General features: G+C 45.1%; 12 protein-coding genes and 1 long non-coding RNA gene across 21 annotated transcripts in view; 6 read left to right on the top strand and 7 right to left on the bottom strand.

Annotated features, from left to right (window-relative positions):
* The window catches only part of LOC130517084 (spindlin-1-like), an 11,800-nt gene extending 3,258 nt beyond the window's left edge, over window positions 1-8,542 (top strand). For both annotated transcript variants that reach the window (XM_057018696.1, XM_057018697.1), the window contains exons 2-8: window positions 2,348-2,449; window positions 2,554-2,657; window positions 2,888-2,936; window positions 3,019-3,154; window positions 4,018-4,135; window positions 4,404-4,637; window positions 6,391-8,542. In XM_057018696.1, coding sequence (XP_056874676.1) covers window positions 2,618-2,657; window positions 2,888-2,936; window positions 3,019-3,154; window positions 4,018-4,135; window positions 4,404-4,637; window positions 6,391-6,590 — 777 coding nt within the window. In that variant the 5' untranslated portion in view covers window positions 2,348-2,449; window positions 2,554-2,617 and the 3' untranslated portion in view covers window positions 6,591-8,542. The remainder of the gene's footprint in view (window positions 1-2,347; window positions 2,450-2,553; window positions 2,658-2,887; window positions 2,937-3,018; window positions 3,155-4,017; window positions 4,136-4,403; window positions 4,638-6,390) is intronic.
* A 536-nt stretch (window positions 8,543-9,078) lies between these two features.
* dnajc25 (DnaJ (Hsp40) homolog, subfamily C, member 25) lies at window positions 9,079-13,433 on the bottom strand. 2 transcript variants are annotated; one of them, XM_057018695.1, is made up of 6 exons: window positions 13,044-13,433; window positions 12,223-12,375; window positions 11,953-12,123; window positions 11,753-11,868; window positions 11,573-11,672; window positions 9,079-10,165 (listed from the first exon to the last, which is right to left on the bottom strand). In XM_057018695.1, exons 1-6 carry the CDS (start codon window positions 13,377-13,379, stop codon window positions 10,043-10,045), a joined length of 999 nt encoding a protein of 332 aa, XP_056874675.1. In that variant the 5' UTR covers window positions 13,380-13,433; the 3' UTR covers window positions 9,079-10,042. The 2 variants fall into 2 exon arrangements, with proteins under 2 accessions (XP_056874675.1, XP_056874673.1); XM_057018693.1 differs by having other exon boundaries at window positions 11,753-12,123; window positions 13,044-13,432.
* A 7,499-nt stretch (window positions 13,434-20,932) lies between these two features.
* Window positions 20,933-22,248, bottom strand: LOC130517570 (GTPase IMAP family member 7-like). Its single transcript, XM_057019529.1, has 2 exons — window positions 22,182-22,248; window positions 20,933-22,091 (listed from the first exon to the last, which is right to left on the bottom strand). Exons 1-2 carry the CDS (start codon window positions 22,207-22,209, stop codon window positions 21,271-21,273), a joined length of 849 nt encoding a protein of 282 aa, XP_056875509.1. The 5' UTR covers window positions 22,210-22,248; the 3' UTR covers window positions 20,933-21,270.
* A 37-nt stretch (window positions 22,249-22,285) lies between these two features.
* On the top strand, window positions 22,286-25,674 carry LOC130517571 (uncharacterized). Its single transcript, XM_057019530.1, has 3 exons — window positions 22,286-22,411; window positions 22,654-23,191; window positions 25,595-25,674. Exons 1-3 carry the CDS (start codon window positions 22,387-22,389, stop codon window positions 25,647-25,649), a joined length of 618 nt encoding a protein of 205 aa, XP_056875510.1. The 5' UTR covers window positions 22,286-22,386; the 3' UTR covers window positions 25,650-25,674.
* Window positions 25,675-32,949: 7,275 nt separating this feature from the next.
* mapkap1 (MAPK associated protein 1) lies at window positions 32,950-39,874 on the top strand. 4 transcript variants are annotated; one of them, XM_057017950.1, is made up of 13 exons: window positions 32,950-33,166; window positions 34,311-34,767; window positions 35,662-35,712; window positions 35,877-35,966; window positions 36,403-36,551; window positions 36,623-36,795; window positions 36,885-37,061; window positions 37,567-37,676; window positions 37,776-37,883; window positions 38,002-38,142; window positions 38,385-38,522; window positions 38,603-38,700; window positions 39,579-39,874. In XM_057017950.1, the coding sequence occupies exons 2-13, from the start codon at window positions 34,482-34,484 to the stop codon at window positions 39,699-39,701; spliced, it is 1,644 nt and encodes a 547-aa protein (XP_056873930.1). In that variant the 5' UTR covers window positions 32,950-33,166; window positions 34,311-34,481; the 3' UTR covers window positions 39,702-39,874. The 4 variants fall into 4 exon arrangements, with proteins under 4 accessions (XP_056873930.1, XP_056873929.1, XP_056873933.1 ...); XM_057017949.1 differs by having other exon boundaries at window positions 37,776-37,892; XM_057017953.1 differs by lacking the exon at window positions 35,662-35,712.
* Window positions 39,875-41,238: 1,364 nt separating this feature from the next.
* ajm1 (apical junction component 1 homolog) lies at window positions 41,239-50,386 on the bottom strand. Of its 2 annotated transcripts, none has more exons than XM_057017947.1 (2): window positions 50,202-50,386; window positions 41,239-47,283 (listed from the first exon to the last, which is right to left on the bottom strand). In XM_057017947.1, exon 2 carries the CDS (start codon window positions 47,227-47,229, stop codon window positions 43,975-43,977), a length of 3,255 nt encoding a protein of 1,084 aa, XP_056873927.1. In that variant the 5' UTR covers window positions 47,230-47,283; window positions 50,202-50,386; the 3' UTR covers window positions 41,239-43,974. The 2 variants fall into 2 exon arrangements, with proteins under 2 accessions (XP_056873927.1, XP_056873928.1); XM_057017948.1 differs by lacking the exon at window positions 50,202-50,386 and adding an exon at window positions 49,852-49,991.
* Window positions 50,387-50,389: 3 nt separating this feature from the next.
* On the top strand, window positions 50,390-53,851 carry LOC130516760 (major intrinsically disordered NOTCH2-binding receptor 1-like). The gene is made up of 3 exons (XM_057017954.1): window positions 50,390-51,947; window positions 52,444-52,689; window positions 52,899-53,851. Exons 1-3 carry the CDS (start codon window positions 51,720-51,722, stop codon window positions 53,097-53,099), a joined length of 675 nt encoding a protein of 224 aa, XP_056873934.1. The 5' UTR covers window positions 50,390-51,719; the 3' UTR covers window positions 53,100-53,851.
* Window positions 53,491-80,449, bottom strand: slc12a2 (solute carrier family 12 member 2). 2 transcript variants are annotated; one of them, XM_057017945.1, is made up of 27 exons: window positions 79,515-80,448; window positions 69,940-70,059; window positions 68,615-68,690; window positions 67,955-68,050; window positions 67,555-67,694; window positions 66,872-66,982; window positions 66,686-66,794; window positions 66,481-66,605; window positions 65,941-66,025; window positions 65,705-65,865; window positions 65,526-65,633; window positions 65,294-65,417; window positions 65,059-65,160; window positions 63,380-63,535; window positions 62,833-62,932; window positions 62,114-62,225; window positions 61,592-61,732; window positions 61,377-61,483; window positions 60,802-60,881; window positions 60,395-60,538; window positions 59,823-59,870; window positions 58,861-58,983; window positions 58,647-58,758; window positions 57,497-57,583; window positions 56,879-57,014; window positions 56,716-56,783; window positions 53,491-56,550 (listed from the first exon to the last, which is right to left on the bottom strand). In XM_057017945.1, the coding sequence occupies exons 1-27, from the start codon at window positions 80,061-80,063 to the stop codon at window positions 56,415-56,417; spliced, it is 3,456 nt and encodes a 1,151-aa protein (XP_056873925.1). In that variant the 5' UTR covers window positions 80,064-80,448; the 3' UTR covers window positions 53,491-56,414. The 2 variants fall into 2 exon arrangements, with proteins under 2 accessions (XP_056873925.1, XP_056873926.1); XM_057017946.1 differs by lacking the exon at window positions 59,823-59,870 and having other exon boundaries at window positions 79,515-80,449.
* A 6,731-nt stretch (window positions 80,450-87,180) lies between these two features.
* Window positions 87,181-99,731, bottom strand: slc27a6 (solute carrier family 27 member 6). Its single transcript, XM_057018464.1, has 10 exons — window positions 99,254-99,731; window positions 97,883-98,092; window positions 97,357-97,515; window positions 93,444-93,568; window positions 92,204-92,398; window positions 89,562-89,652; window positions 89,293-89,491; window positions 89,111-89,208; window positions 88,913-89,043; window positions 87,181-88,824 (listed from the first exon to the last, which is right to left on the bottom strand). The coding sequence occupies exons 1-10, from the start codon at window positions 99,729-99,731 to the stop codon at window positions 88,648-88,650; spliced, it is 1,863 nt and encodes a 620-aa protein (XP_056874444.1). The 3' UTR covers window positions 87,181-88,647.
* Window positions 91,673-92,204, top strand: LOC130516983 (uncharacterized). Its single transcript, XR_008947618.1, has 3 exons — window positions 91,673-91,794; window positions 91,834-91,984; window positions 92,017-92,204. It is a non-coding gene; the product is annotated as an uncharacterized LOC130516983 (long non-coding RNA).
* Window positions 99,732-105,735: 6,004 nt separating the features above from the next.
* On the bottom strand, window positions 105,736-115,592 carry lmnb1 (lamin B1). Its single transcript, XM_057018465.1, has 11 exons — window positions 115,041-115,592; window positions 112,813-112,969; window positions 112,603-112,728; window positions 111,362-111,532; window positions 110,803-110,928; window positions 110,128-110,348; window positions 109,825-110,053; window positions 109,559-109,663; window positions 109,303-109,422; window positions 109,124-109,219; window positions 105,736-106,421 (listed from the first exon to the last, which is right to left on the bottom strand). Exons 1-11 carry the CDS (start codon window positions 115,397-115,399, stop codon window positions 106,380-106,382), a joined length of 1,752 nt encoding a protein of 583 aa, XP_056874445.1. The 5' UTR covers window positions 115,400-115,592; the 3' UTR covers window positions 105,736-106,379.
* Window positions 115,593-126,329: 10,737 nt separating this feature from the next.
* LOC130517527 (uncharacterized) lies at window positions 126,330-131,612 on the bottom strand. The gene is made up of 7 exons (XM_057019461.1): window positions 131,433-131,612; window positions 129,359-129,482; window positions 129,088-129,229; window positions 127,984-128,404; window positions 127,290-127,532; window positions 127,015-127,220; window positions 126,330-126,723 (listed from the first exon to the last, which is right to left on the bottom strand). Exons 3-7 carry the CDS (start codon window positions 129,219-129,221, stop codon window positions 126,405-126,407), a joined length of 1,323 nt encoding a protein of 440 aa, XP_056875441.1. The 5' UTR covers window positions 129,222-129,229; window positions 129,359-129,482; window positions 131,433-131,612; the 3' UTR covers window positions 126,330-126,404.
* Window positions 131,613-134,448: 2,836 nt separating this feature from the next.
* On the top strand, window positions 134,449-137,897 carry tdgf1 (teratocarcinoma-derived growth factor 1). Of its 2 annotated transcripts, none has more exons than XM_057019580.1 (6): window positions 134,449-134,810; window positions 134,882-134,940; window positions 135,300-135,506; window positions 136,128-136,242; window positions 136,324-136,433; window positions 136,892-137,897. In XM_057019580.1, the coding sequence occupies exons 1-6, from the start codon at window positions 134,794-134,796 to the stop codon at window positions 136,999-137,001; spliced, it is 618 nt and encodes a 205-aa protein (XP_056875560.1). In that variant the 5' UTR covers window positions 134,449-134,793; the 3' UTR covers window positions 137,002-137,897. The 2 variants fall into 2 exon arrangements, with proteins under 2 accessions (XP_056875560.1, XP_056875561.1); XM_057019581.1 differs by having other exon boundaries at window positions 134,455-134,810; window positions 134,885-134,940; window positions 136,892-137,843.
* The last annotated feature ends 489 nt before the right edge of the window (window positions 137,898-138,386 follow it).

Here is a 138,386-nt window from a genome sequence, read left to right as displayed (position 1 = left end):
ACGTGAGCGTTGAAGTCTCCCAGCAGCACGATGGAGTCCCCAGTTGGGACACTGTCCAGCGTCCGTCTTAGATCCTCCAAAAAGGGAGGGTACTCTGAACTATTGTTTGGTGCATACGCACAAACAACCGTCAGAACCCGTTTCCCGACCCGAAGGCGCAGGGAAGCAACCCTTTTGCTCGACCGCGAGAACCCCAACGTCGAACTAGAGAGTCTGGGGTCAAGCAAAAAGCCCACCCCCATTCTCCGTCTCTCACCCTGAGCAACTCCAGCGTAGACAAGTGTCCAACCCCCCTCAAGGACTTGGGTTCCTGAGCCGACGCTATGTGTGGAGGTGAGGCCGACCATATCTAGTCGGTAACGCTCAACCTCCCCCACAAGCTCCAGCTCTTTCCCCGCCAGTGAGGTTGACGTTCCATGTTCCAAAAGCCAATTTCCATAACCGAGGATCGGACCACCAAGTCCGCCGCCTTGGTCCGCCGCCCAATCCACACTGCACCGGACCCTTCATGCTCCTCCTGCGGGTGGTGGGTCAACTGGAGACGGGAGTGTCCACTGTCGCGGAATTTTTATCCGTTTGGAGAAGAAAACGATTAATCTAAGTTACTGCGTAGGAGATGGTTTTAATCCAGTCAGTCCATGATGGGTCTTGAACCATTCTTTGTCTGACCCTTCACCTAGGACCAATCTGCCTTGGGAGACCCTACCAGGGGCCCCGGACAGCATAGCTCCCAGGCTCATTAGGGTACGCAAACTCCTCCACCACTATAAGGTGATGGTTCACGGAGGAGGCATTGAGTCATGTCTCAGCAATTTCATTTTGTTAGATGATGAAGATGCAGGTGTGTGACACACTTGGGGAACATCTGTAACACAGACAGCAGTTGAACATCTGAAATGGACAAGAGTAGAACACCTGTAACACAGAAAATGGCTGAACATCTATAGCACAGACAGCAGTTGAACATCTGAAATAAACAATGGTAGAACATCTGGAACACAGTCAATTGTAGAACATCTGACATAGAGACAATGGCAGTACATGTGAAACAGACAACTGTAGAACATTTGAGAAAGAGACAACAATAGAACATCTGTAACACAGACAAGGTTGGAACATGTGAAAGAGAGACAAGAGAAGAACATCTGAAACAGACAATGGTAGAACATCTGAGACAGACAACGGTAGAATATCTGACGAAGAGAAAAGAGTAGAACATCTGAAACAGACAAGAGTAGAATATTTGAAACAGCGGTAGAATATCTGGAATAGCGGTAGAATATCTGAAACAGACAAGCATGGAACATCTGGAACAGTGGTAGAACATCTGGAACAGCAGTACAACATCTGGAACTGCGGTGGAATATCTGAAACAGACAAGAGTGGAACATCTGAAACAGCAGTAGAATATCTGAAACAGCAGTAGAATATCTGAAACAGCAGTAGAACATCTGAACCACAGACAAGAGTAGAACATCTGAAACACCAGTAGAACATCTGAAACACAGGCAAGCGTGGAAGATCTGAAACAGCAGTCCAACATCTGGAACAGCGGTAGAACATCTGAAAGAGCAGTAGAACATCTGAACCACAGACAAGAGTAGAACATCTGAAAGAGCAGTAGAACATCTGAACCACAGACAAGAGTAGAACATCTGAAAGAGCAGTAGAACATCTGAACCACAGACAAGAGTAGAACATCTGAAACAGCAGTAGAACATCTGAAACAGAGAAGAGTGGAACATCTCACAGAAGAGGCTGTTGTTGTCACATGTTCGGAAACACTGAAGAATGAACACGCATGTTGGGTTAATGTTATAATTCTATTAGCTGTTGTCATAGCAACTATGACAGTATTTCCTCTTGAGTCAGGAACAGAAAGTTACAGTTTCAGTTTCCATTAAAGTTCTTTAAACTGTCCTGGTGTCCCGTGTAATGCAGGTTCCTCCTTTTCTGATAACAGTAACATAATGTGAGCCTAGATAATCAGTTTCCGACTGTTTTCCGACTGTTCCCTGGCTTTGTTGCGGTTTGTTGTCATCCTGTGAAGTGTAGAACTTTCTGAGTTTTGTGGGAACAGTTTGTTCTCCAACCCTGACGAATGCACATCACAGGCCGCGGTACCGGCTCATGCGTTTGTGTGGGGCTGAGGAACGTTCCTTGGCTCTTCTATAATCAGTTTACATCAGGGCCTGGACTGATGCAGTGCTTTTATATCAATGATCTTAATGTTAAATTAACAAAACAATAAAAGAAGTCACCCAAAAACAAGATAGTTGTTGTGGTTGTTGTTGTTGTTGTTGTTGTTGTTGTGGTTGCTGAAACCTAAACACTCCTTATATCACAGGTGAGAACCAACTGGAGCTCCTGAACTCACCATTCTGCTCGACCCTTGGATGGGTGCTGGGAATCTGAGCCTGTGAGCAGCACGTCTGAAGACCACAGCCTGGTAACGTTCCTGTAATGTTCTTGATATCAGTGAAGTGAAATGTGGGATGTGTGCAGGACTGATGCAGAACCTTGTGCTGTGTGTTCTACTGGTCTTCCCTTCAGATCTGGACTGGTTTGACTCGTGACTGTGGCTGGATAGCCTGGCTGTCCCTCTGCCTCCAGATGAATGAAGAACACTCCGGGACACAGAGACGCAGCTGATGCAGGTCTGCACTTCATGTTCGTACGTGGAGCTGAGACAGCTGCATCTGCTCAATCCTCTTAGTTAATACCTGCGTAATTGACAGTAGTTTTAAACATCCGGTATTATAAAATATTGTTATGTGAAGGGAAGAGAAAAGGAGAACATTCAAAGAGCTGCAGCCATGAGGGAGCACGTTCTGCAGACATGTTCCTGTAGTGAAGATAAAGGAACTAATGGTGTTTTCCTCCTCAGAACATGCAGGGGTCTCTGCAAACATGATGAAAAAAAAGAATCCCCATAAGTGAGTAACAGGCGATGAATCTGGCCTCTGTTTCCCTAAAAAAGTGGGTTTTTAACCAAAATGTCCCTTCATGTCCTGGAAGGAAACATAAGAGCAGTTTGGGTCCAACCACCAAGGTTCTGTCTCAGCCGCGACGCAACATCGTCGGCTGCAGAATCCAACATGTTTGGAAAGAAGGAGGAGGACACGTGATCTGGAAAGGAACGGTGCTGGACCAGGTAACGGAGGAGGGAACTCCCACCGTTTCATGACCTTCACTTTGAGTCAGTTTTCCACCTGTGTAACGGGAGGAAAGGGAGCGAGGGGTGCTTGGTTGGATTGGAGGGACGATGAGGTTCCTGCTCCCAACAACAATGCTTGTCCGGTGGAGCTGCAGGGGTGGAGCTCCTGGTAGTGGGGATGCCATGTTCTAAGCGGGACTCTCCAGCAATGAGGCACATCTGAACACACATATGTAATATTTAAAGAAAACCCGGCTATGGAGGAATTTAAGCCTTGTTAGATCCCTTTTGGGGCACAATTCGCAAGCCAGTGATAAAAACAGTAATAGATGCCTGGTATAGAGTCATTTAGAACTAATCGGTCTGCAAAGGGTTCCAGGTGGGAGGGGAACTCTGGAGAACCTCAGGAGAGAGAGGGACTCTAGAGAACCTCAGGAGGGAGGGGAACTCTGGAGAACCTCAGGAGAAAAATCACATCTCTTTACCACAGACCCACTGCCTCTCAGTTACCATGGGAACGCAGTTTCCACATTAACACCTTCCACTGTTTCCCAGTCTAGCCTCCGTGAGGATCCCGTCAGATCCCCCACTCTCATCCTCAGTTTGGGTGTGTTCGGGCTGGTAGTGAAAGGTCTCATAGCCACGGCCGTACACGTGCACACCGCTATTAGCAATGAGCAATTGTAGCTCATTCAGTTGAATTATTGTATTTGGCCTAATGTAGACTCAACCAGTTCTTACACTGTTATTAAAGAGATCTAACGAGGCTTAAATGCCTTCAGAGTCTGGGTTCCCTTTAAAAAGACCAGGCCAGGATAATCCTGTAATAATTGATTTATTAATGACTGTTTCTCCACCAGGTGCCCGTGAACCCGTCTCTCTATCTGATAAAGTACGATGGTTTCGACTGTGTTTATGGTCTGGAGCTTCATAAAGATGAGCGGGTTCAGGGGCTGGAGGTGCTTCCGGACAGACTGGGTAAGGAACCTGGATTACAAACTCTCAACAAGGTGGAGAATAAAACTCATAAAAATCTCATTTCTGCATTACACATTACAGTTTGGCTGTTTCTAGATGTGCGTTGTAATGTGGGACCTTCTTGTTAATGTGTGTTAACATTTGTGGTAAACTACTACTACGCTCCTGTGTTGACCTGTTAATTGTTGTCCTTAAGATGTAGCAGTGTTTATTCCAGCAGGACAAAGATCAAAGCATAAACGACCTTAATTGACTTTCATTTCCGTAGCGAAATCGCGCCTAACAGACGTCAACCTCGCAGACACCATGATAGGGAAAGCAGTGGAGCACATGTTTGAGACGGAGGAGGGCCCGAAAGAGGAATGGAGGGGCATGGTGCTGGCTCGGGCCCCCATCATGACCACCTGGTTTTATATAACCTATGAGAAAGACCCCGTCCTCTACATGTACCAGCTGCTGGATGACTACAAAGAGGGAGACCTGCGCATCATGCCGGACTCAAGTGAGTACTGGCAGCAGAATTAGGAACGAGGTGATTTTAACGAGGAATCTAACCAAATTCACCTCCAACTATATCGGTCCTGAAGGTTTGGATCCTATTGGACCAGCTGCTATGACTTAGATTCCCTAAATGTTAGAACGAGAGTAAGTTCTCTGAGTTATTAGCCTGCATTCACTCGTTCATACTGACGTTCATCCTTTATTGGTGGGTCACAGCCATTCATTGGGGAAAGTAACCAAAGCTACACATTCAGACCTTATGTGACTGTAGTGGCCTCCTTGTGCAGCTGAGCCACAGGTGGGGGCCTGATTAATCCCCTGTGAGCAGTTGTAGTTAGATGTAGTTAATATCTCCATAGAGATGCATTTTAGAATCACATTGGATGTCATTTTTAAGGTTTAACGAAGGTGCTTTATTAGCCTCACTATTACCTGTAACCAGACCTGCATGTCTCTGCAGCTTGGGTAGGAGAGGTGGTTGCCATGGTGACACAGAGCTCTTTGGTTTATTAATAATAATACATTTGATCTACAGACGCCATTCAAGGATCTCAAGGACACCTTGCAAACACAGGAGATAACACAGATTAAAGAAAGATTATTTTAAATGTTTAATTCCTAAACGCGGCAGTAACACAGCGGTAAAATGACGTTACAGTAACACGGCGGTTAAAACAATAAGGGGCCGGCCAGCTGTTGATCGTTGGCCTTTAACTTAAAAGCTGCATTGTCAGCATTTCTTTGTGTATTATCCATGACACGGGTGTGGACATGAAGGGCAAAAAAGACTCTTCAACACGAATAAACTAGCGTTGAAGCTAGCTCTTCAACCTGTCTTGCTCGTGCGCTGCTCAAGCGCCCTCTGGTGGCCGTAATTATCTGTTCAGATTCAGAAAAATGTATTCATCCCAGTGGAGTAATTGAGGAAATTGTAAAAATCCATAAATAAGCCGCATCACTCTATAAGCTGCAGGGGTCAAAGTGTGGGAAAAGTAGCAGTATATAGAGTGGATTTTTTTTTTGTGCTACCATGAAGAAGAGCATTTTATTTAAAGTCGGGATGTGGGGAGTGTGTTAAGGGTGAGTGATGGACTGATAGTGGTTGATAGTGTCGAGGTGGAAGTATGAGGGCTGGGTGAAGTGAGCGGTGAAGGAGTGGTGATGTCCAGGAGGACAGACACTTTACCCGAGAGAAGGGTGGATCATGGAACCATCAGTGTGTCAATTAGGACTATCGGCGTTGGAGGGTGTTGGTGCCAATCAAGATGAAGCTAATAAGTTTGAGAAAGTTGTGGAAAAACTATATTTTAATGTCACGGAGGCAATCGGCAAGGACAGAGGGGGGAAGTGGGCGTTGAGGAGAGGTAGAGCTGGGTGTCATCTGCATAGCAATGAAAGTTCAGGTCTTTGTTTTCTGAAAAGATTACGGAAGGTACGGATGAAGCTGGGGGCCCCAGGACAGAGCTCTGTGGGACACCAATGCTGACTGGAGAGGGTAGGAATTGATGATTCTTTATTTGGAGAATCTGTAATTGGCTGGAGAGGTTCTGTGTTGTTAACCCAACTGATCAGGGACCAAAGCAGGCTTTTGAGAGCAGCAGATATTATTGTTGTTTTCAGGGGTGCTGGGATGTGTGTGTGAGGAAAGGATGTCCAGCTTCAGAAGGACCTCCTGAGAGCAGGAATCAGCCTCGTCGAAGACACAGGTGAAAGTGGAACAAAAGACTGACTGTGTGCTCCCTGTCCCCCTGTAGACGACACTGTCCCAGCGGAGAGGGAACCTGGCGAGGTGGTGGACAGCCTGGTGGGCAAACAGGTGGAGTACGCCAAAGAGGACGGCGGGAAACGAACAGGCATGGTCATCCACCAGGTGGAGGCAAAGCCCTCGGTCTACTTTATAAAGTTTGACGATGACTTCCTCATCTACGTCTATGACCTGGTCAAAACGTCATAAACTTGTGTGGATGTCCAGAGTCCTCGGGACATTACAGACAACCAGTGCAGCACATGTCACAACATCTGAAGCATTTGATTTCAGCTCTCATTCCTCAGACTGGAAAGAAGAACGGGCACGACTGAAAGAGACAGGTTAGAAAGTTTTTGAGCTTTGTGTTTAAGATCTGAGGTCACGCTCGTGTTGAAGACTCATCTGTTGCCTTTGTAGTCTTAATGGCTGTGGATCTCCATCACCATAGAACACATCCAAACCCCTTTATTTTGGAAAAAAATTACAAATCTTCAGCTTTCTTCTAAAAGAAACCAAACTTGAGTTTATTTCCAGTGTCTGGTGTTGAGGAGAACATGGCTCGGTGTCATTTTCCCTTTACTCTGGCGTGTCAGAAATCTGGAGGTCAGAGGTCATTCCCCATGCAGACGTGTGCCTGGTTGAACTCCACCGTGCTTAGATCAAACCGTGAACGTCTCCTCCTGAGTCCTGGCTGTTCAGAAGAGCAGCACTGATGTGGGAGGAGAGCTACAGCTCAAACATCCAAACTGTAGAATCTTACTATAACTATGGCTTCAACTTTACTTTTAACAGTAGTTGAAAATAGGATTCACTTTTTTATTTCACAAAATTTGATATTTTTAACCTCCTCTTTCTTTAGTATTCCAACATTAATGTATTATTATTGAATATTTCAACAGTATCACCTCCAGAGCTGCTTTTAAACGCCTCACAAAATTTGGTCCAAACCTTTTGGAGTCTCATGTTTCTCTTGGAAATTTGTCCATAAAATGTCAGAAATGGGAAAATTTCCGAAGATGAACACTTCAGCTGTCTGGAAAAAAGATGAAAAGGGTGGAAAATAGAATGTTGTCCATTTCAGAAGATCAAGCAACCCACCTCCACAATAGCTGCACTTCAAACTACAATTTAAAGTTTGTCCAGTTGCCAAACCATTTACTGTTGAAGTTGTTTTCTGTTTGACGATTGTACAGCGTCGTGTTGCGGGTCAGCTAAAGTCTTGGGATTAGTTTCTGACCACCGGAGATCAAAGATGGAAGACAAAGAGACACACTTTTTATTTTTATTTTTTCCTGTTGGCTCCAGCTTTGATAACAGACGTCAGTGAAGCCTTGAAAACCATGATTATCTTAAAACAGTGGGATCTGCTCGGGCGGTTCAAGGTGATTGAAAATCTAAAATATGTGTATTTGTTCTGTTTATGTTGCGGCGTTAAAGACTGTAAACTGGTGGGAATGGAATGCTGTAAAGAAAACCCACTTTTTTACTGGCTCTCCAGCCTGAACGCAAACAGTTGCGTTTACTGTATGAAGAGATTAACAACCAGAAAAATGCTTCTTTTGCTCTTTTTCTTCTTCTGTTTCTGAAATTGTTCTTGTTTCCTGGAGACTGAAGGTTTTCCCTGATCACATGACCTGTGCTGGCTGATCTCTGCCCAAACGACGACCAGTCCCACCGGCGGCACTTTAACAGCGCGTCTGTTCAGTCGTATTCCTGGTTTCCGTTGATGTTTATGCCTCCGAGGAGGTCGGAGTTTCCAGCACAGCGTCAGTAAATTCCTGAACTTTCAGTAAAAAAATCAGAATCCAGTAAAGTTGATGTTGAGCTTGTGGACCATCCACAGAAGAGTTTATGTGTATAAAACCTTCAGTCTGTGTTCTTCCTGTGACGTAGTTCAGATGTACGATAGCCACACTTTAAAAAGGTTCCTGCACTTTCAGTTGTGATTGAATCATCTCAGCAGAAGCTCTTCATCATCCAGAGAAAGAATCAGTTCTTACTTCACTGTTCTCAAAAAAAAAGAAAAAAAAAAGAGTCCAACTGCACACGTGCACACAAGGTTCTGTTACTGTTAGAGCCGCTTGGGTCTCCATTCTTCTGCCTTGCATTTGTTTTTGTATGTTTTCAAATGTATGTTAATAATTTCTATTCATGGCAAACCTGGCGTGTGGTTTTTCTTCCAACGGTTCACGAGGTTTGAAACAGCAGCTGCATGTCGTATTGAAGAGAATCAGCTTTTAAATTCTAGCAGGAAACAAACATTTAGATTTCTGATTTGGGGACATTCTGAGGAATTACAACAATCATTTTAGTGACGTAACAAAGGCCCTACATGCTACATGAACTCATTTTAGATTTAATTAAAGACATTTCTGTCACTGCAGCAAAATTAAGATCAGATCATAAAATGCAGAATGGATGAGTTTAAAGCTTTTGTAGACGAAACTTTTAACAGGAATCAATATTTGTAACAGCTTACAACTAAAAATGTGACATTTAAAGCTTTAAAATATTTAAAGTAAATGAATAAATTAATAGCCCATTAGAACCCAGATTAGCGAAACAAACCAGTTCCATATCTAGAAAGGAAAAAACCGTTTCTAATTTGGTGAAAGTCCAGAGGGTCGACGCTGGGCAGCTCACAGGTCTGAGCAGCTGAAGTGATGCTGATGTTGAAGATCAGACCTCAGAAACATTCGGTAATAAAAGGTATTTATTCCAAAAGTAGTTGGCTCTGCTCGTATCAAATGCATTTACTGTATATTTAATGATGCCGCATCAGGAAACTGACAAAAGGCAAAAAATAAATTATGCACGTCTTCCGCCGGTGTAAACGACTGATGCTGGCATGAGAGTTTGGCGTCTGCTGCTTCTCTCCAGCTGTACAGGAAACAGTTTCTACAGAAACAATGTCATGACAGCAAATGAAATGAAGATGTTGCCACTGTGAAGTAAATGCAGTGGAGAAAATCAATGGTTCCTTTATGTCAGATGACATTAAGACTTTATTCACATTCTGTTCTGACAGTCAGGCTGAGCTGAAATGTGAAGAAGCCGTAGCTTTCCATAGATAAAGAGAGTTGTGCACGTCTCCTGTCTCCCTCCTGGTGTCGGGCCCGACGAGCTCTGAGCTGGAGCCACGGCCAGCAACTAAAACCTCATGTTTATGATTGTCATCATCCCTGCTCTCATAGACAGTCTGGTCCTGTTAAACCCAGGACTGGTAACCTGTTCCACCCTAACCCAGTTTGCTTCCAGGCTCACAGGCCAAACACGTATGCACAGTTCAAATTAGCCTTTTTTTCCCCCAACTGACCAGGACAAATGCAGACATTTCTGCACTTAACTGACCCGGTTCACAGTGTGAGAACGGTTCAGAACGCTGGGGCCACACTAGTTATGTTGACCCAATAAAAGAATCTCATTCATTACAGCAGTACAGAAAAATAAACATCAGAGGAAAAGGACGTTTTTACAGCATGTAAAAAAAAAAAAGAAAAAAAAAAGATGGAATATTTTCATTCCTTTTGACTGCTATGAAAATATCTCCACCATATAAACTCCAACCATATTTACTCTGGTCCAGGTTTGTCTCCACACAGCAGAGCCTGCATCGTTTGTGCATGCTAGCAGGTGCTAGCGTGCGAGAGGGAGAGCTGTCAGTCGTCAGCAAAGGTCAGCCGGCCCGGGCCCTCGTTCCTCATCCAACGGCGGTATCTCTTCATCCTCGAGTCAGTTGCCATCTTCGCCTTCATCTCCTCTTCCTGCTCCTTTCTGTACACCTGACAAGAAAAGCCCAGGAAGAGTCAGCAGGGAGGTGTTTCCGTAGTAACACGGCTCAGCTCACTGGCTGATTCACTCAAAACTGATGCAGGATTCATTTATCAGTATAAGTTCAAAGTAAAGGATAAAAGAGACAACAGTCAACAGACATTTGTGTCTTTTTATCTATCCAAGCTCATAAAGGGGTAGAGTTTTTTTTATTTTCTGGCGATGCCCTTAAAGAACAAAGAAAGTCTTTCCAAGCTGCTGCTGATCATCGTTCGTTCAGAGATGGAGCAGCTCCGGTTTAATAGCTTCATCGTGTTGCCATGGTAACATTGAAATAATTCAGTGTTCAGGCAGGACTGTATATTCTGTGATGTGTAGCTTAGAATGTTTCACATTTTTCCATTCTTCATTTCCATCAGGTCGCCATAGAGACTCTGTCTCCCACTGTCCTCACCCTCTTCTCCCACACCAGCTCCCTTCGTGTCCTCTCTAACTCATCCATATCCACTCCAGGCCTCCTGCCTGCCAGTTCCATCCTTGGCCTCCTCGTACCTTCTAATATGTTCTGTCCCTCCTCGGGACACGTCCAACCCGTCTCAGTCTGACCTCACTGGCTTTACCTCCAGAACATCTAACAAGCTCCGTCCCTCTGATGTTCTCATTCCTGATCTATCCCTTCCTTTCACTCCCAAGTCCAACTGTTTTCATCTATGTGACCTCCAACTCGGCCTCCCGTGGTGTCTTCAGGCTCTGACCCAGACAGCATCACTGGTCCAACCAATGTCACACCTTTTCTTTCATCCTGCTCTTTTATCACTCGCAGAATCTCAAAAAACGACTCAAAGCTGATTTTGTCTGACACCATCTGGTTTACGGTGATGCAGCCAGGTGAATGTAGACATCTTCATCGGGCTCTTTACCCCCCCTTCCCATCTGAAGAGTATTTCACTGTCAGGGTCCAAACCGAGTCGTTCGTTCTGGGGTCTGGCTGTGGGTTTCTGTAAAGTGCTTGGAGACGAGTGAACGTGAGAGACTGGATGGAAATGTTAAAAGGAAAATTGCTGAAACTGGAGCTGAGGAGGAAGGAAGGAAGGAAGGAAGGAAGGAAGGAAGGAAGGAAGGAAGGAAGGAAGGAAGGAAGGAGAGAAACAGGAGAAGAGACACCTCTCTTACATGCAAATAGAAGGGATTGATCCAGATGTCTGTTCTGTTTTAGTGCTACAATTCATACATATTTACACTCATTTATCCAGTAATTGAGCAGAACTGAAGATTTGTGCCAGGAGGTACTTTCAGTCTGGACTGGAGAGTTACAGGGTCCAAGAATTCGGTTGATTTTCTTCACTTTTCATTTAGTCTCACAAGAACCTAAATAGTAACAATTGAAACAGAGGAAGGAACAGAATAAGGTAACTAACCTCATAGTTTTCTTTGATCCACAGCTGTTTCTCCAGGAATGAGTGTCTGAGGGGTTCATCCAGACTGTCGAACTGAGACTGGGACATCTTCATGTATCTCCTGACGATCAAAACAATCGGCTGTGAGGTCACCTGACACTGACCTGGCTGATGGAAAGCTCTGACGTTTAGGGGTCTCACCTGATGATGTAGAGCTTCTCCTCATCTCCATACTCTTCCCTGCAGATGGTGAAGCGGTAGAACCAGGAGACGTACCAGGCCACGTAGTTTGTCAGGTAGTAAGGGAAGAGCACGATCTGACACAGAAGGATGTCCGATAGGTTGGGCTTCTGGTAGCCTCCTTTGATATCAATCTTGTGTTTGATGATGTCGCGGATCACCTCCTCTTCCTGCTCACGGATTTCCTCTTTGGAGCGCCGGTTTTTGCCTTTCTCTTTGGGCCGGTTGAGAAGACCTTGCTGCCTGGCGATTTCTGTGGCCTGGATTCGGTACTTTGGGACCGTCACCAGGTAGTTGATGGCCTCGTTATAGCTGCTGTGCCAGCTGTAATACTGGAGAAAATGTGGAGAACCAGCAGTTGTGAGACAGGTGCTTCACAACTGACCATAAAATGATGGACTGAGTAAATCTACACAGACGGACAGACAGACCTGGAAGACTGAGATGGCACAGATGGTGACCAGGATGACAACCCTGACATCAACTTTGGGGGTTAGACGCCGGCGGTAGTAGGCATAATAGTGTTGATAGTATTCCTCGGGATGATCCAGCATGTAGTCGTAGTCCCGTCTACTGTCCTCATCCTGCGCTCCAACACATGCAAATAAAACCCCATCATCAAACAGCTGAAGGAAGCGCCATCAGCGGCACCTGACAAGTAACAAAGTCACCAAGCAGCAAGCTCGTCACACCACATCTGTTCAGTTTAAACACTAGCATTTCAGATGGGAGGCGCGTGAGTGGACATGCACCCAAGATTAATAATGAATTTGGCAGAGGCAGACACCTTTCAGAATGTAACATGGCATTAAATATATATTACAGCTGCATGGTTGCTACCATATTCCAGTCAAACGTATGACAATATAACTTCAGGTTGTGTCAAATAGGTGAAAGTGCTGTCCACAGAACAGCTGGTGCAGCAGTATGGTGTCATGATCCTACTGAGGGAAACTCACATGGCATTTTTAATCTTTCTTTGTTCTCTTAGTTTACTTGTACACGATGCTTTCTGTGGTGGACATCGGGCCAGTGATGGACCAGGACATTGTATGGAAATAACAACAGCTCAGCTCAACAATCTGATTTATTGCCTAATACAGTAATAAAAAAAACAAAAAACAAGTGTGCGTGACTTCTACAATAATGAAATGAGGACTTTTGGACCCAAGGAACATGGAATGAACTGGGTTTAAGGCTAACTGGGGGAATCTGCTTTTGACATCGGTCACTGAAAGAGACTTTGACCAACCTTTAACGTCTCGTACGCAGTCGCGATGACCAGGAACCTTTTCTGGGCAGATTCCTTGGTCTCTCCCTCTAAACTAGGCTCCTCCAGCCTGAAACGGTCAGGGTGGTACCGGCGTGCCAGCTGCCGGTAAGCCCTGGCGATCTCCCCTTTGGTGGCCTCTCTGGTGACGCCGAGCACATCGTAGCAGACTTCAGTGCCGCAGTACAGACCTTCCACCAGCGCTGTGGCCCTCGGGAGATAGGACACGGACAGAACAAGAAGGGCGACGAACCACCAAGGCTTCACGATCTGCGGACAACGATCAGAACCACCGCGTAGGTTCGTGCTAGAAGACATCTCAACCGAAGCCGCCACTCCGGAGCGCCGTCTGTTCTGACGCGCTCTGATGTCGTCATCAGGACACGCTGACAGCTGAGATCCTCTGCATGGTGCAGATGCTTGTGTTTCCTTTTTGGTACTTTCTTCTGTATAATTTTACTGTGTGTTCAATAACGACAGACGTGCAGAAATTCAAAGATGACAACTTTTAATGAAATTTAAATGTGCAAAAGACGACATTCATAATTCAATTACTGGAAGAGTGTTCTTATGGGGAGCTGTGTCGCATTCACGTCGATCAGACAATGTGGAAATCTTGAGCCACAAAATAAATGTTTATCGACCAAAATAATATATACGGTTTCACGTGAATTTACAGTGCACTTATTTGTAAAATAAATAGAGAAAGAACCCTTAGAGGTACATAAAAATATGGAATTGAGTTTTGGAAATGGAGTAAATCCTCCTAATTAAATTATCTTTGATTTCCGAACTTATTGATGACGTGCCATTATTATTATTATGATTTTTATCAGTAGCAGTAGTAGTAGCAGCAGTAGTAGAAAGGCTGTCTATTAGTTGACAAAAAGGCCCTCCGTAAGGCTAGAACAGCTTATTTTTCTTCTTTAATTGAGGAAAATAAGAACAATCCAAGGTTTCTTTTCAGCACTGTGACCAAATTAACCACAGTGTTTTAGATCTACGTATCCCTTCTTCCCTTAGTGGTGAAGACTTCAGCTTTTGACCAAAACCTCTCCTTCAACTGACACATTAAAACAGTCTCTAGAAGTGCCTTTTTTCACTTGAGAAACATCACATAGATCAGGAAGCTACTGACGCGGCATGATGCTGAAAAGTTAGTCCATGCATTTGTTACTTCCAGGCTTCCAGACTATTGTAATTCTTTATTATCAGGGTGTCCAAACAACTCTCTAAGAAGCCTCCAGTTGATCCAAAATGCTGCAGCCAGAGTTCTGACAGGTATTGACAAAAGAGATCACATAACTCCTGTAATGGCGTCTCTTCATTGGCTGCCCATTAAATTTAGAATAATTTTAATGTGAGGAGACGGGGGCTGACGGGGAGGGAGCGTGACAGGACGTTCAAGGGCTTTACCACTTTGGAGAAGTTTGGGACAAAAGCCCTGCAATATGAGCACAAGCCAATGAATGATAGCAGTTCTTTCACAGTTGTTGGTTGGGGAGCACGCTGAATGGCTGAAATATGTTTATTTGACAGCGCTTTCCCATCTCTGCTGATTTTGTGAACAAGGAATGTTACGATTTGCTGTGCATATTGCATCTTTGTTCTGGAGTCCGTCCTTTGCGAGGTGAGTGAGCAGAGTCACGGTGTCTTGGACACATCGAGTCCTGGTCGGGGCGCACAACAATAAGTCATCAACGTACTGCAGCAGCGCGGAGCCGTCCTGTAAAGTCAGAGAGGACAGGGAGTCACTTAGACACTGATTGTAAATGGTTGGTGACTCACAGTAGCCTTGTGGCATTCGAGTGAATGTGTAGCCCCTTCCCCGGAACTGAAAGGCAAACCAGTATTGGGAGTCGGGGTGAACTGGAACGCTGAAGAAGGCATTGGAGAGCTCTATGACAGAGAACCATGTAGCATTGGAAGGAATGGTGGATAGAATGGTGTAAAGATTAGGAACCAGAGGAGCCCTGGATTGTACCGCTGCGTTAACAGCAGTTAAGTCCTGAACAAACCTCCATTCCTCGGGCGCCGGCGGTGGGCGGTACTTCTTCACAGGAAGAATGGGAGAGTTAACAGGAGAGTTTGGACAAGGCACAATCACTCCTGCTGCCAGCAGGGAGTCAAAAACTGGCTGTATGCCCTCAATGGCCTCCTTTTGGAGGGGGTATTGGGCACGTCTTAGTCGGTGAGTAGACTTAGGGGTCACCACCAGAGGTTCACATTTACGTATGAGACCTACATCGTATTAGTGTGCAGCCCATACACAATCTGGAACGGTGGATAACTCCGGTTCGTGTGGGGTGGGTTGACTGACCAGAGTCTGAATTGTGTTCTCCTGGATCACGAGAACTGTTGGCATGGCTGGAACAGCAGTGGACCAGTCTGTGCAGTACATGTGAAGAGACGGAGAGAAGAGCACCTTTGGGTCAAGAGTCTGTTCCCAATCGGTGGCTTCCTCACACAATCATGTCCATGGGCCGATGTCTTTCCATTCATCTTTGTGGCTTCTAGCTAGTGACACACTAGACAGAACATCAAACAGGTCACATTCAGGTTTTCATAGAGAGACAGACACAGCGCAGCGCGTGGAATTCCAATACATTTTAGCTGTCATGAGATCCACTGAGGCTTGTGCATAAAACTGCTCCTCATAGGCGTGTTCTCGGTGTTCTGCTACACGTGCTACACGTGCTTGGTCATGCCACTGTGATTGTCATATAGAGTCATGAGGCGGTGGAAATACTCTCGCGTCCGGTAAGACTAACTGAAAGTGCCAACACACATTGGGGGATTAGGGTTAGGGCTCTCTCTCTTGGGGCACAACTCTCCCTCAGTCTTTGGCTGTTTCCGAAACCACCCCCTATACCCTACATAGTGCACTCAATAGTGTGGATGGCATTTTAAAATAGTGTCCAAAATGTTAGTGAGCATCGCTGTACCCTATGTAGTGCACTAAATGTATCCCACAATGCACTGCGAAAAGTAAGCAAGCACCCTAACTCGGAAAATGTATCCCATCAGCCTTTACGATACCGTAAAGGCTGATGGGATACATTATTTATTGTAATTTCTACTGTGCGGTTTGATATATGAAATTTTTGGAATTTTTTTCAGTAGGGGTCAAATATGATCATCTTAAAATATTACAACATAAATGTGTAAAAAAAAAAGAATCCATCAATCTTCACTGATCCCCCCCGCCCCTCATTTAAAATTGTTCTTCGGAATCGTCTGCTCCTCACCAGGCAACAGAATCTCAGTAAAAGAATATTTACAAAGATGAAAAGTAGCTCTGATCCATTTTTTGATGAAAAATTGCTTTATTAAATGTTTTCACTACAGCGGAATATGACTTGAGAATGTGCCACCACGTCTTGGCTTGAAAATCAAATCAAAATCAAATCAAATCAATCTTTATTTATATAGCGTCTTTTACCATCAAAATTGTTTCAAGGTGCTTTCCAAAATCCCAGGGCCTAACCCCAGACAAGCAACAGTGGCAAGGAAAACCTCCCCTTTAACAGGAAGAAACCTTGAGCAGGACCAGGCTCATGTAGGGGGACCCTCCTGCTGATGGCCGGCTGGGTAAAGAGAGAGAGGAGAGGAGAGGAGAGGAGAGGAGAGGAGAGGAGAGGAGAGGAGAGGAGAGGAGAGGAGAGGAGAGGAGAGGAGAGGGAGAGGGAGAGGGAGAGGAATTAATTAGTCTGAGGAGGAGGAAAGGAGAGGAAAGGAGAGGAAACCTTGAACCAGTGGGGTGACAGAGGCCTGTCAGGTGCTCATGTTTCTGGACCCCGGCAGCCTCGGCCTATAACAGCATAGCTAAGATGTGACTTAATGATTAGACGACCCCCTAAGTATGATAATTTGTCTGTCTATGATAGTAACTGGAACTACAGAATTAGTAACAATAAGCTTTTTCAAAGAGGTAGGTTTTAAGTCTGATCTTAAAAGTAGCGATGGAGTCAGCCTCCCGTACCTGGACAGGGGGAGCTGGTTCCATAGCAGGGGGGCCTGGTAGCTAAATGCCCGGCCCCCCATTCTACTCCTAGAAACTCTGGGAACCACAAGTAGACCAGCATTCTGAGAGCGGAGCGGTCTATTGGGCTGATAAGGTGTCACAAGCTCCTCTAGGTAGGATGGAGCTAGGCCTCTGAGGACCTTGTAGGTCAAAAGAAGGGTTTTAAAAATTATTCTAAATTTAACAGGCAGCCAATGAAGAGACGCCAGTACAGGAGTTATGTGATCTCTTTTGTCAATACCTGTCAGAACTCTAGCTGCAGCATTTTGGATCAACTGGAGGCTTCTTAGAGAGTTGTTTGGACACCCTGATAATAAAGAATTACTATATTCCAGCCTGGAAGTAACAAATGCATGGACTAACTTTTCAGCATCATGTCAAGGGACACTAATTATTTTAGGTAATAAGTAACTATTATTGTATTATTATTGACATTAATATTTCATTTTATTATATAAAGTTAATTATAGGGTAAAATATTGCATTTTCATAAAATGACCGTTGAATGTATTTCTGATGGGTTAAAATAATTAAATTGACCTGGCCACTTTTCCCGGCGACCGGTAATTGTTATGCGACACCATGACGTCACTTTACGTGCGCCGTAAATGACACCGTCGTCCGAATACTAACTTTAAATTGAGTGCACTACATAGTTCACTCAATCCTTGTCCCCCATGTAGTGAGTAGTGAATAGGGAATGAGTGTGTGGTTTCGGAAACAGCCTTTAACTGTGATCAGATGATTAGTAGAGTAGAAACAGCTGAAAGTCAGAGGAGGGGGAAATCACCTGGAGGAGTAGGATGGAGTGAGAGGCACAACACCACAAACACAGCACGAGGGCTCCTGTTACATTCACATCCTCTTTTTGTAGCATTCAAAGTTTCAAGGGGTCCATCTGTATGTAGTCCTGAATTAATCTGCCTTGCAGCTCATCATATAAAAAGGCACAAGGGCCAGGACACCTGGATGCATAGTATGTCCTTCCTTATGCTCTCTGCACATGCTGGTGAAAAATGGTGTACAAACCTCAGTTTTCCCAACATGTACAACATAATTATTATCATCCATCTATCTTCCACTCATCCCTTCTCAGAAGGGACACCCAGACTCCCCTCTTCCCAGGCACTTCTCTGAATCTCTGGGGAAGATTCTGAGGCATTCAGGGGCCAGACAAGTGATATATTCAGTCTAACACATCTTTTCTGGGTGTTCTGGAAAAGATCCCATGGCAGACTTCATGGGGGTATCTCAGCCACAGCTGGTATAAGACATCATCATGACAAAAAGTTAGCAGTACAAAAAATTAAAGCTTCTAACAACTGAAATCCTTTATGCTACTCAGCTGTTGTCTACTCACATTTGGAGCGTATTTTCTACATCACACATAAAAAATACTTATGGTTGTTCAAAATGAGGACTACAAAAAAGCAAAAACTGAAATTAACTAGCAGATATTTTTATATTTAAAATGTTCCCCAATTAATTTTGTCAGGGTTTCTGGGTTGTGTCGGTCGTTGTCCTGCAGGGGGTGGTGTGGGGCACAATTGGTGGCAGCTGGCACTGCTGGCAGGCGCACCTGTAGGCAATTTAAATCGTGCTGCCTATTTAAGCAGGTTGCACCTGCCTGTCAGTGCCAGGGTGTCTGTTTGTCCCGAGGCTGTCTGTTCGTCTTCCTTGTCGTGTGCTGGTGTTCTGTGTCTCTTTGGGGGCTGCTCCAGCTTCGTGTCTCCTGGAGGGCCGCTCCATGTCTTCCATGCCCGTTGATGATTTTACTGGTCTCTGTGGTTTAATGGCGTGCTTTACTAGTTACAGAGCATCTCCTGCCTGGGTGCTGACACTTGGAAAACACACAAAAAAGAATCAGTGGATGCAGAAATACACCCTCGAAACACTCACACCTGTGGGCAGATAGGATGCCCCGAAACGCCCGCAGTGGAATGAAAGCAGGGGTCTCTGTGTTCCTCTCACAAGCTGATTACTATCGTGGTCCGGTCACCCACTGACAAGCCCAGAAATCTATACTTATGTCACCCTGAGTCCAGTTAAAGTTACATTGTATTTTACAATCACCTTCAAACAAATTCACACCAATGTTAGCAGCGTGAAACATGTGTGTCTGCAAAGTTTGCCACATGCTTCACAACTGCTGCAATTCAAATTTAACAAAGATGAGTTGGTTTTAGACCTGTGGAGTTCTTTATGAACACAGTAGAAATGACTTTGGTTTAATGAATGGAATAAAACTGAGGAGAGTGAGATCACTTTTAGAGAACAAAGTAGATGGAGGATTGACTGTTAGAACAAAAGCATGCGCACAAAGCCAGATGGCGGGGATCTGCTTGGAGAGGACGAGTCACAGAGCACATCATAGGTCAAAAGATCTCAACAGGAAAGACAGGTTTTTTTTTAATTGAAGTAAACATGAAAGACCTCACATTATTGTCATTAATTCTGTAGTTCCAGTTACTATCCTAGACAGACAAATTATCATACTTAGGGGGTCGTCTAATCATTAGGTCACATCTTAGTTATGCTGCTATAGGCCAAGGCTGCCGGGGTCTAGAAACATGATCACCTGACAGGCCTCTGTCACCCCACTGGGTCATGGTTTCCTCTCCTCTCCTCTCCTCTCCTCTCCTCTCCTCCTCTCCTCTCCTCCTCTCCTCTCCTCTCTCCTCTCCTCTCCTCTCCTCTCCATCTCCTCCTCATCAGCTTGTTATAATTAATGTACTTGCTTTATCTCTACCTATTCTATCCTCTACCTGTCCTCCCCCTCCTCCTCTACCCAGCCGGCCATCAGCAGGAGGGTCCCCCTACATGAGCCTGGTCCTGTTCAAGGTTTCTTCCTGTTAAAGGGGAGTTTTTCCTTGCCACTGTTGCTTGTTGGGGGTCAGGCCATGGGATTCTGTAAAGTGCCTAGAAAGAATTTTGACTGTAACAGATTTAATGTAAAATAAAGATGAACTCAATTCAATAAACATGGTGTAAATGCTTGTGTGTGGCAAATATCCATCTCAGGGACGGTAAGAGGCAGTTTAACAGGTTCTTAAACTTCCTGGTCCTGCTCAAGGTTTGGTAGCTTATTGAGTCAGAGTACAAGAGAAGAGCTGACAGCAAAGGAAAACCCAGAGACAACCGGTCATAACCAGCCAAAGCATTCTATTCTGTACTTGCTAACAACTACGGTAAGTTAGTCGGTGTTTTTGGCCTGTCTGTTTCCTGATTCCTGAAGCCATGTCTGTTTCTTGATTCCTGAAGACAATAATCTGGTCTATAAATACCTGACAGGCTTAACTACCTAATTGTGTGACTGCACGGAATAAAAAACTTCTTCCTGTTTGGTCGTTGGTCCTTGTTTCCTTCTAACATCCGTGTCCGTAGAAGAAGCAGTGTGATGAGTGTTTCTGACAAAGCTGATACAGGGTACACAAGCTTTTATTATGAAAGTTCACTCTGGGCTCATTTAGAATCATGTGGAAAATGTCCATCTCACGAGCCAAACAGACAACTTAACAGGTTCTTCTCTAACTTAAAGCTAAACTATTTTAAAGTGAAAGTCAGGTCGGGTCGCGGGGGCAGCAGCCTAAGAAGAGAAGCCCAGACTTCCCTCTCCCCAGCCACCTCTTCCAGTTCATCCGGAGGGATCCCCAGGCGTTCCCAGGCCAGTCGAGAGACATAGTCTCTCCAACGTGTCCTGGGTCTTCCTGGGGGTCTCCTACTGGATGATTTAGGTAAAGCAGCATTAATTTTAAACTGTCCTGACAGCAAATGTTGCATTGATTTATCCACCCTGGGCTCCTCTGCTGAGCATCACCAGGAAAAATAACCAGTTAGACAGTAGAAGTATGCCTTTATTTTTTGTGAAAGCAGCTTTAAACAGTTTCTTTATCACATGGATTTTCATTTTCCCTCATATTAAAATGTTTGTTTATTAAGATGGCCATTAGTATATACGTTCTGACAATACCGGTAATTTTTCATATTAACAACATACACTTTAAATTTAAATATATAAACTTTGCTCAGTGACGTTCAATTGATGCAACAGTGGTGGTTTTTGTATCAAGTAATTTGATTTAGTTTAGTTTTGCTCATCTCTGTCTGTGTATCTAAGCATGCTCAACCTCCTATGTAGGGCTAGGGGTTGATGATGATCTCCAATCACTGATGATGATGTTTCCATCAGTCAGGGGTAAAGCTTGTGTTTGTAGCGCCAGACTGGGCCGGTCTGTTTGGGCCAGTGGTGCGCTGGGATGCAGCATTTAGTATGGCCTGAAACAGAATGACCCTGCGTAGCAGCTCTGACATAAAGGAGATGTCAAAGATCGGCTCCTCTGAGATACTCTTGCTGTGTGTCTGTGGATCTGGGTTCTGCTGCTGCTGCTGCTTCTGCTTCCGAGTCTTTTCTGCCTCTTTATACATGGATTCACTGAAGTGCTTCCCTCCATTTGTGGCCACCATGTCATCGATTTTTTGGATCAGATGGACCACTTGACGTCTGTCACACCTCTTCTTGTTGTTGAACACATGGTAGCGATTACCACACCTGTTGATCACCTCTCGAAGTTTCGGGTGGCCATTCTGTATGTAGTCCTGAATTGTTCTGCCCTTCAGCTCATCACCGCGTGTGAACAGAACAATCATGTACTTAGAGGCCTCCGGTCCAAAGAGCTTCTCCAGGGCTTCTACTGAGTTCTCTTCTTCTTTGGTGAACCTGCCAATCTGAATCACCAGTAAAAAGGCGTGAGGGCCAGGAGAAGACATGCTGATGCACTTTGCAATCTCCTTGTTAATGCTCTCTGCACATCTCGAAGTATCCAGAATGCCTGGGGTATCAACTACATGGATCTCTCTGCTTGTTGTGGCCCGTTCTTTCCCACAGGTTTCTGTCACTGACCGAGTACTTGCTGAAGATTGGAAAAGCTTTCTGCCAATGATGGTGTTCCCGACTGCACTCTTCCCAACTCCAGTTTTCCCAATCATGACAATTCGGAGTGCTTGACCTACAACATCATTAAACTGTGTTAAAAAAATAGGGAAATACATATACAAATTTAAAGGGTAATCACTATGAACACTCATTAGAAACTCACCTTGAGGGACGGACTGATTGATTCCCATCTTTCACTGTCCTTGTTCTTTTAGTAGAATGACCTCCAGAATTGCAGCAAACATTTTTGTGCTGTGCAGATTTGAGGCCTCCACCCACAGGGTGGATACAGCTTCAGTATATATGTGTCATTCAGGGTGACAGACTTTAGTCAGTGTCAGACCCAGCAATCTAAGCCAGCAGCTAACATGCAGTCGAGTAGATCTCTGCCACGTAAGTGAAACTCATTGTTGCTCTTTTTACACTGGAATAAGCGAACTGGGAGATCATTCAAAACAGTGTTTTTATTACACTGATGCTAAAGCACCACAGGTCAAGTGTAATCTCTGCTGTCAACAACAAGAACAAATGCTGTTTGATTGACAGATGTACTGTTTGATTTGCATTTACATTGTTATTTGTGGATGCCCAAATCTAGCAGCTATGTAATCAACCTGATTTTTCTTGTTTTTCAGCATATATGGACCTGTTGACTGTTGCTATATTTGGAAAGAGTATTCAAATAAAGAACATTATAGGCAACATGATCCTCTGTCAAAATGCTTTTGACGCCATCACCCTGAACTTTGAGGTGTCTCAGAATGACTCCTTCAAAATTATCAACACTCCCAACTTCTTTGATGAGGATGTTGTGAATTTTGACCAGAAGATTATTGACTTCATGGCATTATCGGATCCTGGCCCTGATCTCTTCATCCTGGCAATAGATTCACAGAACACTAAAGAAGAAAAAGTCAAGGCACAAGTGACAAAACTGCAGGAAATGTTTGGACACAAGATCACAGCTCATTTGGCCGTCACGTTGCCAGACTCGGCGAGCTACAAAGCTCTGCAACATCTGAACAACCTGTTTCACATCTGGCAACAGAGCAGTCAGCACCTGGCCAGCGATTGTAAAAGAGTGTGTCGTGGCAGACGGCCTTTCCAGTTTGACTACAAAAACTACAGTCAAGATGTTGTGAAGAGAAGAATTGCAGCCCTGGAGAAGAGAAGGTAATAAATGCATCACTCAGTCATTTCTACACAGAGAAGAGTGGACTGATGAATGTTGTAGTTGAGACAAACACTGATGAAAATGAACGTAGCTACTATATGTGCAGTGACAGGAATGAAGTCTGGTTAAAAAGTTATGAGTTATTTTGTGTTTTTATTTTGAACTGGTGGCTGTGTAAACCTGCTGTTTAGGCAGGGTTAGGTTTAGACATCCTTTATATACAATTGACTATACAATTAGTGATGATAACCAATAGTTTCCATTATTCGGCAGCATGGGATAAATTTTCATTGTTATGCTGATGACACTCAGCTTTATTTATCCATGAAGTTGGTGAAGCTTCAGACCTGTCTTAAAGACATAAAGTCCTGGATGTCTTCAAATTTCCTCCTTGACTCAGGAAAAACTGAGGTCATGGTGTTTGGTCCTGAACCTCTCAGGGATAGATTAGATCACATGACCACTCTAGATGATATCTCATTAACATCTAGTCCAGGGGTCACCAACCTTTTTGAAACAAAGAGCTACGTCATGGGTACCGAGTCGTGTGAAGGGCTACCACTTGACACACTCCTCTAAAATAACAAATTGTGTGTGTATCTGTGTGTGTGTGTGTGTGTGTGTATCAATAACTTAGAGTGGGTAACAGAAAAGATCAATATTCAACACTTTATTATTATTAATCTCAGCAATTGTTCAGATGATCACTTCTACATTTGATCAGAAAAGAAATGTCGAGTTTTCACCAGACCCTTTCAACCATAAGAAACTAAACCATTTTAACCATTCATAAACTATGTTGAACCATGTTTTAAAAGGTTATGCAACATTTAAAAAAAAATAACTTTCATATTTAATAAATCTTAACTGAATAAATCTACTGCAATTCTGCTCAGAATCTGTTACATTTTATAAACACACTTTTTAGCTCCTGGGCCTTCTCTGATTGTAGAATCCCGGTGGGTAGTTAGCATTAGCATTGTAGCTTTCATGACACGTAGTGAAGCGTCGCTCCACATTGTGCTGCTTCACCGTCATCACAGTCGCCCCACAAATGCAACATACACACCTTCCTTTCACAGTAGTAAAAAATTACTCTTCCTCCCATTCACTTTGAAAATGATAAATTTACTGTCTTCTTTTTGCCATGTTTTTGGGGTAGAAAATTGCACTCCACCCACCATCTTCACTGCCCGCTAGTTTATTCTCCACAAGCACAAAGGTTCTTTCATGCGCACAATACTGACCTTTGAACTAGATCAGAGTTCACCTTCACTTTATTTGTACTTTTATTTATTTTTAAGACATTGTCATTTTAAAATCTATGTAAATGCAGGTGTGATTTAAAAAAAATAGTGGTAGAAAATAGCGGCACCTCACTTGCAAGTTTTGCTATTTTTAGAACAGGCGCAAGCCTGTTCTCATGTGGTCATTGCGGGCGACTTGGTGCCCACGGGCACTGTGTTGGTGACCCCTGATCTAGTCTCTGTGTGAGGAATCTTAGAGTAACTTTTGATCAAAATCTCTCCTTCAACTCTCACATTAAATTAGTCTCTAGAAGTGCCTTTTTTTACCTGAGGAACATCACAAGGATCAGGAAACTACTGACAAGGCATGATGCTGAAAAGTTAGTCCATGCATTTGTTACTTCCAGGCTGGACTTCGTAATTCTTTATTATCAGGGTGTCCAAACAACTCTTTAAGAAGCCTCCAGCTGATCCAAAATGCTGCAGCCAGAGTTCTGACAGGTATTGACAAAAAAGATCACATTACTCCTGTACTGGCGTCTCATCATTGGCTGCCTGTTAAATTTAGAATAATTTTTAAAACCCTTCTTTTGACCTACAAGGTCCTCAGAGGCCTAGCTCCATCCTACCTGGAGGAGCTAGTGCCACCTTACCAGCCCAATAGACCGCTCCGCTCTCAGAATGCTGGTCTACTTGTGGTCCCCAGAATTTCTAGGGGTAGAATGGGGAGCCAAGCATTTAGCTACCAGGCCCCCCTGCTATGGAACCAGCTCCCTGTCCAGGTATGGGAGGCTGACTCCATCGCTACTTTTAAGATTAAGCTTAAAACCTACCTCTTATTGTTACTAATTCTGTAGTTCCAGTTATTATCATAGACAGACAAATTATCATACTTAGGGGGTCGTCTAATCATTAGGTCACATCTTAGCTGTGCTGTTATATTAAAGGCTGCCTGCTCAAGGTTTCTTCCTGTTAAAGGGGAGTTTTTCCTGCCACTGTTGCTTAATTGATTGATTGATTGATTGATTGATTGATTGATTGATTGATTGATTGATTGATTGATATACACAGTGCATCAAATCATCTGGTAAAATAAATTATTTTCCTCTAAGTTAATAATTATAATCAATCATCTTGCTATGTTTTGTTTTTCAGACTGCATGACCAGCCTCTGCAGAACCATGAGGGAACAGGTAAGAGTGGGCTTTAACTACTGGTACCTACATTTTTAAAGGGCGGTAATTGTTACAGTGATGATGAGGAGGAACAGTCTTATGAGATTGTCCTGACTTTTTGAGAAGTCAGGACAATCTCATAAGACTAAGATCTGGTTTTGGAATTAAAAAAAGGAGGGGAAGAGGACATCCAAGGTTTTTCTGTGTTGGATTATTGATCATTCAGTCCGCTGCAGAGGATCTAGTGTACCACACCTTCGTGGGGGACACTAGGATGCTCTCTATGGTGGATTCAAAAGAGCATCAGCAGCTTCTACTACAGGCCCTTCCTCTTGAAAACTTAGTAGTTGCTTCTGTGCAGCACTGGTGTTGTCTGTCCACAGGGGCCTGTCCAAAATGAGGGTTCCAAAAAACCTGAGACTCTCATTTGACAGACTGGTCTTTTGGCTGTGGTGAGGAGCACTTCCTATCTCATACTGGGTGCAATGAAGCTTTTTGTGGTGTAGATCCAACTAAAGCTTCTAGTGTACATTATTTGCAATAATTGTGAATAATTACATACAGCAAAAAATGAGCACTCATTTATCTATAAAATTCTTTATGTTTTTAACAGATGACTGATTCAAATGAATCATTCAATGATATTAACTTAATGGATACCTTGTCCTGGAGGTTCCTGTGCATAACAATAACAACAATAATAATAATAAAAAGAAGAAGAGAATTTAGATTTTTACAAAAACACTTAATTTATAATTTCACAATTTATTTACAAAAGGACAAAAACTCCTTTTAAAAATAATAAATAAATAATAGCAGTAATGCAATTACTCCTGGAGGAAATAAGCAAAGTGTCTCCAGTAACAGTAAGTATATTGTTGTGACACCACAAGTTTCAGAATTGGCTGAGGTCGTTCATCAGTCTATAAAAAGCAAACTCTAACCTCAGCCTGCACCAGAAATCGCAGCCCCACACTAAAGCAGCTTTGCAATTTTGGCTTCTATTTTATTCCCTCTTGAAATGTAAATCACCATCATTGCTTCACAGGAGCTAAATTCAGGAGTTGCCACATATTTTGACGACTTTTGTTATATCCTATATATCCTATATCCTTATATCCTTTCACTAAAACATTAAAAACATCGTGAGTCTCTCACACTCACTATACATATAAAAAACTGTCTCATATAAAAAAACTGGCAGCAGAATGGGTGCTGGTTTGACACAGCAGGATTCATCTTAAAGATAAAAGCAGTCGAGAAAACAGCTCCGTGTAGGATTCTCCACTGGAAGGGTGGCTTGTATAACACCCTCCAGCAGTGACGGGCTCCATCTCCTCCCATCCTGTCAGTCCGCACACAGGCACTTTTGCTGGACAGTCCCCTCCTGTTTTGCTTCTTTACACAGTTCCTGTACCACGTCTTCTTGTCCACTCTGTGCAGAATAAATGTCTTTAGTGCCCTGAGGAGAGGACTGTCCAGATCCCCAAAGTCATCAGCGCTAGCTGCTGGACAATGGCTCCACCACGCCCCCTGGAGACAAAATAGAGAACAACCAACAAAACACCAAACGACATCCAGGACCCTAACAGTAACCCCCAACACACCCCTCAATGGGCACCTCCTGGCACCCTACTGGGCTTGTCGGGCTGGTCCCGGTAAAAATCACGCAAGAGACTGTTATCCAAAATATTCCGGCGGGGGATCCACGCTCCTCCAGACTATACCCCTCCCAGTCCACCTGGGACTGAAGACCCTGTCCCCGTCGGCGGGCATCCAGGATATGCTGAACAGTGTAGGCTGGGCCACCATCAATAACACAGGGGGGGAGGCGTGGGCTCGGACGGAGGGACCAGATCAGAGTCTGAGACCAGCTTGACTTGTGAAACATGGAAAGTAAATGGGGAATGTCTAGCGGTTTGAGGAGGCAAACAGGGGTTCGATGGGAGGATATTCCACGCGCACAAATTGGGCAGGCCGCGATGAAAGCCTTGGCATCTCAAGACGTGGAGGGCCACCAGAGGCGTTGCCTGAGTAAGTGCAGAGTCCTTCAGAGCCTGGGGTGACAGGTAAGTTTGGAGGAATGGCCCCATTGCAGGACGTCTGAGCGCAGGATGAAGAGTCAGTTAGGTGGGCCACCCCCAGGATCCAGGGTCGATTGCTGCGCTTCTCGGACCCTCTCCTCCACCTGCCAGGAGGCAGCTCCCACAATGCAGGATGGGCAATGCCCGGCTCTGAACTGGAGGGGTCTGGGGAAAACTGACGAGACAAGGCATCTGGATTGACATTATGGTAAGTGAGGGAGAATTTGAAACGGCAAAGAAAGACGCCCATCGCGCCTGCCGGGAGTTCAACCTCTTTGTGCTCCAGAGGTATGAGAGGTTTTTGTGGTTGGTCCACAACACAAAAGGCTGGGCCGACCCCTCCAGCCAGTGCCTCCACTCCTGCAGGGCAAGAACCACTGCCAGCAGCTCCCTATTCCCGACATCATAATTCACCTCGGACGGAGTTAATCGGAAACTGAAGAAGGCACAAGGGTGGAACTTCTGATCCACTGGATCCCGTTGGGAAAGAACCGTGCCGACTCCAACGTCTGAGGCATCGACCTCCACCACAAACTGCCAACTGGGATCTGGATGGGACAGGATAGGCACAGAGGAAAACAGGGCTTTCAGCCGACTGAACACCGTTTCAGCCTCGTGGGACCATTGGAAAGCCTTTAGTGTGGAGGTGAGCCTGGTGAGGGGGGAAACCACTTTACTATAGCCTCAAATGAAACGACGATAGAAATTAGTAAACCCCAGGAAGCGCTGGAGCTGTTTATGGGAATTCAGAGTGGGCCACTCCGCCACTGCACTCACCTTGGCAGGATCAGGTGAGAGCTGTCCCTGCCTGACAATGAATCCCAGGAAGGTTGCTGATGATGTGTGGAAGTCACACTTCTCCACCTTGACATACAGCTTGGTCTCCAAGAGGTGCTGGAGGACCAGGCGGACGTGCTGGACATGTTCCTCCACGGCAGGGGCAATGGTGAGTCCAAAAGGCATAACCAGATACTCGAAGTGGCCCAAGGGGGTGTTAAACGCTGTCTTCCACTTGTCCCCCTCCCGGATTCGAACCAGATGGTATTCGTTGCAAAGGTCCAGCTTAGAAAAAATCTGCGCCTTGTAGAAAGGACCAAAAGCCGCATTGAGGAGGGGTAATGGGTAATTTTTGGAGGTTATGTCGTTCAGGGCTCAATAATCTATCTAGCGAAGGGAGACATCCTTCTTTTGGACAAAAAAAGAACCCTGCTCCCACGGGGGAGGAAGAAGGACGGATCAGACTGGTTGCCAGGGGCTCCCCGATGTATTTCTCCATCGCTTCCTGCTCTGGCCGGGAAAGGTTGTACAGCCAACTTGATGGGAGTGAAGCTTCTGGGAGAAGGTTAATGCCACAGTCATAAGGGCGATGACGGGGCAGAGAGAATGCACACTGCTTGATAAAGACTGCGCCTAGGTCATGATATGCCGCAGGAACCAGGGAGAGGTCGGGAACCTGGTCCTGCTCAAAGTTTCTTCCTGTCAAAGGGGAGTTTTTCCTTGCCACTGTGGATGGATCAGGAGTTACGGAAAAGGGCAGAGCAGAGACAGTTAGTGTGGTATGTGACACTCCAACTAGCCAGCCTACCGGCCGACCAGTCGTGCTGAGGGTTAAGGAGGGCTAACCAGGACGCCCCAAGGACGCCAAGGGAAGAGAGAGGACGAGGGAATAAGGAAGAGTTGGATCCGTACACTGTGGTTACCGGAGACAATGAGGGTTAAGGGGTTGGTTCGATGAGTAACCTTGGCCAGGATCTCCCCAATTTAAACCCTGAATGGTTTTGGGCTCGGACAGAACCTCCGTGTGAATGCTGGCCTGCTTAACTAGATCTTGGTCAATGAAACTGTCATAAGCACCAGAATTTACGAGGAAAGACAAGGAGATGGAGTCATGGGACCAAATAAATTTGATTTGATTTTGATTTGGGGAGGGCAAAAGGGGTCTTCATGTTGAAATGCTGAGACTTTCATGTTGTGAAAGGCCAGAAAGGATTTAAGGCAAACACTCTTGCCATGCTGAGTGCCAAGGAGGCCTAGAGGCTTCACTAGGATCATCACCCTCTTGCAATGGCTTAATGGCCCACAACACTTTCAGGCTCATTGGTTACACGTGGCATCTCTGTGTCTCCTGTATATGCAGCTGCTACTGCTGTTGCTATGGGACCCAGAAAATGTCTCAGACATTTTAATATTGGTGTTTTGTTATTAAATAAACAGAACATCATGTCTTTACCTGGGGACTTACATTTTGTTTTTACATTGGTGCCTTGATGCCAGGAACTCTTTCATGACCAAGAAGAGAAGATTCAGAGTTCAGTCAGAATGTCTTCATGCCTCTTTGTCTCCTCTGAGCACCTGCATATACACAATGGAAAAAGGTCGCATTTTGCACAAAAGGCATGCAGTATCACAAGAACAATTAAAAAAATATACAATGGGGCCTCTACTTACGAAATTAATTGGTTCCGGAAGTTGTTTCGTAACCTGAAAATTACGTAAGTAGAGACACGTTTTCCTTGTAAATGCCCTAATCCGTTCCAAGCCCCCAAAAATTCGGACATATTTTTTTTTATAAATCACAAAAATGCATCAAAACATGTAACAAATACATGTTACAATTAGATTACCGCACAATAAATGTAGGAATTCAGTGCAAGGCTTCTCCAGGAACAAAATGAACTTTATTACAGGTTAATCTTACATTAGCCGTCATTACTGGCAACGAACGTTAACACTTGTGGTAACACCGCCATCTAATGGACAAACATATCAACACCCACAATAAATAAAAGTTAACGCTGGCGACGCTGGGATACACACAAACTTGTACAGATTGACGTCCCTCCTAGCCAATGGGATTACAGGAAGATGCTAAGCGATAGCCAATGGCAGAGCAGCAAGAAGCATGTTTACGTTCGCTAATCTCCACAAACTGCGAGTAGCAGCGGAAGTATTTTTGCCTTTTGTATCCTGAAATTTCTTTTGTAACAAGAGGAAATATTTTCCCGTTGAGACGTTTCGTAACCTGAAAATTCTGCATGTAGAGACGTTCGTAAGTAGAGGTCCTACTGTACAATGGATGTTGTTATAATAGAGCCATACTTGTTTGACATTGGAGGAAGAGAAGAGCAGACAGGATGAAGACTGTACCAATTCTTCTCAAATTTACTACAGCCTGAAACTTACAGTTAATGTCTGGAAAAAGAAAATGCCTCAATCAAAATGTGCAAGTTCATTAATAAAAATTAAAGCTATCCCTTGACTGTATTCCACAGGGAGTGCAGCTGTTGAACCAAACAAGAGATTTGACATCATTCTGCTGGGTCTGACAGGAACTGGAAAGAGTTCAAGTGGAAACACCATCCTGACTGCTGGAAACCCTCGTCTGCAGCCAGGACAACTTTTCAGATCTCAGTCCAGCTCGGTCCCTGTCACAAGTCGCTGTGAAGTCAAAACAATGCAGAAGCCTTTTGGGAAACCAGTGAGAGTGATCGACACTCCAGACTTTTTTCACAGCCAGATGAAAGACTCGGAGCTGCAGATAGAAGAATGCAAGAAGTTCTGTCGGCCGGGGCAGTGTGTGGTGTTACTGGTGTTTCAGCTGGGACGCTTCACCCGTGAGGACCAAGAACTCCTGGAGAAGCTGGAGGACAAGTTTGGCTGGAGAATCAGGGAGAGCACAATCATTCTCTTGACCCACGGAGAGGACCTGAAAGGAGACTGTGGGCCATCTATTAAGGCCGACACTGAACTCTGGAATACTATTGAAGCATGCGGCTCTCGTTATCATGTCATCAGCAACAATTCCAAGAAAGTGAAGCAAGTCATAGACCTCCTCAAGAAGATACCAGACTTTAAAAACATTTTCCCAGACTTCAGGAGCTCACCGATTAATTGTTTTCAAAGTTAGTTTGACCATTTTTATGGACTGGAAATCTACGGTTAGGCACTGGGGACAGAGTGAAAAGAACACTTCTCATTCACATGTACACAAAATATGACATGAGTATACCAATCAATAAAATGAAAGATGAATCATTCATCCTGCATATATGAGGATAAAGCAACTGATATATAACAATTCCTGTCAACTGGTACAAAGAAGAAAATCTAATGAGCTATAATTTTACCAAATCTTACCAAATCTTTTTTTAAATTATCTTATTCACTCCCTTGGCTAAAAGATTCAATATGGAAACTTATAATGTGAAAAATGTCTTCTCTATATTGTCTTTTCTCTGGTGTTGGGGGAGGGCAGAGATTTGTCAAGAAGAGACTAGAATTTAAAAACCAACACAACTTTTGCTGAGTTTAATTTTCCAAAAGGAGCAGGGTGGCCCATGTGGAGCTGACAAGTCAGGAAAATCCCAAGGAATTGACTCTTGGGTCTTTTAAGAACTACCTAAATTGAGAGACTTGAGACAGATTCCAAATCATAACCACTTTATAATGAATAATGTTTAAAGTTTTTGACTGGGATCCAGGGCGAAATAGAGGAAATTACTAAATGTCACGTTCAGAGGTCTATGAACAGAAAAACTGAAATGAGACTGACCCCTAGGGGCAGCAAATAAGGCAAAATGCAACCACCATCAATAAATTCCTCATTTTATAGAGCCCGATTGTGTAGGTGTGTGAGGCAGGCTTGGTTAAGGAGGGCTTAGGTCAGAAGAAGTACTTTTGAACATAATGCAATTTGGAACAGATTGGAGGTTATGGTGGACGGGTTCACTGAAGGGGAAGTGAGTGAATAGGGAGTTCTGAATACATTTAAGTTTATTTTTTAAAACCCTATTGTACTTTTCTACATTTATTTAATAAAGTCATACTTTACTTTCTCCCGTAGAACTAACGTGGTGGATTTTTGAATTGATAATTGAGTTAGAAGATGGCTCCAGGAGACTTTTTTGCCCGTCTTTTGATGTTCCATAACCCCACCAAATTTAATTCCATGTAGCTCTAACCATATCTGTCAAAAAAAACAAAACTGTAAAACTGTGGCACCGTGGAGCCCTTTTTTGTACCCCCCAAAATTGCGTACTCTCCCGCAAATTTTCAACGGTTGTCGAGCGATTTCAAATGCAAATTTATGTGGGAGAAGAATAACGAAAACACAAATATTTGAAACAAATAGGGCCTTATGAAGATTATCTCAGGTTTTATGCATAAACAGACCACAACACGACGCACGGACCATGGGCTAGACTTCCAAACTAAATGGGTGAAATAAATTTTACCACAAGGTGGCAGATTGGCCCTTTGCGCCGGTGGACACGCGAAGAAATCCACCACAGAAGAAGAGAACTCTGCATCGAAGCTACGCTAGATGAGCTATTTGCATCGTTTTACAGTTTTATCATGCCTTTAGTATATCGCTTTCCTAAGCTCCGAAATATTTATTCTGCTCACAGACTGGATGGATAAAATGGGCCGATGTGGAAAGGTTTTTTTCTCACTGGATGTGACTAAAGGTAGGTCTCCGTCATGAAGTAGCAGCATAGCAGCTAGTTTAGCTGGTCCCTTAAGGAAGCATTACTGAGGTTAACCTGCGTTAACCTACTGCAACAACCTGGTTTTTATCACCTGAAAGACACCTTCACACTTTCATGTCATCAAACAAGGTTATATTTAATGAAAATGTAGTCTGTCAACAAGGGAATATAGCTAGGTCAAGCTACAGCAACGAATGCCACAGTCACACGGAAATAACACATCCAGTTTGATTCTAAAGTTAATCAAGATCAAATATTTCAGAAAAGACCACATCCATTTTTAAACAAAACAACTTTTTAATGCATTTGATCATCATCGTCAGTTGAAGGATATTATGGAGCAGCCAAACCAATAAGATGAAATAAAATTGCTAGACCGCATCTATGAAATTGGACCGTCTTTGTGTTCCGTGTGATGCTTTTGGAATGCTGAGGAGGCTCTCAGGTTCCCCTGGCCTCTGCTGTGGCCCTGCTCCTAGATCCCCTCTTAATGTTGAAGTTAACAACACTGCTGTGTGTCAGCAAACAGTCACCGTGGTGGCCAGGGACCGGTGCCCTGCTGCTCCTGCTGGCACCATCAGAGAAAACCTTTAAAATGTCAGAATTGTTGCAACAAAACCAAGGCTAGGCCTGCTGTCTGGCTCCAAATGGATGACGAGTGAGTCCCGAGGAACCAGCATGCTGGCATCTACACAGTTTCCATGACCAGTCAGAGGTCCAGGTGGAGAAAATATAGTTCGGCTGAATATAGTTCAGTGATAATGAACTGTTGGTTGCTGGCGGTCAGGTTCTGGATTTCACCTCCAGACAATTCTGGTTGTTAAAGGAGCTTTACAAATAATGTTGAATTCAATAGCTCTGTTAACTGGAGGTATTTAACAGCATAGAGTAACTTCTCTTACAAGAACCAGGAAAAAAGATTTTCATGTAGCAGCATCAGCAGTTTAGATATTTTCTAGCACAAAATGTTGCTATTATAATTTTTCACTTAGATTTTTCACTTTGAAAGCCATATGAATTGATTATTGTATAATAATCTGAGGCATCTTGTATAATTAAAAAGGTTTACTTATTTTTAGGAATTCTCTTTCTATTGTTATCAACCACAGTTTTGTTCTTACAGGTCCCAGTGTCCTTTCCTGCACTGATGCAGCGAGAATAAGTAAGGAAAGAAGATGGAAAAGATGTCACCAGTGACTCCTTCATTTCTTGCATCCAGAGACTGAGATTATCTGACATACATGCAAGAGGAAGCATCCAAAGTCCTACTCAGCACATAATAAAGGCGAGGGGAATGGCTTTCCTCGACAACCCTGGCATCATTCTCGCCCACATTAGACAGTCTCACGTGACGAGTGACGACACAGGAATGTGCGAGATGGTGCTCATAGATCAAGATGTGGATCTGGAGAAGTGTCAGGTGGCTCTGGTGCCCGGCAGCAGCAACTACATGTCAACAGGCTCCGGCTCCTTTAACGAGGGGGGCAACAATGTGACTGATCCCCACGCCTGTGACCTCTCTCAGTCCATGGACATCACCTCCAGCTGGGACTTTGGCATTCGCCGACGCTCCAACACAGGTTAGTCAGCAGGAGAAGGTCTTCTGCTTGTGTTGGTGGGGTCTGGTTGCCTAATCAGGGCTGGCAGGTTAACAAGGCTCTAAAAATCAGCTGCTATTTAAGGTTGTTGGTGCACAAATGGAACGCAGAATAATGTCATCAGATTGGCTGCACATCCCATAGAAAACATCATATCAAAAGTAGAAATGCGTGCATGTATTTACTGTGTACACTGATACGGGCTGCCCGTCCTGTCACCTCTGACAAGCACAGAAAGAGCTGTACACAGTTTTAAACACACATCCAGGCTGAAATCAGCATCGAAGCAAATGAAGAATGGAACATTATGAATGTAACATGGCAGCTATCATAAACGCCACGTAGTAAAAAGATCTGACAATAATGCCGCTACAGTGCCACTGTAGGACTCGTAAGTTTGGGCTTTAATGTGCTTATAATTATTAATTCTCATACAAACCTGCATGCAAGAGATTTAAAATGACACCTGAGTGTTGCAAACGCCTTCGCGCTTTCAGTAGAAGAGTCCTAGGAGGTGTGATGTAGCTTTGAGAGGGTCTGCATTGGAAGCCAGCAGCTCAAACAAAATCATTGTTTCCTGATGAAGCTTGTTTTTCTCGCTAATGATCAGGGCGGCGGCGGCAAGAAGCAAGGTCACCTGTAGCGTCAGCTTTCATTTAGCTGCTTTAAATCAGCAGGTTTTGTGCCATAATTAAATCATGATTGTGTTGGTGTGGGTGTAAAGAAGAACGGCATATCTGAGCTGTTGTGGCTACTTGGAAGGAAGATCCTTTTGGTGATGAGAGTCCAGAGGTAGACGTCCACACGTCTCCTTTTGGCTCTCTGAGATCTGAGTTTGGGTTGGAGTTGCAGACTTTGTGTGCTGTCCTCTGTTAGTTTTCTCATCAGGATGTCAACAAGACAGCCGCGGAAAACCTGGGGCTGCTGGTAAGATGAGTAAACCAAAAGAAATGATTTTGATGAGTCGAGGTCTGAAAGTGGCGCACCCCTGAGAAAAGACACGTTTTGAATGTAGTATTTTGAATGACAGTTCAGCATTTAAATTTTGATGTTTTTCACCAGCCGACACTTAAAACGCTTCCTTTCTGCAGCTCAAAGACTTGAACGGTTGAGGAAGGAACGGCAGAACCAAATCAGGTGCAAGAACATTCAGTGGAAAGACAGGTCCAGCTCTCAGTCAGGTAAGCTGTGTCTTCGTGGAACACACAAAACTCGGCTGGATGGGACTCGAATTAGTTTGGAGAGTAGATACTAAAGCAGTGACATTCTGGAATAAACAGTTGGACCTTTTCTTTAACATCCTGTCTTTGGGCCTCCTGTGTTCTATTAACAGAATCATGTGCATCCTGATCAGATAAAGCTGAAACAATCAGGAATGTTAGGATAGTTTTAGAAACAGTGTTCATTGCACGTACAAAGGTTAACGCTGCTTCATAGTAATAATAATAATCATAATAATAGAGAAGAATCCTCAGTTTCCTTTATGAAATCTTGGGATATCAATGATGTTTGCGTATGTGGTAATACAGATACTAAGCAGTGTTAATGTCATCCTCTGGATGGTTGAAGCTGCTGCGGCTTCATTTATGTTTTTCTCATGTTTTTCTTTCTCTCCAGTGGAGGATTTTGGATCCTTGTTTGAGAAACGGGACTTTAAAGACCGACAACGGACGACAGGTACCAAATCCACGCTGTCACTGCGCCTGGAGCAGTGTCCTCAGCAGCTCAACAACCCCTTCAACGAGTACTCAAAGTTCGATGGGAAGGTAAATATTCTGCGTTCTGTCTGTCTGTCTGTCTGTCTGTGCTTTACATCTCCGTTCTGTCTCCTTTTCAGGGTCATATTGGCACGACGGCCACAAAAAAGATAGACGTTTACCTCTCGATGCAGATGACTCAGGAGAAGCTGCATCCAATGACGGTGGTGACCATCGCCAACGCCCGGGTCCACGACCTGATCGGGCTCATCTGTTGGCAGTACACAAGTGAGGGGAGGGAACCTAAACTCAAGTGAGTAGAGACGTATTTTGATCTTCTTCCTGGGATCGTTTTGTTAGAACCGGCTTGTTGACTGGTGTGCGTGTGGTTCCTCCTGGCAGTGAGAACGTCAACGCCTACTGTCTCCACATTGCTGAGGATGATGGTGAAGTGGACACCGACTTCCCTCCACTGGACTCCAACGAGCCCATCCATAAATTTGGCTTCAGCACTCTGGCTCTGGTGGAGAAGTTCTCCTCCCCTGGTCTGGCCTCCAGGCAGTCTCTGTTTGTCAGAATGTTAGTCTGCTTCTGTCTCCTCCTGAAGCTGAAGCCGGGAATATTTACCAGGCTTCAGTGTTGAAGTCAAAGTACAACTTTTTTTTGCAAGCGATCTCCAACTGCTCACTTATTAGCTCAGTGATTTGGGGGTCCACACTCTCTCTGTGGCACCAACACGATTAAAGGTCTTTACGGTATCGACTGGACCTCAGTTTCGGGCCCGGAGCCCGTTTTTGTGACACATTGGGAGAAGTTCTAGTTGAGTTTAGGAAATAAAGAAAGGTGACCACTGGTTGGACAGAACCATGATTCTCTAGTGACCTAAATCCAACTGTGTGAATGCAGCTTTGTACTTGAAAGCACTTTGGTTGCTGCACCAGGGTTGTGTAAATACTGTACACACTATTGTACGAAAGGAGTTTACAAGCAGAAATAAAAGTGTCCATTTTGGCGGTGCAGTGTCCATTGTTTCTGAAGATGAATGGCCAGTCTGTACGTAACTTTCTGCTTCTTTCCCTTGTAGAAATGCTGCTCATGGTTTCTCTCTAATCCCTGTGGACAGTCTGAAGATTACGATGAAGGAAATTCTCCAGAAAGCACTGAAAAAGCGGAAAGGCTCCCAGAAAGGCTCAGGTAATGTTGCAGTTGAGCGAAATATGCTTCATGGGATGACTTTGAGAGTAATCCAGATAATTTGTTGAATCAATAGGGTAAACGTGTGCTTCTCTGCAGGTCCTTTGTACCGTCTGGAAAAACAGACGGAGCCGAACGTTTCAGTCGACTTGGACTCAACGCTGGAAACTCAAAGCACTCTAGAGTTTTGCCTCGTCAGAGAAAACAGTGTGTCGAGTTAAATGACCCAATCCAGATGAATAATCTGCTGCTCCGACACGACTGACCTCACACTGATGACTGTTACTGTCGCTGTTTGTTTGTTTGTTGGGTTGTTTGTTTGTAGGCTCTAGGGGAGAAGAGAGTTCAGAGGAAGACCCTCCTATTGATATCACCTCGGTCCAGGACATGTTGAGCAGCCACCACTACAAGTCCTTCAAGATCAGTATGATCCACAAGCTGCGCTTCACCACAGAGGTGCAGCTAGGTAACCCCTGACCCTTGACCCCTCACCCTAAACTGCAAATATATATTCTTCCTTGGTTATAATTCTCCTTGCCGTGTCTCTCTTATCGTTGGAAGTTGACACAGTTACAGGAACGAGATATTTTATCCTCTCGGTCACATGAAGGAAAATCCCGATCATAATTGTTGTAAAAAGATGGAATGAGGCTGAATGAATTTCCTGAGCAGAACAGATCAACCTTATGATGCGTCTTTATTCTTCAGGCATTTCAGGAGAAAAGTTAGAGATCGATCCTGTCACTAGTCAGAAAGCCAGTACCAAATTCTGGATCCGACAGAAACCCATCTCCATCGACTCGGACCACCTCTGTGCCTGTGACCTGGTGGAGGAGAGAAGCCCCAGTGAGTGGAGCTTTGGTGGGGGGGCGCTGGTCTTTATTCCTGTCCTGTCCTGTTAGGGACGGTTGTCCTTTGTCTCCTAGGTCACGCCATATTTAAGCTGACTTATCTGAGCAACCACGACTACAAACCTCTCTACTTTGAGTCCGACGCTGCCACAGTCAATGAAATAGTGCTGAAGGTGAGGTTGATCGGCTTCATATTTAGACAAAACATTTACACAACTTTAATCAGCTGGTGCATCCTATGGGGGGACGTTTGGGGAAAAAAGAGGCAAAACTTGGTGTAAATGTGCAGAAAACACACACACACACACAGGTGTGGATTAAATAAATCAAATAAGATGCAAATATAATCAGATGACAAGCGTCACTAACACTTGTCAGCATTAATGTTTATTCTAGTTAAAGAGAAGCAGCACCCACAGTAAAGGCAGCGTCACCACTGTTTCACCTTTGACCCTGAGAACTGTAAATGAGTGACATTAATGCTTTTAGGAACGTTCAACATCAAACACTTCATCACAACAGGAGCATGAAAGACCTGTTTCTGTAGGTCCGAACCCAGGAAATATGCTTGTCTGCAGATGCTTTTCTATCCTCCCCACATAAACTCACCTGTGACCTAAATTACAAATGATGCAAAGCTGATCCAGACTGAACTGACAGGAAATGAGGCCTGACTGGGTTTTTGCCTCTGCAGACTCACCTTTACACAGAACCAAAGTGAACCTTTGAGAGCAGCTAATGAAGAAATTAGAGATGTGTGTCGGACTAAAGTTGTGGAGCTGATTTCACCGCTCGAATTGATGTTTGCATGTTGGGGAAGAATGTCGACACTTTGAACATCTAAACAGAGTCAAAATAATATAGATATGTGATTTAAGTCCGACTGAACATCCGCTTGACTGTCAGGACTCAGAACCTCTTTAGTTCAGTACAATTAGCCGGCTGAGACACAAGCCCAAGGAGGTCCAGGAGAAATGTGTGAAAGGAGAAATGGGAGGACGTGACGACAGAGTTTTAAATCTGCTCAACACAGCTGTTGTTGCACTTCTAGGTGAACTATATTCTAGAGTCGCGGGCCAGCACCTCTCGAGCCGACTACTTTGCCCAGAAGCAGCGGAAACTGAGCCGCCGGACCAGCTTCAGTTTCCAAAAGGACAAGAAAGGTGGCCAGTAGACGGACGGACGGACAGATGGACACACGTGGACCTTGAGGAAGCTCCTTCACTGATAACATTTAGACCAAACAAAGTGGAGCACGAACACATTTTTCCTCCACCAGGAGGGAAGAACTCATGAGCAACAGCAAACACATTATTTTTTTCTATAATAAAAGAGTTCAAAGTGAAACAGCTGTCAGATCTGATTCATTATCCATCATCGCTTAAGTTAAGGCAACATTTGATTCTCCACGTTAGGATATTTTACAGACAGACTTTATGGTTCCAACAGTGATGAAGTTTGATCAGGAAATTATGACTGAGCTCCGTCAGCCTGCTGAAGGTGTTGGACGTGTGCAAGGTGAGTAAAAGGAGCTGCTGGAGGTCGAAACCCTTCCTGGTAATTTAATGGCATCGAAATAATTGCAGAACGTAGCTTTGAGCGCCACCTTTGTTCAGCATTAGTAGCACTTTTGCTGGAAAATAAGATTTATTGGACTTGAGTCTCATGGATGTTCTTCCTGCCCTCGGAAACAGGATCGAATCCCCCTGCAGCAGCCTCTGGTAGTTTTGTTGACTTTAAACAGATGTTAAATTTCTCCCAGATTAGTCAAATTATAACAAGTTTAAGATGGCCTGATGAATGAAGGACTCTGTCTGGGTTGCTTCATAGCTGGAGGAGCATCTGAGCAGGTGACACCTTGGCGAACGTGCACATTTCAGTCAAAGCAGTGAGAGTGAGTCCCAGTGTTCCACTTCACCAGCAGGGAACCATTTGGGTTGGTACAAGGACACTTCCTGAATGTCAGCTGGTGCGTGTGACTGATCCTGATTGGCTGATCCAGTGTGTGACTGTTTCTGTTTTACTGTCCTTGTATGGCTGGAACTTGGTTTTGCAGGTCCCTCCTGAAAAAGGGATTCTAATTTCAATCAGTCTCTTACCTGATTAAATAACCATTCTGATCTGATCACTGTTCCTAAAAGACAAAGCAGAGAACAACAAGCAGAGCTGCCTCCTCCTTTCACTCACATGACCTCCATCAGTCAGCACACACACACACATGAATGAACCACTGTGCATTAAGGTGGTCCAGCCTCCTGAGCGACCCAATATTCTGCCAGGTTGACTTTCCCATAGATATAAAATTTAAAAGAGGGAAATATTTTTAATGTCATTAATGTGGCTGCTTTTATAAACTATAGCACCTCTTTATTCTCCTCCTGTGGTCCTCTTATCTAACAAAGACCTCTTACGTCATTTAAATTCTACCCTTTTTAAAAGAGCTTGAAATGAATCAGATGATCTTAAACCACCAAATCTTCTGACATATTTCATTCATAATAACATCACATTAAAAACTTTACATCTGATCAAACATACTCAGAATTGTGCTCTGATGACCAACTTTGTTAAATGTTTCTTGTCCACTTTGAGAGTACATCCTGCTATACTATCGTCTGTCTTAAACTCGTCAACTCCACACTCACTTCTCAGTAATCTGACTCTCTTTTAATCTGACTTCTCTTCTGACCTAAGAACAAGCAGACAGAAGCCCCAGATTCCATTCCATTTATTAGATATGCTTTATAAATAGACACACTCAGACATTTATGTTGAGAGTATAAAAAATACAAGCATACAACATATTCTAGTGAGGTCTCTTCTTCATCACCTTTGACACTTTATGACTGATGAAAAGAAAAGGCTCATTTTTTTCAGAATTTCCACAAGTTCATTCCATCATTGAGCAATTGTCTATAATTAATGACGGTTGAAACTGATTAGAACATTGAAAAGGAGTCACATGCACTAACCTCTGGATCTGTACAGCATCACTCAGCAGCCAAACAAGTAAAAGTCAGATCAAAACAGACCTTGAAATAGAAATGTGCCTCACTTTGTTCCACAGGGAAGAAAGAGTGATATGCAGAATGATGGTTGCTAATAGAAAAAAGCATGAGGATGACGCTAGCTGGAGTTATTGTGCTGGCAGTAAATTTAAGATTTATAAAAACAAAATCTACTCAATACAGAAAGATTAGGCAACATGGCAAAGTTGCATTGATAAATGTTGCTCAAACTTTAAACTGCAACTGGGGGAAAAGGACAAGATGAATCACACGCGTGATAAATGCAACGTGTACAAATACACAACATCTTCTCAAGCACTTATGCACCAAATAGCTACTGGGCCAACCATGGCTCACTTTGTTCAAATCACATACGGATCAGCCATAACAATATAACAGAAGCCCAAACGTCAGCACGGGAAACCTCACAGCGTTGCTAAAAACCAAGTTTTTTTCAAATGTGGAAGAAGTGGTTACCCAATAACGGGCTACGGGCCGCGTGGCTCAATGATTGTGAAGGAGCTAGTTGACCGTAAATGCTGGCCTCTGAGACAACCTGTACCTGGTCACGAGATGGCATCATCAAGCACTATAGGAAGAAGGCAAGCTGGTAGAGGCAGTGTAATGCTTTGGCCCATGTTCTGCTCAGATTCTTGAAATGCATTACATATTTTTCCAGTATGCTAATGAACATGTTTACCATAATGGTACTGGTGGGGTTTAAAGAAGGGGTGGAATTCCAGTTTCCTTGGCAAAAGCACTTGTTTCTGCCCAGTAGAGCAACAGAAAAACAAATTCAAGGCCTAGAGTTGGAGTTCTAGACTCGCTAGCAAATCCACATGTGCACATTTGATGCCTTACATTGGGTTTATTTGATTAGTTTTGTACTGTTCTCAACAGATTTTATGTATGCCTATTCAGCGTTAGCATGGGTGGAAGAGGTCTGTGTTCTCTGGTACAGTCAGACACAAGCAAAGCTGCAAACACTCACAACTCACGACACTCAAATGACCACCTCCTTTCACCGCCTTTCACCAGTGACAGGAAAGGGTTAAAGTAGTGGGTTGGGTTGTGCCCGGAGCGATGTGAATGCAGGCCAGTGGGTGACTGAGGAGCAGGGTCAGGACATTGTACCGAGTTGGCCTAAGCACTTGCCTCAGCCTTTAAAGCATCCAGACCTCAATCCATCGGAGCGTACGTAATGTGCTGGTCCAAGGAAGAAGTACGTCAACGCCGCTGCTCCTGCTGCCAGATACTAAAGCTCGCTCTCAGATGTGGTCTAACAGCCTGATCAGTGTGGCTCAGTGGGCCCTTTCAAACACGCAGCTATAAAGATATGGCTGATCACTGCATTGTGGATACTCTATCAAGTTTTGTTGTGTAACACATAAGTCTTCACAGTGTTTAAAACTTAACAGTACAGGCCTACACCTACTGTGTGGCTGGTAACTGGCACCGTTTTAGAGGTTGCTGTTTGAGTCCAGTTGTGCTCCAGTAATTCTCGAGGGCAGAGGTAAAGAACAACTGAATTCATACCTTCACTGCTGTACCTACATCATTGTAGTCTTAAGTAACGTATTCCTACTCAAACAACAAGGTTTTGTGCCTTTCTTTAAATAGATTTTTCAAGTAACACAACTAACTCTTAATCTGATTTCATTGTTTTTGATGAGGATTTACACTGGAATAGAAGATTGTACCTAACAAATGAACTCTGTACAGATGTATTTGATAAAATACAGGATAAAATAACAGGAATATCTCTTTCTACAGAAATGATTTGACTCATTAAGCAACTTTGCATAGCAGGTAATTGTGTAGCTAAGAAAATAATGTTGAACATTTTCAGCCTGATATGCCATTAATGTCTTATATGAAAAATAGTCACTTGAAACAGATCTAAGTATCCTAGAACAACATACAGTTCTAGCTAAAATATTTTTAAAAAAAATCAATATAAGGACCTGCTAAAGCAATCCATGACAAAAGAATGCACTCTAACAATACAAATGGAAAAAGAAAAGTATAAATGTCAGTCCATGGGTCAAAACTGGATTATTCAGTCCCTCCTGGATTCTTGATCAACAGTTCACTTGCAGGTCATTTGAAGCAACTCTGGAATTTGATTGAGTCACTGACACTTCATTTAGCACATATGTTCTATAATAATAATAATAATAATATAATAATAATAATAATAATAATAATAATAATATAATAATAATAATGATAATAATAATAGTAATAATAATAATAATAATGATTTGTAATAAAGAACCTGTGAAACCCCGGAGAGACTGATTGGTTGTTGGGGTGACTAAAATAACTATATTATCTTTGCACCTCTAACAAACAAACTGTTCAAGCTACCAAGCAGACATGGAAATATAACTTTGCATTTAAAAAAAGAAATTTCTATGCATATTTATAAAGGTGCAGTTACATAATGTCATCTAGTAGATGTGGTGTGCCTACCCAGTCCAAAGTCCTGGGTTCAGAGGCAGCCATAATCATGCACATAAACTGTTTCCCAGTCCTCTTGTCAATAGGATAAATAGTTGTAGGTGTGAATCTTCTATTATTTTCCACAAACTCACAGAGTTGCTGATAAACCTGCGGGAATTCGTGTCGCAGGAACACTCCTCGAATTCTTAGCTCTCGTTGTATGTTGATAAAACACACTTCCCTGGCCTTCCTCCCTACCTCCCCCTCTTTGTCAATATCTGCAGTTCCTGGCGGTGGAGTGAGGATCAATGTTTCCATGTCACTCTCTTTCTTGTGAACATTTCTCTCAGGGCTGAAGGAGGCCAGTGCTACCTTGGCATATTTTCTAACAGTGGGAGCTTGGTTTCTTGGTGACGGCCCATCAGGCAATTGCTCACCAACAGCAATAGATACATTCAAGATGAAACATTCATTTGGGTCGTACTCTTTACCTGCTTCCTGTAGTTCTTTAAAATACTCTCCCAGGTTGTCCTTGAAGCTTTCAAGCTCTCGGAGAGACAGGTATGTAGGGGACATCGGCAGACTATCCAGGCCATATTGCAGGAAATTGCTGGATGATGTAGGGTTTGGAAAACCAAGAAAAAGCACACCTCTACCCCGAGAAAGGTAGCCAACTTTGGCAATACGGGAGAAACATTTGTGCACATCAACAGTCTCCCTGCAGTGTTTGATAATGTGACGACACGTGCTGCCAATTCTTCCATATAAGCAGCTTTCTTTGTGAATGTCCCAGTCCTCCCTGCGACAGTTACGGGAACAGTAGTAGGTGTAGCAACTGTGGCAGGACTTAAAATATAAGCAAGCATTAAAAAGAGTCTCTGTCCTGCGGCATTTGTTGTTAGAGCACATCATTGTATCATCCTCATCTGGACTCTGATCTGGTGAGCATTCATCTACACTTTTCATCGCATCACTGGCTCCGTCTATATCTCGAAATGCATCAGGATTCATTCTTATTGAAGTTGGTTGTCTGTCAAGGGGAGCAGGTTCTTCTGTAGCTACCTTGGAGCCCTTCCTAGACAGAGACACTGCTTCTTCTTCATCAATTAACTTTTTTAGCTGATCCAGAATGTCTTCACTTGCCCTTCTACTAGGTGGCTTGTAATCAGTAACAAGATCTGCCAAAAGCTCATCGAGTTGCTCAAGGCTTTGCTGGAGTGAGGCATTATCATGAGTGATCTCTTTGGTTGAGGCTTGAAAATCGGGCTGTTCTGGAACATCAGAGTCAAAAACATCCCAACTGGCAGATCGGCCTTCAATTTTGTTGATTTTCCCAGGTTGAATGTCATTATCAGTGATCGTTATCTCAGGGGTCACAAACCAGTGTTTACCAGTTGTACTCTTCGATGTCTCTGTTGGGCTTTTGTCAATTAGTGAGTTATCAGAAATTGATAAGGCTGCATAACGTCTTGGTGAACTGGAGAGATTAACTACCACTGGTTGCGGCTTGTCACCCATGGCTGCTTCAGGCTTCCTGGACTCATGAAGGTCATCAAAGCTTTGACCACGTTGCACAGAGTAAGGCTGTTCCCTCTCTACGCGAGAGTTAAGAATATTGTCCCAAGATCTTGAGTATGATTTGGAATCGGTGCCCATTCTTTGTGGTTCTACACATGGGTTGGCATACCAGGATGTTAAAACGGGCTCCTGTTGAACTCTGGTTGGGGTGACTTGTGATACATAGGAGGCTGGATTTGTCGAATAGCAAGAAACATCTGAGCCATACCAGTCATCTGCTTGTGGCTGAATGACTCTAGCATGTCTTCGACCCTCGGTGTAATATGCCCTTGCTGGGATATGATGCGCTGGTGGCATTGGATACACGTCTCTGGAAAAATAAAATCTTGGTGGGGCAGTCTGGATTTGATGAGATTTTGGGTCATCACCATAAAATATCCTTGATGGAGGTGTTTGTATAATGAACTGTCCAGGGTCATTTGCTGAGTAGGCTTTAGGATACCCTGGCTGCACAGGATATGGATATGGCTCCATCTCAGGATAATAAGGTCTAGGAGCTACTGCATGCACTCTTTGAGTCCTTGGATCTTGCACATACTGCACTTTTTGGGTATACGGTGTGCGTTCATCTGGATAGTATGAGCCTTTATACTGTGGATGCGGAGTAGAACTAGACAATAGTGAGGAGTCGTCTGCATAAAAGAATTTGGTTGGCACATTGGGAATGGAATGAGCTCTTCGTTCTCTTCCATAGTAATCACTCGATGAAGGCATTCTTTGCACGGGGATCTCAATAGGTGGTAAGTAACTGTTTGGCATACTTTGGTAATATTGAAAAGCCTGCCTGTTCTCTGTGCCCAAAGAATCAGTGGGCGTTGGTGTTCTTGAATAGGAGAAATGGCGAGGCACACTCAGACTCCTAGTCCCTCCACTGTGGTGTCTCTGCCAGGATACGTCTCTATCGGGTGTGGCCTCTTTGTGCCGTGAATAATGCAACAGCGATTCATCGGGTTTGATGTCCACCCGGCACCGAACATGAGGACTAGTTGCAGGTTTATCCAGCCCTCCATCATCGGTGTTGTCAGCAACATACTGGGAGGAGTGTTTAGAACCGTTGCTTCTCTGAGGCTGCAACTTAATAGGGTGGACTTCATGCATATGTGCCCGAGTTGACACATAAGAGGACTCTCTGCGTGGTGACATTTCTGGTCTCCAAGAAGATTCTCGTGAAGCCCTTTGGGAACCCCTACCCTTTCTGCCTGAAGACGAAGATTCTTCACAAGGCAAAGGAGTGACTCTGGTAGGCACCCGAGGAGCACTTTTTGACCTCGTCCTTCTTTTCTGGTCAGAGAGGGGTACCTCACTGGCCATGTCTGCAGACATTGGTTGTGGAGTTAATTTATAGCTAAAAATGTCTGGAGCAGAAAAACGATACCTCTGCTGATGACCCAGAGTGTTCCATGCAACATCTGGATTAACTGCATACCTGTCCACTTTCCTGTATGGGGACTCCATGGAGCATTTGTTCAGTTTTGGGTACTCCAGTGACTTATAGTCAAAAATGTGGCAGTACCTTTTTCTGGCTTTGATATTAATGTTCTCTAACGTGTTGTAATGTAAAGAATTACATTTCTTAGATTGCACAGACTTGTAGCACTGAAAAATTGAGATCACTTTTATGTTTTGATATACAGTTGATAACAATTTGTCAGCCAGGTCCGTCCGTGTCATCTTAGAGGGCCTCCACTAGTATTCTCGATGAAGTTCCTTTAATGTTGATCCTTCCTGGACAGGCAAACAAGGAGAATAATTATTGGCATTTATCTCAGCAATACGTTTTTCAACCAACATGCAAATATTTCCAAAACATATTAACATATTTATATTTCCTCCAAATGTAACACAGATTTGCTCTGGTGGCTGTCTGGATGTGCTCAGATTGGGCAAAATGTTACAGAAGACCCTTATTTTCTAATGGCAACAATAACATTTTATTGGTCTGTCCAATATATTTTAAAAAGTCATTGGATGGTATTCTTTAAAGAAGTGGACTAATAAGATGCTAATTAAATGGACTTCATGTGAACTGTTATTCATTATTGTTGTTATAGAGTAAATTAGGAGATGAAAGGTGGAGAGAAAATCACATAAGAGAGACCCCAGTCATGTTTGTATGTTGATCAGTCCATTTGATAATGAAATGTAATTAAAATAGTGCATAGTTAGTAGCATGAATTGGGAGATAGCCAGAGGGGATTCAGCTAGAACAATTGACTCTTCTTTTCTAAAATGGTGGCTGCTGCCTTTACTGGTCTCTCTTCTGTCCTCTCATTGAAGAGAAGGGCTAATGGATAGATGGATGTCACCTCTTTAGTGGCAGTAGTAGTGTTACTTCTGGTCACTGAGCATGTTTTTATAATGCACTGTAGGTATTTACAGGGAGCTCAGCTTTCTCTGCACTGCAACACTACTGCAGGGATCCCAATGAAAGTATGTTATTAACCCAAGACAGTTCATTCAGATCATCCTTTCAATGAACCACTATCGTCTGGTAGGCTCGGTGACCATAACTTCAAGGTTGTGATGGATAAAATGCAAGAAAAAAGGAAATCAAGCAACCATTAAATGAAAAATGTAGAGTTTTAGGAACCTGACTTATCTTGATTCTCAGTTTCTCTTGTGTCTCTATAGATCTCAGAATGCATTTTTCCTTGCAGCAGGTCATCTACCCCTGACTTACACAGACCATGGTGTCCCTCAATCCACACACTTGAATGAAATAAAGGTCTGCTGTATATCGGACCTCCCTGTTATCTCTGAAGTTCTTGAAAAGGTGGTGGTGACTCAGTTACTGGAGAAGGAACAGCAGAGGAACGGTCTAATTGAAATGTTTCAGCCTAGTTGTGCTCTTCTCAGAGCTTCAGACAGTAAATTGGTTTATATACTGGTTCTGGTGGAGCAGGTCCAGATGATATTTATCTGAATGATAACAGTTTGCTCACATTAACAATGTTTCTTCTTTATATATTTGGGTTAGCCATGGAGTTCCAAAAGGTTCTGTACTTGGACCAACCCTTTTTACTTTTTACCAGCTGCCTTTACCACATATCTTTTAGCAGCAGAAATACAAAGACCCAACAGTTAGTGAAGCTCCAGGCCTGTCTTAAAGACATAAACCTTGGATGTCCACGAATTTCATTCTTCTTAATTTGGACAAAACAGAGGTCATTGTGTTGGTCCTAGACTTCTCAGGTATGGATTAGGTCACAGCATTACTCTATAATCTAGAGTAGGGAGTATCTAGAGTAAGGAGATGGTATCTCCTCAGGCTCTAGTCTCCCTTGGAGTAACTTTTGATTATGATCATCCATCCAAGTCACCAATTAAAATGGACTCTAAAAGGGCCTTTAATTACTCTCGGCAGCAACAGGACCAGAAACTGGTGCATTTCTCCAAACAGATGACATCATCTGAGACACTGATGTGGATGAAGGAACCAACATCCAAAGACATTTAAATCACCTTCATGACTTCAGAGTGACAAACTAATAGAGTCTTTATACAAATGAAACAAGTTTCAGTTCATAAATAGATTAAACCCTGAGCTGAGTAGCTGCGTGAATATGTGTGAACTCACTGTCTGGAAATGTGAGCAGATGCTCTAAATATGCTCTGAGATGTGAAGATGGAATCAGATGAATAGCAATAATTTTGACTCAAACGCATCCATATCAGAGGTGTCCTGAAGACACTCATATTTCTATGTGAACACCTTTGCAGGAATCTCATCAGGGCATCGAGCCCTGCAATGCTGCACTGGCTGTTGTAGCGCCTCCTGGTGGCGGAGATGCTGATCAACTCTGTTCATTTTACGGAGCTCACGCTAGTAGTCAAACACTCCCAAAAAAGCCTGACTGAGTTGGATCAGTCGAGTTACCTGCAGCAACACAAGTATTACTTTATTCCATGCTCACAGTGACGTAATATATGTTTAATAACACCTAAACTGTAAAGACGTTTTACGGTTTACTAAAATGAATGTCCATCAACTGTTACTTGGGTCTAAATGTCGCGTTAACTTTTGTTGTGAACTGTTGCTTTAAAGAGAGATCCGCCTGAATTTGCACATTTGCATATCTGATTGTCCAACACATGGAAATATGAATAAAACGACTGTTTTATACACATTTGTTGAGTGTAAATTCTTCACGTATTGACAACATCTGTCTGTCTGTCTGTCTGCCTGCCTGTCTGTCTATCTGTCCGTCCGTCTGTCTGTCTGTCTGTCTGCAGGGCAACAGCCAGTGCAGAGGGTTTTAATCCTCAGAAATGAAATGAACTTTGCTCACACACCAATCCGTCAGGTCGGATGGCGCCCGTGCGCGCTGCCTACAGAGATCGCGCACGGGCCTGCCCGCAGCCACAATCCCGGCGAGGATGATGTCATTCTTCCAGGAAGGGAACGTTAGTGTAACAACAGCCAGCAGGGAAATGAACGATCACGCCGAACAAGCCGCGCAAATCGCCATGATACGCGCACAGGCCCGAACATCACGCACGCTCGGAGTCCTGCGGCCGCCGCAGTGATGAAACCTCGTCGCCGCCTCCGAACGCAGCCTTGCAAATGCGGTTTGATCTGTGCGTTTCTCCTCACGACGCTGTCGGCGTGTGCATGGCAGCAGCCCTGGAGCTGCGGGTCTTACCGCATCGGTCCGGACGCTGCACCTCCGCTCGTCCATCTCCGCCGCGGATGCTGCGCGGTGCCGGAGCGCGATCCCAAATGGCGACATCGGACATGTGCAGTCTCCTCTGCTTCCAAATCGTTGGCGGATTGCTGCACACCCCCACTGCACCATCCACAGCCACTATATGTGGCCGCAACCACAACCACAACCACCACCCCACCCCCACCGCCCGCCTTCAGAGAAGCACGTTTTAACCTCCGCCTGATCGCCTCCGTCCTCCATCTGCACGTCAGTGACGAACAGATTGTCATCATGGAGCAAATCTGTTGTGCACATTAACACTTTGGAGTTGCCATCAGGGCAGAATCGATCCTCGCTGCTCTCCCACACACATGACCTTGCTCTCCATCCACATCTGATCCTGTCATCCACGTGTCCCTCAGCAAAAAGCAACCAGCACGATATCCCAGCAAAATATTAATATCTTGTCTGTATCAGGACCAAAAGATGTAAAGTGCACTGAAATAATGTGTAAATGTTGTAGAAGCTGTATCAAGTACAGCAAAGATCAACATTTATTTATGTTCATGTTGCCTCTGTTTCAGTGTCTCCAGTTGAGCCATCCCCTCTCTCCCACAATAACCAGTGATTTTATCCCCTCTGTCCCACAATAACCAGTGATTTTATCCCCTCTGTCCCACTAAAACCAGTGATTTTATCCCCTCTGTCCCACTAAAACCAGTGATTTTATCCTCTCTCTCCCACAATAACCAGTGATTTTATCCTCTCTCTCCCACAATAACCAGTGATTGTATCCTCTCTGTCCCACAATAACCAGTGATTTTATCCTCTCTGTCCCACTAAAACCAGTGATTTTATCCTCTCTGTCCCACTAAAACCAGTGATTTTATCCTCTCTGTCCCACTAAAACCAGTGATTTTATCCTCTCTGTCCCACTGTAACCACTGATTTCAGCCCCTCTGTCCCAGTATAACCAGAGCATTTGTCCTCCCTGTCAAAGGTAACCAGATGAAGCTCTTGTCCTTCACCCATGCTGGAACCAGTACATGTCCTCCACTCTATCAAACTGTCATATTTCCACACTCGTGTCCACCCAGATATGTTTGAATCAGCTGCCTGATGGACCTGAAGCCGTTTGTGTCCACAGATGAGAGCGATACCGGAGACACTCACAGAGCTTCCAGCCGTCTCTCTTCTGTCTTCCGTCTCTTTTCTTCCTCTCTCATTCACATTCCCGTCACATCAGCAGCCTGAGAAACCCAGTTCAGCCCGTCGGAGCTGCAGCCTGGCGCCACTCCTGTTCTGCTGGCTGGCTTTCTGTTTGGGACGGAGGGACAGTCTTCCTCTGTCCTCTGGCTGCTTCTCTGAGCCAGCAACCATGTTTATGCTTCTAGTTTAAATAAAATAAGAAGTACTGGTAATGTGAAGAAAAGCTGGGTGGTGTGGTTCGTGATGAAGGTCAGGGTCTGCTGCCTCAGGTCTGGTTACACACTTGTGCGCTGATCCCTCCTCCTCATGAATTATTTGAACTGGACGGCGCCAGTGTCTCAGGTCCGGCTGCTAGCAGGTGACACAGCCAGTTTGCTGTGGGTGAGAATGGACATCAGCGTTCTCCCCAACAACAACCACCCTGAGAAGTTCCTCCAGCTGGACGTCAGGATGCTGCCGGCCTCCTGTGGGGCGCCCCAGGTTGGAGCTCTGCTCTTCACCCAGAGACACTGGCAGAACAGGGTCTACGACCAGGTAGGACTGGTCTTTCTCTGGCTTTGGTTCCTCTCCTCACAGATAGGCCACGGAACTGAGAGCTCCTCTGGAGGACATCATGTCCCAGATTCACGGTGGGACTTCTGTCAGGGCCTGCAGAAGCTCATGCTCATTTGCGTTTTTAACAGCCAGTTCACTCGGGTCCGTTTGGGTCTGACAGCTGCTTTTCAGATCCCCTGTGGCAGTAAAAGCACCTGCAACTGATCTGATCATAGCGTGAGTGAAGCAGGTCAGAGTTTAGAGGAGGAAGGGCTCAACGTTGGTCCAAATAACATTGGTATTGGAAACATTTTCATCAGCAGCAACTCAGATAAATCAGATCCATGACTGCTGCGGATCTGAGGGTCAAGACGGAGCTTGAAATTCAACTTAGCAGTAGTCTGAGGGAGCTGCGGAGGTTTCATGGTCCATGAAGGTGCTTTAAAGATGTGCTGCAGAGCCTCTGTGGCTCATGATGGTTCGCCTTTTTTCTCAGAGAGACAGAAGACCAAAGACGGACAGGAGACCTCCCGCAGCAGCCGAGACCCCTGCTGTCACCTTTGTGGACCGGTACCTGGAGAAGCACATCAGCTCTCACGCTCTCACCTCCAACATTAAAAGGAATCCGCTGTTTCCAGCCCCAACGTCCGTGGAGGAGGAGGACAGCGTGAAGGTCCAACCCTCCTGGACGGTTGAAGAGTACAACACACGAACATGTGCTCGCCTGGCAGAACATCTGAAGGTGAGAGGTCATGGCAGCAGGTTAATTGTCCTCTGGTGCAAACTCAAAGGTGATAAGAAGGTCCATGTGGAGTCCAACAGGTTCAGAGGTCACTCCAGCAACGGAAGGTTGTTTGACTTTGACCAACCTTGAATCTGTCTCGAAGCGTGTGAATGTTTGATCTGGTGAACAGCTGACGTTAGTGATGGAAAGATCTGCCTTTTCCACAGGAGGGACAGAAAACGCCAAAAGATCTGGACTTCTGGCTGGAGGACGTTTACACGCCAGGATTCGACTCTCTGCTGAAGAAGACGGAAGCTCAGCTCAAGAGAAGAAGCCGCTGGAGATTCTTCTGTCTGGCGGTGGTGTCCATTGGTGCTGTGGTGACGGTGATTGTGATCCCTGTGGTGCTTCTACAGAGGACCAGCTGACGGAGTCATGCGGTTCCACGCAGGTTCACGAAGACCTCCCAGAACAGAGAAGGTTTCCCACCAGCTCCACTAAATTTTCTCTCTAAAACTCGGTTTTTACCTCCTCCGTCCATCCTTCCTGACTGCAACACGTGACACCAGCGCCTCCTGTCGCTGAGTGCAGCGGAATGCAAATCTAAACTGGCAGAACTCAGTTGGAGGTTTTCAGCTCACTTCAATAACAAATCTGATGCATTTGTTCGTTTTCTGGTGCAGAGCAAATGTGAAAGAACTCGCGAGGTAGACACGAACGGCGCCACCAGGGGGCTGCTAACCTGATTTACAATGAATTAATGAGTCGAGTTTATCCATCATCAGTGAATTCAGCGACAGCAGCACAGCACACACAGAGTTCCACTAACTGATTTTATTTCATTTATTCATTGCATTAAAGTTGTACAAAGTATTGGTAATCATAAATGTTAAAACGTTAGAAAAAAAGCATATTTGTGACAGTCAACAACACAGCGTATGAAAACTTTCTGCTTCGATCTGGCCGGTTGGACTCCAGCTACCTTCCTCTGCTGCCACGTCTTTTCCGAAGGCTTCCAAAAGAAGAGCGAACGACACACTCGGAGGGGAAAAGGCTCGGAAGCGCGGGAGGAGCAAAGGAAGCAACACAAACAGCATGCAAACACAAGAGGAAGTGAGAGATTAAGACAGGAGCAGTGGAGAAAAGGCTAAAATAAATAGGTTCCTCTCTTTGTAGTTGATGTTGGTTACAGTAAGTTTATTTACAGACGTGTGATTGCAGGTGGATCAGCACAGAACCAGTGAGGGATCTGATTACAGCGTGAACGGGGCTCCACAGATGGAACTGAATCAGTCAGAATCTACAGGGACAGAAATGAGGAGAACACACAGTCACACACACACACACAGTCACACACACCCCTTTTTGGTTGTAAAGTTGAAGCTTTAGTTTTGCTTAATATGACACAACCTCCTCTTTCTCCAGCTCAGATTTATGTGGTTTTATACAGTAAATCAGTGTTAATCTGCAACACTGTTGCTGTTTGATGTGTGTAACACGTTAAAACACACACATGCACGCGCACACACACACTCTCCTCCCTAAGTGTGAAGGGTGGATCGGTCACTCCAGCTCCGTAACTGTGCTGAGCAGGCACAACTACTCGACCTTCCTCCCTGAAACCCGTGAGCGAGTCAATGTTATCCAGCCGCCAGGTTTTTCCCAGTTTGCACAGATTCCCTCTGAAATTTCTGGTCCTATCTTCCTGGAAATCCAACCCTGAGCTGGGAGAATTGGAGAGGTTCTGCTGTGCACTAAAGCCGGGCTGCTCCGCTAACAGTTCTCATGGTGAGCGAGCACGTTTGACGCCACTCGTGCTTAAGATCCACCAGGACAGCGCTGCACCGCTGCAGTGCATGCTGGGAAGACAGAAGAGGGACCACACACGCTAACGGTTTCTACTGCTGCACCTGTGAGCAGACAATAGTTTCTTCCATTCATCAAGTCGCAGTTTGTCTGTTCTGCTTCTATAAAAGCTGCTGTCAGAAAACTTCCTCTCATTCCTGATTTATCCGCCTACAACAGAAGGAACCAGCTCTGGCTGAACATTCATTTATCTCATTACAGTCCTGGTTCAACACTCAGGAAAACGTGATTAGGAACAACATTTTAGAGATGAGCTGGATTGTGGGGAAAGAAGCAAACAATGGAATCGGCTGTTTTCACAGATAATAAAGTTGGGATTTGTTGTTGAAGGCAGGACTGTTGTGGCTGCAGCCTGACGTGAATCAAGTGACGCCGTTGCTGCTGCAAAGCTCCACTCGATCCCAAATCCATCTAGTGAGTAGTAGTTAGTGTGTTATTACCGCGTGATCACATTATTCAGGAAGCAGCAGCTTCGACAGCTGCTGCTCACTCATTCCTTCCTAAGGAACCACCAAGTTCTCCCCCCTCACATGTGCTGCAAGACTCCATCAACCGGGCCGGATGCTTCGGCATTCAGCCGGCAGCAGGAGCCACCGATGGAACGTGCCTGAAGGAGGAGAACGTGGACCTTTTTTAGCACTCTGGTGACAGAAGGTCGTGTGCATAGAGGTAAACCGTGTGTTCATTCAACTTCCAACACAATCTAAGGTGACATTCGTCCTGCCAGCAGGTGGTCCCGCGGGAGGAGGGGGGGACCAGGACAGCAGCAGTCCACCAAACGGACAGTAGTGCAAAACTCTAGACCACTGTAGGACAAAAGCGGACCTACAGGGGGCGCTGTAACAGACTGATGCAGGTGGGGTATGGAAGGAAACTTGAATGCATGTGTGAACTCCCAGAGTGGAGAACTCTGTTCCAGTGCTTCTCCCAGCAGCCATCTGCAGCCAGTACGGCTTAGAGGGAAAACTCACGACAATCCTTCGGTGCAACATTAAGGCAAAGTTTAACGAGCATGTTGGGTCAACGCGTCACTTTATGTACAGAAGGAAATGATCCGGACCATCAGCGCACGATGGAAACGCCGCGTTCGCACCTCTGCCGGACGACCAGCTGACGCAGTTGAGACTCTTTTTTAGGCAGCGCGCCTGAATGATTGTGACTTCTGTGGAGCAGCTGGAGGAGTTGCAGGTCGCTGCGAAAGGAAGACTTAAAAGTCAATTTAAAAAAGGACAGATGAAAATAAACACCATTAGGGTGGGAGGAAGAGAAAGGAAAGAAAGGTTTCATGCACTGATGTGGACACCAATAATATTCATCCACTCTGATAAAACTAGGACCCAAGAGACAAAAGAAAAGTCAAACTGAGCTACGATCAGAAGCTGCATCCCGCTAATAGAGAGTCAAACAGGGATTAGGATTATTGGAATCTGATTGAGCTGAAGGCACATCCATAAGGCTTCAGATGGTGATGCAAAGCTTCCCCTCACGACTGAAACGATGGTGCTTATTGCTGCATCACACACGCCTGCTCCAGGGTTCAAGGACATCATCTTCTTCCAACCACAACAATTATCAGCATCTAAGACTAAAATTCACTTTGTCATGAAGAAATGAGTAAAGTGGAGTTAAAAGAGAAGAGTCAACTATAAAAACAGAGACGAGGGGGGGCCTCCGGACCACCCGACTCTGACAGGATGCGTCTCCTTCAGGGGTCGGTGACAGGCGGCGTCTCAATCTGGGGCTCTTTTCTACCCTCAAATGTTTCTTATGGTGCAGCTCTACATGGTGGACTGGAACTAGGGGGTGTGTGGACCTGCTTCAGGAAGCAGTGGTGTTCGGGGAGATGGTAAAAGCTTTGTTCTTTCCTTCCTGTGCGTTTAGGAGTAGAAGGTGAGGACGCTCTGGTGGTTGCCGCGCACCAGCAGGATGGGGGGCAGCTCCCTGGACAAGACCTCCAGCCAGGCCATGTACAGAGCGCTGGACACGGCACCCTTCCGGGCCAGAGGCAAACTCCTGCGAGAGGGAAGAGAAGGTGAGAGGGATGTTCAGATTAGCCCCTCAGAGGACGAGGACATTCCTTTAACACCAGACGTTCTAAGCAGAGCAGGTCTCAGCCCAGCCGTCAGGGCCGCGTCCTCTGAGGAGGACCGTGTCCTAAACGTGCAGAAAGCTGCTTACATGACGATGAGGTTGGCCGTGCTGGAGTGCTCCTTCAGCAGCTCGTTGAGGCGGATCTGCCGGTTGGTCTGCACAAGAACACAGAGGGGAACATGAAGACGACGCTAGGAGCGACCAGCAGGAGCCGCGGCAGCTTCCTGGAGTGTGCTCAGCGCCCTCTGACCTTGGCTCGATACAGCTCCAGCTCGTTGTCAGTGATCCTCCAGGGTTCACTGTTCTTCAGCCTCTCAGCAGCTTCCGGCTCCAGGTCGTCCTCCTTCAGGCGGTAAGGCTCGATCAACTCCTCAAAGGCAGAAACACTAAGAGCCACAACACCATAAATGAGGTCAAATTCTTTTTTAAGTGTTTTAGGACCTTAAAAATACATGAACATTTGATGTTGGACCCCAGGGTCGGCGATTAAAACCAGAAAAAGAACTTTTAGAATTCCCGATCTGTACACCCTGGCTCATTGTGTCGTGCCATTACTCCAACTGTCCACAAGAGGGAGCCACCGATTCACATTTCCTGTGTTTCTGGGCAGCAAATCTGTTGAAAATAACTTTTGTGTCTCCAATGATTGAACCAGCTGGATGCAGCAGCTCTGAACTCCGGGACTGTTTTGAAATCAACTGATTCTACATGATAACATAAAGGCCAACAAAGAAATAAAGCTATTTCTGTTGTTGTGTATCATTCTTACATATTCATTTTTAAAGTTGTGGCTGAAGATGGCTTCAAAGGCAGTCAAAGGTTATTTTAAAGATCAATCTGATGGTAAATCAGAGGACTATTTACTTACTGCTCCATCTTTGGCTTGGTGTTAACGTCTCCCAGCACGGTGATGTCTGAGAAGTCTATCCTGAATTTGCTGAGCAGGGTGGCCATCCTGCACAGATAATAAAATAATAATAAAATAATAAGATAATAAAATCCAAATAGGGCTTCAAACTACAAACCGCTTCCTGCTCTCACATCCAGGATGTGAGGAGAGCTGAGAGCAGCAGAGGAACATCTAGAAGCATCTCTTCAGGAGGGGCCGTCAAAGAAAGGATGTGCGTGTTCATATTATTACAGCAGAAATGATCAAGAGGCCTAACAGCTGGTAAAGTCAGTGGGCAACACTGAGGTGGAGAAAGGTTTGTGCTGACGTCGAGAGATAAAAGGCTTCTGCTCCAAGCTAAATTTATCCAACAAAAGGGTGTAGGAGTCAGATGTGGGGGACAGAGAGAGCGATGGGGGGGAACACCAAGAAGGAAGAGACAAAGACCACGTCAGTGCTTCACTAGATACAGGTCACACATGCACCAGGATTAAGGCAGAACCATGTCAATATTCTCTCCATTACAGCTTCAACACATGAATAATTTGTGTTTTACTTTTACTTTACTTACTTAAACATATCACTTAAAGACTTTGATATTTTAAATTAACCAATTTCAAATCTTCACTTGAATAAATGTCACCGATGTGGCTGAACTCCACACGTCTGACTTCAGAAACAGCCGTGTTACGCTGTCAGCAGATGGGAGGGATGCTAACAAGGCTGCTGCTAAAAGGCTGCTGCTATCAAGCTGCATTGCTGCAGCAAACAGGCTGCATGGCCGCTAACAGACTGCACAGCTTTGGGAAACAAAGAGACGATTGTGTTTAGTTCAGAGACAAACTGGAAGAACTGTGGAGGTTTGTGAGCCCGACTGGAGACTGACGGCAATAAAATGCTTCAGTTTCATAGCTGAAGAACAAAAAGAATCCATTGCGGTTCAGAAAAGCTTGAAAAATGGAGTGTGAGTGTCCTCTGTGTTCAGTGAGATCATCTCCATACAACTATAAAAAAGTTCTGCTGCTCACATTAGCTCAGGAAACAGCTTAGTGAGTCTACAGATCAGCCGACTGGTTACACCTTTAGATTTTAATGTGAGCTTTAAACATTAAGGTTAAAGAGTTCTTACGCGCGGCGGTCATGATCAATCCTGTTGATCTTTCCTCCGATGAAGACGCGGATCTTACAGTCCTTCCACCTCTTCTTATTGGTCAGCAGATACGGGATCAGTAAGGTCAGACCTGTTAGCAGACAGCAGAGGAGACAATTACAGCCCAGCGCTTGTCCCTCACCCGTCCATCATCCGTCCACCTGGCAGGACAGAGCTGTTGCGTCTCCCTCACCTCCATCATCAAACAGCCACCACACGTCCACCGTCCCCTTCCCCTGCTTATTCTGGAACTGCTGACTGGCCTCCAGCAGCCTCTGGTCGGACACGTTCAGAGGAACAGTCGGGCTCTTCTTGTCTGTTACAGAGACACAGAAGCTGCTTCAGGAGGAGATTTCAGCATCCTGGACAAGTTTTATATCCTCCTCTCCAAAACTGACTAGAAGTGACCAATTTTTGATCCCATTAAAACAGACCATCGCTAAATACGGTTGTAAAGAATTACTGTTAAAAGATTAGAATATTGGAGTCGTGTGTCTGTCTGCTGTAAAATAAATCACTTCTTAACTCATGAATTGAGAAAAAACATCAACTATTGAGCAGATTTCATGGCTCCCTTGATTATATTGGGAGTGTGGAAATCTTTCATTTCTACGGTTCTCATCCTCAGCGGAACAGGTCTGAACGTGGAAGTGGATCACACAAGTTATGGGGTTATATCAGAGTGGAGTCACGGCGGATGAGAGCAAACAGGCAGGGAGAGAAGCTGCAAACAGCACAGAAACAGGGAGCAGTCTGACCCTGGGAGGGAGGAAGCTGCACACAAACTGGCACCTCCAGGAAAGACAAGAACAGGAAAGAAGGACCTTTGCAAGAAAAAAAGCTCTATTTTGGCCAAGAGCAGTGATAAAAACTGGAGATTTAGTTAGAGGCACCATCACACAGAGCAGGCGGACACGTTCTGTTAGAGGTGAAGACGCTAAACAGGCGACAAGGAGGAGAAACGGCAACACGTTCTTCCCCAAAGCTGAAAAGACGGGACGAGTGGGGGGGCACACGGGGACAGGTAGCAAAAACCAAATCAAAAAGAGATAACATGAAGGGAGGAATTGAGAGTAAATGATGCATATTAAAGAAACCCAGAAGACAGAAAGCAAGAAAAAGATCACAAAGCAACCAAAAAAGTGGATCTCCTGCCTTTCTTCAACAGGGGCTGAGTTGGAGCTTTGCCATCATCATCGTCATCTGGGAGTGTGAGACAAAAGGAGACAAAATAATCAAAACTGGGCTCAGTGCTGGTGCAGGAGCCATCCACGTGCACGGCGGCCTCATCACACACGACACCACAGGACAACAAGACGCGCGGTCACAAAATGGTCATGTCACAAGCTCCTCTTCACTCCTCTGGACCTAAAGACAGGAGGTGACGCTCCTCCTCCAGGAAGGAAACATGTCCACCTTGAGCCCCTGAGGTCACCATTAAGGTCACCGTTCTGCCCGTCTGGAGAACCCGGAGAGACCACGCACCCACCGGGGGAACGAGCCAACGCCACACAGAAGAGGAGGAACCAGTGTTCACCAGGGCTGCCATCAGCTCTCTCCTGTGACTACACGTTTCCATGGCGACGCTTCCCACCGGGTCACAATTAGTAGATGACGGTAGTGGTGAACAGATGTGTATGTGTGTGTGTGTGTGTGTGTGGGTGTTGGATTAAGGTCTCGAACAGATTTGGGGAATTCATCGTAACACTGGGGATGTTGGCGCTGACCTTTCTGTATAGCTGGACTATTCTGGAGGCTGGTGGCCTTGGAGGACAGCTTCGAAGAGTCCGCATCCGAGTCTTTGCTGGTGTCTATGGATACAATCACGTCCTTCATGCCGGAGGACTTCTCCTGGGAGGACAGCAGATCGTCTGAGGAAGAGAACATGAGGAGACTGTGAGAAACAAAGTCTGGAGCCTGTGGTCCAGAAATACAGAAGCTAGTAGCTAATAGCTCCCTTCAACTCAAATAAAGACCCTTGAATAAACCCTGTGGTGTCCCACTGATTCCAATCAGAACCTTTGGGGTTCTGTAGGAACGACCAGGTTTCCGGGGCAACATGCGCCACTGAATCACATCGCTTCCATCCCATTTATTCCAGCTTCATTCCAAAATGAGACTGATTCCTCTTTACCTTGTCCTTGGATGTGGGACACGTCCAGGCCCTCCTTCAGACGCAGAATAACGGCACCAAACTGGAAGTCAAAGGCGTCGCTGAGAGGAGAAATGAATAAAACTGTGTTTCAACAGCAGTGGACAAATGGACAAGTGTCCAATAACGAGAACATTTTAAAGAAGATGAAATCCAGATTTTTCCCGCACACGTTATCCTGTGCCAACAGCACTGAAGGCAAAGGACACAAGCTAAGCCTATTAAGTCATTTAATAAAGGTGGACGGAACCATCTCTGACCTTCAGCTCATAATCCCCCTGATTTACCGGAATAATCAGGGAGCCTTAAATCCTTCAGCCGCTCTCACATGACCGGCTGAGGGTTGATCACAAACACAGGAATCACATGAATTCCGACCTGCTTTCAATAGTGCCAGGAGTTTTTAAATGGAAAATATCAGCTACTTTAGTCATTTCAGGGCCTGTTTATGAACAGGAACATAAAAACATAAAGGGGTGGAATGTGGGGATTTATAGGAATCTGACTTGGAATTAGACGGCGCTGCAGCCGCAGTTCGGTAGGTTGGAGTTACTTACTGGATCATACTAATGTAGGTCTCCACATTCATCATGTCACCATCCCTCCAGTCATTCTTGAAGCCCAGCACCAGGGTGTTGGGCTTCAGACGGCCAAGCCCCGTAGCCTGAACACAAAATGACACTCCTAAGAAGTTCAACCTTTCCTTGATAGGGAGCCACCTTGAGGTCACTTCCTAATGTTGTGGACTAGTTTGCTTCAGGAGGGAACCTACCTGGAGAAGGTACTGGGTGCCTTGCTTCAGGTCCTCTGCAAACACTGGAGTATAGAAGGCCTTGCACTCATGCTTGAGCAGCCAGCGCTGGTACCGGGCCTGGTCTGTGGCCAGCTCTTTATAGTTGGGCCTTCGGTAACCCTGTGGTGAGGTCACAGACACACACAGACACACACACACAAAGTTGAATATGCATTAACCTTGAGCACATCCAGTAAAACTGTGTCCCGCTGGCCAGGATACACTTGTTTTTGAAGCCTGGATCAGGCTGAATCCCAGCGGCTGGGAGGTGCTTTGGCTGCAGCCATCAGCTGGACAACAAGCTGCATTTGTCAACCACTTAATGAAGATGTTGCAGAGCCACTCGCTAAGGGACTCAGACACAGTTAATGCACCTGATCCATGAGCCCACAGAGTTTAGGTGAGTCCCACAGCTGCTGGGTAATGTAATTAGATATGGTTTATTCTGCTCTTCAGAGTGATAATGTGATAATTACAGAGGAAACAGGAGTATCTGCTCACCATGCGAACGTGCCCACAGATCATCAGGCCAACATTTTTTGTAAAGCTGTGAACCAGGTCCAGGAGAGCCGGCCGAGAGTTGGGGTAACCAGTCATCACCAGACACTGAGGTCTACAGAGACACACACCCAGAAGAAAACAGCAGTGTTTAAAGCAGCCATCCATTCCACATCTGAACACACACTCTAGTGGATAACGACTGGCTTTGCTGCACCGGGTCCAAACTTCTCTGGTGCTGCAGCCACCTCACCTCTTCCCGCATGTCACTAATGACCCCCCCACATGCTAAATAATAGCTGAACCTTTTCTCCTGAGAACAGGTGCAACAGCTGCATGTGGAAAGTAGTGGACTATGTCAAATACACTACAAGACTTATTGGAGGCAGTGAGAGGAAAGACATCCTGGAGACACCATCTGATGGCCTTTAATGTTCTGCCTCGGTTGCTGCCAAAGCATCACTGTCGCTAACACCAGCTGAAGAACACCCCTGCTGGCTACACGTGGATGAAGAGGACAAACGTGTCGAAATGATTTTTCTCTGGTTGTACCCGTCAGATATTCCTAAAATGCACGACCCTCCAAAGTGAGAGATGAGACTGATATCTGGTCTGATCCCCCTGATGACATCATTTTTAATATTCCAAATAAACTCTCGGCATATTTAGCATTTAAGGCCTATTTGTAAGAGTTCATATCTCTTGTTTTATATCAGACATACCTGAAGTTCTTGATGTGGTCCTCCACTCCGCTGAGGCGCAGAGTATGGGTCAAAGCCTGGTGGTAGGTCAGGGCCTGGGTGGATGAGCCCCAGTTCACATCTGGACCAGAGAGGACACATGCAGTCAGAGAGCGCGCAGACAGCGAGCGTGTCGCACGCTTTGTCCTGCTGGGACAAAAATCCTTTGACCCATGCGGTGTCACGGTTATTGAGACCTTGTGTGGGGGAGTGTGCACGTGTGTGTGTGTGTGTGTGTGGGTGAGGGGGGGGGGGGGGGGCTATGTGTCAAAGAGAGTGTGCATACAGGTGTTTGTGCAGAGCTGCAAGGACAGCAGGACTGTTTGAAAAGGTGCAATGAACTGGGTCCAACAGCACGACAGCTCAACATCAGACACCAACGCTGAGCACATAAACCCACGACGGCTTCATGGTTCTGGGACACTGCAAACATTTCTAGTTGTTCTCTTAGTGCCCTGTAATTCTTCACAATGAAGCACAATAGGAGTCTGGTAGAAAGGCGAGACAGCATCCTGCTGGATTCACTCACCTGGTTTCTTGTAGCTGACATAGATATAAAGTCCCAGGACGATGACATTGGTCAGGAGAGCCGCCCACCAGTTAATGACAAACATCACCACGCAGCACAGGATAGCTCCCGCCAGAGAGACCCACATGTTGTAGTATTTGAAGCTGGGGCGCCATCCTAACGTCACCAATGACAACAGACAGCAACACATGAGAGCTGGACAAACAGGTGGTTCACGTGATACGGAGGTGATGACAACGTTTGCCATATTAATGAGCTGTACAGTTGTGGAATTAATGTTGGAATCTGAACTGGAATTTTAGAGAATCCACGGTTATCTTCACGCTTGTCACATGTCCCATGACATGGTTTTAAAAATGGTGGAAAAAGCATGAATCAAGTTATCGTTGGATAAGTGTGGGGTTAAAAATAAAAATGGGAGTTAGCACTTAGACAAGAGAGCGGATCATTACAGCCAGTACTAGTTACTGTATTTATTTATCACAGAAACTAGACTAATGGGATTTTAGTGAGAGTTTACACAGTGTATGAACACAAACAGGACATAAAGGGTACATTGATGGTCTGCCCCCTGAAGGGAGAGATTGAGTTCAGAATGCAAAAGGTTTCAAATGTTTGGAACGTTTGCTAACGTCTGTGTTAGCTTTACGTCATGTACCATTTAAGTCCATGTAATTACACGGCCTGCTGGGAGCAATTAGAGACAGATAAGAGTCTGACGGAATCTGTACCTGGTGTTCTGCTAGAGCTTTGGTATCGAGGGGGGAAAAAAGCACAGAACTCAACATAATGAAGTGACATACACTCATTACATCTCAATCTCCATCTGAAATATCAGAGAAAGCCCACATGATGTTTCTCGTCTTTGGACTCATTCGGCCTCGGGAAATGATATTTCAACAAATTTCAGCTTGAGAGATGGATCCACGAGTAACCTTCCAGTGTCCTTTAGCTTGGTATGATCTCTGCTCCCACCACCCTTCCCCTCATATCACACTACGTAGTTTAGTCAGAAACGGACCAAATACATGAGTAATGTCACATTCTAATGTAGGAATTCATGCCGATGTGTCTGAAGCTCATATCGATTCCAAAGATGAGAATGATGAGGAGATAATCATACAGCTTTGTGTATTAGAGACGCATCATTCACTTTTAGATCAATCATCAACAATAGCCCTCAGGTCAGGAAGCTGTCAGTATGGGTTCCACTAAATCAGGACATATTTGCAGCGTTACCATCAACTTAAGCGTTTTTAAAGTTGGACAGTGAAAATGAGAGACATCACATTACGTAGCCCGATTCCGTCATTGATCCCATGTTAAAAAAATATCAAATACACAGGTAACAACACCATAGATCAATTTCAACTTTCCCCTCCATTATGTAACCAATGAATCCCAAAGCTTAAATCAAGATTTCTCATGGAGGCCTAGATCTGCGCATGCATCACCAGGAATTCTTATTGGCAGCATGAACCAACATTACCCAATTACAAACACTTGGATCCACAATGTTATGCCAGTAATCAACAGGCTCACTGTGGATCTATAGTAAAGTTGGTTTAGCTAACCAAGAAGCAAAGCAGCTGTATGGAAACCAGTGAGGGCCACTGCTCCATGTGGGCGGGGGCTCTCAACAAGCCTGCTGCTTCATCACGTCAGGGCAGAGATCTTACCTGGCGACTTGGCCAGTGACGCATGAAACACAGAGAAGTTGATCAAGGCGTAGGAGGCCAAGAAGAAGTTGGAGATGATGGGGGCGATGATGTTCAACTGCGCTGCAAGAATAAGGCAGCAGACCATCAAATCTGGGCGTTCTCCACAACCTGCTGTGTGATCTACGGTTCTAAACGACACAAAAGCTCAAAAATGCCTCAACAGCAGAAATAACAGGCGTGCCTGCTGTCCTACCAATGAGGATGAAGGCAAGAGCGATCCCAAAGGTCAGGATGTAGCCTCTGAGGGGTTCATTGTTCTTTCCATAACCCTTTGCAAAGATGCCCAGACCAGGGTAGATGTTGTCCTTGCATAGAGCCTGTGGGGACATGACAACACAACGGCCGTCTTCATAGATGCAACAACAAGGCTCACGTCACACAATACTGATGTGAGGTGGCGCTGATCATGGCCTTGGTGGTCTCACCTGAAAAACCTTGGGTGCGCTGACTAATGAGGCCAGAGCGGAGGACAGAGTGGCAGAAAAGATTCCAGCAGTGATGACTGGACCAAATCCTGAAACCATGCTCATCACCTAACAAACACACGAGCGTCAGCTCAGGTCGGACCAACCAAACCTTTCTTCCTCACGCAGCTGCTTCATACCTGGAAATCATGAAGGAGTCCGTACTTGCAGTCAGCCGCAGGATTCTTGCAGCTGGAGAAGTCGAAGCCAAATTTGCAGGCAGCATCGGTGCAGTTGGCTACGAACTGGGAGCTGACTGTGCTGTTTATATTTCCAGTGGCCTCCCTCACGATGCAGGATCCTGGTGTGGACATTATGTTATGACGCAGATCAAAATAGAATAAAAGGAATTATTAGACACGAGCCATTCCGGCACCTGTTGAAACGGCAACACCCAGGTACACGATGCCTGTGATCAGTATGGCCAGCAGGGTTCCTCTGGGAATGGCCAACTGGGGGTCCTGCAACAAACATCAGCACAGATGAGGAACCTCATCTTAAACTGGACTTTTCAATAACATCCTGTATGGTTATACACATAAGACCTGTAGGAGTGACCAGTTCAGACTTGACATCGAAGCGACCTCAAATTGTCCCTCGTGGTGAAGAACTTCAGATTTAACAGCGATTCAAGTGGTTTTTACTGACAATCTGTACTAAGAGCTATATTATGTAAAACTAAGACTTAAGCACACATATCCAGGTCAACCAGGAACAATTTAAAATCGCTTCAACCACAAGAGATGCCGGCCAGCGAGCAAACAAGTGGGTACGTTCGCTAGCTGATCCGGACCTTGCCTGGAAGACGGACTAACGCACATCAATTAAATTAAGATCACTGCAATTCAAGTTGCAGTGAAACAAACCCTTGTAAAGCGATCACATTTGTTTAAGGCCCTCGCTACTAAAAACTTACAGCCAGATCTCCTGAGATGTTGGCTCCAGCCAGGATACCAGTGGCTGCAGGAAAGAAGATGGCAAAGACCGAGAAGAACGTTTGTCCTCGGAAATCCGGACCCATGTTTTCCCACAGGAGTGAACCTGAGAGAAGTGAAGAAGGCTGGGTGTGAAAAGACCAGACTGGGATTCAGGATCAGGATGTAGTACGGATGTGGCCGTACCATCATAACCAAAGAAGCCAAATGCCTTCTTGGATTCGACGGAAATGAAGGTTCCAATGAAGTAGTTGATGATGGCTGTGATCAGGACAATCAGCAGGAAAATTTGGGCCTGCACAGAAGGAAAAGAGTAGAGTGAGAACAGCAACCCCTCCGCGGTCCGAAACCGCTGATGCTTCTGCTTCATACTTTGGCCTCCCACTCCATTCCTGCCACAGAGATGCCCAGGAGAAGGATGACCGTGATGGTGCCGATGATTCGGATGTCGTTGATATTGTCCGTCATGATGGCATCTGCACCCTGCCAGAAACGAAAGGAACCGCACAACAATTCACATCGGCTCAGCCAGCAGAACCGGTTAACTGTGCTAAACAAAAGCCCGGACCGCCTGGTGAGTTTTTCTACCGAGTTCTACAGAGGTGGGAAGTAAGTGTGGACCTTGACCAAATAAGAGTCTTTCTAGTCCATCACTCAAGGGTGAAGCCTCAGAATATGGCTGAAGGACCTCAGCTGATGGTACGAGCAGCCAGCACCTCTGAGCACGGAGCTGGAAGTGGGTGGATGTTCCCATCTAACGGAGACTCGTTTAGTGATGCTTCTGAACAGGTCAGCTGAGGGTCAAGGTCCTTCTTTATCACAATCATTGTGTAGAATGACAGAGGAGGCTGACGGAAACCTTAACGCAATATTGACTTCTCCACATTACAGGTGACTCTCGGAATCACACCAAGTGTCGGGACATTATCCAGTCAACTAGCAAACAGTTAAAGCCCAGCACTGGTGACTAGACTAGACTAACAAATAATGGAACTGTAAGGCCCATGAAAGTGGCATCAGGCCCCCCACAGAGTCATCAGCTGCCGAAGACTTACAGCAAGAAGTTCCACGACTGTCTCAGCAAATCCCACCACATACATGGCGACAGCTACAGCGTTGGCGAAGGCAAATATCAGACCGATAGAGCCTCCAAACTCTGGACCCAAACTCCTGGAGATCAAGTAATAAGCTCCACCTGGAAGCAAAGAGGGAACGTTACACAAACGCTGGGGATACGGTCAAAATACAGGCCTTTCTTTCAACGTTTACAGCAGGCATGTCAACTTCAGTCCTCGAGGTCCACGATCCTGCCGGGTTTTCTATCCCACTGAATGCATTTTCAGCCTGGTGGGACAGAAAACCCGGCAGGATCGTGGCCCTCGAGGACTGGGTTTGACACATGTGGTTTACAGCGTGGACCATTAACTAATTCATCTGTAGAAAACGGTCGTCTACCTCCTCGTACAAATCCATTGGTTGCAATGGCAGACGTTGAGAGGCCGGTGATGGTCGTCACGACGGTCGCCATGAGAACAATCAGACAAGAAAGAGCTGTAAAAGGAAACACACCTCACATTTAGGTTCCGTGTACACAGATAAATGATGGCAGCCCAAACAATGACTCTGGAAATTTGGTTTAATAAAATGAGGTGAAATGTCGCACGATAAAGCCTCGCAGGAGGTTTGAGCGCCAGACCTCCAGGATGGTGATGTTCTCTCAGACGTTTGTACTTTAGGATACACAGACTTTGATTCATGCCACTGCAGCTCAGCACCAGGACAGGAATGGTAAAAGATCTGGGTGTCAATGGCAGAGCAATGGCATCTGTGCCAGCAGCTTTCTCTCTAAAATGAACACCTTTACTATTGGAGGATGCTTCAATATAGCATAGCCGTGCTTGGCTGGATTCACACATGCCCAGATGAAAAGAGCTGCTTTGGTCAGTGTTGTGCTGCCACGCAGAAAGCAGGAAGAGGCACTTTTACAGTTTACGCTTTTAAAGACTGCATCGGGGATTGTGACACTTTTCACTGAAGCCTTTTAAAGAGCTTCCTCTGATCACTGAAGTCTCAGTTCCTTTCTGAATCGGTGCCACAGTTGAGGGCTTCACTCACCAATTCCAGCCTGTCCAACGATCCAGGACATGCGGATGAAGAGCATCACACCCCAAATGTTCAACATACATCGGACCTGCAGGGAGGAAGCTCCTCTTAATCAATAAAGCATTTGCATCTCCTTTATCTCAACACTACTGGACACTTCTTATCAGCAGGCATCGCTACCAACATTCAGTCAACATCTGTCACGTTATAAATCAAGCAAACAGGCAGTAAACTGATGTAAATTTGAGACTTGTTCGTCCATTGTCATTAGGTTTTACTGCAGGACTACTGTGAACAAAGACTTGCTTGATTTATAAGCCTGTTAAAGTGGAACTAAAACACTTTTACTCTGCAGGAGGTGGACGTCATTTCCTGCCCTTTACTCAACAACCAATCAATTTTCTTTAATGTCCAGTGTTACTTCTGTGGTAAACAAACGGCTTTCGTCACCTGATAAAACTAAAACACAGATTTGTGCAAGGTTTATGTAAAAGAGGAAGTTAGGTCACCTCATGTCAAAACAAAGGCGGTTTGATGACTTGCAGACAAGTTGGAACAAGAAAAACATCTCTAAACCTCTGAGTGAGTTTCACCTCAGCGTCTGTTGAGGCTCAGATGAATGAGGAGAAACTGATTCTTTTAAGCACAGAACCAATGCTGCAAACTGTTGCGTTTACTGTTGCTGTGTAACTGTGACAGAGATAAACTCGGTAATACTTTGCTAGAATGCTGCAGCCTATTGTGATGATATGACTCGAGTTACGGCCAAAAGTTGTCATTTTTTTAGCTCTGGGCTGTCTGGGGTCCTGCTGCAGGGCCCGGGGATTTCTGAATCGGCCAATTAAAGCACGGAATCTAACTTTAACATGGAATATCGCAGAGTTTGACATAATTTGACTAAAATGCTGATTTCGTGTGAAGGCAGAGGACCTACGTCTCGACCTTTACCCGGCAGCTGCTTTGTAAATCGTGCCAGTGTTGTATTGACTGAGGCATTAAAGCGCAGCAGCGACCACGAGCAGCTTATATTTTAAACTACTTTAAAGCTCATAAGCAGTAATGTGAAGATTTACGTTGCAGCATTTCCTTATGAAGGTATTGAGAAGAAGGGTTGTGAACATTTTAGTCATTTAAAATTGAAAAACACTCTTTTTGGCAGGAAAATAAAGAGTAAAAGGTGGAAAAAAAGAATTCTCAAAAATTTCAAAGGTAAAAAATGGAATTTGGTAAAAAAAAAAAAAAAAAAAAAAAGAGAGAATTAGGGTAAAGGTGAATGGGATTTCATAGGGACCTAATGGAAGAGCAAAGGTGAGAGAACTTGTTGTGAAATGACGCACCAGAACCCCCTTTATCCATCCGAACTTGACCACTCCTTTGGACTCGGCCGATTCTTTGGCAGCAGCCTCCTCAGCCGGGGTCAGCTCCTCCCCGTTGGCAAAACCATCTTCAAATGGTTCCTAGAAACAAAAACCATTCCATTAGACCAGAATCAGAGTGCTGCAAGTATCATTCAAGGACCCTCACGAATGGAAAATTAGGAAAACCATAAAGCTGGAAGCCAAGGACTGTGATTTCAGACTAACGAGACACTGAGAGCATAATTAGGGGAGCTGAGAGGCTGCTGAGCATGAAGCAACAACCCGGACGACGTGTATTATTAGTACAGGAGTGGAAACACAGGAAGCGTCCCTGCTGTCCACAATGATGTGACGTAGGTGGACTTATTGTCAGCCTTCAGGGTCTTTGTCCAATTTGCATTCATGGTACCCATAAAAAGCTCTTGGTTGTAAACAGCACAGTCACGTTGATTTTCAGCATTCCAGGGGAAGCTGGGAATAAAAGGGTGTCCAACCCAACAACACTTAACGGCGAGGCGATGGAGGTCTCCGGCCTCAAAGCCATTAGTCTCCGTGACATTTGAAAGCTGAGTGACAACTGCTAATTAAGGCAAAGGTTTGCTTGTTCATGACGCGTACTCCATCATAGAGAGAGCATGCTTTTAATGCCAGGCCCTCTCATCTTTGTTCTTATATTCCTCTGAAAGGTTTCTGGTTTACGCTTTATTGCTGTGCACCACTGGCACCGTCTTTCACTTCCTGCCAACAACATTTCACCATGTTTCACCAGCATCAGCCATATTCTGCTTCTTTAAATTGTGACCGTTGTAGCAGCATATCAACAAATCAGCACTAAAGTCTTGGTAATTGAGGAAGCAGGGAGACATATATCATAAAAATGAACATGTCTCAGCACACGGGCGCTGCGCTGGGCGTCTCCATGATTGCCTGGGAGAGTGGCAGCAGAGTGCGGCTTTGGGGGGGAGGAAGAACAGGAGCATTGCTCAGCACGGAACCACCATCTGTCAACGTCTGTGTCCTCCGTGACTCATCCAGGCTGCTGTGAGTCAGCGGAGGACTCACCTGATTCTGGACGGCTTCTGTCAGACTGCGTCCACAGATCTACAGGAGGAGAGTCCCAATCCTGACCGTCAGCACGGATGTAAAAATGCAATCCCTTTATATTCCACACATTACCCTTCAGCACGGAGGTTATTTATGTCAGCATCGGTGTGTTTGTTGGTTTAACAAAAGAACTGCACATGAAACCTGAAAACAAAACCCAGTTTCTGCAATTGTGTATCATAATTCCAAAATAATTTTGACAGAAAACAGCTGGGCCGTGGGATGTAACTCTCTCAGTGTGACGTCAGGTCACGCAGCTCATGATGTTATATAACACCAAAGTTAATATCCGCTGAGCTTCTGTAGCATTTAGGACCTCAGGGTTGATTTGGCGGCTTCATTCATGGAACCAGATCGCCACCAAGCTTGATGTTCCTTTAATATGATCATTTCAGAGGCCAAGACAAATAAGCATAGACGACCCAACTGCTACTCAATGATGTATCATGAGGGTGATTTTGTAAGTAGTGCAAGAATAATAAGGCTATACTGCTAGCCAAAAACTAATAACAAGAGCAAGGGGCGACCCCAAAGGAGCTCAGGGTATTCTAGCAAACAACCGCAAAGAGGAGGACTCTCAAAACAACACAGGGTCAAATCTGAAGAGTAAAGCAGGGTATTCTTTATCTGTAGCCAGGGTACAGCTAACAGAGGTGGCCTCCACATTGTAGCGTGTATCCCACAAAGCAGCAATTGCAGCTTTAACTCAAGGCTTCGGCTGTTAAATGGACAGCAGCACTGCAGGGAACAGGGCACAGAACGAGTTAGGGAACATTATTTACGTGGCTGAAGCGGCACAAAGACCGGCTTTGTGCAACAATGGCAAAGCACGGCAGCGCACGCTGCAGCGAGTCCCTGCTCACAGAACAGTTAAACCACTGTGGCTGTTAGACGTCCCTATAATGAGAGGTTACCTGAAGGCAGTTTAGTGAAGTGACTGTAGGAAGTGTGCACGGCTATGCTGAAAACAGCATATCCTGCTCACCGATTCATAATCTGCCCCTGGGGACGTGCGACAACTGGCACAACACACTCCTTGACTTGAATGAGGCTGAAAACAGTCCGCTTCACTGTACACTGCAACGCACATTTGAAAAACACGTCACACTACATTCTCTCACTCTCACACGCACGCACGCACCCAGGCGCGCAGGCGGTGTTTATGCTCAAGCACTCACACTTATTGCCGCATACACGCGAGCAAAAATTAGAGTAACAACAAAATATCAGATTAGATCAGGAAGTTTTGAGACAGGAAGATGTTCTCAGGTTTCTGCCTGATGGCCATCAGTGAGCAAGAGACAAAGATGACTCTTGAGATCATTATTGTTTGGGGAATTCTCTCTGGGAAGTTCATTTTCAGCTGGAAAACTCTCCCAGAGTAGGATTCCCCGCTGCCCACAGAGGCGTGTTGACAGAACCAAAATGGCCCGGCCTCAGACTGCAGAGATTGATGTTTGGAATTGTGTCAAGTTACTATTTGATTCTTGGCATGAGCGTGAAAGAGGTGATGAGTGACGCACCTGCGAACAGCGAGGGCCTTGTTTGCTAGCAGCGGCGGCGGAGAATGGACGTTGCGAGCCCTTTCGCAACCATCATCGGGTTTCGGTGAACAGTGGCAATTTCACTTTTTACATAATATTTCTGTGTTGACTGAATCCACGTGAAACGGCCCTAAACATCGTGTTCTGTGGCGGCAACAGCCATAAACAGTCAGCACGCAGCGTAATTGAATAATCAAACTATTAACAGCTCGGCAGCAACAACCTCAACCAGGTTTAAGTGTCTGTAGAACTGGCTTTTTCAGTGTTCAGAACACAGTCTTTGTAATGCTGACGGTCCCCAGGAAGAGGAAAGAATCTTAAGCTTTACCTTGAACCATTTTACTTTTAGCTACATTATAAATCCGACCTGGATGAATGAGAATGTTCACAAACTTTAGCTGAATTATCACTCAGGGAGAGTGGAGCACCACACCTTAACATTTAAGTATACTGTATTTTATGTATATGTTATATACATATATATAAAACTTCCACAATCAGCACTGGTCACTTTGGTGTGATGGCCGCATGGACTCTTTCGTCCAACTCAGGATTCCCAGGGAGTGAGCTCAAACCTATTTTCCATTGAGCTCACAGTTAGCATCATGGAAAATTGGTTGACATCCTTTCACAAGGCGAGTGCCACATGTGTGCTGCTCTGCATGCAGGACACCCGACAGGACGTGTCCACAATCCAGTCAGTGTGCAGCTGTTTACAGAATCCAGTCATTGTTGGTGGCCCACTTTGGTAAACACGTCTGCAGAGCACATGTCGAGGGACACGGGAACCGACTTTAAGCCTTTCATCTGCCTTGATTGAAGCACCGCGTGCTACTTCTTTCAACTTTCCAAAGCTTTCCTCCTCTCGTGGCAGTTTCCGCTCTCATGGCGTTAGCTTTTGGGGAAAGAGATCTCAACAACCAGCTGTATATTTGAACTTGGCAGCAGCTAAGCTACCAGAATAATCCTAATATTAGCATCAACACACCGAGGAACCCCCATACATTGCCGTAGTTATTTTGAGAACTGTGTAAACACATTGAACAGTGTTAGATTTACTGCAACTGCATAACTCTTCTTTAGCAGTTTATAACGCGTTGATTTATTTATAGTCCTTATGAGACGCAAATACGGCACCAAATACGAGTCGGTAATTAAAATGTACAGAGTCCTGAATAGATTTCCTTGCTAATTTGGCTGGTTTTCCATGGGGCCAGTTTGTGTGTTAGCAATCAGGGCAGAGATAGCGCTGTTATCAACGTTCTCAGTTATCTGAACAGAAGAACTGTACTAGAATAGTGTGTAATATAAAGATAAATCATATAGTGACGAGTAACTGATATGGGTTTTTGTCTTTTGGTACGTTTGTTTTGCAGACTGAACTTCCACAAGTCTCCTCTCCTCTCCCGATACGATGAGGATAGAAGTGACGTAAAAATGATGCGGAACCTCTGAAGTGCAGTTGTGCCCTGCTGGAGGAGCACTGTGGATCCCTCCCAGTGGAACAGCACAGACCACAGGAAATGGCACTATGAAGGTCAGCGCTGTCGTGCTCCATGAAGGAAACCAAATTCCTCAGTTCTGAGAAAGCAGATGAGCTGCGTCTGCTATGACAAAATATTATTCTGACCTGACTTGGTTTATGACAATACATGCCAGAGCCTGTAGAAATACCTTTGATCTGTGTTTTGGAGAGATTTTCCAACACTTTCCAGAAGTCTGTTGCAAGTGATCCACAGCAAAGGTGGAGTCACTGAAACAGATCTGAACCTTCTCGGAGGTAAGAAGAACTGCTGAAAAGCTGTAATTTAATGTACAAAAGCAGATCAGGATAACGTGTGAAACCCTCAAAGCCAACTTGTTTTCACCCTTTGCCCCACATGCAGTCCTCTTCTGCTGCCCAGGTCTTCATTTTTCAGTAGAGACCCCCGGACGTGCAGATTTGAGACCTTTTATCATAATTGGAAGCCTTTTCTACATCAAACTGGTGGCTGACCATCTCCTCTCCTGGGGCCCTTGATCCTGCGTGTCACCTCCCTCGCACCGATTACCATTAGCCCACATTCAGCAGCTTTCAGGCCAATATTGAATTGATTGGTTAGTGCAAACCGTCAGTGACTTGTGAGCACACACAGTTTCCAACTGCATAGCGACCAGCTTCCACCAGCACGAAGACGCTGAAATGGTTTAACAGTGGTAAATGGTTTAACCATTTAGTTTAACAGAAGGAGCTGTTTCAGTTATTTCACATATATAGCCACTCCATTTGCTATACGCTAACAGGGCCATAATCTTTTCTTTTTTAAAGTGCTTTATTAACAACAATATACAGAACATTGTTCAGTCCTGTGACAGAAGCACGACTAGCTTCCAATTATGGGGGGGAAACGCGGCTCTGCCGGCTCTAGTTGACGCAGGCGCCGCTGACAGTAGCTCATTAGCCGCCTTCCAACTTCACACTAAACTTTCGAATGCTCATCACCTTCTTCCTTTGTGGCGGTAAATCCAAAACTAACGACCGGGAAGTGATGTACCTAGCCCGTTCCACCGCTAACCGTCTCTGCCGTTGGGAGAAGGATGTTCCGCCGATGTCGACCTTGCTGCGGCTCCTCCTCGAGTCCCGGCGCTCCCCTCCGCTATCATACCAAGCCCTCTAGATACCAAGAGGGCCGCCCATTCATCACCCAGAGTACACACTGAAAAAGTTTTTGGACGTAAGGGTTACTTCCTGGTTATGCGGCCCACTATGTGCAGTAGCGTCAACTAGATTGGATGCGCATCAACGAGGGAACGCTATACGTCCATAGATTGTGCAAAAGCTCAACCAGTTCTGGAGCACGCTGACCTTAGATCTTCAAAGTACAAAAGTTAGGGGGCCTTTAATAACCAAGCTACTACCGCCCTTGTTTAACCGCTATTTAAAACTGTATCTTAACCTTATAGCCATATACCTACAACTAAAATACATGTACTCACCTGTGTGAATAACTTAGATAATCTTGAGCCGTTTCCTGCCCAATCTCAACTGATCAAGAAACATATAAAACCCATTCGAGTTGTTGATCCTTCCTCATCCCGGATCCCATCAGCCACATCCATCCAATCCTTCCTGTCAGCACCTTGATTCTCTAACCAGAATCAAAGTCCATAATCTACGGCCTCATCCAGAAAACCTCAAGTCTTCTTCTCAAATATGGACAAAACCAATAGTATTAGCAGATTCATGGGTCTTCATGACTACATTTACACATGCAACAAGTCCCCAATAAATGTGAGGCAAACCCACAAAATCAGAGAATCTTGAGTACAAAAGAGCACATCTTTGTGTCACATATGAAGTTACTGTATTTCTTTAATTTCCCTCCTTCCATCCTCCATCTTAAAGCGTGCTCGCTCTTGAGAATCAATCGAAAGTGCAACATTCGTAATCGTACGGAGCCCCGACATCAGTCAGAACTCTGGGTTGTGTGTTTCTCCTCCAGATGAGCGGCGTGTAAAGGCTTTGATGACGATATGACACAAGAAACAAAAGAGCACATGTTCTACTGTTGACTCGCTCTCTACTTCCTGTTCAAAAGTTGGTGGTTACAGGCATTTAGATATAGGAAATTATGTCAGATCCGCCCATTTATGGGAAAAAGTACAGATTCTTTGTTTTAACATCTTCACACAGCAGTTAGCAGAACCGAACTCCACTGAAGGTAATCCAGGGTTAATAGATACCACCACCTCTACTCTGTGGTTTACCCCTAAATAAAAAACCTGCGTAAAACATTACGAAATCATGCTTTTATACTATGTACAAGTTCTCCTTCAACAAAGAGCTTTCTGTGTCGCTTGGTTTCTTCATTAGTATTATTTTGGAAAAAACTAGTGGAGCCATTTGAGGGAGACTCAATGAAAATACTGGGAACAAGGAAGGGAACAACCCATTAAATCTTGTCGTTGATCCAGGATTTTCATTTAAGCAGACTGCAGTTGTAAATGCTCCCAGTTAGGAAAGGAAGCTTAAAAGCTGGGCTGTAAGTGAAAGGCTGTATTGTCAGACAGCTACCAGAACACACCAAGATCAGCTGAAAACGGACTCCCTTGTCGCAATACTCCGTTTAGGTTAAATGAAGATGGAAAACTCCCACACGCTCCCAGTTTAACTGGTGTAGCAGGAGGGGACGAGGTGGTGCTATTTTTGACACAAGGTCGCATGCACTGCATTGAGATGTTAGGAGGAGGAAGTCGGGCCCTTGGCAACACACGGAGTTACAACAGCTGGAAGGCCATCAAAGGCTGAGGCTTATCCCCTGGACAACGGCCATGCCAGAATCCCAGGGTGTCCTTCATTTCCTGTTTCTGTGTACAATCTGTGCCGCAAACAAAGGGGACGGGTAGCAGCGGAGGAAATCAAACAGGAGGTTCCAACCTCAGCTGTCAGGAGATAACATCCCAGCGTCTCGCAGGACTTACGTCCGACTGACTCACAGGTGTTCAGCGGCTCGTGGGGCCCTCTACAGAAGTTTTTAAAACTCTGACAGGGTTTTAAAAACACCAAAAAAGACAGACGAAGCCCTCATCGGCGGTCCTGATACCACCACCCGCACCATTAACCTTGCACTGATACGTGTGGCGTCCCTGATACCGATACAGTCCAGCAACATTATGGGCTCCAATGCTTTATCATCTCAACAGTCTGCCTATAATTCTGAGGACCTCTGCGTTTACAGGAAGTGGACATTCTGATCCCGTCCAACTCAATCATCAAACCTGTCCCTTTGGGCTCAGTGCTGTCACAGCTGGGGAGGACAGGAGCCACTCAGTTTAATTTGCTGTTGACACAACCCCCCCTTGCTTTAAAACACTAACATTTTGTCTGACGTTCATCATATGACGTCACGTGTAAAAGTCATCCTTGCCGGCCACCCGTTGGTTGAAAACCTGCTGCCTGTCAGACAAGCTGGTCTCACACGTGCGGGTTTGTGTTGCAGTTATCACGAACAACACACCACATCTCCTTTCATACACACGGATGTGCTTCCGTGCAGGGGGTGGCATCAATATTTAACTACAATGCATTCATGCCCGGCCGCTCGGGCTCAAATAGATCTGCACCGTCATCTAGACTGCCGCGCTGCCGGGAGCTGAAACATGCGTAGGGTTTAAACACCGCCCTGTTGGTGAGCATGTTCTTCGCATGTCGATAACGCTCACCACCACCGACGTGGAGAATGCAGGAAAACGCAGCAGATCCGTGCCGGCTGCGCTGCCCTGAATGTCTCATCGATCGGGGTAAAACAGCCCACGGGCAGCAGTCGATCAGTGCAGCGGAATTTCCGTTCCACAATCTGATCTGGGAGCACAGCACAAGGAGCTCTTCTCTGTTGGACCTGACATGGGGAAGGTCACCATGACCTTGGGGGGGGGGGGGGGGGGGGTCTTTATTATAAGCCAGAAGTTAATTAAAGTGTGGTGCTGCAGATCTGCTACCAGACATAATTTTGTGGTGATGATGGTCTCCAGGCCAACGACTGGTCCTGTAATAAAAGAGAGGACGCTAGAAAGCACAACGGCTGCTCTCTTTTAACAAAATTATCCCCAATAATATGAAGCCACCTTTCATCACCTCTGATGTCTCGATATGGGGCCACGTTTACAGAAATGTGTGTGTGGGGGGGGGGCATTTTTCATTTTCTGCTCATGTGGAATAATAAAAGCTTTCAGGGTCCAGCAGCAGCAAATACCTCAGTTTTAAAAGGACAGTTTAATGTTTTATACAATATAATTGGTTCCAGCTACAGGGTCAATGTGGAGGTTACGCAACACTGTGGGCGTTTCAATTACCCTGATTCCAGTGACGTGCCTCATCCAATGAGCAAGGCATCATTTCCTTTGCATTCACTTTAGCCGGAATGATTATTTTGAAGGGTGGATCCACTCTCTTCCTCATTCCTCTCAGCACCATCTCTTAACCAGCCCGACAGACGTGATGACTCCTGATAAATCTGGTTGAATGAGTCGTAGGATTCCCACAAAAACGTTAACAATCCACATGGTTCTTCAGCACAGTGAGCTATAGGTTATTAGGAGTCAGTGGAACTGGGAATAAATCATTTAGTAGGTTCATGTTCCTTTAAAGAGTGGGAACAATTCCTTCTATTTGTTTTGCTATTAGCCGCATTAGCTGTTTGCTCTCTTGGTCAAACACTCGAACAGCCTTATGGGTTCGCTGGTTACTTCATTTAGGTTAACAACAAACGAACACATGCAGACAAGAATTAATGTTTGGGAAGAATAATGACACACTAGTTGGCTTTGGAGTTTAGCAACTTTTGACAACACTAATGACCCCGACCAGCCAAGGGAAAATGTAACCTTTTATATACACACACAAGGTCAGCGCTGGAAGACGGTACTGTTGGTTTTGTAGACAGAACCGGAATATTAACACATGATGTCTGTTACAAACCTGGGGATCATTTTCATGCTCAATTATTTTAACACCTTGTCATTCAAACTCGGGTAAATAAAAGAAAACGAGATAAACCTGAATTCAGGTCAGCATCGGTATTAGAACCAAATGAGGCTCTAATAAACGTTGGTTCTATGGATGAACCATCACAGGCTGGACTGTTAAACCACCAAATGTGCTGGAGAAGATTTAACCCTGAAGTATATGTACATCACGTGAAAAGACATTAATAAAGCTTTAAAGGGTCTCTTGCCCACCTGGTCCAGAATGTGAGGGGACAACACATGTCCCTCCACCAGCACATGTGCACACCGACTCGATCAACATGCTGGAGCCTTCCACCCCCCCACCCCCCCAGAGCTCACACGTGAGGAACCCCTGCTGTTCTGCAGTGTTCTAAACGGTGATTTACGGTAGCCCTGCTCTCAGACATGTGTGGCGCCTACCTTGTCCAGCTCGTCGTGCAGCTCGGAAAGGGTGGGTCTGATCAGCTTCTCCCCCAGCGGTGCTGCTGTCTGGCGGTAGAAGTCGATGTTGGGCACCGCATCGATCGTGTTGTGGCCAAAAGTCCTCAGGTAGTAGGTGTTGGTGTGGGTGTCATAGTGGTAGTGATGCTGGCCTCCGGTGGAAGAATGAAGGCTAGTTTCGCTCATCACCGTGTCCCCGTTCTGGATCCCCTCAGCCGGCGGTGCCTCTGGGGAGGCCGCGGACCCCGCTCCACGGGGATCCGCGAAGTTTACCACCCGGAATCGGCCCTTCGCTTCTTCGCCATCGGGAGCGCTTGATTTGTCGCTGGATGGGACAGTCGTGGAGACGTCGGAACTCGGAGACTTGTCTTCCGCGGCGCCGGCTGACTCCGCCACAAGATCCACCTGGAATCGACTCTGGCTCGGCGTTGGACCCGGCGGCCTCAGCCCCGTATCCGCCGTTAGAAAATCATTCTCCGCCGTGGCGTCCTCCGGTGGAGCGGAAGGCGCTGAGGATGGCGATGACATGGCACAGAAATACAAGTGAGCGGATAGCTGGAGGGGGTCAAAGCCACTCTGGAGCGACGCGGTGCCCGGGAGCGAGAGTCCTGTGACCGAAGCACGACTAGCTTCCAATTATGGGGGGAAACGCGGCTCTGCCGGCTCTAGTTGACGCAGGCGCCGCTGACAGTAGCTCGTTAGCCGCCTTCCAACTTCACACTCTAAACTTTCGAACGCTCGTCTCCTTCTTCCTTCGCGGCGGTAAATCCAAAACTAACGACTGGGAAGTGATGTACCTAGCCCGTTCCACCGCTAACCGTCTCTGCCGTTGGGAGAAGGATGTTCCGCCGATGTCGACCTTGCTGCGGCTCCTCCTCGAGTCCCGGCGCTCCCCTCCGCTATTATACACACACTGCAGTCGGCATCACCGAAGGGTGGGCTCCATCTGCCGGAGCGATGTCTCGCGAGATGTCATCGACCCGGTCTGCTTGTACGCTGTGCAAAGTATCGCGAGAGTACATCACAACCCAAGCAAGAGATGTGACGTCAGGTTTCAAAAGAAGGAGGAAGGGGAGGGGCGGCGGGGTGAAACCAGGCACTATGTGCGCGTGTGTATGTGTGTGTGTGTGTGTGTGCGTGTGCGGCATGCCTCTATGGGGACCCTCTATGGCATGAACAGTGACCTTGTCCAAACCTCAGCAACATGAAGTCAAATGTCATTGTGCAACCTGGTGAGGTTCTAATTGATGCGGCATCTTGAGTCTGTGTTTGGGTTTTGAGTGAGGTTAGGATAAACAGAGGTCAGCGGGATGACCTCAGGATCTTTCCAGATCTCCTTGTTTCCGTGGTAGCTTTTCAGAGGTGACAGGCTGCACCAGCCTTTAGACTGATGATTATATTTGTTATAAAGAAGCCTCATATCTTCCCAAAAACTAAGACATTAGTGTTGTTATAAAGTTTCAGATGTTAATAATGTCACTGAAAACACATCCCTTTATAACACTTCACTGATTTATCTGATTTGTCCTTGATAATGGTTGCCTTGAAAAAATGGTAAAAGACTTTTGTATTACTTGTAACTTCCATTATTTAACTTAGCACCGACAAAAGACTTATAATCAGACTACTTGGTATATGGGAAATATCAATTTCCTGCATCTTTTTTTTTTTTTAAAATCTTGGCTCTTCTCCAGTGTTATGGACGTGCAGCAGAGACAGTTTATGAAAAACAGCAGCTGCAACTGAATCTGCAAATATTTGAGAGGTTTCCTGTCTAGACCAGTCTAAGTGGACATGATATGGAATTACTGAAAAGTTCATTTGTAGTCCTGGTCGGCTGAATCTGTAGCTGGATCGGAGCAGATGGATGGAGGGATGGACAGAGAGATGGACTGAGAGTGGTCAGAGAAATGGATGGAGAGAACAGTCTGCGTTTCCAACAGAGTAACCACACAGAGTGCTTGAAGAACCGTCCAGCTTATTGAAATATACAGAAGGTGATGGATGGATGGATGGATGGATGGATGGATGGATGGATGGATGGATGGACGGACGGACAGGCGGCTCAGGGTCATGACTGGGGAAACGTGACCCAATTGTGTCCCAAACCCCTTCACATTAGGAACATAGAGGTCGGCCCTTTAGAACGCCCCCTCCTGATATTGGCCATCACTATCCACGAATCAATGTTCTGTCGTCCTCATTACATTACAAACCCATTTCCGGGGTCACGACTGCAGAGGTGAAATGTGATATTTGTTTACTAAAAAACTACCGAACACGTGACCAGTGATGAATCTGTCTGGATAATGGACCAAGGTTCACACGCAGTCTGAGGCTAATTGCTTTTAGCACTGATGGGTTCTGATGTAATTTGATGTTACTGCGAACGTGAGAAGCATTAAGTCATTAATTGAGCAGAGAAAATCATAAGAAAACAGCTGTTTTTACTGCCCATAACACCCCCTGAGGCAGTGGTTCTGTTTGGCTCAGTTTGGTCCAGTACCTGCGAGCGTGTAGGCATCAGTCAGCGGTTTCTATAGATGTTATATATGTATCTATTAAGTGTAACTACGAGGCTCTGTGAAGCTGAATTTCTAGATGCAGCAGGTCGTCCACAGTCAGGACAGTCTGGTTTCTAGAGGCTCTTAGAGCATAAAAAGAGGGTCAATAATGAGTTTATCGACATATCAACTCTGCCTCTGTGGTATTTTCAAGCCCTGCCCATGTAACACCCCCATAGCATAAAAAAAATCATTCTTTACAGTGTAAACGGCACTAAAACAGGGTTATTTGTTTAGTGACAAACGCTGGACATCGGGCAGAGCAGCTATGCTTTCAGCCTCCTCCGGAGGGGGTGGGGAGGAGGGTGGGGAAGGTGTCACCAGCAGCACAGATTCATGAATAATGGTGCTACTTTACCCCCACCACAGACATCGGATCACAGGAGGGTGTGGACACACAGAAAGGAGCCTTTCGCCGAAACTGAGCTGCTGTGATGAGCGTTGCTGCCCAGCGACACATTAGCACAAGAATGAAACAAGTGAAACTCTCCAGGTTCACGTGTTGGATTCATGTCACACTTCTGCCTCAGCAGATTCTCTCTGCCACAGGAAGTTCTGGCAGGAGCAGAATTTTTGATGCTAATTCAACACCAACCACTAAAGAGCTGCAGACGCCGTCGGCAGGTGGTGCAGAGCATCCCCGTGTGAGGCTTCCCCGTATTCTTTGCTGCAGCGTGGAAGGTCAGGCTCCCTGCAGAGCTCCTGCTGCTCATTAGCCGAAGGGAACGTTAATCCCGTTAATGCTGCTCGGTCCAGCGGGAGGTCGTTACAGGGACCTGCTCAGTGCTGCGCTCCTATTACTGCACAGCCTCACCCCACTGGATGCAGCGCTGCTGTCTCACAACATTTACCCCTATCTAAAACCCCCAAAGATCTTCATTTATTTGACGCTTCAGCACAGCAGCTCAGAGCTACTCGCAAAGATGGGAGGGGCACAGCCTCCAAAGAGATGTTTATATCACAACTTATATTTAACGCGCTTAATGCAAACAGTTGGATCACATTACTGATTAGATCACCATTTGTTTTTGGGTTCACCACAAGGACTCTAGTCCATCTTGACCCCCCAGGGATGTGTGTTCCCAAGTATGCGTGTGAACACAATAGAGTGGCTCACTCGCCATCGCACCACCGTAGTGGTGTTGGAGCTGACCGGTGGAGACTTCATTATTCTGAAACTACCCATGTCCAAAGTCCTGCACTCCTTCTAAACACAAGGTCAAAGAAAGAAGCTGCAGAACCAACTCTAATGTCCTGCTGCCCTCTTATTAAACCCACGATCACTAGCTGGTCACAGGCTGTTGGGCCACTTCAACCACGTCAGGCTCAGCTGTCCATTAAAGCCTTTCAGGGTTGGGCTCAGAATCCAGCAGCTGTTTGTCCACACCGGAAGCAGCCAGCCGGGGGGCCGGGGCACGTTTATTCCCTCTGCCTTTGGAACGCAGGAGGAGGAGCTGCTGCCTGTCTGCTGCCAGTGGGAGCCGATTCCTCACTGGAGGAAGATGATGGGTTAATGGTGATGGCAGGAATAATGACGCCTGTCTCCGTTTCTGCCGCACTAATTCTATGTTTTTATTGCGCAGAAAAGTGTTACGGCTGTACGATGACCTGTTTACTGTCTCAAATGCACAGACAGACAACAGGAAATGATGTAAGAGGTAAACAATCCAGTTATGTACCATCACCGTGATGTTGTAGTTGGCATCCTGGTGACCACCTCTGTTAGGTTTCATTACCAAAGTCGTCATTTGTTACTTCAGCTCCAAACAATCCAAACCACCTCCGATGGTGTCTGACATCATCTTCTGGAGGAAGGAGACAGACGTCCTCAACACACTTGGGGACTTCCTTTTGAAGCTATTACTCAGTAATTAATGAAGCAATGCTAATACTCCTAATGAAACCACTGGGATCAAAGATTAGGAGTCTCGAGCTCGACATGTGCACGTGTCCTGGAGCATATTTAAGTGTCTGCATGGCAATAATGAGAGAATCTCTCCTTAACATCACTTTGCTCTCAGTCTTCTCAGTTTACTGTAAGACGAGACTTGTGCCTCAGGTTTGACCTTCTGAGTTATTCCTGTCCACCCCCCCCAAACCACCACCACCACCCTCAAGCCTTCTCTAGGTCTCTACCTGTCAGAAGGTGCTGCAGCTGAGCTTTACAGCCACATGGCATCTCAGGCTAAATTACAACATATGTTGGGAATGTTGCTGAACACGGAGTACCTTATCTCCACTGCTGTGACCTTCGGCACAATAAACCTCATTAAGGCTCCGTCACCAATTACTTCCACACGGGAGGAGAAACTAATGGTATTACAATCTGAGGCTAATGGGAACCACTAACGGATGCCGTGTGAGACAGCCAACAGGTAACTGGTCCAAGCTCTCCTCATGTTCTGGTACATTTGAGACTCTCATGACCTCTCACTGTTCCCCATCCTTTATCATTTGATACAACAAAGATATAAGGATGAATTTCAGGGACAAACTTTGATGGATTCCTGTCCTTAAGATAACAAAAGTTGTTTTTCATTCCACAGCTCCTCAAATCTAACAACCCTCAAGATAAACTTCGAGGTCCATCTGACACGTTCAGCGTGTTTGTGGTCTAATCAGACACTGCGTATTTACCTGAAGGTCGGGGGTCGATGCACCTCTCTGCTGTGTGGTTGATGTGTCCTCAGGCTTTGGTGTGTTTTGGCCTTTGCTGCAGCCTTTCAGTTAACAAGGCGCTGCGACTTCGAGGCTTCTGCTTCCAGCATCTAAATGCAGCTCGTTCTCAGGCCACCGGGAGATGAGCGCACACACATGTGGAATGTGTCAGAAGATGGAGAGAATTTAATTCACTGGATGGACCAATGGAAGATTCGGAGCTACTCACAGCCTGGGAGTCCTTAAAGGGTGTTCCTGTCTTTTCATGTGTCTTTAAGTGAGAACAACCTTCCCTCGATCCACTATAGACCGATAGAGCACAGTTTGGGGGAAGAGCTGCATCAGTGGGTGTGGGTCTGAAACATTCCCCAGCTCTACAGAGGCTCTGTGAAGCTCCGCCAGATCTTTGGGGTCTCTGTTAGCTCTCTGGCCAAGACTCTTCTCCCCCAACTGTTCAGATTGTTCATCTGTCCAGCTGTGGGATGGGTCCTGGTGGACCCAGACCTCTTCCATATGATCATGATGGAGACCTCTGAGCTCTCAGAAACAAATGAAGCAGACCTTTTTTCCAGCCTTGTTCAGATACAGTATCTGTGTCTTCAGGCAGGTCTTTTGATGATCTGTCAGGCATGATTTGGACAGGTGTGCACCTTCAAAATCAGGTCCAATCCAGTTCCTTCAACACAGATGGACTCTGATGAAGATCTAGAACCATCTCAGAGCTGAACACAACTGATTCTACCTATCTAAAGATATCCATCCATCCATCCATCATCCATCCATCCATCCATCATCCATCCATCCATCCATCCATCCATCCATCCATCCATCCATCCATCCATCCATCCATCCACCAGGATCATGGTTGGGGGGCTGGCTACCCTCAGGTGAGAGGGGTTAGAGAAGACAACAACGTTACATAAAACATTTAGCTACAACAGGCACAAGCTACATTGGAAAAGTGCTTCTTGAAACTAGAAATATCGAGGAATTATTCTGAGATGAAGATGTGAAGATGAGTAAGTCAGAACCTTTAGTGTAAATGTCATTGCTGTCAACAACAGCCATTAGTTTTTGCTTCATAACTTCAGAAAACACCAAACAAGCGGGTTGCCATCACAAACTTCATGCAGGTGGAAATATTTTTAAGCATCCTTCGAGGTTGAGTGCATGTGATCTGTCAGGATGAATAAAAGGGTTCTAATGGGATTAAGGAGAGCGTCGTGGGAAGGAACCACTTTTACCGTGTGTGTGTGTGTGTGTGTGTGTGTGTGTGTGTGTGTGCGTGTTGGGGGGGTGTCTTGGTCCTCGCGTGTCATTCTGACCTCTCACAACTCTGTTAGACTATTAACACACAGCTGACTGAAGGAGCCGACATGTCATTAAAGCAGAAGAAACAAAGTTCAAAGTGAGCTATTAAAAAAGGAGCAAATGTTCTATTTTTATTTATTTTATGGATGATTTGATAAAAACACTTCTGATGTCCTGCGTCTCTCTCTCCAGTCTTATCAAAGTTCTCCTCAGGTTCCTCAGGGCTGAGTCTTTCCTTCCACCCATCTTTTTTTTTTACTAAAGCCAGGAATTCTTTTAAATCTTGTTCCTGAGGTATCTCAGGTGTGTTTCAGAGGGCAACAGAGGAGAGAAATGTGCTGTAAAGGTCACATCAAAGCAATGTGATCCTGCCCAATAACTCACTGCTGCATCTCTGATCGGGGCTCAGACAGAAATTCACATTTCTCATAAAAGAGTTCTTGTTAGAAGCCTCAGACGGCGCAGTGACTGAACAACAACTAAACATTCTTGTTTTCCTTTATGTGGCTTTTGGATTCTTTTTATTTCTCATTTAACTGGATGAAAGCTTGATGAACTTTATTAAAGAGACAAATGATCTGCAGCTTGGCTGAAACCTGGTAAGGTTGCTTTTACTCATCTGTGACTGTTAGATTTAGAGAATAAAGAAAATGAAGGATTTAGTTGTTTGAGTGAGGAAATAACTTTTATGATCAGAGATGATGACTTTTGCTTCCTCGTAAGCGTGGAACCTCCTGTGAGGGTCTCACGTGCACTGTGGAATAGCTGTGGAATAGCTGTATTTTCCATGATGTTTGAGAGCAGCCAGAGGAAACTGGACCCAGATGGAGCAGAACCAGCTTCACTGGGGAGTGAACCGATGACCTTCTGTTTGTGAGTGCTGACCGCTGTACTGCCCACATGGTCACCAAAGCTTCACAGGTTTCAGCTGGATCTTTCCAAGGCTGACAAACTTTTCAGATTTCTAATAAAACTAGTTTGATTTGTGGTATCAGAATAGAAGACATTCTACAAATTAACTGGGGGAGGGTCGACTGCTGGATCATCTCCCAGGTTCCCAACCAATTACACGCAGAGCTGTCAATTATGTAAATCATGGAAATTTGCTATGATTGCAGTGGTCATCCTTGTTTAATGTGCACCTATGGAAATGGACCCGTCCCAACATTTCCAGTCACCCTCACTGGTTTTTACATTCGTTACAACGTTCCTTCATGGACCTTTCTTGACATTTGAATGTGGGTAGAGCAACATCAATATTGACATCCATAATGTTTACAGTGATCCAAAGTTCAGCCGCTGATGTCAAGCGATGCTGCATGCTGGAGGCATAAATGCTGGCTGGGCTACAGCTGACGACAAACAGCAGAGTGTATCTGAAAACTTTCCACTCTGCCCTCACTGGAGGGGTGCATTCAGGTGTACCGCTGATCATTGGTACTGTTGTGGTACAGCATTTCAGTTTAAGCTCGTTGTTTTAGGAAATTCCAATTCGTTGAGAGGAAAAACAAAACAAAAACCTTTGCGTTAAAATTTAATTTTAAGGCGATAATGATACAATTAAACGCATATTTACGTCATAGCGCCCAACAAATCGTTAAAAGATTTTCCTTAATAATAATGTGTATTTTTTAATATTATTCATGTGAGACTAAACTGCATATAAAAATGAATAGTTGGAATTATAGAACCTAATAATTCATACTTGTATTTAGTGTTTCACTAAATGAGACGGGCTCCGTCACCATTCTGAGGACTTGGGCGCCCTCTTCTGGTTACCATCAACATGACAACTTGACAGGAGGGCTTTTGTTTTTATTTTTCCTCTACAAACGAAACAGATTAACCTTCCTCAGGAGGAAAATCAACAGCTCATCCAGGATGAGGTCACCTGGTCCTCAGGTGACCTCATCAGAACAATAAGGCAGCATTGCTGATGCTTCTCTCATAGTAATTTATGTGACATCATTAATCCTTAACTTCAATAATTGGAACAATTATCCAAAAACTCCTCTTCCAGACTTCAATCTTGGGATCAGTAAGAAAACAAAGACATTGCTGAAGTTGTTGAATTTGGGTTCCTATTCCCAATAACAAGAACTCCTTCAGCACCATTCAGCACAAAGGCGTACCTGAGACTTAAGATGAGCTTATAGCTGCTGTAGACGTTGAGCAAAGGTCTACAAAACTCTTCAGTCACATGATACAAACCAATCACATTTACAGAAATGGCTTCAGAGGAGCTCGTTACGAGTCTGAGGTTTAGACATACATCTGTATGTTTATCCATGAGTATAACATGTAACATGTCTTAGTGAGCAAACAGTGTTTACTCAAGTGCGGCTAATAATAAAAGTAAATAAAATGTAATTTCTGATAATATATTACTTAAAACATTTCCACACTGGAGCTTCAATGGTAAATCTGATGAATATTTCAGATCCTCTATGAAAACCAGATTTGAAATCATCAAAAATTGAACACAATCATGATCTAAGTAAACAGAAGCATTTCACCCCACCGTCAGTTGCCCATCAAACATAAAATCCTCAAAACTGCTTCAGTTCCTGTGCTGGACTCTAGAGCCTGTGTTCTCCTGACAGGATGTTCTGGTAGACACTGTCTGTCAGAGGAACGTAGTTCTGCTGCTGGGAGTCCAAAACATAGAGGGGGTCCAGGACCCTGGAGGGGTTGAATCCACTCTGCACCAGCTGGAACTTCTGCTGCTTGAAGGTGCTGGTCATCTCCATCTCCTCCTGCAGGGGCAACACACAGCGCTGATCTCCATGTTCCACATTATTGGGACCAAACAGAAAAGTGAGGGAGCGCCACGTGTGCAGTCACCTGGAGTCTGATGAAGAGCGGCCGTGCGTAGGCAGGGAGGTCTCTCATGGCATGTTCAAAGAGCTTCTTCCCATCAAAGGTGGCCCCAGGTCTGGTGATCACGGCCGCCATCCCAGCTCTGCCCTCCTGCCCTGCACACAGGCTTCAGTTCAGCCTTCGCTGTCCTCGACGTGCACATAACGTGCGTGCCACTCATACCTGGTACTTCCACTCCATACACATTCACCTCCTGGATGAAGTCCACCAGTCCCAGAGATTCGGCCACCTCTGTTGTCGCCACATTTTCGCCCTTCCACCTGGAACGGAACGGTGACATGTGGGGTCATTTTTAGGGTGGGCGGCTCAGACCCGTCCCAGGGACGGAGGTTTCTGGACCGCACCTGTAGGTGTCTCCCACTCTGTCTCTGAAACAAATGAAGCCATGCTGGTCCTCAACCATCAGGTCGCCCGTGTTGAAGTACACGTCTCCCTTGGCAAACACGTCTCTCATCAGCTTCTTCTCGGTCAGACTTTTGCTGCCAGCGTAGCCAAAAAAAGGGCTGATGGAGCTGACCTTGGACAGCAGGAGGCCCGTCTCACCTGAGGACAAGTGCCCACTTAATGTTTGTCAGAAGAAAATACAATAACTCTGCTGGAGGTGCTCTCCTACCTTTATCCACCCTCTGACAAAAGCCACGCTGATCCTTGGCCGGCTGGTCCTTCATCATGTCGTACTTGACCAGATCGTATTTAAAGAGAAGCTGCAAGACACAAATACCACAACTGTGGTCACTACGTCCCACCGCCGCTTCACCTGTGCGCCAGTCTGTCCTGCATGTGTTGGGTGGACCAGCACCTCGCAGCAGGCCAGGGTGGCCAAACATCTACCCCCAACAACACTGATAAGCTGGGCTGGAGGCCCCAACTGGACCAGAGCAATCATCTTCAACAGGAGGACAGATGTAAGAAGAGCAGGGGTCAGAGGTTACAGATAAGCATGGTGACATCCTCCCGTCTCCTTTTGTAACCCTGGTGATTAACAGCAGGCTCAGACGGGAGCACCAGACTTAACTTCATCCTTCAGACACCTTCAGTTTCACCAGTACAACTCTTATGTATCACTGCATTCTTCAGCTCCTCCAGCAGGAGGCGCCACCTTACGAATCCTCTTTATGCTCTGAACAAAATAATTTTCTTCTTTTACATTTTCAAAATAACAGTAAAGCGAAAGGGCCACAGTAGCAGCTCCCCCTGTGGCCACCTGTATCACTGCTCACAAACACCCCTGGAGGTAGCAGCCAGGAGACTTTCAGATCTTCTTTGAGGGTTCTTCCTCACAAAGTCTTCAGATCCATCAGGTTCTTGAGCCATCTGCTCCTCTGAGGTCTGTACACAGATGTTCCATGATGTTTATGACCATGGAGGAACCTTCAGCCTGCTCCTCTTCAGGTGGTCCATGCTGGATTTGAGGTGTGCTTTGGATCCGTATCACCTGTAGAAGCTGTCTTCTGTACTGCTCCTATGTTTGCTACCAGAGTCTGTTTATCAGCTGCACAGATGTTTGCTTCACATAATTCTGTTTTCCAAACACACCTTTGCTTGTTGAGGTCAAGAGTTCAAATTTAACCTCATCGTTTCCAAAAGGCTTCAGACCCGTCTGGATGATCTTTTGGATCCTCTGCACCCTCTGAATGTTGCAGTGAGGAGATGTAGATGTTTTCTTCTGGTGACTCTTCCATGGAGGTCAGATGAATGCTGATGTAGCTGAAGGGTAACAACTCCTGGGCCAGGTGAACCTTCCTGGAGGTCATCCTTGGAGGGCGCTGACCCAGAGAAACCTTTAGCATCTTCTCACAGTCTCCTCCTGAACCGGGCCAGTTCTGAGGCTCTGATTAGCATCACCTGACAGTAAACAAGAACTCGCTGCTCCTCAGCTGTGTTGTTATTTGCTCCCAGTCAAACTGCAGGATGAGGAGGTCACTGAGTTACCACGGTTACAAAATGCCTGCAGCTATAACATGTAAGCTGTGAACTGTGCCAGCAGCCTTGAACATACTTCTAATACACATAATCCCTAAAGGTAGAGCTAAACCAGGCCCTCCCCTCTAAGCTCTCCACTATCCCTAGATCAGGTAATCAACTATTCTGTGTTTCACCTGTTTTGCACGCTGCTCTCACAACACACACCTGACCGGCAGTCATGTTGCTGGTCAGATCCCATCAGTCATTCAAACCATCACAAGAGACTCTGTGACATCGTCATGGGGACAGCTTAGTAACGGGGGGCAAAAATAGAATGCAGGGAGGATTAAGGTTCCTGGGGTAACAATGAGGAGTTCATGACCCCTGGAGATCCCCGTCAGAGGAGAGGAGCCGGAGTCTTCGGTAGTCCGACTGCAGCGCTTAAACCGGGGCAGATCTAAGAAGCCCCCACATTGCTAAAAGGGGTATTTTGCCTCCACGGCCGTGCTTCTGTGTACTCTGCAAATGACAGAGGTGGAGCTTAATCAAAGAGCCCAGGGTTCACCTGCAGCTGCTGCCCCGCTCCGAGGCCCCACACCCACCCCAGGGGAGCCGGGGGCGCAGGCAGGTGTAACATAGGAGCTGCCCTTCTCATCCTGTCGTAGCCATGACAACTAAATCATCGTTTAGAACTGGGCGGAAGCCACCTGGTCTGGCCGTCGCAGCACCTGCTGACACTGCAGTTCAGACTGGATCCAGGGATCACTTGTGTCATAAGAGGGATCAGCACCAGATCAAAGCACAGGAGCCAGTCGCCTGCTGTCCTCTGGTGCCACTGTCCTCTGGTGCCACTGTCCTCTAGTCCCACTCACCTTAGGTCCCACTGTCCTCTAGTCCCACTGCCCTTTTGTCCCACTCACCTTAGGTCTCACTGTCCTCTTGTCCCACTCTACTCTAGTCCCACTTCCCACTCACCTTAGGTCCCACTGTCCTCTAGTCCCACTGCCCTTTTGTCCCACTCACCTTAGGTCCCACTGTCCTCTTGTCCCACTCTACTCTAGTCCCACTTCCCACTCACCTTAGGTCCCACTGTCCTCTAGTCACCCTGCCCTCTTGTCCCACTCACCTTAGGTCCCACTCTCCTCTTGTCCCACTCACCTTAGGTCCCACTGCCCTCTTGTCCGTCCCATTCACCTTTGGTCCCACTCACCTTTAGTCCCACATACCTCTGTTCCAACTGTTCTCTAGTCCCACTTAAATACACTTAGCAACAACAGCTTCACTCTTTGGAACCTGGATTCTTGTCTATGTGTCTCATTGTCCCCTCTTCTGTCCCACTTAACAACCCACCTTGTAGAGAGCATTCGAGCGGCCAACCGTTCCTATTTTGCCGATGTGGTTCATGAAGCAGAGGTTTCCCTCGGTGGAGCCGTACACCTCACACATTCTGATCTTCCCAAAGCGATTGTGAAACTCCCGCCAGACATCAGGTCGCAGCCCATTTCCAACCCCCATACGAACCTTGTGGTCTCTGTCCAAATCATTCTGTTGGAGAGAGACAGAGACATGTTTCATATGTTAGGCCAGAAAAGACATATTTGAGATTGTGCTTCATGAAATAGCTGAAGTGTCTACAGGTCACTGCAGCCCTGTCAATGACCCCAACCAGAAACAGGAAGTGTGTGTGTGTGAGTGAGTGTGTGTGTGTGAGAGAGAGAGAGAGAGAGAGTCATTGGTCCTGAATGAACATTGATCACGTTGTGCACATCAGAAAAAAGCAGTAATTATTCCTCATGCTTTGTGAGGGCACTGAACTCAGGACAAGGTGTTCATCTGCCGTGTGTGTCCACATCTTAGTGTAGCCAATCAGTGGTGGGGACAGGGGAGGTCGGCGTCCGCCCACTTAGCTAAATAACCCAGAATGTGACAAAGAGGACATTGAGTGTGTCCTCAGCAGCTCTGGGAGGCCAGAGCTGCTGAACTGTCTGGGTGTGTGTGTCCACATGTTGGCCGGGGACACATGCACACAAAGACCCTGCTTGTGTTGCTGAAACAGTCGGGCTGATATTACACAACCGCCATACAAACAACACTGACGCTTCACAATTCCAACACTAAAAGTATGACCAGTCCTTCGGTTGTCTCTAATGGAAGCTGCTGCTAAATGGAGACATGATGCAGCAAATGATTTACATTTGTGAAGATGCGTTGAATGAACAAATATCTGACATTTGTTGGGAATAACAAAGGTGCTTTAGCTGTTTCCTCAGAGTGTCAACATTCACGACGATATTCAAGACAGAAGCTGGAAGAAGTCTGAAGTTTGTTCTTCAGCTCGTCGAATTCTGGAAGCTGCACAACTTATGAGGAATAACCCCGAGTTTGCTCTGAACGTTCAACTTTTCTGAAATCACCAGTCTTGTTTTGTCTGTGAGTGTTAAAGAATGAAGCTCTAGCCCAGTCTGCCCGGTCTGAGAGCAGCAATTACACAACTGGGACTGTGTGCCGTTTTCCATCATCTGGAGCAGAAATACACCGTGTGACTATGAGAAGATTGTGTGAAGGATCAAAACTGAGGGCTGGACTTCACCTTCGGCTGGTTGCACAGGTACCTGCAGAGCTCACCGATGTACTGGAAAATAGTTACACCCTGTTCCCTGCAGTCGCTCCAGAACTTGGAGGCTGAGAACTTCTTCTTCAACACACAAGTAGCACCTGCAACACACACACACACACACACACAACACACACACACACAACACACACACACACAACACACACACACACACACACACCACACACACACACACACACCCTTTATCAACAGCAGCTTTAAGCTTGTGCATTGCAGAATGATATTTGCATTGTTCTATATCCCAGGCTTCCCCCCTGGTTGTGGATTCTGTGGATGGAACAACAGCTTTCCTTTGTGTTTGTCACTCTGTCCTGAATGATGAAGTCAAGTGTCTCCATTGTCATCCTCAGGCCCTTCACCCCCAGCATCTGCTCCAACTTCACAGAAGTTGCTTTGACCATCAACTACTGTTGTTTGTTTGTTTGACTGTGAGACAACAGGGCTAACTGCTGCGCCGCTGTGCTACAGAACCTGATAAATCCATTAACCATATTAAAAGATAAAAACACGTACAGTAAGTGTGCTGGAGAATGAGAGCTATGGTAACTTGGTTAATATTAAATTCACCTAGATTAAGCAAGAAGAGGCGGTGAACTCTAGTTAACTCTGATTAACTCTGAATAACTCTAATTAACTCTGAATAACTCTAATTAACTCTGAATAACTCTAATCAACTCTGAATAACTCTAATCAACTCTGAATAACTCAGCTACCTCCTGGACCAGCAGAGACCCAGTTCCTTCTGGAAAACCTCTGCTTTTTGGGTGTTCTCCCTTTAGTTTGTACATGTTATAGTTTAAACTTGGGAGAACAATTATTTGCCTACAACCAGGTTTGCTTTTCTTTAAAAAGTTCTTTTTGTGGGTAGAAATGCCCTTCAGTCAGAGCCAGTATCACAAAAGGGAGGATGTTTTGCTTGCTTGAATATGTGACACAGCGTTGGAGAGATGGAGACAAGCCTTTGTGCGCTAGCTGCATCGTAGCACCACGTTAATGAAGAGTTAACGTGCCAAAAGAAGGACCTTGAAATGGTCGGAACACCACGCATTTATCAGCAACCGCAGCCAAGACGACTGCCGGCCGTTACAGGACATTACAGGACTAGCAGCAACACACAAGAGCAACAGACGAGCCGCGGGTACCTCGACTCTCAAGTTGCATTTCAAGAAGATACATCTCCCCAGGATGACCAGATATGATCATTAGAGCTTTGTAAAGTCTGTCATCATCATCATCATCATGATCACCATCATCATCACCACCACCACTATTGTCATCATCACATCATCACCAACATCACCACCATCGTCATCATCACATTACCATCATCATCATCACCATCGTCATCATCACATCATCACCACCACCATTATCATCACCACCACCACCATCATCATCATCATCATCACCATCACCACCACCACCATCATTATCATCATCATCATCACCAGCATCGTCATCATCACCACCATCATCATCACCACCATTATCATCACCACCAGTCACACAGCTATTTGGAGAACATGCTAGTGTCATGCATGTGGCTCATTAACATACTGTGCCAGCAGCGTTGACATGCTGTGGATTGTTTGTTGTGCTCTACAGTTATTTAGACAAATTAGTCTTTGTGTTGCAGCTCCACAAACAGGATCTGAAGAGGCCTCCAGGACCCAGGAGGTGGAGGTGCTGCTGCAGAGGCTGATGTGGATTTGGATGATTAATATGTGGACTACTGCGTGGCACACACACACACACACACACAACACACACACACGCACACACACACAACACACACACACACTTATTCCATTAAGGATGAACTCACTTAGAACTAACAAGTATTTTTAGAAAGTAATGTTGTTGTTTCCTGTATGCAGACAATGAGCTGGTTAGTTAGCTGCCAGCGCTTACTCATCCTCCGCTTGTATTTTGTTCGCACGAAACACCTGAATTCAGGTTACCGGCAACAAACGAGCATTAGTGTTGCTTAGAAATGTGTTTTTGGGTGCTGCAGTCGTGTTCTGCCTTTATGGTTTTGGTCTTGGTGCAGGCTGGATTTGGGCTCAGACCCTTTTCTGTTAGAATAAGAGCCAAAAGTACACAACAAACATTTGTCAGAGATGAACAGTGAGTTGTGTTTAAATGCTAACAGCATTGGAACGCTGCGTAGCTCAGGTTAACATAGTGCATGTCCATCGTGGCAGTTTGACCCGGCATCCATGGGTACTGGTTCAGCAGTGGAAACCCTCCCCAAAACAGTTCCGGGGAGCAGAGCCGATCCACTAGCGTCAGTGGAGACCTCTGACTAGTGGTTGACGCTGATGGAGATGGTTTGACTGCCTCAAGCTCAGATATGACAGCACATGTCCATTAAAGGACGCGGTGTGTCCATGTTTGACACAGAGACGTTTGTCTGAACCTTCCGGCTATAAAGTTCTGGCCCACTAAAACTGTGTGCGTGACCAATTTGTGGAGCCTGTTTCAGTTCAGCTGTCAGCTTAATTGGAGGTTCTGGGACATGAAGTGGACACTGAGCCATCAGAAATCAACCGTATGATTGCTTGTGGACACTGTTGGTGTATTAAGCTTCAATACTTGGACATTTGGGTTTGGAACATCAAAGCTTCAGAAGTTCAGAACGTTCTCTGATATCAGCGATGACGTGAGAGTCCAGACGTGCTTCAACTGCTGCCAACGTTCCCTTAGCTTGAGCTAACAAACCCGCAGTTGTCCTCAGTTTAAACAGTACTGTCCATGTTGACCTTTGACCTCACCAACAGTTATTGCTCAACAAGGTGAAGTTCTGTATCCAACAACAGACCTCAGGATGGTCCAGCTGCTGTGCTGAAGAGGACATGAGTCACCGAGGCAAACGGGAACCCAAAATTTAATTATTTAAAAAAAAAAATTGCATTAACAAGTCCTCCTGAACTGTACACAGGTACAACACTTCCAAATTTTGAGGCTGTATAGAAACTCCAGACCACAAATGTTGTACCTGAACCGATGTCCAATTCTATTGATCAGTAGACCAAAATCTCAAAGGTCCTGTCCTCAAAGTCCTGCTCTGTCCCCTCACACCAGGGAACCCAGACGTTTTCTGTCCTACCAGGCAGAAAACTGTCAGTCTGCTGTCTGACCAATGAGGCAGCAGAAAGTGCCGTCAGTGCTGCTAAGCTACGCTAGCAGTGACAGTACACAGGGCCCCAAAATTAAGGTTGATGAAGAAATGTCTTAATTAGATTACAAATCCTAGAACCTGAAGCGTTGTGGCCTTCAAGGGCCATTTTCATGTCTCCCAGTTGGAACGAGCCCAGTAGACAATAAGGGGGGGGGGGTGTTAAGCATGAGGGGGCATGGACTGGGGGGGTTAATGACTGTGGAAGTGTCTAATTGTTCTTCTATTACTTCATATTTATATTTATTAGATGTACTTAACATTAATTTTATAAGTCTGTGGGGATAAAGTGGGGGGGGGTATTTAGAGCTATATTAATAGAATATAATAATAATGATATACATTTATATGTATGTATAAATAATTTTAACGTTGTTACATATTCATACTGAGTAACACAACTGATAAGTTTTGTGAGTACTTAATAAGTAAGGAAAAATAAATGTATAAAGAGTATATAAAGTGGTGTGATTAAATATAATTCTGCATCCCACCATAAACACTGTAAATCAGCTGTAAATTAGCTGTAAATTAGCTGCGAAAGACGATTCCACCGTGTTGAGACAAGTCAAGACTCAAGAGTTTAAGGGAGCTTGTTTCACTGTTGACAAAAGTTGGGGGGACATTTAGGTTCCCTCAACTTCTGTCTTGATGAGTGCCGGAATCTACAGGAATGAGGAGGAGACGTACCCAGCTGGATGGTCCCGCCTATACCAACGAGGGACGCCGCGCTGTGGTAAAGGGGCAGAGGGATGTAAACCACGTCCTCTTCAGTCCCCCCGAAGGCCCAAAATCCTGCTGCTGCCTTCAAGCTCTGGAGTTGACTGATGACGGCAGCCTTGGGGAGCCCTGCAAGAGACACCACCCTGCTGAGTCTTGCTAGTCTTGCCCCCCCGACATGCTGGTGGTTAAACAGGACGGGTGGGTTCAGAGAAGCTTTCTGACTGGTTTAGGCTCCCCTCTGGCATTGACAACCAGAACCAAGGGGAGGTTTGTGATGTCTAGGGCTAAACAGGTTGTTTCAGCGTACACGTGGGTGACGTGCACGCTGGTGATCATGCTGGTGATCATGGTGATCCAGCACCCATGGTCAGCTTCACTCACAAAGCTTCTGCTAACTTCAGGAACCTGGAGGTTCATGCAGCAGGAGGGAAAACTGATCAGGGATCAGGAACATCTCACACACACACACACATGCACACACACATGCACTCACCAGTGGTTCCAGAGGTGAAGATGTACAGGGTGGGGGTTTTAAGAGAGGTGCAGGCACGTAATTCAGCAGGCACAGGCTGGTCAGATGCAGCGTCCAGCTTATCCAGCAGCGTGTGTACCTGTGAGTTCCTCCACTGGCTCCTCATGGTCCACACCTGGATCTTGTCCTCCAGCAACGTGGACAGGATGCCATCCAGACTTTCCACTAAATCTGGAGATGGAGAGTAACCTTCACAAATGTTCCAAGACTGGTTCGAGTGTTTGGAGGAAGCAATGTTTTTAGTGTGGAGGTGTGTCTGCAGGCTGGATCATAGCGTCAATAAGTGAGACAACCCTTCTACAGTCCTCCTCTGGACACATGTCTCAAAGATCTTCTGTGAGGAGAATTAAGAAATCAAAAACATTACAGAATCCTTCTGGTTCTTCAGAGATCACTCAGGGAACGGCAATGGATCTGCAGTTCCCTGAACGCACCAGTCAGGACAGTGTCCCTGATTGTGAGGGGAGACATCAGTCAAAGTTGACTGTCACATGGTTGCAGTGTGATGAATCTGATTATCTGAAACTGGATTCTTCCACTGGAAACATGTGAACTGGAGCAGCGAGTCTCCCACAGCCTCACCGTTAATAAAAACGTCACGCTACGAATAAAGAGAACGAAGATCTAAATATCTAAAATGGTGTTTTTATCTCAGTCCTACAAAAGTAAATGTGCTAGCTTTGTCTTCACAGAGGAAGAGCTGAGTAACATCAGAGGCCAACGTCAGAGGACAACGTCACTTTTAAAGTTGCTGCCTGATGGTTGAGATACGGCTAGCTTTCTTGTCTTTTCCCCTTGTATGTGTCTCCAACTACTGGACATTTAGAAATACGTCCCGGTGAACTCGATGCTGCTGACAGCGGAGGCTCAAGCACAGCCTCAGGACTGACATCACAGCTCTACTTGATATTTAGCCTGTTGATCACAGGTGAAGTTGACGTTCGTGTCAGAGACGTTTCCATCAGCGCACACTAAAGTGGGGACATTTGATCTTCTGGTCTGACCAGACTAGGACTTCCAAACAGGCAGCTATATTTAAAAGCTGAAGGTCCTAATTTCCTTCCGATTTGGAACAACCTGGTGACCAAAGACACAACCAGGAAAGAACTACGAGACAGGTCAATAAGGCATAGTTATAAACAAATGTTGGACATTTCCTCAGGGCTAAATTGCCAGTTTATCCGTGGATCACAAACAAAACAAATGTTTCATATCTCGGTTCTACATGCAGCTTTGACAGTTTGATGTCCAGGAAGGCACCAGCGTCCAAACTGGGAACACTGGTAGCTGAACCAGTTGCAGACCCGTTTCAGTGAATGAACCACAGGTTACCTGATCCAACAATCAGCGTTGTGGCGCCGCAGCAGGTGAAACAGTGCAGCAGAGACTTGGACTTGATGTTGGTGTTGAGGAACGCCACCGAGCAGCCCGCCTTGGCCAGGCCGAACCAGACGCACAGGAAGTCGGGCTCGTTGCTCATCAGCACAGCGACGCAGTCTCCCTTCTTCAACTTGGCGGTGTTATGGAACACGTTGGCCAGCCTGTTGCTGCGCCGGTCCACGTCCTGGTAGGTATGGACACGGCCGTCGTAGACCACGAACGGCTTGTCGGGGATGCGCTGCGCCTGCTGGACGAACCGGTCCAGGACCGTGCACACGCTGGAGGTGAGTCTGAAGAGCTCCAGCTTCACGCCGTACCTGACGACCCTAAAGAGAAAGAAGAGGTCCCTCCAGAAGTAGGGGAAGCGGAGCTTCTGGAGGGCGAGGGCGAACAGCAGCCCGGCGCAGACGAGGCCCAGATAGAGAGACATGCGGCGGCCGTAGGAGGACACAAGCGCGCTGGACACTGGCTCATGTGACAGACGCGCACTGTCGTCGCGAGGAGAACCAGCCTGGACTCTAGGAACACATGTTACACAACACACAAAGACACACACACTCACACCGGAACACCACTGAAGGGGCCTTCACAATAAGAATCGCTGCAGGAATAATCATGACGGGAAAATAAACCGTGTTGTTGTTGTTGTTGTTATTATTATTATTGTTGTTGTTGTTGTTCCGGGTAAGCGGGAGAAAACGAAACGAATTATTATTGTTATTATTATTATTATTAATAGATTATTATTATTATTAGTAGTAGTAGTAGTAGTAGTAGTAGTATATAAATAACGGTCAGAACAGTATCATCGCATCTCTAGGAGCCGTTTATGTTTTTTGTCGATTAAAATGTTCCTATTTGGACTCATTTTTATAAGCAGGAACTTATTTTAGTTAAACTGGGGATTTGAGCAGGTTGGGCACAAAGAGCCACTGAGACTGAAGCTTCTGCTCCAGGTTCAGTCGTCATGCTTTTATTTTGAAGGGGGCGGAAACACCCGTCTTAATTAAGTTAACTTGTCGGATTGTTTATGAAAAAGACAATTCACGGTGGAGACCAGCGCCAGTAGGAGTGTCCTTTTCAGGACTTCTGGTTCCAAACGCAGAGATAAGAGAGAGAAAGTGTCGCAGCTCAGCAGAACCAGAAGGTTCTGGTGGCGGAAGCAACACACACCAACATGTTGGTCATGTTATCGCGATTAAAAGTATCAAAAGCACATTTGAAGGCAACAGCGTCTCTTTACTGCCTTCAGTTCCACCCCGAATGTTCCAGCCACTACAGGTGAATCACACACGTGTTCCTTCTGTTTAATCGCTCCTTCGTCGGGAGATAAAGAGGCTTTACAACAGCCGCTCCCCGGTCGCTTAGCAACCGGCGTCGACACAGCAACAGTGTCTCCGTATGACGACCATGAGCAGACGAAAGTGTGGTTTCCCCGACAGACGATTCCACCCGAGGACCTGATGGACACCTGAACCGCACAGACCAGCAGAACCAGCAGAGCCCAGGATGACAGGCTGTCCAACTGGTTTCACCTGTCGTGACGTCATGCTGGAGGAGCGGCGTGTTTCAGGTGAAAGCGTTACCATTTTGTCACCACAGTTCATGTGTTTGCCAACAGGTTGGACCAAACCAGTCATGGGACTAAGGAGAATGTGACGATGGGACCCACACGGTGCTGGTTCTATTCCCGCCGCTGGTCGTTGCCTTCGGGGAACAACGACTATCCGACAAATTAAAGCCATTTGGAACCCGAATATATCCAAATATGAGACGCGCAAGGCCGGATGTGCTAGTCAGGTTCTGATTTCCTTCTGCAGGGACACATTCAAGTGCAATAGTTTAAGTTTCCCGGGTCCTTCTGTCCCCTGTGTCTCTGGAGGGTCGAAACAGCGCCGCCTGCGGTGTGAATCAGGAACTGCATCAACATCTAAGAAGTCAGAACGTCACAACATTGCAAAATATTAAAAACCTACTAGTTACCGAATCGTATTCTACGGAAGCTCGAAGCGGCCCTGCATTCTACATGTTGGATTTTCATTTGTTTTCCTGGAAGCTATTGAACTAAACTGCTAATAGTTACATATAAAAATTAAATATAAAAATATTTGGACATTTTAAATTTAAAAAGAAGAATGTTTAGAATCACTTAAATTTAATTTAATTCAAATTTTTGGATCCAATCAAGTTTGTTTGGTTTATTTAACTTCAAAAAGTGGCAGTTTTAGTGAGATGCTACCTGCCCAACCTGTTAGCCATGTGGTGAAGCCGTTTCTCTCTTTTCCTTTTCTTTTCTCTGAAGACTTCCTCTTAAAGCAAAAAAATGAAATTGGGAAGCTCAGGTGACCTGGTTTACAATCACCTGGTAGTCGAGGCAGGAGACTCGAGTGTTGAGGCAGAAGGTTAAAGGCTGTGCCCTCAAATATGGGCGCTTCAAAATAGGGCCGAGACAGAGGACGTCAGTCAGGGGGGCAGAAGTCATTGCCAGGTGAGATAAATGTCCCAGCAGATGTGTAGAGACCAGTCTGTCAGTCACAATTGAGTAAATAAGAGTTTCCCAACTGGCTGAAAATCCTCTGGAGGGAGGACAGACAATAGCATAATAAGAGCATCAAAGCTAAATTACTGTGGCATATTTACATTGTTATTATTATCATTCTTCTGCCTGCTACGTCCTGCTACATTTTTGAAAGAAATAGATTCAAGCTTCAAAACGAAATGGTGTTTCACCAGTGGATAACAAACCCTTCAGACAAATAAAGCTTAAAAAACACTCAATAATAAAGTTAATTAATAAAGTCCAGTGTTAAAATAGTCCATAGAAAATAGATAAATAAATGTATTATATTACATTACTCCGATAAGTTTGTAAGATATTCCAGGATCACAAATATCAAAAAGGAATGAAAGTATTCAGCAATATTCCTATTTTTAGGTTGGAACATAGCAGGTGGCGCTGTCCAGGTTTGTCAACTAGCCAATGTGTCTTCAGAAAGGATTCTTTCCTCTTAAGTTTGTGTGGCTTTTCAGCCTGAAGAGCAACTTCATCTCGGAGACTTGTGCAGTTTGAAAACATCAGAACAAATTGGGTCTGTTGTCATCTTGTTGCCCTGCCATTGAGAGTAGACCTTAGCTGGATTGCTGGAGAACACCTTGTTTAGTCGGGGAGCCAGGGCTGTGAGCCTTTGCTTAGCAGTCTCCAGTGCCTCAGTTGTCAACAGTTTGTTATATTTCTTGGGCAGCTCTGTCCTTAGATTCACACCACTACTCAGCTCTGTTAGAAGGCTGACTTCTCTCCATGCCACCATAAAGGCCTCTAGCCTTCTCCTCCATGGGGCAGTTTGCTCCTTCTGGCTGTTCATGCTGTTCATCTGGTAGCCGAGCCTCTGTAGGATTACTGTTGCCACTGCATACATCAGCTGATTGGTCTCAGTGATGGTCGTGGTAGGGATCGTTGGCAGTGCCGTGTTCATGTCCTCCAGTAGAAATTCGTCTGGTACTTTGTTTGTTATCCTTGGCAGGGAGGTAGCTAAGTTCTCCAGGACTTCATGATTCTCTCTCTCGGGTCAGCTGCCCTTGTGTTGAATCCGTCTGTCATTGGGGCTTTGTACCCAATCTTGATATTTGAGGGTTATGGTGAAACTACCACCGAGCTGGCCTGATGTCCTGGCTCCCCCTTGCCAGGGAATTGGGAATACGCTAATAATTCAAAGAGTAATGCTGCATTTGCTGTAATTATTAGTCTGTGAGGTTTTTCCCACTTTTTTGCTGCTTGTGCTGGAGTCAGCATTCCAGTCAGGCCAATTTCCTGCAACACAACTCTACAAATTGGAACAAGGACATAAACAAATTACAGAAGTCCATCAGTGTAATTTCTTATTGTTTTCACACCAGATTCCAAGTTACAGAAATGAACTACTGTCCTTAATAACATTTTGCCACCACCCACTCCCATCCTGCATCATGTTTCTATCAGTACCCCAGTACCAACTGTAGCAGAGTACAATTAAAGTTGTATGTAATCTAATAGTTGGGACAGTTGGGAAATACCAGAACCTCCCCCAAATTTGCTGGACTATGTGGATGGATTCAGTCGTAGGTTGGTTCTGGCAGTTGAATGTGCAAAGGAGACATTGGTAAAAATTGTAGCACCAAATGAAAATGCGTTATGAGCAGCATGCTGAGCCTGAAGAGTTTCAGGAGGGTGACAATGTTTTGGTTTTAGGCCCCAACACCGTAGTACAGCAAGTGTCCCATTCAAACTACAAACTCATTCCAAAAATTAGAATATGATTCATTTCCATCATTCCATTAAAAAAGTTAATCTTTCGTAGATTATACATTCAGGGCCCACAATTCAAACGATTTCAAGGATTTGTCTATTTTTACATGATTTGGGCTTCCAGGCCCCGCTGGCTCGGAAGGAGATGGAGCGGTACTGGGTCAAACAGGTGAACTGTGTAAGACTGGTGAGGTGACAGGTGAAACAGGTAAACTGGGTGTGACAGGTGAAGCAGGGCGAGTGATGGTCGGACAGGTGAACTAGGTGCTGTGGCAGGTGAGCGGGGTGAAGTATCTCAGTCAGGAAAGGAAGCTGTACCCTGCTAAAATGTACAACTTGTTTCTCCAGCAGACCAAGGGCATGAAAGGCCTTGATCTGGAGAAACATTTCCCTGACAAGCTCCCTTTTCATCAGTCGCGGTATCAAACACAGAACAGCGACAGATCCCACCAACCAAGAAGGAAACAAATGTTTGAAGTGAGGAAACAGCTCAACATATAATGGGACAGGTCATTTTGTTTCTCTTTTGTTTGTCAAGTAGACTAGTTATGCTGATTCTTGTGTAGTTTTTCTGCTCCCCCCCCCCCTATTTATTTACAGGTATCGCCGCCTTCGGAGCTGCATGATGACCTCCGGCCCCGCTGTATAGTGCATTTTTGTGTGTGTTTCTGTGCTCTGTGCCTCTCCCTCTCTCCACCCAGCCCCCCATCAGCAGGAGGGTCCCCCTACATGAGCCTGGTCCTGCTCAAGGTTTCTTCCTGTTAAAGGGGAGTTTTTCCTTGCCACTGTTGCTTGTCTGGGGTCAGGCCCTGGGATTCTGGAAAGCGCCTTGAAACAATTTTGATTGTAAAAGACGCTATATAAATAAAGATTGATTTGATTTGATTTTTACCGTCTCTGGTTTAAACTTTTCCCTCACCATGGATGTTTTTAGAGTGGGAACGTTAAAAAAACTGGACCAGCCACTACAACTGGACGAGCTCCATGCTGCTCTCCAGAACATACAGGGACAGAGGGCTCCAGAAGTCGATGGCCCGACACTTGAATTTTACAGAGCTTCGTTGCTCTCAACATGCTATACTGTACGTGTTCAACGAAAGCCTTGTCTCGGGGTCTCTGCCATTGTCCTACAGGAGGGCGGTCATTACTCTTCTGCCAAAAAAGGGTAACTTGCAGGACTTAAAAAAACAGGCGGAGACCTGACGGAGACCTGGGGTCAGCCCTGATCCGTGTCTCGTATAGTGACATTGCAAGTATGCTGAAGTTCAACAGCAGTCTGTGTGCTCCCTTTAGGGCGGCTAGAGGCTGCGACCTGTCTGGGATGCTCTACGCTCTCTCCCTCCTCTCTAGGATTTGTGCAATCATTGATGGCCTGATTTTAGTGGAAGAAATAGATTTATCTGCCTATGCAGATCATGTAATTGTGATAGTGTCAAAACAAAGGGATGTTGATGTTTTAGCTCATTTAACTGCCTGACTGCGGCAAGGGTCAATTAGCAGAAAAACGAAGCTCTTGCCGTTGGAAGGTGGACCAATGGTCTACCGGTCCTTCCTAGGCTGGGAGGAGATGGAGCCCGTCCATGCTGGAGGGTGCTGCACAAGCCACCCCTGAGAAACAGGACTGGCGACCTCCAGTGGAGACTCCTACACAGAGCTGTTTCATGACCGTTGAACTGAAAGGCCATAAGAAGAATCCTGCTGTGTTGAACCAGTGCCCGTCCTGTGGCCTGCAATCAATCAATCTTTATTCATATATTCTGTTGCATTCAAAATTGTTTCTAGACCGCATTCCAGGGCCTGGACCCCCAACAAGCAACAGTGGCAAGGAAAAACTCCCCTTTAACAGGAAGAAACCTTGAGCAGGACCAGGCTTATGTAAAGGGACCCTCCTGCTGATGGCCAGCTGGGTAGAGAGAGAGAAGGGGGAGGAGAGGGAGAGGAGAAAATAGGTAGATCATAGAGATACATTAATTATAACAAGGCACTGGTGTAGGAGAGAAGAGATTTAGAGACAACATCCAGGTACTCAGGACAGATCTCACCCCCCTCCCGATGTGTTGCTTGAATAACCCAGTATACAGTATAAAAGCTGCAGTGCACGTGATTTCTACCCCACGAACCTCAACCATAAGTTGTGAAATGACACAAACACTGAAAAGTGAAGACATTTAATTTAAGCTACGTAGACTACAACCATTGCATGCATAGTAACAACGGATCAAACACTGCAAATATCAAAAGGTAAAAACACCATCAACACTTCTTAAATGGCTGAGAACTACTTTTAAAAACATTCTAAAACAATGTGTTGGACATCAGTCTTGTGCAACAATTTCATGTGTAAAATGCAAAATTCTGCTGAAAATGGATGAACCTTATTGGATCTGTAGCGATACAAAAGTCCAGGGGAACCAGGGTTGGGATTTTGGGCTCTAAAAATCGACTTGAAGAAATATGATCGACAATCTTTTAAATGAATGAAAATCTTTAACAACTAATGGTGGGAACATTTTAGTGTATTTATCTTAAATGTCTAAAGCTGAAATAAGTAACATTCTGCCTCTTAAAAGCTCAAATATCAACAAAGAAAGCTCAAACTAAACAGTTTTCAAAAGACTAACTTGTCAGACCTCAGGTCATTTTAAAGGCCACCTACAAAACAGTTTAGTATTCTTGCAAGAAATAAAAAAGGATTCACACATTTTAAAATACAATAAACAAACCAACCCCTTAAAGATAGAAAAATAGCTGTAGAACTTGGCAGCAGGAGGGCTCAGAAGAGTGTTAGCTGGTAGATCACATGATGGCACAGCCTCGTCTCCCTGCCCGAGAATCTCCCTGTTAAAACAAGGAGACCACGATTGACACGCTGCTCATCATACTGTTACAACAGTGTAATAACACGTTATATACAACTTCATCTACTGTCCTGACATCGTTTCCCACATGGAAACAAGGCCTTTAGGCTGCACCTCTTCCATAAAGACTTGTCAGGACAGGAGGCCGGTGTAACTGGTGTAGATGAGTTCATAGAGACGTAAGCTTGATGCCTTTTTCATGTTTCCTTGGCCGACCGCCATGTCTACGATCCTTAAGGTTCTTATTTTCTTGGTGCTTGAATGGCACATTTGAAACAGCAGTGGTTTGTCTGGGGAAGACCTTCGTCACGCAGACAAACCGAGTCTGATGCTGTTGGCATCAGACTCGGGTGCCGAGATCATTTGTGTCCTTAAATAAAGGTGTTTGGGTGGAATGGAGATGGTTGTCATGGAGCTGAGGGTCTTGGAGAGGAAATGTAGGCTGGAAATAGCATTGAGGAAGCTTCTTGAGTATGGGAGTACCAGCCGAGTGTTTCAGAGGTGTGATGAAGAGACATAGAGGAGGAAGCCTGGGTCTTGGACGGGAGTCCAGCAAACAGGATTTATTGGATGAGAACATTCAGTAGTTCACACTACACACCTGTAGTCCACTCTTAAGGTCTAGGTTCTGCTCTCCTCCTCCAAGGCCGCCACACAACAGTGACAACTGGCCGACACAGTCAGGCCGGGGGTGCCTACAACAGCGTCAGCACCTCTTTCCTTGACTACACAGTTACCTGCCAACAACCTGGGGAGTCTTGATCTCATGACTACCACACTGACAGACGACAACACATCAGGCTAAAGGACATCATGTCTGACACCGTGGTCAGCAGCACTGGAGCACCCCAGGGCACAGTGCTGGCCCCTCTGCTCTTCACCCCGTACACCTCGGACTTCTGCTACAACTCTGTCATATTCAGAAATATGCCGGTGTATCAAGGATGATAGAGTGGAGGAGTATTTGGAGATTGGTAGGGGGCTTTGCTGCATGGTGCCGCACTAACCACCTACAGCGCAACGTCCGAGCCGGTATGACTCCATCAGTTATGGTTCCGCTCATACCGAGGTGTAGGCATATATGCGTAAGGAGCCTTGCCGGACACTAGGGGAAGTAACACCTAAGCTGAGTAGTTGGCTCCACCATGATTGAGATTTCATTCATTCATACATACATACATACACACACTCACCGGCCACTTTATTAGGTACCTTCGTGGCATAGATTCAACAAGGTGCTGGAAGCATTCCTCAGAGAGTTTGGTCCATATTGACATGATGGCATCACACAGTTGCCGCAGATTTGTCGGCTGCACATCCATGATGCGTATCTCCCGTTCCACCACATTCCAAAGATTCTCTATTGGATTGAGATCTGGTGACTGTGGAGGCCATTTGAGTACAGTGAACTCATTGTCATGTTCAAGAAACCAGTCTGAGATGATTCCAGCTTTATGACATGGCGCATTATCCTGCTGAAAGTAGCCATCAGAAGTTGGGTACATTGTGGTCATAAAGGGATGGACATGGTCAGCAACAATACTCAGGTAGGCTGTGGCGTTGCAAAGATGCTCAATTGGTACCAAGGGGCCCAAAGAGTGCCAAGAAAATGTTCCCCACACCATTACACCACCACCACCAGCCTGAACCGTTGATACAAGGCAGGATGGATCCATGCTTTCATGTTGTAGACGCCAAATTCTGACCCTACCATCCGAATGTCGCAGCAGAAATCGAGACTCATCACACCAGGCAACGTTTTTCCAATCTTCTATTGTCCAATTTCGATGAGCTTGTGCAAATTGTAGCCTCAGTTTCCTGTTCTTAGCTGAAAGGAGTGGCACCCGGTGTGGTCTTCTGCTGCTGTAGCCCATCTGCCTCAAAGTTCGATGTATTTGCGTTCAGAGATGCTCTTCTGCCTACCTTGGTTGAAACGGGTGGTTATTTGAGTCACTGTTGCCTTTCTATCAGCTCGAACCAGTCTGGCCATTCTCCTCTGACCTCTGGCATCAACAAGACATTTCCGCCCACAGAACTGCCGCTCACTGGATATTTTTTCTTTTTCGGACCATTCTCTAAACCCTAGAGATGGTTGTGCGTGAAAATCCCAGTAGATCAGCAGTTTCTGAAATACTCAGACCAGCCCTTCTGGCTCCAACAACCATGCCACGTTCAAAGTCACTCAAATCACCTTTCTTCCCCATACTGATGCTCGGTTTGAACTGCAGGAGATTGTCTTGACCATGTCTACATGCCTAAATGCACTGAGTTGCCGCCATGTGATTGGCTGATTAGAAATTAAGTGTTAACGAGCAGTTGGACCGGTGTACCTAATAAAGTGGCCGGTGAGTGAGTGAGTGCATATGTGTGTATGTATGTATATATATAATATAATATCCCCCCTCATCCATAGTGCAATAACTTGACAATATTTCCTGTGTGATGCTCTTTCTAATGTGCTGCTGGAATTTTTTGAATTCCCCTGAGGGAGTCATCCCAGAGGGATCAATAAAGTTGAGTTGAAGTCGAGATCTGGTTTTGAGTGGAGCCAAATGAATTCAAGAGGTTGTGAAGGTTGTTGTGGTCGTGGGATCTCAGCTCATCTGTGATGGCCATCACTGGTGTTGGAGCGGATGAAAGGAGTTTCATGTTTCTGAAACATAACAGGACAAAGCTTCTCACCTGCTGGAGGAAGACGGTTTCTTCCTCCACCTCGTCGTCGTCTTCCTCGTTCTGCTCCTCTGTTGACTTGTATGTTGTGCTTCTTTTCGCCACTTCCTGCACGCACACACACAGACGTGTGTGAAACAGAACATTAGCAGCAGTCTTCAATCAAACAGCTGCACAGCAGTGTTCTCTACCTCTCCCTGAGGGTTGACCAGCACCACGTGAACGTCCTCTCCAGAAGTCCAGGAGGAACGATTCTTCCAAACCAAATCTGTGGGAGGTTTGGAGCTCACACCAGCATCTGAGGCCCAAATCTGAAAATATGATGGTCAAGCTGGGTTCAGAGACGACGGACTATTCTAGTGTTGGTGTATAGAGAACAGCACAGCATCTCAGACATGAGGCTGGTGAACATGCAGTAACCAACCAGAGACCTATTCTAACTCTTACCGTGACTTTCTGTCTGGCCTTCAGCACATATTTAGGGGTGAATTTGTAGGTAGCTGTTGCATTTCCAATAGTCTGAATCATCTCATACCCCACCATGGCCTGGTCCTGATCAGAAATATCCCCAACAGATAACAGGTTATATATCAAATACATTCAGGAGCAGACTTCAGGTAGTAACTAGTCTTTCCTGCTCCTGCTGAAAACGTTGGTGTAATTTTCCACGCTTATTTTTTGTAAACCACCACATCTAGTCACCAGGAACTCACCTCATCAGCAGTGTTATGGAGGCAGATGAACTTGCCGTCTGTATCAACCTCCTCAACACAAACAGGTCCTGTAGCTGCTGCAGAGTGAGAGATGGACACCGAGCTGCTGGCTTCCTGCTCCTCCACCTCAACACGCTTCCTCTTCCCCTGAGTGGTGTGAACGCTGCGGCTGCTAGATGAAGCTCGAGTTACAGTGACTCGCGATGAAGGACTGGGAGAAAGCTTCAACCTGGGCAGAGAGAACACCTATCCAGCTAAAGGAACTCAGGAAATAAAATCAAAACACACTCATTAAAATCTCACCTCTCTTCTTCTCCCTCCAGGAGCTTGCGGTAGGCGTTAATCTCCATGTCCAGAGCCAGTTTAACATCCAGCAGCTGTTCGTACTCATTAAGCTGCTCTTGCATCTTGGCACGGATTTCAGCCACTTCGTGGTCTTTGTCTGCCAGGAGTCTGCGACTGTTGGCCTTCTCCTCCATCAGGGCCTCCTCCAGTTCTGATATGCGGTCACGCCAGCCACGAGTCTGAGAGCAGAAGAGGAGTTCTGAGCTGGAGTCACAGAAGGTGGCACCAAAATCACAGCTCACAAAACCTCATGCATGATTACCCCCCCCCCCCCGGATGCTATTGTTTAGTGTTTGTTTCGTGTTTACCCCGAGTATCTCTATGATGTAACTGTTGCTGCCAACCAAACGGCATCTCTATGTTTAGTAACACTTCAGCAGGTCCTGGAAGGCTTTGTTGCCACATAAGAGTCCATCATGATCGTCAGGGACATAAACTAAAGTCACATCTATAGAGTAGCTACAGGTGTGGCAACAATAGTCACTCCAGCCCTCAGCTTTGTGACATCTGTGATTTGTCATTGCGTCTATATTTTCCCAGAACGTTCCCATTTAAGCTCCTCCAATATATTATAACACTAACAGAAGACAAACAAACGGTGAAAATGTGATTCAACAAGGAAAACGTATGGACCTCTTTCTGTAGTCCTGCCAGCTGAGCAGAAAGACTCTCAATCCTCAAGGTGGACTCCTGGAGCTCCTCACGGGCCATGTTACCCGACGCTTCGTTCATTTCAGACAGTCGATGCAGCTCCTCCAGCTGTAGAGAAGATGATGCTTTTATCATCGGCAGCAGAGAAAGTAACAACTTGGCAAAAAAGGAAATAAGCTTCATCTTTCACTTCCTGAAGAACAGGATGCTGCAGACATGTGACATGATACTTTCATACCTATAGTTCATGGCCTTGTGTACTAAAGTGTTCTCAAACTCACTTCATAAACAGTTTAAAAAAAACAACAAAAAAAACCAAAAAAAATATTTCTCCAGATTTCTCAAAAAATCTAAATATGAAGGCACTAAAAGAAGATTGAAAATCCAGATTTTTGTCTAATGTGTTCAATTAAATGTGCGATTTTACACGGTGAAAGACGTGAATGTATTGTAGGACTGCCCAACAAGTCACAATAATCTCCATCTGACAGTGAGTGTGATAATAAGCAGAAGTCAGACAGAGTTAAGGAAGTCTTCCTACTCTAGTGTGGTAGGTGCTCTCCAGGTTGTCTTTGTAGAGTTTGATCTGTTCCTCATTCTGAGCTCTCATCTGAATGAGTCCTTCTGTCAGTTTATAATCGTACTCCTGCTTCCGACCCGAGTCCACCTCCACCAGCCGGGTCTCGTACCGTTGCCGGGCCTCCTTCACTTCCTGCAGCAGAGCACAATCGTAAATACAGCACAAACACTGCAGCAGTCAAACACTTCCTATGTGAGAAGACAGGTGTCAGACAAGAGCTTCCGCCTTGCAAAAGAAACACATGCAAGACAGCTGGGGTGTGTGTGTGTGTGTTAATGTGAGAGTGGGCGGAGAGAAACCAGAGCCCTCACATTTACCACCAAAGTTATTTCTTTTGGGATATCTAGCAATAAATTATTAAAGACTAATGAAAAACATGAAATTGCTGCATTTCTAGTTGCCTTAAATCTTCTCCCCGTATAGGAACTTTCAAAACTGTTCACCCCTTCACACGTGCACAATGCTGTGACACCGGTTTTTATTGCTGAAGATCTTTATCTAATCACAGTGGAGTAGTGACTGGTGCTTTAAGAATGTTGGGCTTTATTTCATTTAGTTCCTTTACTTGCCTCTTGCTCGCTATAACAGGCGCCACCGCTTTTCATTCATTAATATTAATGTTTGTTGCTCTTCAGCATGGTAAAGTGACTTTATACATGTTATTACAGGGGTCCTGCAGCTTAAAGGGAGTTAAACACACAAACAGTGTCCAGGGAGGTGGCACTAGCATCCCTGCTGTTCATATGCTAGCTGGAGGTGGAAGGACAGTGGATGGTGCAGTTTGTGGGCAGCTCCATGAACTTGATTCCCTAAACCCATGGAAACCCGTCCACATGGACGGTAGCAGTGAAGGCTACATGAACAACGTGCGTTCTGCGGTGGTGATGTGTGATTACTGTGAGAAGCGGTATGTTATTTAAAACATAAATCTTACCAGTTATTTTGAGGCGGGAGACTAACTACAATCATAAAATCCTACTTACAATGTGGTGACATGTTCAATCACCCCGAGAGCCTAATTTAAGCCCTTTTAATAGCAATGAAGCCCTTGTTTTTGGATTAAGAAGTCTGGTGACTGTTTTGAGGAAAAGCAGGAACCCTGTCAGGCCCCTCTGTGATTTGCTGTGAATAAACTACATGAGAAAATTCAGCTGCACTTTAGAGTTAGGGCCTCATCTACTGTACATATACCGGAGCTTTACCTCCTCGTAGATGTTTTTCCTGAAGTCCATCTCCTCCGTGAGACTCTGGCAACGGTTTTCCAAATCAACGCGGAGCAGCATCTCATCTGCAAGCTGTTTCTTGGCTTTTGCGAGACCCACATCCAGCTGGTATAGAAGCACACTAAGATAAGTAATGAACACAGAAACCCCACCTGGCAAAGGAAGAGCAGTGCTCATAGAGAGGAATACCTCCTGCATTTGCTCCTGCAGCTCAGCCAGGGAGACTTCCAGGCCTCTCTTCTCAGACACAGTTGTTGCCAGTTGGGCATCTTTGGAGTTCAGCTGAGCTTCTAGGTCCTTTAGCCTGGCCTGTGCACTGGCAGCCTCGGAGTCCTTCCTGCTGTAGCTGAGAGTTGAAGCCCAAAGTGAGTAACATACGATCTCAAATGACAGGCTTAGTGGCAAGACTGATGACAACCATTTAGGACACCGATGACAATGTGGTGGGAATCAAGTCCACACATTAACCTTCTGGCAACCAGTGCCTTTCCAAAGCTGGAGCCATTATTTAAACACGGGGCTCTGGACCATCACCTAAACCCAGCGTTATTTTAATTCACTGGGTTTTTTGTGTTTTAGAGATTTAAAAAATACGATCCCTTTGGAATAGATGAAATGGTGCACAATCCAACCACTTCCTGGGATGAGGCCCCCAGTTAAATCCGGTATGTGGGTCTCCCTGTTAAAGGGAATGGAATGTACTGATTTTTCACATTCCACTGACAAACGTGGACCAGGAGGGAAAGCACGGGCCCGACAAATGTCCATCCCACACACCAGAATCAGACAGTCAGCATGCAGCACACACTGAAAGGCCACCACGCTTCTATTATGGGTAGAAAAACCAAGAAATAAATGGCACAATCCAGGAAAATGGGCTAATGCTAATGTTTAAAGGATCAACGCTCAGCTACAGTGATCACTAGTTTATCTGGCTGACCAGAGCCATCAACATCCTTCAGGAAACAGGTGATAACAGGTGAAATTTTCCAGAGTCACATAATGAAAAAAGGCCGAGTTCAGTCTTACTTGGGATGGTTTGACTTTTGACTGCAAATCATCTAATCATGTTCATAAATCTTAATAAAAAAAACAATGATCACAACATCACATATTTCAGGCGACGCATCATTTCCTCCTAATGAGACAAGCGGACGATGTGGTCAGCATGAACAGTAACTCCGGATAAATGGGAAAGCAGCCATCTGGGTGAACGCATGAGCTGCTGCAAAGACAACAGTCCCTCTGTTTCCATGCATGTCGTCGCGACGTAGTGATAACTGTCACAGGAGGCGAGGCAATGACCAACAGCGTGATTGAATGAATGGATGAAAGAAAGAAAGCACTTGACTCTAGTCAGACGTGGATTCCATGCCAGTGAATTAGTTTCATTATCTATTCTTAGTAATGGACATTGCCTTCATCAAGCTTCACATTTCTTTGCTATTCAGCACTAAACTTCACCGGTCAACCGGTTAGTCCTGTTAAAGCCAGTGAGCAAATAAGCAGGATGTGGCTGGAGCCATAAAATCCTCAGTTTTTAGAGCGCTGGCATCAAGGAAACAGGTACAACCAACATGATCTTGATTAAGAGTAGACAGAACCACACATTCTGAAACACCTACTCAGCTTTCTGAAAAGCTTTGCCTTAACCATAAAATAACTCAACCCGCATCATTCAAATGAGACGGCTGATGGCGTTTTAAGGAAAATGCTGAATATGCCAGTTGTGTTTGCAACAAGTCCAACGCAGCTCCACAATTGATTCACTTCAGGTCAACAGCTGTGAGCTCCAGCTGTTGCCGTCACCTTCTGTTGGACATCTGAGAACACACACACGTTTCTGCACATTTCCCACACATGTAAGCAGTGTAACACACCTGTCTTCCACCAAAAACCTAATGCAACTTCATCACATCCTAAACGCAACGTACTTCCTTCCAATCATCACTGACAGTGAGTTTTCCTCTGAAAATGTCAGTTTAAGATTTGACAGATCTGAAGTTGTATTCAGAAGTAGCAGCATTTAATGATACTGATCATAGCCCTGACTAAACGACATTAAACTACCTCACGGCCAGCTAGGGTGGTTCATCTCAAATGACTTAACACAAAGGCGGGTTTTCGGCTTTAGATGTGAATAAATAAATCCACTCGGCGAATAAACTGCACATCGTAAATACTGCATAGATTCAATAGAATTTCACGTCTATACGAATCACCAAGCTGTCAAATTCGAATCTTTCCAAATGCAGTAAGATTGGAGCCCAGTCTCGGTTTGAATGGGGGATTCTGACGCTGACGCCCAACAAGAAAAACGTAACACGGGATTTGCTTGCGTAAACTAGCAAAAATGGCTCCAAAGTCAAAGTTGACGAACGATGCACAGCCTCGGTGGAGATGCTTAATTGACTTACTTTTGCTGGAGTTGCTCATGATCGACTCTGCTTTTTCCCAGCTCGATCTGGAGCCAGGCCCGCTCTTTTGAGGAGTCGTCCAAGCACCTCCGTGCGTCGGCTAGCTCCGTCTCATACAGGGCTTTCAGTGAGGTTACCTCCCGGCTCTTATCTTCTTCCCGCTCGTTAATCTGCAGATGAAGCACTTCGTTTTCGGACTCCAAACTGCGGACCTTGTCGATGTAGACGGCCAGGCGATCGTTGAGGTCGCGGAGCTGCTGTTTTTCCTGCAGTCTGGATATCCTGGTGGGACTCAGCGGTGTGCCGCCGCCGCTGCACGTGCTTCTCTGGCCGGCGGGAGTCGCGGTAACGGACGCCATTGTGTCAGTTTAAATAAGCACTACCCGGAATGCGATAATTAAAACGGTCTCCTCGACGCTCAAGCAAGGACGGAGATAAATACCTGGGCGCCCAAAACAGCTGGTACATCAGTAAATTAACCGGGAACGGTCCCCTGTCTTGTTTAACTCAATCAAAGAGGGGGTGGCTTGACCAACATGGCGCCTCGCTCAAAGTTACGTTGGTCCCGGGAACCAATCGGTTTCGTATCTGTTCTGCACATGCGCCAACGCCGATGCGCCTTCTTTTTCTGCTACAAAACAGGCGAAAACACGCAAAAGATTTTAAAAAACTATAGCGCAAGTAGACTAGATCGCATCACAGTGTGACGTTATTAAGAAAAGCCAGAAACACACAGAAGGATGTGAAAAATCTAAGCTACATTTGTAAGTTATTGAGTGCCAGAGTTCAACATTCTAAGAATCTGATTGTTCTGACTGCTTTCCTATTTTTGCAGTTTTTAGCATATTGGTGCATTTCCAGGAGGAATAGTCCATAATTGGATTTGCAGTCAACCTATGCTTTTCATATATGGAATTTTCAGAGAATCAGAATCAGCTGAACAAAAATGGGAATGCCTTTGTTCAGGTTGTGTTCAAAACAAATAAAACCTCCTTTTCCCTGCTTATTTACCCCATTACCTTTAGTGTTGAACATTAGTCCAAAATATTGAGGAACAAGCAGATCTTAATTGTCTGTGAAGGTTCTCTAATGCTCTGGAAATTCTTCATGGAACTCAAACAGTCCAGTTGCTGGATCACATCTTAATTGTTCTCTCCTATAAAATTGACAGCTTATCGAAATCAATTTTAAATCTTTTAAGGTTTTTCTCCTTACCCTTAAATAGTGTTTGACACCAGTCCAGAATATTGAGGAAAAAGCAAAATCTTAATTGTTTTGGCCTACAATGACCTGGCCTACAGAGAGGAGGTGGATCAGCTGTTGGGCTGGACCTGGGACAACAGTCTCATCTTGAATGTGGACAAAACAAAAGAGCTTATTATTGAGTTTAGAAAGAAATGGCCCAGCCATGCTCCACTTCTCATCAACAACACGCCAATTTGCTCATGTCCACGGCGTTCCCTCTTCATACAGTAGGGTTAGCCACAAGGTTCTGTACTTGGACCAATCCTTTTCACCTTGTACATGTTTCATACATGTTCCCTTAGGAAACATTATTTGGCAGCATGGAATAAATTTTAATTGCTATGCAGATAACACTCAGCTTTATCTATCCATGAAACCAGAGGAGACAGTGCGGTTAGTGAAGCTTCAGACCTGTCTTAAAGACACAAAGTCTTAGATGTCTTCAAATTTCCTCCTCCTTAACTCAGGAAAAAATGAGGTTGTGGTGTTTGATCCCAAACCTCTCAGGGATAGTTTAGATCACATGATCACTCTAGATCAGGGGTGGGCATCAAGGGCCGTATCCAAGCCAGACTTTCTGTCCTACAGGTAAACCCTTTCACCCGGGGTTTCATTTACCTTGGTGAAAGCATTTCCTGCCTGGTAGGATGTAAATCCCGGCTTAAATCCAACCCTCGAGGAATGGATTTGACCTCCTCTGATGGGCAAGTCCAATTCATGAAGGCTGGAATCCAGCCAGGTTTTTTATCCATCCTACCTGGAGGAGCTAGTGACACCTTATCATCCCAATAGACCGCTCCGTTCTCAGAATGCTGGTTTACTTGTGGTCCCCAGAGTCTCTAGAGGTAGAATGGGGGGGGGCGAGCATTTAGCTACCAGCCCCCCCTGCTGTGGAACCAGCGCCTTGTCCCGGTACGGGAGGCTGACTCCATCTCTACTTTTAAGATTAGACTTAAAACCTTCCTCTTTGAAAGAGCTTATTATCACTAATTCTGTAGTTCCAGTTATTATTCTATTGTCAGTAATTCTGTAGTTCCAGTTATTATTCTAGTCAGACTAATTATCATATTTAGAGGGTCGTCTAATTATTAGGTTAATATCTTAGTTATGCTGCTATAGGCCAAGGCTGACATCATAGCTGTGCACTGACTTTTGACCTTGTTGACCCACTCAACCCTTATACTAACAGCTATTCTCTCCTCTACCTGTCCTCCCCCTCTTCCTCCCTCTCTACCCAGCCGGCCATCAGCAGGGAGGTCCCCCTACATGATCTTGGTCCTTCTCAAGGTTTCTGCCTGTTAAAGAGGAGTTTTTGCTGCCACTATTGCTTGTTGGGGGTCAGGCCCTGGGATACTGTAAAGCGCTGTAATACAATCTTGATTGTATTGTATCAGATGAGATGAGACAGACAGACAGACAGACAGACTGACTGATTGATTGATTGATTGATTGATTGATTGATTGATTGATTGATTGATTGACTGATTGTGGAGGTGGTCAGCAGCATCAAGTTCCTGGGGGTGCACATCACAGACAATCTCACCTGGTCTGTGAACACTGCATCACTGGTCAAGAGTGCACAGTGGGGCATGTAGTTCCTGCATAAGATGAAGAGAGCCCACCTGCCCCCGTCCACCCTCACTACCTGCATCAGATGCACCGGAGAAACAAACTGCATCTCTGTGTCGTGTGGAGGCTGCAGCACTTCTGGTTGGAAGGATGTGAGGAGAGTGGTAAGGACAGCAGAGGAAATCATTGGGACTTCCCTCCCCTCCATCCAGGACATTGCACAGAAGTGCTGCTTATCCCGAGCTGGAAATATCAGCAGAGACCCCCTCACACCCCCATCATGGATTTATCTGACCTGCACAATTTGCATATTCTGATATTGTACAGTTTTATAATTATCCACATACATCGTAGAGTGTTTTTCTGACACAAAAGTCTTCAAGGAAAGTTCTATTTAGACATCATCCCAATGTCAAAACAAACGACAAAGTGCTTAATTTCCATTTCCTCTCTATTTGTTGTAAAGACCGTCAATTAGTTTAGCAATACTTAATCTAGGCGTTTGAGGTTGGTGCTCAGACGTGGAGTAATATCAGGTGCAGCTGTGATATACGCTCATTATACCATGGCTAAGAACCAATCAGATCGCCTGAATTCACCCTTTTGTTTTATAACATTTATTTGACATTCACATGGGTTGTTTTTAAGAATCTCTTTGCTTAGGTATAAAATATCAGACAAAAACGCACGGAGAGTCCTCAGAGATGATTAGATAATGGCAGGAATTGCTGCCGCTGCTCCCTGGTAACTTTTAATTGTTTTTAGGGATTTGTGACCTTAAGAGATGCCATATTCGTTCTTATGTGTGATCTGTAGTATCTCTTTAACCCTGAATATATAGAAATTCAGTGATTGCTTTTTGTGTAATTGGACTTACAATAGCCTATCTGACTAAACCTGTCACCTGGCTTGTGGATCCATCTGGTTGTGCGAATTGAGTTACGGCCCAGAAATTTCTGTATCTGGTCGGCATTCACCTACATGCTCCTGTCATTCTGCTATCTCCCTGAGACTGGTCTACTCTGGTATACAGTCACTGATCTCACCACTCATACTGCTGCTTGTGACACATTTGCCAGCCTAGCCAGGTCGGCTAAAACTCTAACCAGACATAAAACTTCACTGTCAGCTTTGGTCTCCTGAACATCCACTTACTCACAACCGAGGCTCATTTCATCCAGGCTCTCCTCATCGACCATAAGCCACAGTTCACCGTCTCCTGAAGCCACAAGGTGACCACTTATCACTTTTCCACCTCGCTCACTCATCTATCCATTCTCTCACTCAATGTAATACTGTTGGGGGATTTCAATATACAAATTGACACCATTAACTCGCCTCTAATCAGAGATTTTTTTATCATGCCTTCACAGTTTTTGATTGACGTAACTCGACGTACATGCATGTTAATCACCATCTTCTCAGAGTCATTGGCCCTCCCTCCCTATAAAAGGCTACAGCCAGTTGGCATACATTTGAGGTGAAATTGTGGAGAGCCACAAACCATTGACCTGAAAACGAGCAAGAACTGACATCACCTCTAAAGAAACAACAACACTGCCAGTTAGTGAAGAAGTTGTCAGTTCAACAAAGGGACAGAAGCTGGATTACATTGCCCTTGAACTTCCAAGGACTTTACAGATCTTTGTTTGCAAAATGAGGCAAGCAGGTTTGGGCCAATACCGGTAGGTAGAGGGATATTTGGCTCATGACGCCCTTTGGTCTACAACAGTGAACATACAGTACCTGATGTGAAAAAATGTAGTGAAAAATGTCACTCATTTCCCCTTTAAGAGGTGGAATAATTCCACTTACTAACTGCACAGTCTGTCACTGACTAGATTGCTTGATACAAGGTGAATAGAACTGTTCTGTCAAAATCGGGTATAAACTTTAAATGCATGCCAGAAACAAACTTGTCAAGACACTAATGGATGAAGCAGCATTGTTGCTGGATAATAGATAATCAAAATGTAACATGAAACTGTTTCATAAATACAGATGTACTGTAGGCCAGTGTGTGTGTGTGTGTAAGTGCGACCAAAATGATCACATTACATCAGTTTAAATGGAGAATAGACATTGCAACCCCCCATATATCTTACCTTTTTATCTTTTGCATTGTTTCTCTAGCTGACAAGTTAAATCAATACCTGTTAAATTTAACAGTTGTCATATTAAATATTGCTTTTAATCAAAGATCCTTTGATTTTTTAAATAGAGAAAGTTCAAATGTCAGTTCTTTTAATCATTAATCTGCCACATTAAGCATGGGGGATCATTGTAACTGCTACCCATGGTTTTCCTCATTCAAGCTTAAAGAGCTCACTGACTGACCTATTGTAAATGAAGTGATAAAAATGCTGACAATTTCATGTAATAGATAAATAGTTAAGTTAATGTTCTTGATCTTTGAAAAGGGTAAAATATGTAAATCCTTTCATATAATGGATTACTATGTAACAGTAAAGAGTTGATTGTTTAATCTTGTCCTGCAACTAATGTTCTATTGCATTTTGCTGTGGGCTCTTTTTGTTCATACTCTGTATGCTGCTCCACAAGATCCACTATTATAGGTTACCTTGGTACAACAATTTGTTTTACTAAATTGTTTGGAAGGAGTCTCCAGTGATGAACTAAATGAGCTTATTGCAAATATTGACACTTGTGAAGAATATATATGGGTGATACCAGATACATACTCCTGATCCAGACCTACTGCGCATAGTAGACATATGCTGATTACACTTAGGATTCATCTTTGGAAGGCAGAATGAGAGAGAATGTAAAGAATGAGGAGGAACCCTGAGCTGATGTTGGATCTATTCTAAACTCAACAGGTTCCTTATCAAGACCACTGTCTTGATCAAATTGACTCCAGTCATGAGTCCCCGCAGTCAAAATCAAATCCAAATCAGATCCAGCAAAGTAATATGATGTTGTGATAGGAATGAGTCACAGAATCATATTGCAACAAGTAGCACCAGCTATGCAGCCACTAACCAAAGTGAGGAGTGCACTTTGTGTGCCAAACTCAAGTTACCAAGAGTGATCCAAGAGACATACTCAAGATTCTCAAGTCCCATTTCTCTGACCAAACTAGGGATCATAACTCAATTTTCTAACATGCCCCTAGACCCAGTAGAGTACACTATAAAGTCTACAAGAGATGTCACAATTTGCTGCAAAAGCTGTGGAAGATTGTACTGTAATTTAGAAGAAAGGAAGAGTTGCTCTGCAGTGGATATTCACGGAGGGAGTCTGGATCCCAAAAGAGGAGGTCAAGAATATCAGGCAGTTTAGGACCATCTCCCTGCTCAACATGGAGGGTGGTCTTCCTCCCTGTAACTTACTGACTAACTTACTTGAAGAACGCTACTTTGACACTCCCTCAGGTTGCCTGGAACATACAGGTGTGGTCACACAGCTAATCCATAAGGCACAGGAAGGAAAGGCAGATTTGTCAGTGCTGTGACATTTGATGAATACGCAGGGCTCCACACCACCTAAACTGAGAAAGCCTTGGATCGCCACTATGTCCCAAAAAACAAATCACCAGGGCGGTGAGCACTGACACCGATTGTGAGCTGAGAGACCTGGATTTTATTTCTACAGAACAACAGGTGGCTTGTCTGATGATATTGAAGGAAGCCATCCTCTCCCCAGGTGAACCTAAATAAACCGGCCATCATAATCAGGTTTCTACACAGGCAACACAAGTCTGTACTGCTTAAACACAGTTTGCCAAAGGACTCCAAATCCATCAAAGCAGGGCAAGGGCCAGATGTTTCAGGAGGGCAGGTCGAGTGCCACCTCCACAAAACCTTTTTCCCCAAAATACAGTTTGTTCAATAACTTCTTGTGGAACAAGAAGCATCCCAGGCTTCTATACTTACCCTATGGCAGAGGAGGGTTACAGTGCCCTAATATCCGATGGTACTATTGTCAGTCCAGCTGAGGACACTTACCGGTATGTTTTCACTACAGATGGAACCCTTCCATGTACGGATATTGAGTCACACTCACTTTCCCATACTCAAATGAACGTATAAACTTTAAAAAATCCTCTACAAATCCTATTGTCCAAACAAGAGTCTGGAGAAAATTCTCCATCTGTCTCCTGTTACAGCCCAATTTGGGTTAACAGCTTTTTTAGTCCAGGAAAAGCAGATACTGGTAATTGTGGCCAGATAGAGGGGTAAAACAAATAAAAGACCTTTATGGTTATATTGGGAATATCCCAGCATTTGTGGAGTTGATTTGGAAATCCAATATCCTTTGAACATTTTTTCAAACACCTTCAATTCGGGGGTTTTACTACAGCAAATTAAATTCAACACATGTCCTTCCTGCCCCTGGACCTTTTTGAGAAAATGATGACAAATAATTCTTTCAGAAGCGGCATCATATCTGAACTTTACTACTTACTGAATGCCTACTCAACTGAGTCTTGTGACTCTAAGTTCCATGCTTGAATTTCAATTTGAATGAATGAATTTAGCATCTGTCATTTAAAAATGCATGCACATGTGAAGCAGCCTAGATAGAGACAGGTAATATTTGCTTAAGACTAAGGAGGTGTGTGGAGGGAATTATCTTCTTATCCCTGGAAAATGGTTCTTACATTTCATTTCAAAAGTACAGGGTTGTTTTTTTCAGTTTTAAAAACAATAATCTATTCCATCTGTTGAATAAACCTGGAGCAGAATAAGAGTACCCTCTGCATAACTCCTTTCCCTTATTCCTTAATTACTGGTTTGTACGGCAATGATATTTGAATGGACTCAAAATCTTACACCTCTGCTGAATCTTCTTATTAACTGCCTTTTATGTTATTTACGGTATCAACCAGCGAGCAACAGGAGATTCACCTCACCCTGGCCACAGAGTTGTCAGAAACTAGACAGAGGCTCAGAGGGTTTTATGACTTTCAGCATTTTTACAGTACATATTCCATTCATGTAAGCTCACTTTAAACAAAGTGCATTCAGAAAGTTCTTGTTTCCTGTATGCAATTAATGTGTTAAATCTAGCAAAATCTGCCCCCCCTCCCCAAATGCAGACATGTAAACAAAGTTGGATTGTCAATTTAAATCTAAAGCAAGTGAAAAAATGGGTGCATAACAATAATCAACCAAGAAAAGAATTCCCAACAAAAACTGGGAGGTGAGATTCCATGATGAGTTTCTCAACAAACTGGCAAAACAAAGAGTGGCTGAGGAGACCAGTCTAAATAGCAGGCAGATGGTGGTACTGATACTGGTGATGCACTCCGGGTGTGTAGCTATTTTCTAGCTATTTTCTAGCCTCTTCTTAAAGATACTCTTAATTTAAGAAGCTCTTAATTTAGTAACTGTTTCGTGTTTACTGCTGCCTATGTTAGCCAGGACTCCCTTGAAAAAAGGTTCTTAACCTTGATTGGATTTGCTCCAGGTTAAATAAAGGCTGAATAAAACAAAATGGATACCAAAAACCAGAACATGGCTTTTGCAATCACTTTTCAAAAAGGAAAATTATGACTTTAATTCTCCTTTTAACATCTCCAAATATGTTTTTTTCTTCTCTCCACTATATAGTTCAATAGTTCAAAGGTCCAGTCTCACAGGAGTCTTTGACAGTCTGACATTGCACCCTGACGTTGGAGGCACTGGTACTTCCCTGAGGTAAGAACAGAATCATAGACATCCTCCATTCAGAGTCCTCATACAGGTGTGGTGTTGGTGCAAGAGCCACAACGGTCCCTCAGGTGTATGCCAGTTTGTATTATTATTATTATTATTATTATTATTATTAGTATTAGTATTAGTAGTAGTAGTAGTAGTAGTAGTAATAATGTTATTACTATTATTGGTGTTATTATAAGACAGTCAAAATTAAATTAAGTGTAGTGATGAATAACATTCCGCTTTTATTCATCTGGCTTCTATATTTCATGACGAAGTATCCACCATTCCACCAGGTGCAGTAAACACATGCAGAGATTATTCACAAAGTCTCCAAGTAAAACAATCTGTCAGAGCTGTAAATATAAGGACTCTTATTCACATCTGGATAAAACCAGCACCTTTGGACATTAAGGGCTTTGCTGATATGAGACGAGTACTTTTGGATGTGAATGCAAACACAACAAGGTGTAACTTGGATTGTTTAAAGTGGTAAACTGTTGAATAATGGAGACAAAGTTAAATCATATCTAATGTACACAATAGTTCATCCAAAACATGATTTGAATACACATGGACAGTAATACTATTTGCAGATGTCCGTATAATTTACTCCTGAACTACTAATCAAACCTTTAACTTTCTTCTTTATGATGTATTTTGTTTGCTGGAGACTTGCTGGTCTTCCAGCTGAGAGTCCATGTCCTCTTTTGTAAGAGCCGTCTGTCCTGCATCACTCCCAGGTATCTGACAGTCCGATGGGCAGTGGGGAAACACACCACCTCATCTTCTGCTGTCTTCTTCCAGCGACAGAGCCTCCAAGACTCTTTCCAAATGTGCCACTCTTGTCCCTCCTCCTGTCCCTCCTCTTGTCCCTCCATCGTCTCCTCTTCGTCCTCCTCTTCATCTCCTGCTCTGTGAGGAACTGCCACCATCCACGACTGTTTCCAGGAGGAGAAGCTGGCATTTAATTTGTGGAATTGTAAATGAAGTGGGACAGAAGGTTTACGCTTTACTCTCTCATCCACTTTATTGTCCCGTCCTTTGTCCGTGTCCTCTTCAGTGTCTTCCTCCTTCACATCTTTCTGCTTATACTCGTCTCCCTCTTCTTTGGTTAAGTCCTCCTCATCTTTCTCATTATGCTTGTCTGTTTCGATATCTTCCTCTTTTTCACCATCCTCTTCATCCTCGGTCATGCTGTCTTCCTCATTCTCACTGCCTTCACTTTTGTTGTCCTCTTCATCAGTGCATTCCTCCTCATTCTCACTGTCCTCATTCTGGTCATCTTCCTCCTCCTCGCTGTCACTGTAATCGTCCACGTCCTCCATTTTGTTATGATCCTCATCATCATTGTCTTCCTCTTTCTCTTCATGACTTTTGGTTGTAATATCTTCTACCTCAGTCTCCTCTCTGTCGTTATAATCACACTCTTGTTCACCCCTTTCTTCTTCCTCTTCTTTTTCTTCTTCCTCCCCATTTTCTTCCCTCTCATCTCTCACTTCTTCATTTTCTCCTTTTTGTTCTACCCCTTTGTCTTCCATTTCTAGTTTGCCCTCTCCATTTTCTTCCCTTTCATTGTCCCTGTCACCTTTTACTCCTATTTCTTCTTCTACCTGTTCTTCCCCTTTGTCTTCCACTTCTATTTCTTCCTCTCTGTTTTCTTCTTCATCTCCATTTTCTTCCCTTTCATCTCCCCATTCACCCCTTTCTCCTTCTAGTTCTTCTTCTACCCTTTCTTCCCTTTTGTCTTCCACTTGTATTTCTTCCTCCTGTTTTTCTTCTTCCTCCCCACTTTCTGCTTCTGTTTCTGCTTCTTCTCCAGTTCCTTCTTCTCCTACTTCATTCTCATATTTTACTTCCACTTTGTCTTTTTCCTCCTGCTTGTTTTCTTCCTCCTCATTCATTTCTAGATCTTCTCTGTCTTCTGGGTTTTCCTTCATTTCATCCTCTGTTTCTTCATCCCCATCTTTTTCAGTTATTTTCTTCTCCTCTTTTGTTTGTTGGTTTTCCTCCCCTTCCATTACATTATACTTATTTTGAGTATCTTTGGCTTCCTTCTTTTCTCTCCCTCTCTCCTCCTTTGCTACCACATCTTCCTGGTGGTCATTGTCTCCATCCTCATCGTTATCATCCTCTTCTTCATCTTCCTGATTCTCTTCCTCTATCTCATCATCTCTTTTATCCATCGTGTCGCTTTTATCAGCTTCAAAAGCTATGTCTGATGCACTCCACTTCTCCTGCTCTTCCTCCTCCTCTTCCTTCTTGTGTACCTGTTTGTCTCTCTGATCTCCATCTTCATCATCACTCTCCTCGTCATTATATTCATTCTCTTCTTTAGCTATATCGCTATCCTCCTTCTTTTCCTTGTTTACCACTTCTTCCTCTTCTGCCTGTACTCTGTCAGGATCTTCATCTTCTTCCTCATTCATTCCTTCACATTCCTCATCCTCATTGTTGTTGCTTTCATTGTCTTCATCATTTTCTGTCACCTCCTTTTTCTTCCATTCATCTGCTCTATCTTCATTATCTAGTGTTTTCTCCTCTTCCTCTGACCCTTCAAATGCTTCCTCTACTTCCTCTTCGTTGCCACTTTCTTCTTCCTTTTTATCTTCTACTACTTCCCCCTCTTCTTCAGCTTGTAATTTCTCTTCCTCTTTGCCACATTCCTCTTCTCCTTGTTCTTTGCCATATGCTTCCTCTTCTTCTTCCTTCTCCTCTTCCTCATCCTCATCTTCTCCCTCCTCCTCCTCGTTTTCTACCTCCTCCTCCTCCTCATCTTCTCCCTCCTCCTCCTCCTCGTTTTCTACCTCCTCCTCCTCCTCATCTTCTCCCTCCTCCTCCTCCTCGTTTTCTACCTCCTCATCTTCTCCCTCCTCCTCCTCGTTTTCTACCTCCTCCTCCTCATCTTCTCCCTCCTCCTCCTCCTCTTCATCTTCTCCCTCCTCCTCCTCATCTTCTCCTCCTCCTCCTCCTCCTCCTCCTCCTCCTCCATGCCCTCTGTCTCATCTCTGTCCTCCTGCATCTCATCTATTTGGGCCTCCTCGGGTGGGACCCATCGTTTAGGTGCCCTCCAGGCATCCTTCCACTCGCTGCTGTCTGTGATATCGTTGTCTAGTGTGGCCAGATGAAGGAAGGTTTTCTTTTGGGCCACCCTGGTCAGCTTGTGACTGTGATGATGATGAGCCTGCAGTGATGGCTGACACCACCTGTGGACACAGTCAAGCACTGGTTTGGGATTTTTGAAGTAATAAAAATCCAATACCAAATTTATTTATTCGAAAAATGCTAAGCACTAAACCAAGAAATAACATAAAAGATAACTCTTGATTGTCAGAGTGGCCCGTTAGTGAAAGGGTAGTTATGGTATTGTGGCTTTGCGGTACCTTCTGGGAGAGACCCAGTCTCCATATTGCCCTTTAGTCTTGTCCACATTCAGAATAAGAACACCAAAATTATAACTGTGTAAATGACTGTAAACTACCATAACAATTGCCCACCTCATCTGCTGCCTGAATGACCAGCAGATGCTCCATTTCTTGTGATGCTCCTCTTCCTCCACAGGAGATGAAGCAAGCTGCCAGGAGTCACTCCATCCTGGCATAAAGACCTCATTTATTTCTACTATGGCTTCATCTTTGCTGTCGTCTAGGTTTGATTCCACCCCAGACAGTTTCCATGAGTCCTCCCAGTTTGAAGGCTCATTCTGTGTGATGATGACAAAGGAGTCTGTGTCAGCTAAAGAAGTAGAAAATAATAAGAACGTTGCCCTCACCTCTTCCTCTAGTTCTTCTACTTTGTCACTCTTGTTGGTGATGGGTTGTTCATACTCAGGCCAGCCACAGTCCCACTTTGGTTTCTCCTGCCTGAAGGCGAAGTTCATTATCTTCCAAGTACCAGCCCAGACTGGAAGAGTAAAATGTTTGATTTGAGGTTTGCAAACCCCTTGTCTTTCTAAGAAAGTCTCCCAGTCAAAGTGTTTTCCTTCATAGGACTCTAAATGAAGCAGATGCCTGACCTGGAAACAAAAATGGTAAAGACGGTTTGGGAAGTCTTCATTGGTCACATTTTATCTGAAGACTGGATTTTCATATTTAAGCTTTTATCACAACACATTTAAAGCCCAGCTTCCCTTTTCAGTGTAAATTTACTGGTTTGGTTGACAAGCAATTGTCAACCAAAGTTGGGACAATGCTGCACTGTAGACTAACACATGAACAACACATGAAGGATGCTGCTTCTGTTATTATTTTGTTAGAAATTTGACAAAGGCTTAACAAAAATCAAACCTTACACAAAAGTCTCCTAGTGGAAAACAAGTAATTGGAGAAAATGTGGTGGGTGTTAATGAGGCAATGCTAATGTAATGTTAATGAGGCAAATGCCGATGAGGAGGAAATAGGTGTTCTTCTGTTATTAAAAGGATCAAACATTCATTCATTTTAATGAAATGAGTGCAGCTTGTGTACCTGTTTCCAACACTGTGTCCATTTGTAGGCTGGAAACACCCACTCAGTGTCTGTATGAGCCACCTGTGGTTTGTATTTTCTGGCGTTGGCCAGCATGATGGTGGTGAAACCTGGAATCTCGATTTTCTGCTCTTTGGCTTTTAGATAAAGATACTTTGGAGGCTTCAGACTCATCCAGGAGTCTTTCCAATACAGCCGGAACACATCCACCTCCACGCGTCTTTTGGGCCTTGGAAGTTTGGGAGAAGGGGCCTTTTTTGGTGGGGGTGGGGGTGGGACCTTAGGTTTGGCTTTGGGGGGTGGAGGAATGATTTTAAATTTGATTTTTGGTTTGTTTTTCTCGTCATCATTGCTTTTGTTAAGTTTACTGAAGTCTCCATTGGAAACAAGTGACCAGTGATAATTCCACTTTGAGTGACACCTGCAGGTAAAACAAAACCAAATACGGTCAGTACTACATCATCAGGGGATTTCTTTCTGTACTTTGCTGTTTTAATACTTTCCTGTATAGAGCACCTACAAATATAAAGAGTTATAAAATATGATATAGTTTTGTACATCGTACATTAACCACATTTTTCAGGAAATGGCAATAAAATGCAATTTTTCTTACTTTTCCCATGTAATTTAAAGTCTAAATGTGGCATCAGTGGTTTTGGGATGATTCCTGGTCAGAAAAGGTGCAATGTCAGACATTCCATGAGTGTTCCCTGCAGTTAAGTAGGAACCTATTGTAGGCAAAAAAAAATTGTGTTTGGATATTTGTGTGTCCGCAACTGTGTTTTTGTGAAATATCTGAAGATGCACAGGTAGTATATAGAAACACAGTTGTGCATATTACACCACCGTGTCCACAACTGTGGACTAGAAGCATTTTTAGAGGGTGAATTACTTGGGCTATATGGACTCCAGCATCACCCATCTACACCTCCTCAAACTCTGTGTGTTGCTAACTAGCTCATTTCTGTTTGTGTATTCTTCACTGAGGGCTATTTGCACATGTGAGGCTCTGGGCTCATTCTTGTGATTCCCTCTTCTAAAAGGAAAACCAACTGGTTCACAGATCACTTCATATAGTTTCCCAGCAACAGAAGATAATCTCACAGTTTGACAGAACTTTTCTTCTTCCACTCAGCTTCCTGTTTCTGCTGATCTGCCACACTCTGAGCTCTCTTCTCCCATTGGTCTCTTAGTGGTCCATTGCTGAATGTCCGCTTTTCTTCTTTTCTTGGAAGCATTCTGTTTCCTTAAAATGTAAAACAAAATTGAAGATGTAGATAAAATCATATTGCAAGAGACCAAAACTACACCAACATGCTCCCTTCACAACTTCCTCCTAGACTTGGAGATGACCAACAAATATTGACCTGCTGACCTGAGCACCCATGAAGAGGCGTAAGGATGGAGCAGGTCAGTCGGGAAGGCCGGAGCAAGGCAAATGACTTAACCTTGATCTGAGGTCTCAGGTGAAAGATGTTGGACTTCACCACTGAGCCAATCTGTACATCAAGTTTATGGTCATTGATTTCTTCAGTGTCATCTAAAAGTCAGTCCATATTAACTGTGTCAGGGGCAAAAGGTACAGGGAGAAAAGAAGGGGACCAAGAAGAGAACCTCGAGGCCACATGGACACAAAAATTTCTCTTTGATAAGTAGGATCTTCAGTGCCTCATCCTGAATGCCCACCTAGTTCTCTTGTCCAGATAGCACCTGTTGTCCGTTCAGCATAGCAGTGAACATTTACACCTACAGCCAGTTTAATGTCACTATTCACCTGTCCCCAAATGCTGTGGGAGGAAGCTGGAGTACTCAGAGGGAACCCATGATGATGGCACACAGGAAAGCAAAGAGCTATTCGTGGTGGCGGTGGTGGTGGTGTTACAGCAGCAGCAGCTTCACTTTTACATGGCTCATTTGTCGGGAAGATATCTGTCTGCAGATGTGACCAACATTGTGAAGATGTTTAGTGTTTTTCTATTATCATTTGTATTTCCTTTTGTGGACCTTAGGGTACGAATTTAAGTTAAATCTTACCTAAACCCTCTTTATTGAGTTTTAGTTTCTAGTTACTGTTGTAGGAACCTGACCGAGTTTGGATGTCCCACTACCTGTGCACCTTGTCTTCAGTTGGTTTCTGTTTTATTTTGTAGGATTATTTCCAGCTTTACACCTCCCTGTTTTTGACATGTTAATCCTCACTTTGTCTAATTATCTTCAGCCGCCACTTGTTTGCACCGCCGTTTATGTGCTGTTAATCCCAGACACATTACAACATGGATCTTGGCCTCTCTTCAACCCTCTTCACCACTGACCACCACACTGAGTCCCCTTTTCTCACAGTTCCCACTAATGTTGGAGACGTGAAGCAGGTGTGACACTACAATCAAAGCAGCTGATGAGTGATGATGTCTGTGTCTCTGCTCCCAAAGAGACTGTTTGTAACAAATCAGTTTATCATGAAAAACACATGAGAATTGCTAGAATAGAGGTGTGCCTGTGGCTTTCTGTATGCAGATGATTCTGCTCAGTTCTTACAGTGGTGGGCTGCTACACATGCTGAGCGGCTGCTCTCAATTGAGTGAACTCAGAGTGAGATTCACTTTAATCCCAGTCTGTCAGCAGGATGACCTCTGTCTGTAATTAATGACTCTGGCTGATTCAACATATTAACCACCACTTAAATTTAGGAGATGAGTTCAGAAGCTCAGTACTCATTAAAATGTCTCCCAATGAAAATGCGGAGACCAAAATAACAGCAACCTTTTCATAATAAACAACAAAAAGCCTCAAGAAAAAGCCAAACCAGAACCAATAAAGAGGAAATACAGCATTTTAGACTGATTGCAGTTGTAGAACTTAACATGGTCTGTCTGTGTGCCCATCCATCCATCCATCCATCCATCCATCCATCCATCCATCCATCATCCATCCATCCATCCATCCATCCATCATCCATCCATCCATCTATCCATCCATCCATCCATCCATCCATCCATCTATCCATCCATCTATCCATCCATCTATCTATCTATCTATCTATCTATCTATCTATCTATCTATATCTATCTATCTATCTATCTATCTATCTATCTATCTATCTATCTATCTATCTATCTATCTATCTATCTATCTATCTATCTATCTATCTATCTATCTTCTTTTTCTGAACCATTTTATTCCTTTGGGGTTCAGGGCAGGGTACTCCACCCCTGAATGAGGTGCCAGCTCATTGCAGGGCCCAATGTGAGCTTTTGGGGCTTCGGTGCCTTGCTCAAGGGTACCTCACCTTGGTCAGCAGAGTCCAGGTTCAAATAGGGCCCAAGCTGGCTGCTCTGCTTTGATTGTAAATGGACATAAACAGTTTTAACGGGTTTCTAAATAAGAATGCAGTTACGCATCACCCTCAACACAATGTATAGAAAAAGTCTCCCAAACACGTGCTGGTTTACCTGATATCGGTGTCTCTGAGGCAGAACGTCAACAAAGGAATTCAGTAACTTGGGGAATCCATGTGAGCCACACTGGGTCAAATGAGTGTCCTGGCTGCTCGGCTGTCTGGTACTTTTACAATGATCACCCTCCCTCTCTCTCTCTCTCTCCCCCTCTTTTGCTCTCTCTCTCTCTCTCTCTCCCCCTCTCTCTATTTGCCTTCAGTCTGGATTTTGAAGCAACATTTAGAAGCTTACGTCCATCGGGGTCTGTAAATCTGCTCTCTGGTGCGTCGGCTTCCCCCCGTGGTTATTTTTGCTTGTATCCTCAGCTGCAGCTCTAAATTTAGCGAGGGGGAGAAGCAAACATAAGGAGAGCAGCGTGGACAACCTGAGAAGGAACTTGAAATAAATAAAAAGATATGTGAACTCAATCTGTGGTCAACAGGTGCAACAGCAGGAATGCACCTCAGGTCTGCGCACGTGTCAGCCAATCAGAGCTCAGTGCTGTTCTCTCTGCAGAGACATTCGACCATCAACTACACTACAGCATTGACATATGTTACTTGGCAAAGGGCCAAGACATCAAAAATGGATTCCCCAAAAGTGGGAGGGTCCAGACGACAACTCTCCAGAACCAAGAACACATTGCAGAAGGCTAATCTCTGCTTGTTCCTTCCTCGTGACTGAGGCTCCAGCCATAGCACAGCTGCTCCACAGAGAGGTGGAACATTCCTCAGCCCTCATATGCTAGACAGCGCTTAGCCACCTTACCCACAATGCTGTGCTGCTGCAAAAGTACAAGCCGTGAACAGTTCTAGCTTTACATCATCTGAGGCAGAAAGGACCAGCTTCATCTGGTCGTCTTGTCCACTGCACATGGCTACAGCGTCTGACTTCCAGAGCTGCCGATGGTTCAGCTGTGATGTGGTAAGAAATGGGAGAAGTTAGAGAGACCCAGGAGACTTCTGAGCTATTGAGTTCGAGGTTGGAAAAGAAAAGAGAGTCTCTGATATGTGTCAGGTCAGAGAATCCATCCAGGGCTGAAGGGACTCATGACCATGTGGCAGCTACAAGAAAACTCCACTGTGATGATTTGATCGCTATAACATCCTTTCATAGCATCACACAATGTTTCTTATCAAGCTGTGAGACCCGATTGTGTGTGGGTGTGTGTGTTTGTGCGTGCGTGTGTGCGTGTGCGACTGTGCCTGACTCAAAGTTATCCCTCAGTGTATTTATCGGTATGGTTTTGTCACGTGACACCACTAGATGGCAGCATTTTACAAACACGGTAATGTTTTAAGGGCTCTTAAAACAGTTATAAGTTAATTATGTAAAAACAACAAACTCAAACATAGAAAATGAACACTGACTTTACAAGATAAATGTAATTCTACAACTTTGTTATTTGACATTAATGGAGATAAACCAAAAACAAACTGATAGAGACTGATATTTTTCAGCACCAGTGTAACTAGTTGCATTAAAATAATAACTGTCATGCTCTGAATTTATTAAAACATAACACCAAAATAGAACACACACATCCTTTTACTTCACATTCCCCTGACCCCTGACCCTGACCTAAACCCAGTACTAACCTCAACCTTAACCAGGTCTTCACCTCAAACAGTCCTTTAAAGTTTTGAGGACCATGTCCCCCAAATGTCCTCACTTCGCTACATACATACACACACACACACACAATTTGAGGGCAGTACTTGTCGGTCATGATTCATCAGTTCTTGTGTATTATTGGTGTTTGTTGATGACACCAGGTTATATTTGAAAATGATGATGTTTAAATGATGATGTTTGACAGAACAAAACATGGGATTTTGCGTGTTTGTAGTCAATTATCTTTGATTTGACCTTTTTCTAGTGATGATTTGTCCCACCGATTTCTCAAAAATGTGAGTGACGTTTTTATTGAACGGCCTGAACAAGTGTGGGTTTACATCAACCTGCCCTGAGTGAGAAAGAAGCTTCACCTTCACCTCAAATAGAGCAAAGCTTGATTGAAACTTGACTTTTTACCACTTTCATTCAGTGTTGTACAGCAGTCTTAAACGAGTCAGTAGGATGTGAGGGGAGATGAAACGATGCCTTCATGGACGTCGGTGATCATCTGCGTGATCATGCTGACTTCCTGATCAGGTTCCTCCCTGCTGCTTTCAGCCCTCCTGCTGTGTATTAGCACGGATCAGACTGCATTGTGATGGGGGCCACATTACAAAACAACCATTTCCAGCAGCAATTGTTCTCTGTTGTCAGAGAGGGGGGCCCATTAACCCCGGCTGGATGGAGGGAGGGAGGGAGCAGGAACCTGGTGCAGATCTGCGCTTCAATGGCACCTTCATGGCAAAGAAATGTAGCAGAAGAACAAAACGTTGCCTTTCACAAGGAGAGTGGAGGAAGAAAGCTGGAAGAGTCTTGTTAAAGACGGCAGTTAGGAGTCTGTCATGGTGTCGCCACGGCGGCAGAAAAGAACCAATGAGTTACAGTGAGCCAGGAGACAACAGCTCCAAATACATAGTGGGGTGAAGACGAGGAAGATTCTTCTAAACCCTCCTCTCTCACACCTTCCATGTCTTCTTCAGCCTCTCTCACTCCTCCCCTCCCCCAACACATACAGTCTCACCTCATACACATGCATGAGACCCCCCCACCTCGCTTCACATGTTAATGACCCTGCTGCTGGGAGCACATCAGCCACCAGGAGCCACCTCCTCACCTCCAGTCTTCTCTATCTGGGAGCTTTGTAGTGAGGTTGCACATTAAAAGTATTTGATGTTTTTTCCCAGACTGTATAATCAGCCTTCATTGGTGGGACCAACACAGAGCAGAAGAGGCCCAGCTTCTGAATATATCCGGTCCAGGTCCGTCAGGCCCAACACTTCCACTTGCTCTCACTTTAAAAAGACCAACCTTAACCAGTTTAGTTTTCAAGTTTACTTCGTTTTCAACAACAAATCGATGTGTCACACCAGTATCAGCAGAACCTTCTACTGGGTCTTGATTTCGCTTCAATTTGCACGTCGGCAGGTTTTCGTTGTTGATTCTGCGTGCACGTGAAGATGTGGGCGGGGTAATGGGTGGGGCGTAGCCCCCCCGCGAAGGTCACCTGGCCAGCAGAGAGCAGCTCCCAGCAAACAGAACCGAGTCCCATGTGTGAAGGTTCCTCTACCGTCGGGACTATCGATGTATTCTTCAGTTCGGGACTTTTTAACCTTTTGATACCCGGAACTACCGACCGCACCGGATATTTAACAACGATTTCTACTTTACACCAAAGGAAGGGATTTAAAAGGAAATAAATCAATTTTTTTTAATTTTTCTAATCTGTGATCAACGGAAAAGTTCTTGATTGTTGGCTAAAATGATGCATCTGCTCAGGTGAGTTGAACAGAACCTGTAAATTCCACCTTTGAGTCCCTCAATGTGCTCTAATTGTGTTTGGGACCCAGCAGGATCTGGTTGTTAGCAGTTATTTGGATCATCTGTGGAGCCGCTTTGCCTGCTTCAGGTACGTCTTACCACACACACACACACACACACACACACACACACACACACACACCACACACACACACACTCACTCACACTCACTCACTCACTCACTCACTCACTCACTCACTCACTCACTCACTCACACTCTCTCTTTTTTCTGATAAAGTTATTAATGTGTCATATTTAATTGAATGTATTATTGATGGCTTGGCCAGAATCTCAAACTTCTGCTCCTCCCAATCACCGATGATAAATAGACACCTAAATGCTAAACTAAGCATGTTGTCACAAACACCTCACTTTTGCCTGTTTCAACTGTAACCTGCAGGTTTGGTTCCATTGCTTAGTTTTAATCGTTTTAAGATTTTCTTCCAGATTGTGATGGAGAGAAGTGCAGCAAAGCCACAACCACTTCCTCGCCCCTCTCCCCCTCCCCACCACATCTCCCCTCTTCTGGGGTGAAATCCCAGCAGCTGCCGCAAGACTTCCTGGATCAGTTCAGCCAAGTCAGCTCCTCAAACAGCGGCGACCGTAAACACCGCGACGCCAGCGCCGTGCTGCCCTTCGTCGGCCTCACCGGCAGTAAGTCCCTGCTGCGCCGATAAGGAAACTATTTCTCGCTTTATCTACAGAAGAATCCAACTGCTGAGAAAATTCTTCTGTCTTCGGAGGTTCCAGTAATCTTGTAAACATTTTATTGTTACTGGGGAGCTTCAATATCTTATAAGAGCTTTAAAATTTCACAGGAGCCAAGAATAAAGTTCAACAAAATGAAAAAGCTCTTCATAGTGCGTCCAGATGTAAAAGTCTGGATTGGAACTCAAGTCCGACACGTTTGCTTTTCGGGGTTTTCTGTGATTTTTCTGGGTTTGTTGAGACTCTTTGTGTTTGTCTGTTGATGTGAAGCAGGAGTAGGAATGTAGGCCCAGATGGAGAGTCTGGTCTGTGTCACATGTTCACAGACAGGCCGGGGGGGAGGGAGGGTCCGGGGGCTGCAGGCAGGTCTGGGGGCTCCTGGACAGGAACACAAAGTTTACTGCTTGAAGCCCTCCAGCCTGGCTCTGTTCACCCCCACAACACTGAAAACACCCATAATGATGGTTTCTGTTGTATTAGTATCATAGTCCGTTATTTCCTGTTTCCGACAGGAGGGATGCGCTGTGTTTATTTTAGTTAACGTGTTTCTCATCTTTGCTGTCATAGCTGCTGAGCAGAGCCGCAGCTGCTGCAAGAACGGTGGGACCTGCATCCTGGGCAGCTTCTGCGCGTGCCCCGCGTTCTTCACCGGGAGGAACTGCGAGTACGACCAGCGCATCAGGTGAGAGCAGACTGGGCTCCTCAGCCCCTGATCCACCCCATCATATGCAGGCCGGTGTTGTTTACGCTGCTCTGTCGCTAGGAGCTGTGGGCTGATTTCTCATGGAGAGTGGGTTCAGAAAGGCTGCTCCTACTGTCGCTGTGGTTACGGCATTCTGCACTGCTTCGCCAACATCTTCCATAAAGACTGTGGTAAGACACACCGAGCAAACACTGACTCTTGTATAGAAGGTCCCAATCCAGCCTACAGCTGGAGACCCACGGGTCAGATCAGAGCTGAGCACTGAGGATCATTTCCACCTCCTTTCTTTAAGTTCACGCAAAGATCCAGACGACCTGATGATGGTCCAAAGCTGCCGTTCAGGTTCAGTGACCTCTGGATGTAGATGCCTTTGAATAGTTGAAAGGCGACATTCGCATATCATGCTTTTAATCCCGGAGATGTGAAATTCTCCAGCGTCTCAACAAAAAGCGTCATTAGCATCAGCTCGGCTGCATTCCTCAGTGTTGTCCTTAGAAAAGCTACGTTACTCCCGGTACGGTCAGGTGGGCCCAGGTACGGCCGGGGAGCAGATAAACTGCAGCCACATCAGCACAAGGTTAAGTCCCCGTTTGAGGTCTGTGGTTCATCTTTTCTTTGTTCCCTGCAGACGACTCGGAGGAGCTCCGCTGGTTCAGCTCTTCAGGTGCCAGAGCTCTTCAGATGAAGAGCTTCCTGGCTGCAGCACAGCTTTTATTCCTGCTCCTCTTCTTCCTCTGAAGGCTCCACCTGGACGTTTCGGCTCAGAGCCCAATCATCTGGAATGAAAATATTTATTGTACCACAGACTTTGGTGCTCCGGATCAGACGCTCTGATCTGGGGCAACACACCGGGCGATGAAACGGACTCTTGAGCTGCACGGAAATTCTCTCCGTTCTGTTTTGTCTCAGCAAGTTCTGCAGGACTTCAGGGTGAAGCTTGAATGTAAATAGGAGTCCACTAACACACACATGTAAAGGAAGCTGTGCTTCAGCGAATTGTGTTGTCATATTTGTAAGCTTTTTATGGTTATTTGTTAATCTAAAAGTTGTTGCAGAGGCCTTTTTTAACTTTGCACAGACGGAGCTGACGTGGCTGTTTGACTCTGCTTCTCATTCTATTGCAGATTACATGTGGAAATACAGCCAAAAGCACAAGAGACAGTTAAGATTAAATCCTAACTGTATTAATCCAAAGATTCTTACAGATGTATTTAATGTTAATAAGCGGCTCCATAACCGGAGAAACGTCCCAAAATTGATCTAGATGGAATCAAATGATTCATTTTAAGCGCTAAAGTAGCAGGAGCTCCTGCTTTCCTCTTATCTACTGGTATTTTTAGAGGCAGCTCTCTCTGCCTGCTATCTCCAGACTTTATTGATGAGCTTTGTGCTGATTATCTGCTGTTTTCTTATCTTAAACAAACGTGTCAGCAGTTTGTTGTCCAGCCAAATGGCTCGGCTCAATATTACGTATTAACTGAAAGTGAAGTGATGTTAAAGGATTGTTTGTTTGGTAAATGTTGGTCTTCCTGTTATTTTTTTTAAATTGTCACCAAAATGCAGAAGCAATTATGAGGAAACTGTCCGAACCTGCTTTAACTTTAACTCTGTTACTACATTTCCTTAAGCACCACATTTATTCAGAAGTCTCAGTTATTGGAGCTTATTTATTCAGCCTTGATTTCTCTGGGAACTTCCTTGAGATTAAATCTCTTTTCAAGGGATACCCAGCCAAGATGACACACAGAGGTAGAAGAGTGAAATGGGGCAACAACATAGATGCACAGAGTTTAGCACAAAATTAGAATACAATTATTTATTTCATAATATGAAAGTGCTGATTTTTCTTGGTGAAACCTCGGGGGAGACCAAACAAAGCAGACCCATTCATTTCGGATGTCTGGTATTTTTGCCTCAATGACTCCTCAAGCTTTGCAGGTCAGCACTGTTAATAGGTCTAAAAACACACATAGGGACTGAGGACTGGGGTATTAAATACACACCCAGGAGATATAAAGTGCCCTTTAGAGCTCTCAACCATATCACGTTTGCTTTTCAACCAAGTAAATGCTTTCTGGAAGGCCTGAAGTGGACTTTCCATTTCCAAGACTGGTTGTTGGCTT

Source organism: Takifugu flavidus, chromosome 20, assembly GCF_003711565.1.
Source record: "Takifugu flavidus isolate HTHZ2018 chromosome 20, ASM371156v2, whole genome shotgun sequence".
Taxonomy (NCBI): domain Eukaryota; kingdom Metazoa; phylum Chordata; class Actinopteri; order Tetraodontiformes; family Tetraodontidae; genus Takifugu; species Takifugu flavidus.
This window is presented reverse-complemented; position numbering and strand designations above follow the sequence as displayed.

Excerpts from the sequence above, each read along its gene's own strand:
- dnajc25 (XM_057018693.1), bottom strand. The coding sequence starts at position 13,379 with ATGTCTTCTAGCACGAACCTACGCGGTGGTTCTGATCGTTGTCCGCAG. Across the intron at positions 11,673-11,752 it reads GAGAAGCTCTACATCATCAG|GAGATACATGAAGATGTCCC; the intron begins GTGAGACCCCTA and ends TTTGATCGTCAG. Across the intron at positions 10,166-11,572 it reads GGATCAAAGAAAACTATGAG|GTGTACAGAAAGGAGCAGGA; the intron begins GTTAGTTACCTT and ends TTTTCTTGTCAG.
- LOC130517570 (XM_057019529.1), bottom strand. The coding sequence starts at position 22,209 with ATGGGAATCAATCAGTCCGTCCCTCAAG. Across the intron at positions 22,092-22,181 it reads CAATCAGTCCGTCCCTCAAG|GTCAAGCACTCCGAATTGTC; the intron begins GTGAGTTTCTAA and ends ATGATGTTGTAG.
- LOC130517571 (XM_057019530.1), top strand. The coding sequence starts at position 22,387 with ATGCAGTCGAGTAGATCTCTGCCAC. Across the intron at positions 22,412-22,653 it reads GTCGAGTAGATCTCTGCCAC|CATATATGGACCTGTTGACT; the intron begins GTAAGTGAAACT and ends CTTGTTTTTCAG. Across the intron at positions 23,192-25,594 it reads GCAGCCCTGGAGAAGAGAAG|ACTGCATGACCAGCCTCTGC; the intron begins GTAATAAATGCA and ends TTTGTTTTTCAG.
- mapkap1 (XM_057017949.1), top strand. The coding sequence starts at position 34,482 with ATGGCTTTCCTCGACAACCCTGGCATCATTCTCGCCCACATTAGACAG. Across the intron at positions 35,967-36,402 it reads CAGGTCCAGCTCTCAGTCAG|TGGAGGATTTTGGATCCTTG; the intron begins GTAAGCTGTGTC and ends CTTTCTCTCCAG. Across the intron at positions 36,552-36,622 it reads ACTCAAAGTTCGATGGGAAG|GGTCATATTGGCACGACGGC; the intron begins GTAAATATTCTG and ends TCTCCTTTTCAG.
- ajm1 (XM_057017947.1), bottom strand. The coding sequence starts at position 47,229 with ATGACACGGACGGACCTGGCTGACAAATTGTTATCAACTGTATATCAA.
- LOC130516760 (XM_057017954.1), top strand. The coding sequence starts at position 51,720 with ATGAATTATTTGAACTGGACGGCGCCAGTGTCTCAGGTCCGGCTGCTA. Across the intron at positions 51,948-52,443 it reads AGAACAGGGTCTACGACCAG|AGAGACAGAAGACCAAAGAC; the intron begins GTAGGACTGGTC and ends CTTTTTTCTCAG. Across the intron at positions 52,690-52,898 it reads GCCTGGCAGAACATCTGAAG|GAGGGACAGAAAACGCCAAA; the intron begins GTGAGAGGTCAT and ends CCTTTTCCACAG.
- slc12a2 (XM_057017945.1), bottom strand. The coding sequence starts at position 80,063 with ATGTCATCGCCATCCTCAGCGCCTTCCGCTCCACCGGAGGACGCCACG. Across the intron at positions 66,795-66,871 it reads GAATGGAGTGGGAGGCCAAA|GCCCAAATTTTCCTGCTGAT; the intron begins GTATGAAGCAGA and ends CCTTCTGTGCAG. Across the intron at positions 56,784-56,878 it reads TGGAGCTGTATCGAGCCAAG|ACCAACCGGCAGATCCGCCT; the intron begins GTCAGAGGGCGC and ends GTTCTTGTGCAG.
- slc27a6 (XM_057018464.1), bottom strand. The coding sequence starts at position 99,731 with ATGTCTCTCTATCTGGGCCTCGTCTGCGCCGGGCTGCTGTTCGCCCTC. Across the intron at positions 98,093-99,253 it reads AACGCTGATTGTTGGATCAG|ATTTAGTGGAAAGTCTGGAT; the intron begins GTAACCTGTGGT and ends CTCCATCTCCAG. Across the intron at positions 89,653-92,203 it reads GCTCGAATGCTCTCTACAAG|CTTCTCTTTAAATACGATCT; the intron begins GTGGGTTGTTAA and ends TGTGTCTTGCAG.
- lmnb1 (XM_057018465.1), bottom strand. The coding sequence starts at position 115,399 with ATGGCGTCCGTTACCGCGACTCCCGCCGGCCAGAGAAGCACGTGCAGC. Across the intron at positions 109,664-109,824 it reads TCCATAACACTGCTGATGAG|GACCAGGCCATGGTGGGGTA; the intron begins GTGAGTTCCTGG and ends ATTTCTGATCAG. Across the intron at positions 109,423-109,558 it reads AGGCCAGACAGAAAGTCACG|ATTTGGGCCTCAGATGCTGG; the intron begins GTAAGAGTTAGA and ends TCATATTTTCAG.
- LOC130517527 (XM_057019461.1), bottom strand. The coding sequence starts at position 129,221 with ATGCTTCCAAGAAAAGAAGAAAAGCGGACATTCAGCAATGGACCACTA. Across the intron at positions 127,533-127,983 it reads GGACACAGTGTTGGAAACAG|GTCAGGCATCTGCTTCATTT; the intron begins GTACACAAGCTG and ends TTTTGTTTCCAG. Across the intron at positions 126,724-127,014 it reads TCATTCAGGCAGCAGATGAG|GTGGTGTCAGCCATCACTGC; the intron begins GTGGGCAATTGT and ends CTGTGTCCACAG.
- tdgf1 (XM_057019580.1), top strand. Across the intron at positions 135,507-136,127 it reads CTTCGTCGGCCTCACCGGCA|CTGCTGAGCAGAGCCGCAGC; the intron begins GTAAGTCCCTGC and ends TTGCTGTCATAG. Across the intron at positions 136,434-136,891 it reads CATCTTCCATAAAGACTGTG|ACGACTCGGAGGAGCTCCGC; the intron begins GTAAGACACACC and ends TGTTCCCTGCAG.